Source organism: Bombus fervidus, chromosome 9 (genome assembly GCF_041682495.2).
Source record: "Bombus fervidus isolate BK054 chromosome 9, iyBomFerv1, whole genome shotgun sequence".
NCBI classification, from domain to species: Eukaryota; Metazoa; Arthropoda; class Insecta; order Hymenoptera; family Apidae; genus Bombus; species Bombus fervidus.
The window spans coordinates 5,220,594-5,364,772 of NC_091525.1; the positions used below are offsets into that span (position 1 = coordinate 5,220,594).

A 144,179-nucleotide genomic window follows, 5' to 3' on the forward strand; every position below is an offset into this window, starting at 1 on the left:
AATCTACCCTATGGAGTTCACCGCCCATTTCTATTATCGATTCGTCGCTGTCATTCATCGTTCTCATTGTTCCAGTGAATTATTCGTATATCGTCATCCGAGGCTCGTGATAGCGTGAATATCACAGTCGAACGTCTAATTATGGAAAGGAACGGCTACGATTTCTTTTCTTCTTCTTCCACCATGGAATAAATAGATTTGCCCCGATATCCTCGTATACAAGTTATCTTATAATCGGCTCGTGTTTAATCGCTGCGAATTCGATTAAGTTTTCCAATATCAAGTGACTATAGGGATACCGAGTTGAACTAACCTTACGAAGGCTAACGCGCTCGTGAATTATTCGATCGCTATTATTCACCGAAGATTGCATGTATGATATAGGTATATTCACACACGAGAGCTTCGTTAACTGGCTTCGATTAATTCTTCTGCTCCTTTCTATTCACTGGATATCAAAGTAGGCGCATAAACAGCTTCTCGTGGATCCTCTGTATACAGGTTCCCCAGTGTCGCTTTATTCGACGCGTCCACCACTCAATTGACATTGAGATTATTGAAAGCGTAAATACGATATAATTCCGTTGTCTGATTAATTTATTTCGACTTCCGTTCGTTATAGTCGCACATACCGAAATTGATATCTGCTTTACAAACTGCTTCGTGAGCAATCAAAGCACGAACGAAACATCATAACCGTACACGTTCAGTCTATTCCGCGTGAATACGTAATTAACTTCTTCCCTCCTTTGTCAGTCGTGACTGCGATCGCAGTTTCATCTTTTTGATAATCTTTCGAATTTGTGATCTCAGGTGGAAATAACTGAAATTTAGGATAGACAATCTCTATGGTTACCCACGATATACAGTGACTCGTGAAGGTATTTGAATACTTGTAGAAAATTTGTTTGAACGTATCGTACGAAAATTTTTGTCGCATGGAAATTGTCTCGTGTATAAAACATTTTATTATTTATTATTTATTAATTAGTATATATATTTATTAATTAGTATTACAACGAGGTAGCACTGTCATAAATATACAGAGTGTCCCAGTGATCATGTACAATTAGCGAGACAGTGATTCTATAAAATACAGTTTCTTCGTACGATGCTTTGTTACTGAGAAAATCGGGTATATAAATATCTTCGAGAAAATTAGCTATAGAAATTTGTGAAAGACGCGTAAACTTGACAAATTTCTAACTGAATACGAGTAGACCCTCAGCAAGATGTTATTTTGCGTTACAGGGCAAAATAAGATTTTTAAAAAATGAGTTCTTTCAAATAAATTCTTTCGATCGACTCTGTTTCCAAGTAAGTGGGGTTTTTACACGTTTGCTCGATACTTCTACCGATACATTTTCGATGAATTCTCAAAGTCGAATTTCTCGAAAAGGGCTTTGACGCTTTATTCTAGATTTTCGACATTTTCTCGAAAAACACTCAGCCGTACTCTGACTATCCTTGATGATCAATAATGAGATTTTTGTACCTTCATTATCAATCACATACACGTTCAATACACGTCATTCATAGTAAACGTCTTCTTCTTTAATGAGGTTGATACTCAACAATACGATAAAATTTAACGAGTGATACTGGTGCAACAAATTTAAACTCGCATAAAAGTTCTAATATAATATTTAAAATTATTATATAATATGAATATATAAAATAAAGTAATATCTCACATCCATCGACCTAATATATAACGCTCATAATATAACACGTTCGACTTTTCTGTCGTAAACATTCATCAAATGCTTTTGTGAATTGTACGACCAAGTAGAAGCAAAAAAATGCTCAATCATAATAAACACCAGTTTGCTTATGCTGTTTAGAACGTTATGTTGGATCAACAATACACCACGAACGTTTATTAGTCGTACCCTTGACGATTTTGACTTATCGCACGTGTCGGAATGGCAGTCTTGCTTCGACGTTCGAATCGATAAGACGAAAGTGACATGTTGCTTTAATGAATCACTTATATAAGGGAATAAGTACCGCGTGGATAATCTTCGTAACAAGTACGACGTAACCTTATTACAGTGAAGTGCATAGTGCAATGTACAGAGTGATCCTCTTCCGTTGGATTGTTTTTATCGACGTATCGTCTCGACACTACTAGCTCGACATTCACAAAACATCATGCTGTAGAGGGTGAGTGCACTTGCGCAATCATCATTGTAATGTTGCTATCGCTCAAAAGTATCCCGACTTTTGCTTAATTTTTAACAGTATGTATCGTAGTTAGAAAATGAACTGGAAGTAAAATAATTTCATTCTTTGTGAAGATAAAAACGTATAGTAAAATATTGCGACGCGATTAAATTAGTTTTAAGAAAGATAGATGTGTAATGATAAGAAAAATTTGTAGAGTTATTTTGTTAAATCTTTGGATCATGAGATAGCTTCAAAGGATTCGGATTAACAGGAGAACTTTAGCCGTTGATACGAGCTGTTGATATTTAAATGATAAATTTGTTGCTTCCAGTTGCCAATTCGCCATTAATTTATACAAAATTTACATATATTGTAATTGCAAATCGATCAACTAGAATGAAATGACGCAGCGATTCATGAACGCTTTCAGAAAATTTATACCGTCTTTGTCCTCTGTTTTTTTTTTTTTTTTCTCTCCAAAGGTCATAGTTGCCCTTATAAATTCTAGCGCTGAAACGGATTGCGTGCCGTGCGTTCGAACTATTTAAGATTCGAGGGGCGAGACGGTAAAGAAAGCTCGCGATAAACATTTGTGGAAGTAAGCGTGACCGTGTAAATTTTTTTTCCATTCCCTTTTTTGCGTACCATCAGCGATAAACGTATATACGTAGGTCGGTTTGTGTGAATTTCTGAATCACCACTGGCCGCTTGTCACGCCATGAATAAATATGGCCAATGTATCGACACGTATATGCTCTTAGAAAAACGAGATGGACGGTCGATCGACAGATCCGTTCACGAAAGATCAGGAGGGAAGCGAAAATTTTGTCCTCGCGGGGGCGGCGTAACTTCGTGGATCTTTCGTTTCATCGATTTCGTCAGGTCGCGTCGTGTCGCGTCGTTTCCAACGATCGGCAGCACGGAATTTTTAGGACCGCGACCTCGCAGGGTTAAGAAGGGGCAAGCGGCGAAATTGAGCGAGAAGATCCGAGGGTGAGCGCGTTTCACTCACGTGTAATATAAAAAACGCTTTAATGAATCTTTTTTTAAGACAGCTTTTTTTTAACCTAAGATTCAAACTATACGACTCGAGCCTCTGCTAATAATAGGCTACGTTCTTCCGCGTGTAATAAGAAACGGTGGAGAAATAACGACGGTTATTTTCGAGTGGGAGCTCGTTATTTTGCGAATCTAAAACCGTGCAACCGATAAATTAAAAATAGTACGAAGAATCGGGAGAAATGCGATCGATTAGCGGATGGATAGAGCCAGTTTAACGAAGCGCGCCAGCTTTTCGTTCAATTAAACAATAAATTGCAGGAGTAAATCGAGATTAAGAGAAGTAGGAGGAAACCGTCGATATCGTTACTAACGAATGTTCCAACGATAACAGGGCTGGCTAGCGGACCTTGTCAAGTCGGATATTTCACGGAAGTTTTCCCGATCTAAAATTAACGCCACTTCAGTCTTTAAAGTATATCCGAACTGGCACGACAGTTTGAAAGAGATTGGGCGGTTCGCCCAAATGAAACGTCGTCATCGTCGTCGTCTATCTTTAGTTGCCATCTCGTTTTTATTCACTTTTAGTATTCGTGACAAAAGCAGGATTCTTTTGGATTTCAATAAAATTCCCTTTCTCGCGTGAAACATTTATTGCGAAATGGGCGTAGGTTAAGTACGGTCGGATTAGGGGAAGCGTTTCCATTGAAATACTCGGATTCCGTAAGTGCGATATGGCTGAAGGAAAAAGTCAAGCGAGCACGAGATTGTATAGCATACGGCGGTGAAAAGAATTAAAAAGGATTCTCCCAACCTAATTCACGTTGAAACACGTTTTTCACCCATCGAATTTTTGTTTATCCATTTTTCCCCATCTCTACGATTCGAATGACATCGAACTATCCGATCGAAGAGAAATGTGTCGTTTTTAAATAAAATCCAGTATCGACAAAACGTAGAAAAAGCTGAGTGCGAAGAGAGAAATGCATTGAACCTGTTGCACGTCTATAAGAATAGCGAGAACTACTGACGTAAAGTCGATGTACATTTTCTCAGACTCGCCCTTTATATCCGCTGAGATAGTACGAAATCCTCTGAAGAATTCGGCTTTGCGTATTGTCACCTGATACATTTACTATTCCAATCGATCTTCCTGCAATTCTGTCGAAATGCAACGCGGAAACATTGCGACGTGACAAATAGTACGCTATCCATCAAAGGCATAGAGGCTAAAAGCTGCATTATCTCTGTTTTCTTCTTTATTTCTTATTTGCTCGTAAGAGCAACTCGAGTCGTGAGAAAGAAGTGCCACTGTTACGGTTTATCTCGATGAAATGTTACGTGGAGTTTCTATTTAGTGGCAGCCGATCGATCTAAAAGCACATCAAGATCAAGAAGCTTGATAAAATTTCAATCGTACATTTCATCCGCAAGCTGCGACCTACGATTTTTGACTTAGAATCTTTTCAGCTTTGTAGAGAGAAATTCTTTTCGCAATAGTATAATTCCATCGTTAACCCCTTGACTGCTGTTAACGTATACGTATACGTGAACGCACTGAAAAAAGAGTGCTTTAACGATATAATAATAGCTGTTATTTGTTAATTGTTTTGACAGCTACCTCGTTCATCATTTCACTAGCTTATTTCGTTTCAGAACTTTGCGTTGCGAGTATAAACGTGTAAGTCGTGTGTTCATCGACTCTATAAATTAAACTAATCATAAAAAAGCATAAATATTTTTTTAAATTGATACTCAATTATTTCTGGCGTTTCCTTCTGAGAAATGAATTTATGAAAATAAGATTTCTTTTTCGAAACGTTGAATACTAATTACGTATTTGAAATCGAATACGAGATCAACGATCTTGTAGAAAGTGTAGTCGATCGAATTGACCTCTTAGATGCGGAAGTATCATGCAACCTACTTCTATGAAAATGAAATGACGGATAAAATGTGGGTAATTCAGAAATAAAAAGATTATTACCAATTCGAATGACAAGTCGATGCTTCTGATTAACTGTACAAACTTTAATTTCGCTTTATAGAAATATTATAATAATTTCCGTAATTAATAGAAATTCTTCTGTCAGAGGGCGATATCTGATCGAAGAAGTAACGAAAGTTAATGGAACTTGATCGAGTAACCAGAAATTCTACTTTCCAGGCTTTTTTCAGGGAACGTAAGCTTCCCAAGCCACGTTTCTCGATAAGCCATCGGAGGAGCGTGCGTTTTTCGAGCATGCGGACAAAAGATGGCGACCATGTGTGCAGATAATCAGTTTATCCAGGCATACTTGCCCTATTTCGCGTATTATGACCGGTTGTATGCCCGACGGGGAATCCCTTATCTGAGAAACTGTCACCCGTTGAATTTCTCCGCCACTAATTTAACCCCACAGCCTGTGCCGTTTTCCTAGCTTAAGTTATCTGACTTTAATTCTGGCCATGTCCTAAAATTTATTGAAAAGAGAATGGATTTTCTTTTTCCTCTTCTTCTTATTCTTTTTATTTCTTTGACGAATTTGAAGAACAGACGTGATCGAAGGGAAGACGGTATAAAGTCGTAATACGTCGACGATTTATCGAGCTGAATTAATAAACTTTGCTCCGGCTATATATAATATTTCTCGAACAGGTCTTTCCATCGATATGTAAATTTTCATCGTTTCTTGTCGTTTTCAGTTGTTAGCACACCTGTTGGTTTCTAAAGGAATAATTGGCTTTTAAAGGAATAATTAATCGACGAAAATTATTTGTTCGTGCAAAGTAACGATTTAGCTTACACAATGGAAATATTGAAAAGTCATTTGCTCCACTTACAGATGAAGAATGAATTAAGAATGATATAAGGATTGTATCATTACAGTTTGCTATCATTTAATTAAGTTGATCTAAGATTTTCGATACTTTTCAACCGGAAGGCGTGAGCGATCGTTACACGTAATAACGAGGTTGATTAATTACCAAGCTTCCATACAGGTTTGTTATTTTAATAATCGTTAACAAGCTCTAGACGTTTCCAATGATATTCAAATCGGTTGAATCAGCCAGCCATGAGAGTACAGCGAACGTTATTCGATGAAACTAACTTTACCGCAACTCTGCGATGGTTTTGGCTTTGAGACACTATCTATACGTAGAATATATGCACAAGCGACTACGCACTGAATAATAATTGGTTTCTGAATAATAATTTATGATGTTACGTTGTAGTTGAAAAGGTGGAATCGACAGTCTTTCTTATTCAAAATTCGTCAGGCAAATTTTGCACCAATTAGCTGGAAAACTCAATGAAGTCTGTGAAAATTTGAATGCCACTTGCATAATCATTTATAGAATGCTTGGAATCAACGTGTCGAAAGCAAATCGTTAATTTTTATACTTGTACGATTAGATCTTCCATCGTACGTTTAAATGAGAAAATATTTAATTTTATTATCTATTAAATTCTTACTGTAACATAGATTCGCCACAGTTATGTTGGTTTGCTTCTGGACGGGAGTGGACATTGTGTGACGTAGTTTCCATTATTTGAATTTGGTGGAAAATCCAGACTCGATATTAAATTTAATCAGTTGCACAGGCTAGGCTGTAAAGAAGATAAACGTGATTTCATCCATCGGTCGTAACAGCTGTGAACATTTGGTCGGATAGATTTCAAAATGCCACTGTTGGAACGAGTAAAGCGAGAGAGATTGGAAGATTGAAATCGGTCAAAAAAATACTTTAAAGCAAGACATATGGAATATGAAGCAACGGCGTGTAAACATTACTATAACTTCTCTATCCTGTTCCCAATGAAATCACTTTTCGCGTGTCACTGACAAAATTGAATTTTCTTTATTTTATACCACCTCTCAAGAAACCTGATGAGAAAGTACAATTAAAAGATTTAAATTTTGACGCGTTGATCGATTAAGGGCAAACGAGTAATTTATCGTAATGTTATAAATACTTCGATTCGATTAAATCTCGTAGAGAACGTGCAGAAGCTAGAAAAGAGATCTTAGAAGAAGAGAGCTTAGAAGAAAGAATGCCAAAAATATATTAACACTTTAACTGCCACGCAGAAATCATATGTTTCGCTCAGGATGCCGTGGAAGTATTTTTATTATTCAAAGCATATAATGGCAAAATAATAATAAATTGATGATGTGTAGTATCGTGTACGAGAAGCCTAAGAAATATCGGGCGAACTATAAACAATGTCGCGAGAAAGCTAAAGTGCCAACAGGCCCAACAACGTATCGTCGATCCTTCGATCGAATAGTTACGCAGAAAAGGCCTGCGTGACCCTGGTCACGAGCGGTTGCGGAACACGTGCGTGGCGGGGCTAAGGGAGAAGGACGAATTAACAGTCAGTGTTAGTTGAGAAGTCAGAGAGTGTGAATCGAGAAGTCAGGGAGTGCGAATTGCGTTGTCGAGAGAGCATTGGAACCGTGATGACGAGAGTTGCAAATTAACTATTTAGTTGTCTTAATTATAGTACGTTATTGTATTTAGTTCACGTTAAACAACCATCGTTTCCTGTTTAACCAACACTTGTTTAATCCATTTTAAATAAACTAATTGTAGTAAGATCCTACAGATGTAAAACAACATTCATCCCCAATGGACCGTTTATCTTATTGGTGGTCACCGGTGACCACCGTGGCACCTTGGTAACAGTCGATAGCGACATATTATAACAAGGCTTTGTTTATTTCAACAAAGCATTCGTATTCGTTATTTCCTCGTAAGCAAAACGTGCAGAGTATTTTGTTGAAACGTGTAGAAGATGTTAGTAAACAGTATTTGCTCATTCTATATATAATAGTAAGGTATGTTCACACTTCTAACTTCAATTATATGATTATAAAGCAGCATTTACAATCATTTTTTAAGGTGTGTTTATAATAATATTCGTAGATTACCCCTTAAAGATATGGATACAAACACAGTGCACCGTTAGATGCAAGATTTATTCTCATTTTTTTTATTGATGTTCTGATAAAAATGTTTAATTCAACGGGGCACTTTTTATTTCAAAGTATCTTCTGTTTATCGGTTATATTCAAAATGCCCTAACTGTCAATTTTCATTCAATTTTTACAATTGTACGAAGTTCAAGCGTTCCGGTCACCAATGAGCACCATGGTGTCATAGGAGAAACCGTGGTCGGTTATATTAGACCAATGTGGCAGTCAAAGTGTTAAACGAAGTCCTTGTACCTTTCTTTTGTAACCTTTAAGCAACAGATCTTCATCATGTAGATCGTTGGAGAAAAATTGCAAAGGAAATGTTGTGTCGACGCAACGTTGTCCCTCAAGGTATTCGTAACGCGACGATATTCCTCAGAAGTAAAACACATCGAGACTCGAAAGACATATCCTTGTCTGAGATTCTCTATCCAGGAAAAGATTTCTGTCTGTACTTTCTACGCGCGAGCATAACAGCAACTTCACATTATAACATACGGTATGTTGGGTCAAATAAAATTTCGAATTTCCTTTTATTGAATAGAAGGTCATTCATTATGTTCCTATTTTTATCGTGTATAGCGACATATTTATAATTCCATCAGCTCTTGCGGAAGGTCAAGATTGTTACTTATGTTGCTGTAAATCTCATCTTAGTCTTGCAACTTTGACTCAATTTCGGTTGTTTTGCGACAGTACAAATGAAAGATTATGTTACTTTCGCAATTAGTGGCATATCTTGTATTAAGTTAGCCTTATAACGTAGTTGAAACGACTCGCGAAGATTTCTTCGTAAGTTTTGGAAAACCTCTTCTCTGAAAGTTACACTTTTGAGCTGCTTCGCTGTTAATGCCAAGAAGCGATATTTCACGTTACATTCTACTCGAAAACGACGAGACGAAAGATTCTTCTAGCCGTTCTACGCAACATATTAGTTTTTTTAACACCTTCGTAAAAACGGTTTTTGTATTTAATCAAAAAGTGGTCTTTGCGAAACAGCTTACTTTGGGGATTACGTGTTAAAACTTTCAACTTCTTAGACGAATATTTCCATTCCGCTAAGACTGGGTTATTTAAAAATTAAATCACAACCAAATAACGTACCATCAAAGTTCCAAGGAAACTGGAAGAAAGTCGATTTACGCTAAAAATACTGCGATGAATTAATTCGTACAGAATATTAGGCGAATTGAAAACGCCGATTTGAATTTCAATGCACTTTCTGAATCGTCCTGCAAGCGTGTAACGCAGAAATTGAGGAAAGGAAAGCGGAGCGGGTGGCTTGCGAACCGAGTAAACATCTGGGGTCTGATTGCATATGCAGCTCATCTACTTGCAGTAGTATCACCACGTGACGACTAATAGTCAACCGACCGTAACTCATTGACAAAGTAGAGTCGTTCGACTAAATTGCTTCGACGGTTTCAATTGATGTTCGTTGTATGAAACCCGCTGGTAGATTCCACGCAGTTGCCACGAAAAAAGTTTCGGTCGCCTTAAGTTAGAATTTAAGCGCTTGCATGTAAAGAAATTTCAAGCGAATTGTTGGAAGGCGAGCGTGCGAACGCAATAACGTTCTATTACGATATAAGTAGCTGTTACGAGAAAGAAGACGTAGCACTTTCTTTTCTCTCGTTACTTTCGACTGAGAAATCGAAAAATAAAAATTTCTGAAACACCTAATATACAGGGCGTTTCATATAGTTGGGCTCAAACTTCAGTAGTATGTTGCTTAAGCGTAAGATTTAGTAGTTTGCGTTTTGAATTCGGAAAGAAAGAGATCGTTTTTTTGGTTTATTTATCCGCTATGAACAATCATTTCACATTTGGCGTTTTTACGTGAATTGCACGTTGAAGAAGAAACACTGTTACAAAAAATTACAGACGAACATATTTTGCATACGTTAATAACTGCAAATGTGAAACAGTTGTTTATAGTCTATTGTAAACTGTAACATACCAGAACCATTGCAAAAATATTGTTAATATTTATGACTAAATATCTTCCCGTAGAAAATATTAAATTTATATTAAACATATCACTGACACATTTTGCTTAAATATCATATGCGTTTTTTGCATATTTATCATATTTGTACTCAGGTTTTTTAAGGCTTTTTGCTTGGCCTGTTGAATGCTATATGCTGTTGAAATTCCAACTTTCTGAAATATCACGTATGCAGGAATATAAACATTTTGACACGAAAATCTTAAAACGATAGCGATAAGAGAAACGTTTTCTATCAGCGAACGTAATATCTTCGTTTCGCGTTGTATCGGAAATATTCAAAGAGAATGGGAATTCAGACGTGAAAACATTCGTTTCAAAAATTTCTTCTATTCTTCTTCTTTCGTTCCTCATCGATTGGCCGTAACGCGATTTACGGTACACAACGGATCCTTTCCAACAGTGAAATGCTTTTGATTTGTGCTTTTAAAGCCTTCAGTCCTTTTTTCCATACAAAGAACGACGTCGGGATATCGGATAAAAGCAATGGTATATTTTACGACGATCCTTGCCCTTTTCAAAGCAATCGGTAAATATTTGTAGCTTTATTTTATCGACGCCGGCGTTTACAGTATTCCGTCGTCGATTTCGTTTTTCTTGTCCAGCGTGTGGTGAATTTAACATCGAGTTACGAGTAGTGAATTGATATAAACGATTGCCATGTATTTTCAACGATCAATTTACGTCCATGTTTATGTCTTTTACTTTTGATGGCTTTTCCCTGCTTCAGTAATAAACCATAAAAATAAGTAGGGTAAAGTGGAATATCAAGACTAGACTACCGTTTATGCAACGTAATGTTATATTTTTATGAATAGGTATACGCGTAGAAAGAAACTAACTGGAGAACCTAAATGCAGGATTTTTTCATGTACCAAATATAATCATCGGACTGCGGACTTTTTGCATTTATAATGAATTTGAAGGCGCAGAGTCCGCAGATTGCATATGAAAAGTCCACGGGGAATGTCAGTTTTAACGAAGTTTGAGTTTAACATTTTTTTCGTCTGCTCTTGTGCGCGCTCTTTATCACTCGCTACGTCGCGTTAAGTAGAATGAAAATTTTTCCAGTTTTACAGTAGTTGTAAGATATTGAAGTGTATTATGGGGAAAAATGGGAATGTTAAAAAAGAAGAGTGCGAGAAAAAGGAATGTTTCGGGTCTCGCGAAAGTTGGACATGAAGCAGAATAAAATAAATAGAAAAATGGGGAATAAAATGTTTTATTTTGATATGTGAGACAGTATGTGGTTGTGGCATTATATGTCGAAAGATAAATTTTCGTTTTGTGAGAAATGTCAAATTTTGACCAAAGTTCCCCTCATTTTTCCATAGACTCTTCGTGCAGTATGCAAAAATATATAAAATATTATACGTTAAACGTTAGAGTTGGATACTTTTTGCAATTCTTAATAGACGAAACAAATTTCTATATATGTTTCCTTTTCTCACTGGCATTTTTAATAAAAATATGACACTGCATGAAAATCGGCAGTGCGATTATCGCAAGCACTTTGAATATTTCATATAGTTTTGCATACTATGTGTATTCTGTATATTTTTGCGTGAAAAATGCATAAAGTATATGAAATTTGATCTGATCTCGTAAAACATGCATTGACGATGCGACTCGATTAGTTTTCTCTTGGTATTTATCAACATACTTGTGACCTATATTTATCGATGTTAACCAGTATAGTGGTGTAAAATTGCCAGAGATTACATTTTACAAACAGTATGTTGTTTCCAAACAAGATAAAAGGCGAACGCACTGTTGAAAATGAAAAATATTGTGAATGGAATTAATTTAATAATTAATTTCGCGAATCCTCTATGCGAATTGCAATAACATAAAGTTTCTTTTATATTTCCATTCTCTGGATACATAAACACGCGTGTGTATTACTTCCGTATACATTTCTCTTTCTTTTTATTCGAATTTTATTTACAGTTATCCATAAAAAAGCTATTTCGCGAAATAATGAAATCGGACAAAGCCGAATTTAGGGCGAACGCTGTGGTAAAAAGTTCAAATTGCAGATTTTCTCGCATTTTATATCGGTTTTACGAAGAACCCGCAGGCAGTAATCAAGAGTTTGTAAACGTAGCGATATTATTCATCTTTTATATTAAAATCGAGAAATTGACTGAGTTCGGTAATTAAAAGATCCAATCGATTTTTACAATATTACTAAAACGATAAAAAAAAGTCGTTAACGAAGCTGTAAAAAAAATGTAATATTCGTCGAACTCCCGACGAGTGCTGCGTTGTAGAACGCATCGATGATTATGAAAAATTCTGTGTTTTGACTGTTTTCATATCATCTACATCTTAGTCGCCCCATTACTCGTCAAAGAGGTATGCTTTGTCATCGATTTATCTTGCACAGAGGTAAACTCTGTTATATTCACCGCGCCGATGAAGAGCTATCGAACCACGCGATACCGTTTCTATTACAACAATATGCTGAAATAGATATCGAATTGAATAGGATCGATCTTTCTTGTCCATCGTCCATATCGAACAGCCATAAGAGTCGAATTCTAAATTTTGAATCAGTTGATAACATATAATGGTAGAAGGGTGATCGATTGTGATACGAAGATATCTAAGATTCGTGCGCAGTATGCAGATTCCTCGATCTAAACTCGTTTCTCTCGTTATTTATTTAGTTTTTTTCTTTTTAGGTTTTAAACTTACAGGATGATTAGACGACGTATTCGTGGTTCTGCGGGTTTTACTTTTTTCAATTTGCTGCGTCAATCAGCAGTCGGAACTAACACTAGAAAAATCAGTCTCTGATTGTACTTTTAATTACAATTATATAATATTTACATGTATAGATAATTATTATTGAAATAGTACGATGAAAATAAAATAGCGTGGTATTTGTTAAAATATTTAGCCGCCTTCATAAAAGAGAAATAACTTGCATAAACGTTTGCTGACTATGATTCCGGTATCACTGTGTTATTTAATGAAAAATAGTGGACACATTGGCTTCTAATTGTTTGATCTCGTTCGAAACTTAATCATAATCGGACTGCAGATTTTGATGCGTTTATGGGGAATTTGAAAGAGCAATGTTGCACACGATGCATCGGATACGAAAAATGGTACGATGAAAATAAAATAGATACAGTGGCTAGAGAATAGCGTGGTATTTGTTATAATATTTAGCCGTCTTCATAAAAGAGAAATAATTTGCATAAACATTCGCTGACTATGATTCCGGTATCACTGTGTTATTTAATGAAAAATAGTGGACGCATTGGTTTCTAATTGTTTGATCTCGTTCGAAACTTAATCATAATCGGACTGCAGATTTTGATGCGTTTATGGGGAATTTGAAAGAGCAATGTTGCACACGATGCATCGTATACGAAAAAGATATATATAAAATGTCTAAAAATAATGCTTTCTACAATACTTAACACTTTGAGGACGATATGACGACACTGACAAGCTGAAGATTATTTTGAACGAATGTACAGCCTGAGTTCTTGCGTATTTTTGAAACGACTGAAAAAATGGGAAAGATCGCTCGGAAAGTTCATTCCGATTTACATTTCGATTCGATCATTTATTGAATTATGTAGATGCCATTTTGTTCCACAGCCTTTCTCCGTCTTTCACGCAGTTTGCACATTCCATCCTTTCAGAATCTCTCAAACTTTTCAATATGAATTTTTATATCGACCAAATTCCTTAAAGATCCGAATGAACTTTCCGAACAGTATGTAACAAGTATAACATTTTATTAAAAATCAATCAGCATATTTATAGATACTTCCAGTAACGTTTTTCAGCGCGATTTGCTTGCAATTTTATTATTTTGTTAAATTCCTTAAAAATCGGAACGAACCTTCCGAACGGCCAATATTACGTCTAATATATCGATGACGATTTCGTATTATTCAAGCGTGCAGTGTAAAAACACGTTCGTAATATCTTGTTTATAGCATATATAGCATTATAGTGGTGAACATTTTTATAGGATACCACATGAAATATGTGACACGAAGCAAAGTTAAGATTAACAGACGAAACAATTAATTTCCTACCGAGATTCTACTTGTTCAATTTCTATTGCCGATAGCACGAATTGGCGTAGAAATGCTCGGTCTAGACGCAACTAATCATCGACGTGGCTCGACGTTTCGCGACTGAAACTTTCATTTAATTGGTTTCGCTTGAGGAAGTAGATCGCGATAACGTTTAGTCGCGGCGATGGCCGCGCTCATGCTCACGCTGGCGCACGCGTTGGTCCGTTTTATCGGTGGCATGTATCGCTAGTAATCCTGGTGCATCGTGTTGCAACCGGCCGATGAACGCAATTAGCAAGGACGCAGGGCAAAGCAAGTACGCAGCTAGCTTTACCACGAGTGGATACGTACAATACGTCAGAGCTCGTTGCTGCGCGATGTAACTGTTTAGTCTGTGTAGCCGGACCATAATCCCTAGCAGCGATCCACTAATCAACGTTAAATTAAAACGCTACTTGTCAAACATGCCAGCCTCTATTTGATAATCCCTGGACGGTGCACGGAACGTGATTCCGAGCCTCGTTAATTCGCCGATCGGAATCCAACAACTTGTCATTGCTTCCATTCTCGTTCGAGAAAATCCCCTAGCTGCTTGTCGAACCATAAGCAACGATGGATAGCGAACGATACGCGAACGATGTAACAAAATGTTGGACGAGGTACAGAGACGAAATATAGCGACAGAAGTTTTTGAACGCTTGTCATTTTTACGAATGTGTTTTGTGTGTTGTATGAAGTTTTTGTAGAAACTACGAGATATGACAATTTATAGTACGTACTATAATATATTTGTAAAGAAATACCTGCGTGGTATATGAGAACAAAGTGATATACTATGATATATCCGTAAATAGAAAGAAATAAATGTATTAATAAGAAATTACATTGGAGGAATAAATATTCAACTGATATAAAATAGCGTGAAACGTAAGGATAATTATTAGAAAAATTAGAATGGTACTAAACTGAAGAGTTTGAAATTTAGTATGCCAATATTATCGAGTATTTCAGTCTTTTATGAGAGACTTGTAGCTAATGAAAAGAAAATAGCCGAGACGAAGGAGAACGAAACGTAGTATTACGCGAGCTTAAGGCAAACAACGCGAAATATATTAACATTGACGGGCGGTTATTGGTAGAATTTGCAAGCAATTGGAAGATATACGGGGTGTTTACGTTATCAGGTGCCAGCGTTTTTTCCTCGTAAACAATAAATATGAGGAAAACATGAAAGAGAAAAAGGACGAATTGCTCAAAGTGAGCCACGTATTTACGATAATATTTTTTCGCAAGTGCAAAAATACGTGCGCACTTTGCAGTTCTGCTTTTGTGCATACATCGAATCCTCTCTTTGTTCTGCGCAAAAAAGTATTAGAGCAACGTATTCGAAATCTGATTAGTTCAGAGGATATTTTAACTTTATCTTATCGTAACAACTTATCGTTGCTTCCGTGTTTCCACCCGGGGAAGTCCTCTAGGTGTCTATCGAACCATAAGCAACGATAGATAGCGAACGATAGACTATAGAAAATGTTCGATAAAATACGACGATGAAGTATTTGAACACCGAACGCTGTTGTACGACATTTTTCTAAAGTTCATTTCTACGAAATTTTATGATTACGTTGGTGGAATTCCGAAGCACTTCGAAAATGCACACGACGTTCACGCTGTTAGTTCTCAACGTTTCTCTCGTGAACGATAGGTTCGAGGGAAAAGTGAAAGAGGAAAAAATACGAATGCTTCGAACTGAGCTGTATATTCGCGATAATACTCTTTTCCTATGTGCAGAAATGCATGTGCATTTTGCAGTAGAACATATCGTATTGCAGAGTTTGTAGAATTTATCATATACAAAACAGAGCAAAAATATAAATACAGGGGTAGTGCGTTATGTCTCTCCTTGTTTTTCATATGATATTCTACAAAGTTAGAATTCGAATATCCTGTAAACTAATTAGTTTTCGACCATGTTATTCTGATACTTTTTTCCGTAAACCGACGAAAAGATTTGATATATACAAAAAAGAAAAAATGGAAGGTTTCCATTAAAAAGAAGATTGCGCAACTGCAAAATGCACCTGCATCTTTGTACTCGCGAAGAAGATATTACGGTGAACATGTAGTCTACTTTTGAAGCATTCGCCAATTTTCCTCTTTCATTTTTCCCTCGTAATTTATCGCTTACGAGAACAACGCTGCAAACTAATAGCGTGAACACTGTGTATGTAGAAGCGGTAAATTACATAGTGGAAACATAGATTTATCGTTAGATGAAAGTTACATATATTTGTAGCATGAATGCGAAACGTTGAGTTTATTCTATAAATATTGTCGCTGGTTGATATAACGAATAATCGACTGTCCAGATACTTTGATGATCTGTACCAGATACTCGCTTCTTATAAATATCATTGTGAAATGAAAATTGAACGTAATGAAATGAAAATAATTGACTCGAAATGCGTCTGATGTGAAACGTGTGACAAGAAAAAAGCCTCTTGGAATAATCTGCGTGAAATCTCTGCTCCTAAGTGTTAAGGTTATTGGATGTATTTGGATACAAAGAAACGCGTGGATAAATTGTAAGATAGAAAATATATATGTAGTACAAAGTGTGGAATACAATATGAGCTGGTCCAGATCCGCACGCTAGCAGTGTTACCCTAAGACTGAAAAACCCTGAAGCCAACATTTCATGTGTACCGAATATGGTTTACCTTCGACGCAGTCTTTTGTCTATGCGCTGTCGATGGCTTCAGTGCTTGAGAAAACTAAAAGACCAGATGTAGAGTTTTCTTAGAAATGGCGACCACTTCAACACTAAGGAATATCTTGGAAATTAAAATTAAGTTGGGTCGTTTTGGGATTATTTCAGAACTTTCACGTCGTGTGTCGCTGGTTTTATTGCTTTCTTGCCATAGCGAATGTGCACACACACACACTGACAGGATAAGGAAGCTTTGAGATACTTAAACGTCTCAGGATAAATCAGTTTCTAGCAGTTCCTAATGTTGATCTGACGCTTTTGATATTAAAGTAAAATGGGTTTGCTTGAATTTGCATTCCGATCGCGGATCTTCAGTGTTATTACTGCAGCAAACAATGTATTAAACGTGCATTCGTTTGATAAACACGCTTTGCAACTCTAGAATCAAGCGGTCGAGGATTGTCGAATCGGTGTGCATAATTTGCATTTTCGAACAGAGTTAACTCAAATCGTAATTACGTAAAGCCCGGGTACGTGATCTCGTTCTCTACATACTTTGAGGTGCAATTTCACCAAGTTTCATTTTCCCGTAGCTGTTTGGAGGTACAGTACCATGCAAAATAGGCACGATAGCGGTCTCGTAATGACATCTACGTGATCACTTATTTTATATTAAAAACGAATATTTACGTATTCCCTGCAATAGCGCTACTCGTTCGTAGTCTTTCTTGCGCCACAGACTTTTAGGAAATACTTCGGTAGAGTGGTCGATGAAATGTTATGAAACACCTATAGGATAATTTGAAATGAGGTATGGAAAGAAGGGAAGACAAAAGTATAAATAAATTGTTTGAAATACCGGAGACTGGATAGTAGAGACAAAATGAATTTATTACAGATTATCCGCTAACTATAATTTTTCGTTCGTATAGTAAGAGTTCACATGCGCGCAAGTGGATTCAATTTGGCAAAACTTTATTTAATCAGCTACCGATATATCGTTCAAATAAATGGAGTTATAAATAAAGTTGAAGTAAATAAATAGAATTTTAAACGAAGTTTTACCGTCACTCTAAATATTCTTGTACAGATGATGTTAATCAGATCGTAAAATTATTCGAACTGTTTCTCGTTTCTCTTATCGTGCTCGTAAATATTGAACAAGATTATTGCTGTTCGTACTAAATTCAGCGTATCGATTACTAATCGTCATAATTTAATAATGTCGGAAAAGACGAGAGATTGATTGACTGCGAACGATTATCGGATAACGAAACTAAGTTGAGTGGAAGTGACGACCAAGTAAATGATTTATGATAATAAAGGAGTAACGTTGAATCGCAAGCAGCTTATGGCCGTATCGAAACCAGAAGCGTTTAATCGCGAAAAAGATACATCGAAGCCGGCGTCGTTCGATCGTTTAATTTCCCACCGTTGAGCGCGAAGTCGAATCGAATTAAGCTTTCATAACTGATAGATGATCATGGTGCGGCTCATACGGGAAAATGAAGGTGGAGAGCGAGGGGAACGTTGAAGAAAAAGAGACAGAAGCAGCGATAAAATTGCGAGTGCACGTTCGAAAGTGATTCAACAAGAAAGCAGATATCAAAGCGAGGGGCTATAAGGGGCCATTCAACAATGGTTCTTGAGGGAAACATTGAGAGGGTGTAAAGAGAGGTAGTAGAAAGGGTTGTACCTCTGCAAGAAATGGGAAGCAGCAGAGAATAGGGGTTGTACGATACACAGTGACTTACATTAATATTCGATCACTTGTCAGAGAAAATTTCTATTATGTGCGTTAGAGGAGGCATTTTGAACGTTCGTTCGCACCGTTGTGGGACAGGATTGACCCGATCATACGGCCAGAATATGAAATCGATCTTAGAGTGTGTATAGAAGTTACAACAGACGTTCATCGCACCCAGGAGCTTTTTGAAATATTGATGTACAGTATACGTATAATAATGTACAGTTGTGTTAGTAACACGTACACGAGTAACACGTACAAACGATCACGAGGCGATTCCTCGAGAAGCTTAGTTTTCGAGAAAATCGAGTCTGAAAATTGATCAAGTAAACTTGAACGTGACTAATTACAGGCTAAATAGGAGAACGTTATCGATAGGATATTATTTCAGGTGTAAAAATAAGTCGAAGATGTGGAATAACATTTTTTCAGAAGACGTTTTGTTTTCGAGGAAAGTAAGATTGAAGATTTATCATACTTGTGTACTAGACCGACTATTAAATAAACATGGACCAACTTTACCTTCTTGAAAATGAATTCTTAAACGGGAAAGTTCTGTTCCACATTTCTCGCTTATACTCGCACGTAGAATAATCTCCATCTGATTGTTCACTCGTACCTAGTCATATTCACATATATATATATCAAACAAATTTTCAAAGTCGATTTTCTCCGATACTAGACCTCGGACGAACAAATTTTATTTCGTATTTTTCTTTTTTACTCTTTGGTAGGGAATCGTCCCATGATCACTTGTACATTATTTTTGTTATATCTGCATGTTTAAAACAATTGTTCATGCCAATACTTTACAATAAATGAGAAAGATGAATTTTGTTCAAATAATTCCTTCAAGAAAAGCTCTACACCTTTTCTTTTAAACCAGCTAGCTGCTGAAGCGAGCAAAACTCTCATAGAAAGAAAATTAAAAAGAAAAAACCCCACTGACCTCACTAAAGAAATAAAATAGTCAAACTCAAAGGTGGTATCCCGCTGGGGATAGCCATCCACATGTTATTTAGCAATTAAGTTAGAAAAATTTGCCAAATGTCCAGCTGGACAAATTGTAAAGTACAAATTAAATAATAAAAAAAACCTTTTCTTTTGTATACCCGTGACCTGCAGACATCTGTTATGAAGAGAATAGAATTTAGTGAAAAAATTTCAGAATACGGAAAGGTCCATATTATTGTGCCCTTGAATATAAATTTTGTTTTGGATTATAAAGTCTAGAAAGAGCTATAAGTAGATTTCTATTGCTGTTTCTTGTAGCTTTCAGCTAGAGCTACACACCAACGTTAACTTTTTAGTAATGTTCTTTGCTAGAAATATATGAACGTGCTCCTTATCATATCTTCTTCCTATTGTATTGTAACACTGTAAGGATGAGGATGTGGATCAGCATACACTATACTTATACCTATACTTATTTCAGTATATTTTTCTATTACAAATTTATCCACTCGTTCCTCTATCAGTCAACCTCAACAAGATTTACTAATTACAATGGATAATCAGTTGTTTGAATACTTTTGTGATACTATATTCTTCCTGTTGTATTGTAACACTGTAAGAATAAGGATGATCAGCATACACTATATCTATACCTATACTTATTTCAGTATATTTTTCTATTACAAATTCATCCACTCGTTGCTCTATTAGTCAATCTCAACAAGGCTTACTAATTACAATGGATAATCAGTTGTTTGAATACTTTTGTGATATTATATTTGCACTAAATATCGTCCGATTTCTCTGTACAATCTCAGATTCTGCTCAAACTTTCTCAATATAATTGTGATTTTCGCGATTCGTTACAATGATGAAATTTCAATATATCTTGTATTACACGTATAAAATATACGCAAAGAAAGTTTCTATAGGTGTCTAAATATTTTTCTGGGCCATCTCTAAGCCTGGTGAATATTCAGCAATGGGAATTGGCTATCGACGAGCGGCAGTCGTATTTGTCGATACGATCAACATGACACGAGGTTGAAACGACATTACTGGCGTGCTCGAATCTAGATGTTAAACGAGGATCGAGGGAGCTGCACAGGATCTATGCGCTCGTCCGTTGACACATCTTCGTTAACAATGAAATGATTTCCCACGAGGAAATGTTCAAACTGTCGCTGTTCCGTTTCTGCTGCTAGAAATCCACGTTCGTTTCAATGATTTCAAAGGAGAATATTAAAAAACTGGCATTCTTCAACGTCCACGCGGACGAAAAATTCTTGTCGGACATTCAAGAGCATCTGTCGAGCAACGAAAAATGCACGTTATCATTTATCCGAAATGCGACGGGCAAGTTGAAAACAAACGAACGCGGAGACGAGAAAGTGACAGTGAACAGATACGAATTCATCTAGGAAACAATTCTTTAGAAATTCTGGTGATAAATCAATCGAAGTTTGAAACCGAACGAATCCGAAACACCACGAGATCGTTGTTGGCTATTGTTCTCACGTAGCAACAATCTGCTGGTACTTCGGATTTTGCTCGATTTCAAACTTCCACCGATTTATCAGCGGAATTCCCGAAGAATTATTACGTCGACATGGACGAATAATTATTCCGTAGCTGAATCGAAATGCGAAGAACATGAAGGTTACGTGTAACGCGTAGATAAGTTTGACTTCTGCCACTTTTTCATCTTTGCGCTCCTCTTTCCCAATTTTCTCATCACGTTTCAGATTGATCCGTTTTTTTGACATTTTTTAACATCCTTCTTTTGACTTATGAAAGACATTGAGAAAGATCTCAGAGATGTTCCGAAGAATTGACTAATCAAAAAATATTAATTTTCATGTGTTCTGGTTAGAAACAACAGTTCTTATTAACAGCAACCGTTTTAGATTTGATGAATAGTTAAAACAGAATCTCGATACGTGTATCGTCTACGATTTTAAACATAAAATTTAATATCGTGAAACGCAAGCGACACTGTTATTAAACTTGGCAATTCCAGGACTTCGAACAACGTGTAATAAGAAATAGCCGTTAATTTCACCGAGCAATCTCATTGTTTTACTTTAGCAGGCCTATTATGCCAACGATTTGTGCCGACAGTGGAACGTTCAATTATGAGGAGTTTAAAAGCCTGTGAGAGAAATAACGGATGTGGCGAAAGACGCGGATGTCCAGTGAAAAGTAAAAGTGGCTATTTAAAAAGTAAAAAGACTTTCTACGAGGTGTACTCAATTCCGTTAGTAGCTTCTGAGATTCAACGTTCAAGAGAAACTGACGAATCGATCAAAGTTTACAGCAATCAGGAAACGACCTCGATATTTAAACGATGTTTATCGAGAGCGAAAGATAGATACAGAAATATGGTGGTATTAGAAAGTGCAAATTTTCGCTATGACCAATTGATTAGGATTTTGTGGTATGTTTGAAAAGGTGATTTGGTTTTTAAATCGATTCTTAGAATCGTTGTACTACGAAACACTTGAAACGCGATTTGTCATATTTCTCACTTGTTGCTTTCGTATGACGTAAGTAACGTTTTTGTCTCGATAAACACAGAAAATCTAAATCTATCAATCATTTCAACTAGTTTGGTAGTTTCTGCGACTAATGCGCGGTTTCGTTTTCTTGAACGAATTTCGTATATTGAATTTTGTACGTCAGGTTCGTGACAGTTGTACGACGCGAGTGATTCCGTTGAAAGCAAATGTAACGTGATCGAATAAAACACGATACGTGCGTGAAAGTGTTTGCGATTTTGCACGTTACGCGCGGTATTGTGATTCGTTCGAGTTAAACTTTATCCAGTCGACTAGTGTTCCTTTTAAAAGCTTGGATTTTGTAACCGAAGAGGGAAAAGAGACAAGAAGGTAAGCTTTCCTCTCGTTTGACTAGGTAGTCGCGCAGTTTGGAAACTTTCAAAAGAGGATCGCGATTCGTCGCGTTACCTTTAACGCGACAAGTAGCAACGACAGGTCGTTAACAAAGAAACTTTTAAATTGCGGATTTTCGCGTTTGACGTGCTTTATTTAACGTTCAGCCGGCGTTGAAATGAAAGAGGAAAAATGAGAGAGGAAAATAAAATGAAACGAACTCGTGACCGAATGCAATAACAACGACGAATAACAGACAGAGCGAGAATTCTGTTCCCTCTCTTTTTCATTTTGCTGCCATCAATTTCGGACCATCAATCGACGACACTTGTGTGTACGCTGCCATTCATAAGTATAATCTTTTTATTTATTTGTTATTCATGCCTTCCCGCATTGGGTGACTTCCAATTACATCTGCATTTACTGTCTCTTGTCTTATCTTATCTTATACACTGTTCTAATTACAGAATTTTCCTTCCTATTCTTGTAATCTCACTACAAGTTAAAATTAAAAGCAAAAGTAAACTTAAGATTGAATTTAACTGCAACTTTAAAACGTATTAGCTCAATAAAGGTTAATATCGCGTCACTACAAAAATTTCATTTGAAATTTTGTTAATGATCGATTTATGTTATCGAATTCCGTCTTTTAACGTCATGGCTCAAAAAGAAAATTCCAAGGATTCCCTTGATATTTTTTTCGCCACTATTTCTCTCGTCTAGATTTTCTAGTTTTATGAAAGTTATCATTACGTTTCGCAAAAACTATAATAAATAATAACGAGGGTATATTATATTCGTTATATTATGTTATATTACCATATATATATATGTCGAATCATCTTTGGAAAACGGGACGTGTAATGAGTCTTGCTGCTAGTTGTCCATAGTTGTCTTATACCAGGTGATATTTGTTTATGGGAATGTATTACAAAAGTTAACAAGTGATATCGATGATTGAGTGATAGAGATGTCTATGACGATAAATTTAGGTTCGATAACGAATACATGGTCAACGGGATGACGATCGCGATTAGGAACTTGATGTACGTGTTCACTGGGCTAGTCGAACTGATCGGATTGCACCTCAGTCCAAGTGGAACTGCCCTTATATACTCCTCTCCGTATTATTCAGATCAATCTCCGTTTTTAAGGAGAGTTATTTAATTACTTTATACCTCTGTTAGGTACACGTCCCCCCCCCCCCCGTGAACGTGGCTACGTTCAGTTACCCATTATGTCACTTCGAGCCCAAGCCCACTGTCACAAATCTCGGACAATCATAATTGACTTGACTCATAAACAGCTATTTCTCAGTTTTATTGTTTAACTACGACTATAATAAAAAGTCTGGACTAAAGTATTGGGGACCTTCCCAAATATTCCGAAAGAAAGGCTCCGGCGTCCCTTCATCTCCGACATATATATTATATTAATACATTTCAATTACGATTCAATATTTCTTGGATTTATGAAATTTAAGATTGTCTCACTGAGAGAAGAAACCTGTTTTACTAAAGAATTTTCTATGTTCTTCCCGAATTCTCTTTCGTATCTAAGAGCGGAATTTTTTGGAATATTTCAATATTCGATAGAAATTCAGGATAAAAACGCTGCAAACTTTTCGAACAATCGAATATTCCCCCTTCGATATGAATTCTACAATTTTATGGAAAGAGAAATTCATATATTTTATATCACTATGATAAAATCCTATTTGTTTCAAATACGATTTGTGTAATGGCTTTCTGTAATTTATTATATCTGTTATTTCAATACATTTTTCTCTAATTCCCTTGATAGCACAATAATTTACTTTATATGCATTTATATATTGTTAGTGATAATTTTGTGTTTACTCATCTTTTACACATTATTTAATTTCACGATCTTTGATGAGTTAAACATTAATATAAACATATATATTATTGACCTATTCTTTTTGCTAAATTATATTCTTATTTACATTGCATTCTATTCTATCCTATTTTATTTTATTCTAGTGTAATATTTTAATGTATACCTATTGCACGTATCTTTGACATTGTTCAAAACGGGTAGCACAATTCCCAATTAATTCATACGTGCGGAGAGCTACTACAATTGAACAGTTAAATAATTAAATCATTGACAAGTACGGTTGTTTGTACCAGTATTCGAGTATTTCGAATACTTTTGCGACGATATTTGCACATTGGTTAACTGTTATTGTTTGTTATTTTTAAAAACTGTAATAAGTTTTACGGTATGACGAAAACAGTGTGTAATCTGGCGCGTGTTGTGACAAATGGACGGCAGATGTTTTTGTGCAAATTTACATTTTGATGGATACAATCAAAGAAATAGAGCTTCAGCAAATATTTGTTCCATTCATTAACTACTATAAGAAGAACTACATTTACCACATTTTTACATTTACGTTTTTATTATTTTTTTTTTCACTTTGCTGTTTCCACTGTCGTCATTAAATGATACAATTATAAGCTATACTGTCTATTCTTGTATTCTCCAAAATATAACATCGTGCACGATTTTGTTATTACAGAACGTAATATTCTACGTAGGTGTAATGATGGTAGAAAATGAAATTGTTGCAATTTATCAGCAATTGTGTAATAAAAATACATCTTGCCAAAAAACAAGTGTCCGGATACTTTTGAATGGCAGTATGCACGCAGTGCCAGGTCGCAATCAAATGTAATCGAATGAGTAATCGAATCAGTAATCAGCGTTGCGCTAGAGAATTTTATTATACACGTGGCGTGATTTCTGCCGAAACTTTTTTAGCTGCCGGTGTATTTTGTTTGCACTTTCCTTTCCTGGATTCTCTACGTTTTCGTTTCGAACGGCGTTGTAACATTTCTAAATCAGGCGTCTCGAATTTATCGCTTGAGAGTGCAAGCTTGTCAAGTAAGGGACGAGAAATCTCTTCGGAAATATTTCAAGCGGAGAAAAGGTTTCTGTCTGCGTTAAATTGTCACACGGTGAATGAACCCATTAAACAGCAAGCAACGAAGCAACGCGTAAAAATCGTATAAACGTAACATAATTCGAAAACCATAAGTAACTTACATGATGTTGTTTCGTCTATTAACAAGATATAAACTGTTGAGGTTATTAGATATGCGAACAAAGCAACGCGTGAATAAGTTGTAAGGTAGAAAATATATTTTAATACAGAAGTGTAAATATAAATCGGAATATAATTGAGCTGGTCCAGATCCGCACGCTAGCAGTGTTACCCCATGACTGAAAGTCCTGAAGCCATCGTCGCCTATCTACAGTTTATGGTCTGCCTTCGTCCCAGTCTTTTTGTCTATACGCTGTCGATGGCTTCAGTGCTTGAGAAAACTAAAAGATCAGATGTAGAGTTTTCTTAGAAGTGATGGCTACATTAACATAAAAAGACGTACGAAGTTTGCAAATACTTCACAGAATCTAATTACACTGATTAGAAACACGAAGAAATTTCTGTTATGTGAAAAACGTACAGTTAATCTCGCCACAAATTCTTTGATTTGTTCGTAAGATTATGAAATTTTCATAATCGCTCACAGACTAAGTCGCTACAAATGAGCCAGAAAAATAGGAAAAACCTTGTAATAGTAATTCATAACGTAACGAATCTTAAAACTGCTTCCTTAAAAATGTTCCATAAAAGACAAGAAACTCCACTTATAGTTTTGCTCATTTGTAGTCTTCGTTGGAAATTCAACGAACAATACGCAGAGAAAAGTCGAACTTGAGTATCCTTTCTGTTGAAGTGGTCATCGCTTCTAAAAAAACTCTACATCTGGTCTTTTAGCTTTCTCAAGCACTGAAACCATCGACAGCGTATAGACAAAGAAAAAAAAAAAAAAAGAAAAGACTGGATCGAAGGCAAACCATAAACAGTAAACAGGTGACGTTGGCTTCAGGGTTTTCAGTCATAGGGTAACACTGCTAGCGTGCGGATCTGGACCAGCTCAATTATATTCCGATTTGTATTTACGCCTCAGTATTAAAATATATTTTCTACCTTACAATTTATCCACGCGTTCCTTTGTTCACATATATCTAATAACCTCAACACTCTCGGAAGGGTGTTTATGGTTTCCTGTGAATCATCGAAACAAGAGCTTCGTTCCAGGGCTTAGCAAGATACTTTCGCGCCTCTAAATAGCATATTTGTCCACTAATGATGATTTATAACTATCTAACATGGTTTTTACTTCGACTAACGAGCTTCCTTTCGGAGATATACGATTCGAAGATGCGTTGCTCATGATTTCGCTGTATCTTTCTACGTGTCTTGAAAAAATGGGGACGATCCCAGAGAGTAATAGGCCCTTGCTTTATCGTTTCAAGTATTGCGCTGAACTTGATACAGCATCGTAACTCTTTGTAGCGAAACGCGAAATCGTTGCACCGCTGTTTATCCCTGTTAAATGTAACGGTTTAATTCCACTTGTAAATTTACGCGTGCCACGTTTGTCAATTAATTTCCTCTTTGTTGGGCTGCGCAACGAACGATAAAATCATTCTAAAAAGCCAGCTCACTTTAATCGTTACACGTTAACGTATTTTACTTTCAGCGCGCTCTAACTCTTTGACTTTTCCATGTACGTTTATAAGAAAACCACGAGCTGCAGCAGTGGCAACGTATTTCACGGATGCGACAGCTAGACTTTCGCAGCGCGATATTTCGTGGTGGACACGTTGCATTATAGAACGCGGAATTTCGCTACAAAAGATGGAAACTGATGAAAAAGCAACCAAGTGTTTCCTTATTCGAACAAGACATTGTACATCGCGGCACTTACACTTGGCGAGTCGTTGACGATGATTTTATTGGAAAGTACAACAATAATTGTTCGTAGTTGATACACTCGATCTTGTTTTAGAAGTAAATTACAGACAAGAAACGCTCAAATTTCGTCCGCTGAAAGCCTTTTTGCCACTTACTCGATATTTTATAAAAGCTCGTGCAAATAGAATGAAAGATATATATGTGAAAGCGTGCGTTTTACAATTGTTCATATTAATCGTCTTTTACGTGATTGAAATATGTTTTATCGTAAAACTGTGTATAGAAGACAGATTATGGATTTATAAAAAATTCATATGTAAATTTGTTAATTTGTTATTTAGACGTACATAGGGTCTCTTACTCTAATAACAAACGTATTTCATAGAATAATTGCATCGTAATAGTTTACCTTGATTTACCATTTATTCTTATTGATTAACAGTCTGAGCGATACATAGTTTTTACATACTATATGAATATCGATTTTTCTTCACAAAATAGCGCTGGAATTTTTCCATTTCACGCATTCATTTCGAAGCCTACGATCGTTTGAAACGAGAAAGTTCCAATTTGCCCTTCGAGCCACCTTCATTTACGTTTTTTTACAACTTTCCCATCACATTTCTCATAAATGATTCTACTTTTTATGACTTTTTATGCTTTATTAGAATTTTAGGTGCCCGAAGGGGTACAAATTTAACATTTTTTTTCACCATCCCGCTTTAACGAAGATGTTGGACGTAATTTCTCCCCCTTTCTTTCCCTCCCTGTTTTTTTTCTTTTTCTTTTTTAATATTTTAAGCGACTCGTTCCACATTCGGTGATATCGATTTTGAAGCCTAATCGTAGCTACAATACGAAGTTTACTCTCTTTGAACGTGCAATCGAATCGCCGATAACGAAATCGACCTCTTCAAAGCGGACGGAAGCAATTTATTTAAAATCTTCTGCCTCGTTCGCTACAATGGCTTGTCACAAGCGGAAAAAAAGAACGAATAGCCATTCTTAAACACGATTGTGCCAATGACGAAGGTATTTCCCACTGCTTCTTGATATTTCCATGTTTCACGTTTTTAGTTGCATTTCAATACTTTACGAGCTAATCAACTATGTTAGGTGCGACTGAACCGAGAATTGAGAACCAACCACCACGTATCGACAGTTTTCTTTTATCCTTGACGATCAATTCTTATTAGTTTTTAATTTTACGCTGTGAAAATTTGAAAATTTCCAATTGGTTGGCTGAATGTTCGAGCAGAGTTGGAAAAGTTTGTTACCTCGCGTCGCACGAACGATATTAAAATCTACTCGCTCGAAGCAAATCGTTCGGATAATTGGGAAAGTTGAGTGCATAACGGATGTACCTAATGGCCTAAAAGAGTAGAAGGATAAGACGAAGGAGAATTCCGTGGAATTGTTGTCGTTGATACCGTGATATTGGTGTTTTGCTCGGAAACATGACAGACAGAATTATGAGACGATTGTTGGAATAAGAAATTGTTGTGAAATTTTTGCTTCTTCAGTTTGAAACTCACTCAGATTGCAAATTATGCTCGATTATGTATTTTTTGATGCATATATTTTTATGTTTAATTGTTTAATTCTTTGTATAATTTTATTATATAATTATATAGAATCTGCGTACGTACAAATCTATCATGCAATGATAATCAGTATAGACTGCGACAACTGAAATTGACACGAACGTGGGTAGACTCGGTGGTGCATCGCTATGATATTATTTAACTTATGTCGCTAAATCTAAAATGGTAAACGTAGAAAGTCATGTCTCTTTGATCTTTCGCATTCTTCTGGTGTCCAATAATTTTTTGACTAGGTTGTTGGGTTAATTTTTTAGCTCAATTTGTTGATATAACCTGCTGTGTCTTCATTTACAGTGGATGTACCGGTTTCTTTATTGATTTGTTTGTTCGGGACGTAGCAATCTGCATTGAAAATGACTTTCAGTGTTTTATTTTCTCATCTATTGGTTTGATATTGGAGTTCCAGGTTGTGCCCATAATTATAATTGACAGGCATACGTTCATACTGGCTTGAAAATAGTTTTACACGTCAGTAATTTGTTGTAGATTGCTAACTATGACCTTTTGCCAATCAGCATCAACGTTTTCCATAACTTTCGTTGAATAGTTCTAGTTTTTCGCAGATGTGCGTTTTCCATAAGAGTTTCGCATTTATTTTACCTTCCTAAACAAATATATTGGTATAGACGAAGTTTCCCTGTAAATTTGTAAAAAATATTCTTCACTGTTGTCCTCCATTCGATTCCTTTTATCTATTTTTTTTAATAAAATATAACTTTTAAGAATTAAAAATGTTGATGAATTATTCGGACACGTATTGCACGGTTCGAGGTTCCGCAAACTATTCGTTTTTCTTTCTATTCGATCAATATCTCAGATATCGGTAAAAACCGACCGTTTCTTTAATTTTCTGCCGCTGTTCACATTGGCTTTAACATTCCATATTTTTGCTATCAAATACTCGCAACAATCTTTTAGATTTGACAAGTAAAAACCGTTGGCTACACAAGAACTATCCACTGAACTGACATTAAGATTGATATTAAATCTATCTTACAATGCTATATAACTTAAAAACTATGGTTTACAAAGGTTAGCGGTTCAGGCTGATGAGATAAAACTTGAAAAGGTAAGGGTAACTCGGTGACTCGCTAAAAGTTTCGATAGATATGAAGCCCACAGGGGAAAGACATGATACGTCACATCTCTTATTTATCGTCTAAAAAATTCAATATCTTGTCGACCGATCGCGTATTACTGAAACTCTTTAAAATCTCGTTACTAAATTTGTTCACGGTGTTCTCTCGGCAAATATTTATAAGGGTATTGATTTCAACTCTGCCTCGAAAAATATTAACCTTATTCTTACAAATTGTAGTATCACAAAGGGTGAGAAAAGTATCGATCGCGATATTTTAAGTGCTAGACGCGCAGCTGGTTTTTTTCACAAAACTTGTGCAAATCGTGACACATAGGACGAAGCTAAAAACCATGTATTCTTTCCCAATGAAATCCAACCAAAGAACAAAGAAGATTCAATCTTCAAAGAAGAAATAGCAAATAAATTATTTCTGGCGTCTTTTGAACAATTTTTATCCAACTTAGAAATTTCATTCTTATTCAGAAATGGATGATACTTTTCAAATTTCCTACCTTTCATTTAATATACACAGAAAATTTTGGCTAACAGTGCGCCGTAGTTCGTATAGTAGGTTGTCTTTCGTTTTATAAGGGAATAATAGACGCACAATGTTTTTTGTTTTATATTAGTTTATTGAATTATGCACGAACGTAATAATAGAAATATAACGAAGTGGATCATACCTAATTCAAGAAAATGATATAAAAGAGATATTATTGTTCATCCATTATCACCTTATGAAACGAAAGAAACTTTTCGGACAACTTAATACAATCATCGTCATATACATCGTATCATAGACACGTCTCGAGTGACTAAAAGAAACGGTACAAAGCAAGAAAAACGCAAAAGTGCAACAGGCAACTCTAACAAGCATTGTGAACGTTAAAGCAGCGAACCAAAGAACATATCTGGCGGGCATTTCAGTGAATTTCGCGTGCAGGCGACCGCCGGCGTCGTACGAAATCAAAGCTCAAGATACAAAGCTCTAAGTGTATGAAGAACAAGGATACCTTACCAAGGAGGTGGATCAGGAGAGAAAAGGAAAAGCTGACTGCAGTAACGATAAGAGATCGTCGGTGGCTCAAGCTCAAGAATTCAGGCTAGAGCACAAAGGTTCTTTGCTTCGGAGCTTTCGCCATCAGCGATCGGTAAACTCAAAAGCTCTCAGAACTCCGAGATCATTAAGGAGCTCGCGTTATATGCGAAGTTGTTATATGTGCACTGCTGAGCTTGACAGGAACCGAAGTAAGGTAATCGAGCCAAATCACTGCAAGAATGGCTCCCATTCCTGTCAAACTTGCCACATGATTCTCAAAAGTTGTCTAATAATTATTTCTGTGGACGCGTATCATTGTGTGATCTACGCAGTTTACGATCAGAGTATATATTAGGTTGGCAACTAAGTGATTGCGGATTTTATCATTAGGTGATAATAGCAGAATCCGCAATCACTTAGTTGCCAATCCAGTAACTCTAAACTGTAATCAGGAAAAATGCTGTTGAGGATGTCGCGAGATATGTGGCAAATGTCTATAGGGTTGATGCTTGACGTGAGATTATTTTAATACTAAGATTTGAATTTTAAAATAATTCTAATAATAGAGACGTACGTTATGTGTACGTCAGATAATATGAATTTTCATTCTAAAAAATAACGCAATTTTCGAATGCACACTTTGCCACATGTGCGTCTCGTGAAAGGTTTGATTGGAAGATTAAATTGACTATAAAAAGTATTTGTACACTATCGTAGCTATAGTAGCGCGTGTATAGTAATTAACGAAACCCAAGTATATCAAACTTGGCGTCATTTCGTAGTATGTATTTTTCATACGAGTACAACAAATTTTAACGGAACGTAGAACCTGTAAGGGGCCCTCGGTGGGGCATATGCAAATATCTTTTACAGCCATTATGGGTTAGAACTAGGGTTTCAATAGTCGATGGACGTTGCTCGAATAATGGAAACTCGAGACACCTACAATTTCGAACCAATGATATCAATCAGAACGGTGTTGATTACTTCAATTTGGATCATATTTGTCGATGATAGTGAAGAACTTTCATTTCGTTTTTGTAGTAGGAGTGAAGTAAGATAAAATAAGAAGTACTAGGTTTCCGGAAAGTTTCTTTCATTTTATAAGGAAATAATAGACGCACAATGTTTTTTGTTTTATATTAATTTATTGAATTATGCACGAACATAATAACAGAAATAGAACGAAATGGATCATACCTAATTCAATAAAATAATATAAAAGAGAAATTGTTGTTCATCTATTATCACCTTACGAAACGGAAGAACCTTTTCGGACAACCTAATAGATGAAAGTGAATAGAAAATTGCAAGAAATTGACTTAATAAACGTCGAAACGTTTTATTTTCTCATCAATCGTCCAACATACAAAAGTTCTAAATGGCAAAGCTTTGAACTCTCACTTATGCACTTGTCGAATAACAATTTTGCCTACACAAGGGTTGAAAGCAGCGATCCTTCGAGACTCTGGAATTAACCCGTCCTTTGAACGAATCTTTCGAAATCTTGAAAAGTCGAAAGGACTTTCAGAATCTTATAAAGAAGAAATCAAAAAATAATGATAAAACCTCGATCCGTTTACGATGGATTTGTGAAATTCCTTTGGTTTTACAAATATTTTCGCTCGCGTAGAATATTAGAGGAGTAAGAGGTTGAAACGATTAAAATTACTGGAAAGCTGAGGGGCGGAAGAAATTGGATCAGAACTGTGGGCTCGTCTCTCGAATCCGTTTGCATCTGCTGCTCGGATATTTGTTTGTGAGCGTTTGAAACGTTCGAGAAAAGCAGAGTCGTAGAAAAACGCCACCCTTTCACATCCTTGGCTCGCCAGCATTCATCCAGTCTTTATCCTTCCTCTGCCGACTTATCCTCAACTTCGTCTACCCGTTCTAAGAACCCTTAACCTTTCCAACGTCATTAGTGGCTTGTGTTTGTATTACGCGAGCGCTCTCTTTCGTCAACGTGGACGTACTTATCTTCCCTCAAAACTTTCCAACGACTACCCTTTCACCTTTAATCTATTTACCTTGGTATTATCAGCCTTTTATCCGAACCCTTAACTTCCCACCCTTGAAAAAGGCTTGCGTGTTTGCGAAAGATCAGAAATACGCCATTAATAAACAACAGCGTTTGAATGAACCTTTACTATGGAAATCCACCGCTCGTTTCTCCGGCCGGCGTTTTTTCGCCAAATGCTAAAGCTGCGCCTGATTATATTCGTTTATGGTAGACGTGTATCCAATGTGTATTGATATTTAAAAAGGAGTATCTTTTTTTTTTTTTGGTGGTGCATAAATAAGCAGTCATTAACATACTGTTCTATATACAATACAACTATTTGTTTGACTTAGATTTTTAAATTATACTTGACAAGAACTGTGGCGGTACACGATACGTAAATGTCACGAAACTAAACCTAGGAACAACATATACGTAAAGGGATGGTCCTCTGGCTCTTGGTGACACGCTACTGTGATAGCACGCTACGCTTAAATATTTGTGTTCCGGACACGTGACAACGAGGAACTTGAAACGCTCGGAACGGCAGTTTGATTTATCAAACTAGTAAGAGAAAGTAGAAACACTCGAGCTTTTGTCAGTATCCGGTCATTGATTGTCATTCTTCGTAGAATTATCGAAGAGAACGAACGTAGAAAGTACGCCAATTGTATGAAAATTGTGTTCTACACTCGCAAACGTGTTTCGTCAAACGAATATTGTAAGAAATTGTAATTGATGCTGAAGCATATAAATTTGGAAAGTTGCCGGAAGGTTTACAGTTTCACAATTTAATTAGATATGATCCTCCTACGATATTATAACAGATATATTTACAAGAATTATGCAATGGGCGTTTTGTTAAAAAACAATCGAAACGTAGTGGACGAAGAAAAATAGGAGAAGATGGATTATGCTTTCGCTGTTCGGAGCAAAACGAACGTGAGCAAAAGTTAGTTTCGTTGTGATCCTCTTAATTGCTCCGTAATTACCTCCGAGAGGAATGAAAATTTCGACGCAAACGAATAGTAAAATATTATTACTGGATTACTTATTGTAATGAAAACACTGTTCACGTTATTCCAGTTACGATTCGGTGCTGAATTGAATCAGCGAACTGAAGTGCTACTGGACCGATGTAAAGCCAGATTTACAGTACGCTTCCATGCAGCAGTCATTTTAAAGTAATGTGCACCTGTCCACGAAACTGCAGCGAACCGTTTTCGTCGCTACGCGTTTCCGCCATGACGACTGACGTTAACATCGTCAGTAGCGAGGCGTACGCGTACGTTGCAGCTATAAACGAATGTATACGAGCTTTGCTAGCCTGCAAGCAGTAGCTGGAGCCGTAGTAACCGCGTTTTGTTCCTGTCTACTCTGTCGGCTCAGACTATTGCGTATAGCGATAGCAGACTACAGCGAGAGCGTCTCCCTCGTCGCTCCACATTTTAATAAAAAGACAAAGTGTGTCTTACTCTACGTTTCGTAGATCAAACACCTACAGCTAAGTCTACGCTGATAAACAATTGTCCGCAAACAGTCCGCAACCAGTAAGCGTCTGTGTTTCCGCGTATTTTCTACGAAAGACGAAGACGAAAGATTTTGCTGGAAAATCGGCAGAAAGACGAATGTCGATTTGCTGCGACACGTGTCTGCTGTCAATTGCCTGCCTGCCAGTGTAGAGTTAGCTTAAAACATACTACGCTTATGCTTCAGGAAACGACGCTTCGTGGACAGTGGTCCTTGTCAGACGAAAAGTAGTTTCGTTCAAAAACATGGCTCTTACGTTCGATCAGCGGGAAAAGAAGCAAAGTGCGATGAAACGAAAGACAAGTATGGGCTCGACGAGATATAAAGAGTTGCTCTTAGAGACGAGTAGCTACGAGCGCAAGAGACGAGAAAGAACTGTGGAGAAACTCGAGAGGGAAGCCGAGTTTTCATTGAAAAAAGAAGCTCCGTTTCTGTAAACTAGGTACTCTTTGCAAGGAAGAGAGTGTAACGGTCGGATTAATGGCATCCTCCGAGAGGTAGATCGTTCATTCTGCAAACGAGATCTGTCTTAATTCGTACTTAACGTGGCGAACGGTTTAAGGGATGAAAGGGAGCAGCTCTACGTTGCAGTCTTGGACGTTTCATGGAGAAAAGGTCGGCGAGTGAAACTCCGCGTCAAAAGGACAAGAGAATGAAGGACAGCACCGGATTAAAGTTTTTGAGGCTTGGGATTATTGACTCAACTGACGCTGCCTTTATTGAAAACGGAGAAGAGGGTTGAAATGAAATAAATTTACGTATGTATGAAGTAAAATTAATTCTCTGATAAATTATAATGAACGTTTTTTACTGTGCATTTTCAATATATATGTGGTTGATCTTTTTTTTTTTTTTTTGCAATTTCTCTGAAGATAATTCACTCGTTACGTTCCTAAAGTAAAATGCATTTTTCTTAGATATCAAGGACCTCGAGAGGATAAGATCAGGTACAATGGAGGGGTGAAAACTGCTACTAAAATAGTGCCATTTCATTAGAATAATTTCGCAATTTGATTATTCCGGTGATGAATGCATATGCTAGAGTTGCGTATTTAACGTAAATAAAGCGAAATTATTTCTCGGAAAATGTCGAGTGCGTCAGGTGGCCGCTCGCAACGCGAGGATGCAGAATAATGCGCAGCCCTGTAAGGGACACGAAAGCTTGTAAGATGAAGTCTAACCGCGGACTCCTGCTTTCTATGTATTATGCGCGGTAAACCAAAATAATTGGACTTAATTGTAACCTTGATGAATAACTATAAATGCCGTTATAACTGCCCTAAATACAGTAACTGTACGTTGTTGTAAAGATTAGATCAGAGTAACGCTGAAAATGTTTTTGTATCAATTGTTTTTTAACATAATAAGAGGAAGTTATCGTAACTAACGAAATTTAATCTATCAAATGCATATAGTTTTCGCGTAATAAACAATGATAGACTAAATAACGATGGAATTTAAAGCCGAAAAAATATTCGGATACAATGAGCAAATTGTATTACCATCGTTTGTTGTCTCGTTGTTTTCTCGCGTGTCTTGTTGAAGACCGATCTCTATTCTTTACTGCCATGTAAAATTATTATACACGTAACCTTCTGTAAAAGATGTTCATCGAATGAAAAAAGCTTCTCCACTCTTAATATTTCCATACTCATACATTTTTGACTTGTTCAACTTGCGCTCGTAACGTATAAAATCTTCATCAATTTCAAATAGCTGATTAGACAAGTGGATACTGTAAAGCGATATTTTGTATTCTGGCTTATATTTTAACGTTAAAATCCAACGATATTCAGCTATGCATAAATTTCAAAAAACGATCACATCCGCCCGCGGACCGACTGTGAAAGCCATCAATATTCGGCTTTCGCTCGCGCAACGTACATTTTTTACGAATTATTTGTCGCTCGTTTATCGGGACGTTAGCCAAAGTGTCTAGTTATGTAGCATCATGGCGGTAGTCGTCGGTTGGAATACCATGTAAAAGCGTCTAGTGGTCGGTTAGACCGTTAGAGGGTGGCAAAAAGGGGCGAAAGGAGAAGAGCGCGGCGTAGTTTCTGCCCTCTCACCTCACAGCCGACTAGTTTTTCGTTAGCTCGTTGTCCCGTGAAATCTGTCACACTCTAACTGCCTCCAGTCAACGAGGGCTCTCTCATCTACGGATCCTTCTCACCTGTACACCCTCGCTCTCTCTGTCTCTGCACGTGATCCCAGCCTCGTGTACGTTTCTATAGGGTGCTTTGCGAACCGCCTATCCACAGATCTTCTCTCTTCCGTCTGAAACTTTACGCGTTTCGACGTGTATCGGCTGTTCAAGCTCATAAACCATCGTCGCTTCGTAACATGACGATGACTCGGTGATGATTAGAAGCTCGGTCACATAACTGGACGTCGGAGATCTAATGAGATAGAATGTGGATTTTCATACATCCACGGGGAAACTTGGAAATTATTGGAAAGGTGCAGGCTCTTGAGAGTTTCGTCCTTTTAGTCTCATAATTAATTAAGACGTTAACTTCATTCGTTCTTTGCCTCTATGAATTTTTATGACTTGGGGGAATGCGATTAATTTTTTTATGATATTAATAACGCAGGACGTTGTTTTATGAAAAGTAGCGGTAAACTGACTTACGCTGTTATCATTCTCAGCTTCTTTACCGCATTAAACTAAACGCAGTAATTTAAGTAACTGGAACAGGTCGTATTTCTCACTCTCTCTTAATTGCAGTTAAGACAAGCTATCAGAACGAAAAGATGTATGTTTGAAGAAGGACTACGTTTTGACTAACCATACTTGTAACCCGAATAAACATACGAATTTGAAGGAATATTTCGAGCGAAGTAAACTACACCCACTTTACAGTTGGTAAAGTAGCTTCGAGCTATTTAATTCAGCCGATTCGACTAACGCAAACAAGCAGAAAAACTCGAAAGGATGTTTCAGGCCGAGTAAAGCGACAAGTTAGCTTGGACGAAGATGTTTCGCCCCAATCCAAGTCGCTTGATTCGAACTTGGCTAATCTAAACGTTGTTTGCAGTATCTGTGCAATTGATGCTCGCATAACCATACTCCGACTAAAACTTCATCCTCCTAGGTAGACACTGGCGGAGCGACTATTTCCCTTAAACGCCAGTTGAGAAGTTGGCGAGATGCTGGTCTCTGTTCGGTTTCTTATCTGGAAACGCGATAACGGTAAATTAATGGGTTGATAGCGGGACACAGAACGAGGGAGTAGAAGAGGAGAGTCGGTGGAGTGACGAGGATTTTTGCGGGGTGTAAGAGCTGCCGGCCTATATAGGAGCTGATCCCTCAGACAGGCGGCCATGTGTAGCCTCGTATATCGGGTGTATGCTTTGACAAGCACACCGTTCGAACCAGTCATTCACCGACCGCAAACGTTCTCGATTGGCTGTGCTCGGCGACCGAACAACTTGATTCAGAACGAGGTTAGCCACGCCGCTTGAACGACAACACCAGCTGCGCCGGCTAAATCTTGAATGCATTGGCTGGCCCTGTAATCACGCATGCTCTACAGCCGCCTCTGCAGCACAACCTCCCTGCTTCCCTTACCGATCACCATACACCGGTGAACACAGCCAACGTGAATGGAACGAATCGCTCGCTTCTGTTTTTCGTCGACACTTGCGTGCTCCTCTTTTAACAATCGCCAAAGAACTGCCAATTAAACATCAACTATGCTACCAATTCCAAAACTCTCTACAATTGGACGCATTTTATTGGGCGGTATATTGGCAGCGAAGCTTTCATTTGTGTGGAATGTACGCACGATTCAACACCTTTATACGTCGAGGCGTAATCGTGATCGAGATACAAATTGTTGTTAGGCGATAAACTATCGAAATATAACACGATGTTCACAGGGTTGTACTGGGTAGTGACGTGTTTCGAATTCGCCGAAAATAAGTCCATCACCGAGTGTTTCAACGTGTCCCAGAGCCTCGTTCTGATTAGGCAAATTACGTGAATCTAAGTTCGCTCGGGTCTTTGAAGTTTTATGCGCCGATCTTATCTGCGTTTGTTTCGACAAACAAAAATGATTTTTACGTTTCAGAAAGCTTGAAACGAGACCCGTGAGAATCGATAAGGTGTCTCTGACATTTCCTCTGAATTCGGCCAATTTTTTAACTCTAGGATTATTATTAACTATTATTATTAGTTATGATTATTATAAATTATCTTATCATTAACATTGAGTTGAAAGCAACAGAAAGAACGCGGCATTGAGCGTCGTTCGGCATTGCTTGCGACTCGAGCTGTTTAATTTCCTAAAATAGATACAGCAGTGATATTTGAAAGAACTTAATTACTAATAATTCTTCTTCTTCGTTAACCATATTCGTGGCTCGTTTCTCCAGGGTGGCTCTAGAAAGCACATAGAACCAGAAATATGTCATTTGATTATCGTAAAAGCTTCAAGTTTAACGCTCTTCGTTATCATCCATTAAGTATCGTACTAAGATGAGTTTGTTGGAAGCTGAGTTCAAGTAAGTCAAACGAGAAGATTCTGAAGGCGGAAAGCGCAGCGGATCGGCCGATCCCAAGATCTTGCACGCTGCTTCTACATAACTACCTGTTAGAAAATCACCGCAAGTATCCCTCTGAAAATGGGGCGATTCGGTGAATTCCACGGACGATCCTTTGTCCCCGTAACGTAGTGATAGACCGAGCCACGATAGCGTGAAGCGACGTAGCATAAAAAAAGGAGCCGAGCTATTGTTATCGCGTTAAAATAAACACGATTGACTTGGATGCTACTACATCGAGCTGTGTACGCGCAAATGACTTTGTTACGTCATTAATATGTATAATATACATCGATGAGAAAAAGGCTCTCGACCACACGCATATACGCCGGCATTACAACGAGCTACTGTCGCGGATAAAGAATTTATTTAATAAACGGGAAGGGCGATTTCACGGATCGCGTCGATTCCTGCAACTCTTTCGCCTTCTCCGAGCTGCCACGAAGCCAGGTTATGCACGGATACGCGAGAGATACGTGGATACTTGTGTAGCTGTTATACAGGCTCGTTCAGAATACGTGGTAGATATGGCAGGGGTTAATCCAACACACCGAATTAAGAAGAAAAGTTCGTATAAACATATGATCGTTATGGCCCCGTTTTCTAGTTACAGCATATTCCGCGATGATGGACATTGTTCAGACGGACGATTTCCTGGCAAATGGATAGATCGTGCTGGCCTTATTTCCTCAGCCTCCGGATCTGGATCCATCCGATGATTAGATACGGCGGCGTTTCTCAAAATCTCTTGCTTATACAACGTCGGTTGACAGTGTCGAGACTGGTCGTCAACGTGACGATCAAAGTTGTCGACAAATCCGCCTAAGATGCTCGAACAATTTGGACGATCTACGAGATGATACGTTCACGGTTCTATCGATCCTGGACCTGGTCATTTCGAGCAATATCGTTGAAGATATGGCTAAGCAAGTATTACGATACAGAATAAGCTATAACTCGAAAAGAAGCTCATATCGAGCGTATCTTCGTACGAACTGTTCTTCTTGTTTTAGTGTGCTACATTAGCCCCTGCCTTGCTTCCTACATATTCTGAATCAGCCTGTATAGATCGAATAAACGATATCGTTTATGTGTATATATACAGGGTGTCCCGTCGCATCGGGGAACCGCTTTGGTAGGCGAATCTACGCACGAAAACAATAAAAAAAAAGTTGATACTCTTCCAGTTATAAGGAATTTCCCCTTTAACGCGTTGTATCTGTTATCTTCGCAAGAGGTGGTTAAAATAACCCTACGTTTGAACGAAAGCCTGACGACGTACAAGACAACAACCCGAACCTATATAACTGGCGAAAAAGCCAGGAAGGCAAAAAATCCAGTTGCAGGAAGGAATCGAATGACCTCGAAAGTTATTCAGATACTACAGAGAAACGGCAATATGTAACAGAGAATGAAGAAAAGGACACCCTATGTATATACATATATCGAATATAAACGGGAGAATTGTAAAGGCGTTTTGACGACGTGACACTTGCATAACCATTCTTGCTGAGATTGCTGTCACAGTTATCTGGAAGAGCCACCTCTGTCGTTCCTAACTATCGCGTGTCTTCTGTTACGATCGTGTAGGTCGCTATTGAAACACAGGTCGAAGGAATATTACATTCTTCGAAAGCATAAAATACCCAGAAATCTGTTCAAAAGTATACTGAAAACGACAAAGGCTCGTGTACGTTTTTGTAGTTAAGAAATTAAAACGAGAGAATAAAATACGTGTAATTCTAAACGAATGATAATTTGATAAGGAAACATAGAGCTTTAAGCGTTTGGAATGGCCTGTGATTTTCAAATTTTGGAAGAGAAATGGGCAGACAGGTGAGGTTCCCATAATTTAAGACATTTCTGGTATATTTTAGACACACGATATATTTCAGTCGCGTAATATCTTAGTGGTTCCTATGTAGTTGCGCTATGCAATAGTTGCTTTTTATTAAAACCATATACACCACTGATCACAAGTGTCAGGACAACTGCTAATATTTAATACAGATCACATACTTTTCATTACTTTTGTTTTGTATTTATTGTATCTATTGGAATACAACGATATTACACGCATAGACACAAATATTCTTACACAGACATCTACATAGGCATTTGAACAGGACGCTTACACAAGTCATACTCATTACTGTATAGAGAGTGGGGTTCAAAATATTTAAGGGATCATGGGTCACTACTTAAGTCTAGTCTGAGAGTAACTGGCCAACTGTTAACAATCCATAAATTCTTTCTTAATTATACCATATCACTCGCTTATATACATTTGGTTCTGTAGTTCTATTTAATAAATATCACTGAATATTATTTTAACATAAACATTGTGTCTTCCACAGATTATTAATATTAACTTTAAGATTAAATTCTAACAGTATCTTTTTGTATTAGGTTGAAATATTTCTTTCGTTTTATAAGGAAATAATAGACACACAATGTTTTTTGTTTTATATTAGTTTATTGAATTATGCAGGACGATTTATAGAACGAAGTGGATCATACCTAATTCAATAAACTAATATAAAACAGAAATTGTTGTTCATCTATTATCGCCTTATGAAACGAAAGAAACTTTTCGGACAACTTAATAAAATGCTGGATATAGTAAAATTTGATAGAGTTTTTCAATAAATGTAACGAGTGGATGCTAAGATATATCGTGGTAGAAGATATGTAGAAACACTTAAAGCCGATAGTGTATCCGTAAAACTAACAAACTTTGCAAATAATGTTTAAGTAACATAAAAATCAAAAAGCCAACGAAGATAGACTCTTCATATTCTTCTCAAGTACTCTTTATATTTTATTAATCTTTGACATGAAGATTATTCTCTAAATTCTAGAATAACCAATTACGAAAGCATCAACAAACTTGAGTACAATAGAACTTCATCTATTTGAACATTCCGAGGACTCTTTATACGTATAATCGGAGTTCGTATAATAGGAACTCGCTAATTGCTTCTCTATGTGCCTATTATTTTCTGTTCACGTAATAGGAGCTCACATCTCTGAAGAGAAGTTTCTGCCGTTTCAAATTTCTTTCCTGATACAAAAACAGAGAATTAAAGCTTACTCTGTTTCTGTCCTTCTCGTTGACTTTGCTATTCTCTGCAAAAAGTTAATTTCTTAAATATGCAAAATGTTCACATCACCATGTGCAAACGCAGTTACAGTCATTTCTGGACAGAATTTGAAACGATCTTTGTTTATATAGAATATACGATTGTTTGCAAGCTCACCATCGGATTCCACTTATTTTTACAAAAATAACAAATTCTTGCTTTGCTATGATATAATCTCACGAAAAGCTGCCTCGTTTTCGATCTGCTTCAACGTATTTCTAACGCGTTACTCGAATTGGTACCTAATCTCAAATGCAAAGTACAGAGAGGCAGGCGTCTCGGTCGAAGGTACACGCAGACAGAAGTTGCGTTTAACGAGTCGGTGTCGGCAAACACAAAGAAAGCCTGTTCGCACCTACGACGAGGATGTTCGGTTGTCCCCTGTATTTACCTGTGCCGCATTACAAGCTGAGAAAAGTGTTGGTAAACAGCGAAACGTACGTGTGGCTGTACGCTGGCGGAGAATGAAGAAACGCGTCCGTAGTAGTGGGTTAGACCCTATCGATCAACGAGGCCTCGTCCACGGCACACGAGCCCCTGCCTACGAACCCTCCTGACTGGCACAACCTATTTCTGCAGCTTTAAAACCCAGCAAGGGGAAGAGTCGCGTTCGAGGACTATACCCTCGCCATTAGTCCGCTTGTTTTCGCCAATTTCGTTGACTCGATTCGTCACTGCTGCCCATGGTCCGCTCGAAACGGCAATTGTCAGCCGGGATTTCAAACGTGAAATTTCGCCGTTGGAGGAAATCGAATCAGGGAAGAGAGAGAGAGAAAGAGAGAGAAAGAGTATGTCTCGATACGAACGAAACTCGCGAGGTAATTGTATTTTCGCGAGTACACATTCTACGAGTTCCTACGAAGAGGAAAAATAAATCGAGGGGATGGAAATGGCGTAGCGTTCTCGAGAATCGTGAAAGGAAAACGCCTCGAAGAATGACACCGGCTAAAGTGTTTAAAGGCAAAACGGAATCTTTCCAGACGAACGAGACCGTCGCGTTACGTGAGAAGAAGGTGAGAACACCGAGAGCTTTAGAATTTTATTTTTACGACAGCCGCTTTAACGCTTCTTACAAGGCGGCTAAACTTTACTTCTACGCGTGAGATTATTTTTTAACCCGTTAACCATTTCCTTTGGTTATCGTTAGATTTAGCTTTGATAATTACAGAATCGAAGGATGGAACAATGGAAACAAATCAGTCCCAGTTAGATCGGTTTTAGCTGTTGCAAATGTAAATACGAATGACGATTAACAGTTTCTGTTCGAAGGGAAACTGTATTTAACAAAAATGTGCGACTGCTCGACAATCATATCAAATGGTATTATTTCAACGAAATTGGCGATTCGAGTAACGAGTTAACTCGTTTCCCTCGGTTAACAGGTTACAGGCAGAACTTTTTACGTGCAGCGTTTATTTAATGGAGAAATAATTTTCTGAATTGCAAAGTTCCGTAAAGCAAATCGAGTAAAGAGAGAAAGAAGTTGACTAAGAGAAACAGCTTGGGAATCTGTAGAAACCACGATGAAAGGGCGGCATCGATCGTCGAAGGATGACGCAGGCAACTGTGCAACGCTATAGTCAAATTTTCTTAGTATACAACTTCTTTCGAGAATAACTATAAATCGAATAAAGCGAGAAGAATACGACGAGAAATGAGTGGGCCGAGAGAAACACTTGGAGAATCGTAAATCCAGAAGAACCACGACAAAAAGAAACAATTGATCGGCGAAAAAACGCTAAGGTCAACTTTTTTCTCCGCGAAAGTCGAAAGTAGAAATACTCGTTTCTGTCGTGGTATCCTGGGAAAACACGGACTTTCCGACTTGCAAACTCCATTCTGCGTGGAAACTTCCGTCGTCCAACTAAATCTCCAACAACTAAGTTTTCTTTGATGGAAAACGAATGAAGAAGACACGTGGTTGTCACTGTGTCGAATAATTTGCGAGCTCGACGAAAGGTCAACGCGGTTATGGTTTGCGAAACGAAACCATTTCGATGGAATGCGAACGTTTCGAGATTAAAGCGGCCAGCAAACGCGAACGACAATCAGTACACGGAAGATGTACAACTCTGTTCATAGTATTAGTACACTTGCACTAGGACACAGCAACTTAAAACTTTCGACAATTGCTATCTGGTTTGTGACTTTAGCAACAAAAATCTTGTCAATTATATATAATAAAATAAGATATCAGATATTCGTGTTATATTCATCACGTCCTCGATTATATTCATTTTAGATACTCCATTATTTTTATTTTATGTCATAATGTGCTTTTACATTTTGTATCTCGTTGTTCAATTGTACAGCGTCGATTCAGCCAAAATTTTTAATAGGATTTAGATCGCGGTTTGCTCGTTCATTATTTTTGCCCGGCTCTCGTGACTAATTTTCATAATCCTTTCTGCATGCACTTTATATCGTCGAACACACACTTCTATTTGATTAATAGTTTTCTCGACAATCTGGATTAATTATCGTGTTCCGTGCGAAGTTCCTAATACTTAAGAATATGAATAGTAGTATACATATACTATTCAGGGTAGTACGCGATAGTCGTAGACATTGTTGAAACGCACGTCGAATAAGATAGCTAATATCGTTCTGATAACGTTATCGTGCGACCCATTTTGAAGCGATGGGTGCGAAGAATCTTAAAGGCAAGAAGCACGACAAGTTACAGACCATCGATCAGCAGAGAACGAGCCGTTTGCTCGCTGTGTTTGCTTGACTTATCGCTGTAACGCCAGCAGAACAAGTGTAGTTTAAACTAAATAGCTTCTTAAGTAGAAACTTGATTTTTCATAATATAAATATTCGTTCTTGCATGGCACGTTTCCGATATTTAAACCTATTTACTCGCTGTTATTAACGTGCAGGTTGTCTCTAATCTAGGGGCAAAAGACGATAAAGTTTGTCAATAAACGCTTTGTTGCAAAATTATAAAGAAATATTATACGCAGGAAATAGGTAACGACGTAATTATCGAAACTCTGTTTGCAGAACTTTGTAGAGCGATTAATTCCATTGTTCTTTGGTGTAAAACTCGTATTGGAGCACGATGGCAATAATTTAAAACGAGCAAGTTTTTTAAAAGTGAAATTTATTAAAAGTATTAAGTAATTATTTTTATTGTATCGTTACATTTTCTGACTGTCAACAATACGAGAAAAAAGAAAAACAAACATAACTACGCTGATACAATAATACACTCAACTTCTGCGTGCTGTGATGGAAAATACGTCTCGTTATTTATTTCACGCGTGCAATGTTTATTTGTAACTTTGTAACAAGGTCTCTGTTGACGAACTCTATATAGCACTTTTTCTTCTTTCTGTCCGTAGATTAATTGCTCGCAGTTTGGCCGTTTAAATTTGGGGCACTCTGTATACGTCGATTCGATTCTCTCACTTGCAATTAAACTCTAAGTAATACCGCAGAGCCCATTAAATCCTTCTGTTATTTCTAATTAAATTACATCCAAATTAAAACAAATTAAACAACAAATATCTCCTTTACATAACAAATATCCAAAACGGCATACACGACTTATAATATGTACTAAAATAAATTTCTGCTCGGGTTTCATTCCTCTAATCTCGTCTACGAAAACGTAGATTCGCATAAATGTTCGCCAACTATATTTATCTACACCCATTGCATATCCCATACGTCTTTAACAAAACCGTTTTATTTCCTCCTCCATCTATGAAACCGTCTAAAGAACTCGCGATTTTGAGTACATTTGACCCCCGACCAAGGAGTACGTAAGACGACGTTTCCTTACGATGTTCCACGCTTTGCGATTTTACAGCTCGCTCCAGTGAACCGAGAAGAGTTCTATCTCGACGTAACGCAAATATTTATGCAACCTCTCGAAGTTCGACGACTCGAACGGGCAAGTTAATTCCTAACTGCGCAAAGCTTGTGACCAGAGAGTAAATATCATAAACAGCGGATATAAGTGTAACGAACTCGAGCCAATTTCTCAGCTCACTGCCATTAGAAAATGTATTATAAATCCTGAGAAGGTCCGGTAAATTGCGATAAAGAAGTCGACGATCGTTAACGAGAGGGTTGAAACGTTGCAAAGGCCGATTTTATAAATTGTTCCTTGTTTGTTTCGTTGACTATCTAATGTGGATCGATAAACAACATTCTGTTCCACGTATCCGCCTATAACACGAGTATCCAACTCGTGGATCTTCCGAAGAAATTGCGAAATGCTTACCAGGTGTGTTGTGGTTATTTTTTATTAAAGTGTTGTAGCGTTTGTTGATTTTACTCCGCTGCGTTCTTCGATTTTTTGTTATCTTTCAATGTCGTCTTAGTTTCGAATTAAAAGAGTATTTTTAATGTTTCGAGAAAATCGCTAGTGTGTTGCTCGGAACTCGACGTTGTTCTTATACGAGGCTTAAGTTGCTGGTTTATTATTAGACTGCACACGTTTGTCACACTTGTAGAAATGTAGAAAATGCGCGTTACGTACAAAGAACACTGGAAACGAAGTACTCGTAACGTTTAATAGGAGAAATAAAATTTTATGTATTGCAAATGTTCCCGTTTCTTCCGCTATGTGAATAGAAATTCGCAGAAAAATCCGTAGTCCAGTTGTTGGAAATGAAAATTGTTGGTCGAAAAAGGTCGGAAACTCTGGCTCATCGTTTTGTAACGTCGCATACGCATACTAATACCACGTAGAATTTGCGAGCCGCGATATAAATCAGAGGAAACGGTGCACGCCACGTTAACTGATTTCGGAATAATTGCGTCGAGTGTGAAGAGCAACGTTTCAGAGGCTGATATTAACGGAGGAATGCACACAGCTGGGAAAATCTCGCCGCGTGAAACGCGGCTGAAGAACGAGGCCAGCTCCGCCGAATCCAAATGCTGCTCGTCCATAATTAGATGTTGCTTTCGCCACCGTTCCAATCGATTCCAATTCCCGTCAATCAGGATTACTTTAGCACGATGCGTATAGCTAGCCACGAAACGTATGTACGTTCAAGTAAACCACGTAGGAGCGATTAAATACGATTGTCATACGGATCGTAGGCTTGATCAATCAACCATCGAAGAACTGGATTAAGCCAATATGCATCTGGCATCGCAGGAATCCGGTTCAAAGCTATTTGAGTAGGTACAGACCTCCATTCACAAGCATTACAACATCTCTTCAACCACCAGTTATAACGACAAACCTAGCAAATACGTGTAAAATCTGATTTCAAATATTTGTAAGTCCATCCTCTATATTTAAATCGGTAATTATGTAGTTTATCTATACTGTAAATATATCTATATATTATACTTTGTACTTATTTTCGCACAATTATACACTTTTCATATATTTGTACGGTCTGCAAAATAAGCACCGCAACATAGATTGTTTGTTACCGTATCTGTCAGATACTGTACGACCTTTGGAGTAATAATTAACAAATTATTAAAGTCTGTGACAATTATTATTTCGTTTGAAACACAGACTACAAACGACTTATGTATGTACAGTGTGACGCACGAACTCTATCCGCCTGAAATATCTTCGTTATCTCAAACAATATGTGAAAATGTTACTAATTAAAGTTGTAGGATTTAAAGAAATATATAACACGGCGGTAATGGTCTGCTGGCAGATGGATACATAGTGGAGATACACATTCAATTTAATTTCTTTAAATGGAATGGCCGATTTTCATGTTTGATTTTGATAGAACAGCGAATTTTGAGTTTAGAAGTACCAAGGTATCGTCCTAAAATTTACCGTTTCTGAGATATTCCACTCTGTTCGTTGTTACTTTCGTTGTGAAACATGTTGCAAGTGTCTACCATGTGCATCGACGAAATCGATGGATAGGTCATGGAGGCACTGCTTCCTAGCCAACTATTTAGATCTCCAGACTTGATACCATTAGATTGTTTCTTGCGGGCAACATTGAAAAATATTTGATATCGACATTTATCAACAAGTGCGCTGGATGTGACGCAACGAATTATGGCTGCATTGGCTACAACATTCACTGCGACGATAAGAGAAGTAAGAAATTCGCTTCGAAGATTATAACGGTTCAAATATTACAACTTTGTATCGGTGCATATTGTCGAGCGTGTTTCATAAAATCGTATTATCCAAGCTTAATTTTGCTCAACGTTAATTACAATCGTTAACGCTATCCTGTAAAATCACGGATTGTAATTCTCTATCGCGTAACAAATGGTATTGACCCGTTGATATTATAAACATTACAAGCGCGTCGTTACTATTTTTATTATTATTATCATAACGAAATTAATAGGATGAACAAAATCAAATATTTCTCTATATATTCAACGTTATAATTTGCCGTAAAATAAATTTAATTCTCCTTTTGTCTATACGTATTTGTTTTCTTTTAATCATTTTGATAGTCATTTTTATCAATTTCGTCGTTCGTATTATTACAGTTTTTCTTGCTACTTGTCCCCAAGTCTCGACATATGCTACGGATGATTTTATGATCCAAACTCAAATTTCGAGTAGACCCAAAGATATTTCAAGTTGTCAGAGTTCGTGGAACACGCTCTATATATTCAACGTTATAATTTGCCGTAAAATAAATTTAATTCTCCTCTTGTCTATACGTATCCGTTTTCTTTTGATCATTTTGATCGTCGTTCGTATTATTACAGTTTTTCTTGCTACTTGTCCCCAACTCTCGACACATGCTACGGATGATTTTATGATACAAATTCAAATTTCGAGTAGACCCGAAGATATTTCAGGTTGTCGGAGTTCGTGAAACACGCTCTATATATTCAACGTTATAATTTTCCGTAAATTAAATTTAATCCTCCTTTTGTATCTGTTTTCTTTTGATCATTTTGATCGTCGTTCGTATTATTACAGTTTTTCTTGCTACTTGTCCTCAAGTCTCGACATATGCTATAGATGATTTTACGATACAAATTCAAATTTCGAGTAGACCTTTCGGAATGTCCTACTCAATTTATCTTACGCTCTTACCGATAGTCAAGATATACTAACACATAATTATTATCATTAACTACGCTACCGTAATACTTTCAAATAATTTCAACAATGTTCAGCTTCCTACATATAGTAAATCGCACTAGGTACTTTAAATTACGTTTGACCTTAATCATATTACTTGTACGTTAAATCATATCGATTATTACATTTCCTATGAAACCACAAGGTGTCCTAATACTTCTAGCCGCCAGTGTACACAGTACAGTACACTATAGCGTACACGTAAATGAATACACGTGGGAAGTTGAGTGCGTGAGGAAAAACGATTGGAGTTCTCTAGCAAGTTTGCAACTTGTAACAGATTCTTGCCATTCTCTCGCAGACGATTATTCGAGGAAGGTGGCAGTGTATTTGAGCTATCGCGGAAGGTAACGTAGAAATTCGATAACGACCAAGCTGCGCCGATCGATCGCTCGAAGATGCAAAGGTTCGAGGAAACTGTTACCGAGTTTCGGCTAACGCAATTTCCATTAGGCTTCCAATGGAGGAGAAGAAAATATCAAGGGGCAACAAAGACGGCGCGCTGGTGATAAAAAAGCGACGTCAAGCAAGGGAAGTCAATGGAAAGAGAACTTAAGAGAACGAACAATGGAGGACAGGGAGGACGGAGGTTGCCATTTTTGTAAATGGCCGGTGCATTCCAGGAATATCGAGGCGACATCAAGATGATATCAGGTTTTCGTGCCTCGTTCCTATAGACGACGAGCACACGTACGCGGGTTTTCGCACACGGTTAAATACCTTCGTACCAAGATAGCGCCGGATTGAAACGCTACACGCGGACCAACTTTAAGAATAGCCGACGGCACTTCTGCCATTCTACGCTACTTTCCCTCTGCGCGATTGTTTTGTCCTTAATTATCTTAACCCTTCTGATCAGTCCTTTTTCTATTTCGTATTTGTTCTTCTTTCTTCGAGAAATTAAGGGTCTGCGTAAAACAAGTTTGAAAATTGCGCTCGAAAGTGAGATAAAAAAAGGTTTATTTTGAAAATATCGTGTCCATTTTTTTTTTTTTTTTTTTTGTTTTGAAGTATCGAAGTGTTGACGCTTACATCGATTGAAAAAATGCTGATTAGGTCCACCTGGTTTGGTCGCGTCTCGGTTCGTACGTTTGTTATACGCATAGCTTTCTTGAGAATTAACTACAGCAATATTTTGTTTTCAGGCTAATGGATAGGCTTACGCCACGTTTGAAAGTAAATGATTATGCAATTCCACTTATTAATCAAGTTTCAGTTGATTAAAACAGACGAATATCGTAAGATTTAAATGGTAAATTGTTCATAAATGTGTTCCAGTTAAAGTTCATGTAAATTTTTCGTTTTCTCAATTTTGTCAAAAAATGGACTTGTATCATTTTCGAAATAAACGGCCCATTTATGTGAAATTAACTATTTAAGCGAGATATGTATCTGGACGAAGGTAAATGCTGTTGAATACTCTCAGTATATTACATTGTGTGCATTTGATTGTTCTAACAAGTCTGTATGACTGTAATACCTTCGTTATTTCAAGTGATAGACGAAAATATTATTTGCGAATGATCTGCAAATTTCTATGTAGCTGTGAGAAACTTGAAGATGCAAAATTTAATGTAAAAGTGTAAATAAAATATTTTACAAATAGATAAAATAATTTTCTATCTAAATTCTATCCTTTTTTCTTTTTTAGTTATATTCGCCACAATCCACAGTCAACTTATGAGAGTCTGAAAATTTGATTAAAATTTGATTAAATCGGAGAATTTTCCTATGACAATTGAAGATGAAAAATCTTTTCCAACGATGCATCGCTATAAAATGATAGAATATTTTTACGGCTCTCTCGTTATTTATATTCTTCGTTTGCATGTTTATTGGCGTTTCTCGCAAATCTATTCGCGTTTCGGTCATGAAAATAAAAGAGGCTCGGTTTTGCGCTTGGTGAAATAAATTTGCAGTTAACTCTCGTTACAAAATAAGCGTGCGTTGACACGAGGCAAGCTTCGGAATGGAATAGCGGTATAATGTACCAGAATAACATTCGCTTACCAGAAATGAAACGCGTGCGAAACGCTATTGTAACTGTATAAATAGGAATTCGGGAGATCAATGCGCTTCGAGTATACGAGAGAGAAAATATTCATTTAATGATTGTTTATTTATTTAAAGTCACACGTTACGTATACATAAAGTTACATATATAGATACATATTTTTTAATTGCTAAATGTGTGGATGGCTATCCCCAGCGGGATACCATTTCCGAGTTTGACTACTTTATTTCTTTAGTGAGGTCAGTGGGGTGTTTTCTTTTTTAGTCTTCTTTCTATGAGAATTTTGCTCGCTTCAGCAGCCAGCTGGTTTGGATGTATTGCCGTTCTTTCCTTATATTTTCCTGCGGACCTGGCGATTTCATATAGATACATATTACCATTTTACAGTATAATAAATACATTATTTTAATTGAATTACATTATATACGATAATAATACAAAGATAAAAAAGAATGTACTATGTATACGGTGATTCAGGAATACTCTAGTAGCGAGATATCTTATAAGGATAGGACTTAATTAATTATATTATGACCCGTTATATACGTTGTTCCAGACTTCTTCCGGGATACAGAGTCAGCGTATTCTGCGAATAAAACTTAATCATTTCCAAACACACATCGATGAGTCTATCTCTTTTTAATCGACATCTTTTTTTACTTGTACTTATAAGCGGAAAAAGTCTGAGTCACCTGGTATATGTTTTATTCTCTGACATAAAGTAGAAGATTTTGACAATCTGTCCGATTATTTCAAGACTGTACGAGATCCCATTGATAGACGAAATTTTCCTCTTTCCTCAGAGAATTTGCATTCAAATAGAAAGAATGCAACTTCACGTTTTCAGAATTCTGTCCTGCTCCCCTCGATTGGCAAGGGAATGCGCGCTTCAAAGAAAATATTTATTTTGTACGCGGTCGTCGTAAAAATCTTTCCGGTAACTTCCCTGAAACAGAGTGAAATATTATATTGAATCGATTAGGACAACTCTCTCTTATTCCCTGAAAGTGGCTGGAAAAAATGTATATCCACAGAGAAATCCGATTTTCAAGTTTCGAACGATACTTCTTTGGCGATCGCTCTCAGATCGACTTTGCCAGAGAGAGAGAGAGAGAGAGAGAGAGAGACGTCCCAAGGGCTCTATAAAATATCGATGACAAGAAAAGTCTTGGAAGAGATGAAATAGGTCTGTGATTTCGTGTCGACTTTAAGGGGTTCCGATTCGACGAGGGTCGCACCGTCTGACGAAGTTTAAAGAACCGCACTCACGATGGAAGCCGAAACATGTCTGTTTCTGTAATTCGTTTAGGCGTTTTTTCAATAATGTAGGGTAATCGAGAAGATATCTGAGAAAAAGGCCCGTAAGACAAAACGATCGATCGAGTAAATTGCTTTTATGGAGATTTATGTTCTTATGGAGATTTTAGTTCTACTCTTTTTGTATATTTTATCGTATTTGTTTTAACTGTATTTCAACACACTTCGTTTGAATAAAAATAAACGGGAAATTCATCAATTAATAAACGAAAATACTACTTTGTTGTTTCACTTGTTGTTCAATAATCTTTTATATAAAAAGAATTAGAAACAATCTCAGCAAGTTTAAACTAAAAATCGATACTGTTTCACTGAAATAAATTTTAGTAAATTACAAATTGGATCTTAGCAGTTTCAAAATGTGGTGCGAATTAAAAGTTTACGCTTTGCTTTATTCTTATGGAAATAGTGGCACAAGATGACGTTGAAGAAACTTTCTGTTTTAAACTCTAGAGACTGTTTTTGAATATGCATGGCACCTCAATTACCCTGTTTTTCTAATATTGTCAATGGTAAAGGAAAAATAAACTTCCTACCTCTAACTGTAATAGTAATAGACCGGTTTTGGTTGGTCATGGCTATTAACCGATTTGCCGCAAGTAGCTAAATGAAAATTATGGGATAATCCAATAGTGATAATAGGATGCCTGGGACCACTCCGGGCCATTTCGCCCACATCCAACCATCAACCTTAATCTCTCGTACATGAAAATCGCCTATACTCTTCGCAAACTTTATTCCCGTGATTTACGCGTCCTATTCTTCTACCAAATATTAAAAGTCTAATTTGATAAATGTTACGAGTAAATATTTTATTTCCTCGTGAATTTTATTTTATCCCTTGCCAAATATTTGTCAACGTTTAGATTTTTGTCTAATTCGATAAACATTAGGAATGAACAATCGACCTTCCTTTGGTTATAACGGGTTTCTCTTTCCGCCAAATATCAAAAGTCTAATTCGACGAACGTTACGAGTAAACGTCTTATTTTCTTACGAATATCGTGGATTTCTTCTTTTGCCAAATATTGTAAAACCAATTGATGACGATAAACGTTAGGAGTAAACATTTCATTTATCTTGAGAATATGGCAGAATGTATGCGCCTTCGATAGTTAGAACGAATATTGCACAACACGAAACGCAAAGGTTTTTGCTTGCGCGAAAATACGAAAATTAATTGTGAACGTTAAACCGCGTCTCGTTTATTGGCTACGTATACCGAGAATAATAATATCTTTCTCGTATGAAAATTAAACAAACAACGTTCAAGCATTGTTTCATATCTAATTGTATTATTAATTTGAAGAACCTGAGCGTTTATCGATTTCCAGCGAGTCGAGCTGCTTCCTCAGTTTCCAGCGCTGCCTCTGCCCTCAAACAGTCGTCCCTAATAAGGATATTAATTTCTAATAATTGGTTCTCAGAGGCGAACACGTATTAAATCTGGAAAATTATCGCCTTAGGGTTGACCAAGACTTTGCTTTAATCCTCAAACCGATCAAGCAATCAATGGTCAAACGTTAGAGTATTGGCAAATAATTTGGCCTCGGACCTGGTAGTCGACAATTGAAAACAGCTTTTGACCAACGACCTATATAGCACGCAGTCCGTCATTAACGAGTTAATAGTCCACTGATTGAATTAGCTGATTAACAAATTATCGGTTCCATATTTACGCAGTTTCCCCTTTACACCCTGTTAATTGCTTCTGCTTGTCGTACGCGATCGAACGATGAAAGATCGTTTACGTTAGACAAATCTTTGTCAACGAACCTTCAGCTGCTTAGGTCGTTCTCTCAACCAAGTCGAAAGAACTTGCAATCGTTCAACGAGGAACACGCAAGGAATAAACTCTGACATAAGGAAATCCTACGAATATTCTGATTATTACAACGACCGAGTTTATAAGGTTCCGATATTTTTATTATAAATCTTGTTAATATTGATTACACGTAATTCATAATGACTTTTTAATACGATCGATAATTGCCGATGAAAGCAATTTGGTGGAATGAGCCGGTCCCTTTTGCAAAATAATTTACTAATTAACAGTTGGATTACGGATTTGTTAGACATATGGGAAGTAATCATGGTACAGATTATCAGTGATGTTAATAAAAATTGTGTAATCAAAAATAATTCCATCATCGACAACGGTTCTTGGTAACAAAAAATAAGTTCCATTATGGGTGATGGTAATAAAAAGAATGTCGATCATTTAACTAATGGTTATTCGCAACCAGAATCATTTAAACTAAAATACTTAAGCTACTAATTTTTTAAAATGTTGCAATTTTTAAAATTTTTGTTATAACTTTTGCGTTCGCTGGTTGAAAAGGGAATCCTCTGGGTTTGCGACCACGTGTAGCGTGTCTTTTCGTGGCAGGTAGTCCCTCATGGTATGCAGGACAGTAGGTCGGCAATCCCGTCTCCGGTTCTTACTCGCGTTCTTTTTTCTTTTCCTTTTTTCCTTTTTTTTTCTTTCGGCCTCTTGAAGTCTCGTTCTTCCGTCTGGCTTTTTTTCTTTTTCTCCTTCGTACGATGTATGTAATATTTTAATGATGCAGCAACCGCACGTAAACGGTTATTAGCGCCGGCCAAAGGACTCTTTGATCGAAAAGATATCCACCAAATGTACATACTAAGGACCTCGTATAAATTCAGTACCGTTTTGCGAGTCTGTTGGCCCGTTTGCATATTAACTGTAACTGGTAGGATGCAAGAGAAATGACCGTGTTTCGTCACAAGTCCCACGTGAATTGCTCTATTTTAATGTAACTTTATGGCGCGTTCTTACTGTTGTTTGGCGAAGAAGTTGTTGGCGGGAAAAAAGATGCTTGCACGGTTTTCATTTTTCCAAATTTAAACTCTGACATAAGGAAATCCTACGAATATTCTGATTATTACGACGACCAAATTTATAAGGTTCCGATGTTTTTATTATAAATCTTGTTAACATTGATTACACGTAACTCATAGTAATTTTTTCAATGCGATCGATAATTGCCGATAAAAGCAAAACTCAATGGTTGTTTTATTCAAGCGTATACATAAAAATTGATTACTACAAAGGGAATACTTTGATGCACGGTAAAAATAAAGAAATTCGCACGAAGAATTAGCACGAACGTGTTTGCTTTGCAAGTACGCGCCTTTACTTTGCCTTTCAGCTCCTGACATTACCTGATCATTTCTGATCTCCAGTGATTTCTCTTGTTCGTTGATCTAGTTATACTCAAACCCACGCTGTATATCTCGACAGAGTTACTCTTTAGAGAAAAAGCTTATTTCGTAATTGCGTTCCTCGGAGACTTTTCTTCTCTACGTTTCCTTCGTTTTTCTGCGTTGCTCTTCCGCTATTGCCTACCTTCTCCTCCCTTCGTTTATTTTCTCGGTCCTTCGTAAGATTTTCCCATCCTGATCCAGCGCTTGTTTCTTATTACTTTAGCCTCGTTCTCCTAGGCGTTCATTATTTTCATTTGCCCAGCTCGTTCGTTTGTCGTTGCTCGCTCGTCTCACTTTCCCATTCTTCCAGCCTTTTTTCTCCCCGCTTCCCCCTTTTTCCTTTATTCCCGACATATTATTCCATTTTCTCTTGTTCAGGCCAGCGTTGGACTCGAATCAGGATTTCTATGAAGCTCGAGTATCTTTGTTTTTTCGTTCGTTGCGTATCTAGTAACGAAAGAAGCATCGAAGAGATATTTTAAGCGTATTATTGTCGCACTGCCAACTGCCACGTTACCAGATTACAGTTTCATGTGTTCGTAGGAACTTTGAAGATTCGGAAACGCACAAAAATGCGTGTAATATGTAAAAAGTAGAGCATTTATTCTAACTTTCAAGAGACTAACCATGCTGCGACCACCGAGTTCTTTATTCTTCGATCCTACCTTTGCTCGAATCGGATAGAGAACTTGCAACGATCTAAGAACATTTTTACCATGAAACTTGCAAATTCAACACCCGTTCTTTCCTGTTTTCCTCAAACTTGAGAAATCTTCCGACGATAGAGGGACTACGATTGAGTGAGAAATGACCGAAGGAAGATCAAATTTCTACTTAGCTTGCATTTCTAGGATATAACAATGCGTAAAAATTTGCAGTCTAGACGTTACTTTCCCACCAGTTCGCTAACAACCTGAAAGTGTGAGGATTTTTACACTTTGCCAGCGCATCGCGATATTTCTCGCACGAAGTGGTACACGCAGGAAAGAGTAAGAGGCCGTTTACTCCATCAGCACGAGTTACCGATCTCTCTCGTGAGAGCCATCCATCCACGCGATTCTCCCTGTGAGTTCCACCTCCATTAAGCCAAGCTGAGACGGGGCCCGTGTGTATCCTCCGAGAGACGACGAAGGATTTCGTTGCCAGCGCTTCTTGCAGACATGTCGTATCAGTTGAGTTTCACGGCCGCCGAAAATTCATTCGTTCTTCGGTGTCCTTATCTCGTGTCGATCAACCACGCCGAATTTTCGCACAGTTCCTTGGGAATTTCAGTGCTTTCGACGCTCGAGGATTGCCTTCACGAGAAAACAGTTGCCTTGGAATAAAAAGAAGAACTGTGATACTTATGTCAGTGTCTGTGTGCATCGGTCGAGGAAAGACACACGTATACGTTTCTTTTTTCTTTTCGTTTATTTTATCTAAAATCGCGTCGGTCATTCTTTATGGCCAGTAGCTATCGCGATTAACAAAATACAGAAGAAGAAGGTACAGGAGCAAAAGGAAGTGTAAATTAAAATACAGTAAGGCAAGTGACAAACTGAAATAATTACTTTTTCAAATAATATTAGTATCTATATATTTCGAACATGTAGAATGTGTAGGTGCAGTTACGACACGATACAGCACGATTAGCCTAAACTTAAGTTAACACGACACAGTGCGCGTTAGGGCCAAGCTTACGATATCACGGTACACGATACAAATTGATATCTTTGAGAAACTGAAGAAGATATTCCCAGTGTTTTTTACGATTTAGACGAGTCTGAATCTCATTTGCAAGAAATTTAAATTTCTGTTGGGGGACGTTACTACGATCAGTAGAACGATCTATCGACGAGATATAGTTATAGCAATCACTAATTTTCATTTATTTGGCACATTTCTAGTTATAAGACGAAAGCGTGTCAGTTTAGCGCGTCTAATCCTAACTCGCTCTTTCTTATCAAAGAAAGAAAAAAAAGAAAAACGTGCAGGATCGTAGTATATTTCGTTCAACGACGAATCTGTCAGTTTAAAATTCGTGTTTGCTTCTGAATAGCGTTACGCAAATTGATCAGGGGATATTCATAGAAGGTATATTTTGCACAAGCCGGCGGACGCGGTCTTGCTAGTAAATTGTATTTGTCAATACACTTTGCAGCCGATAAATCGAATTTAATGCCACGTTACGACAGCTGCCGTGAAAACGCGTCGAATCCTATCGGAGCTCTTGACGCATCTGTTCCGTGATTAACGAGTACCAGTACTCGCTTTAATCTGTTCTTAATGATTCTCTTAGGAAAGATCCTAATTTATGTCTGTTCGTGATGCTCCCTCTCAAATCATTTCTCGTCTTTCTTCCTCTTTTTCCAGACGATCGGCTGCTATGATTTTGGTTTCGATGAAAAGCAAAGTTGTTCGAGTATTCGTATATTGTCGGTCAATTTTTGAAAACATCGTTACGATTAATTATTTGTTCATTCTATAAGACGATAGCGAACACTGCTGTCGAGGTAGTTTATCGTTCATTCATACACGTATCTTCGCTATGAATTAATGAAAATGTCCAGACAGTTATAAATATACTCGACAAAATTTCAAAATCGAAAATTTCAAAATTGCTAAAAACTATACGTTGGTGCGATTTTCTTATGTTACATTTGGATTTTCATCTTATTTTGAGGTAATTTTCCTTCGCTCATACAGCGAATGTAGGTGTACATATGTTAAAAACAAGTGTGAGAAGAGTGTTGAAGCTTCGCTGTAGCGAATTATGTGCACAAGAAAAGCTGCGATGTATTGGGTTGGCAACTAAATGATTGCGGCTTTTATCAATACCACCTAATGACAAAATGCGCAATCACTTAGTTGCCAACCCAATATATAGCGAGGAAAAGACATTTACATTTATTCAATTTCTCGTTAAAATCATCAGAAAAAGACACTGATTCATTCTATTCGAAACGATATTTGAAGCGTACAATAATAATTAAATTTCGGATATTTATGCGATTTTTGATATTTTTATAAGCACCAGAACCTAAAGAGAAATTTGTTTTATCTACTAAATATCAGGCTTATTTTGGATATTTTGTATATTTTTACGTCTCGCGCGCATTCTCTCTGGGTTTCTGCATTTGCATAAAAATCCGCGCTCTACGCAATGCTAACTAAAGAATGGACTTGATGAAAGCCATCCCATATCCCGTCAAAAATAACAGAGAATTCCCCGCAGAGCAATAAAGTACAAAAGCGCGAAGCCGGGAGACAAAATAAATTCGCGATTCGCTGAAAAAAGAGCGAACATTCTATCACGAGTTTGCTATTTATTCTCCGCTCGTCATGACTATGCATCGCACACACCTGCGAATTCCCATGTTTCGAAATTATCCAGCAAATGAGATCGCAACCGATGTGAAATTTCTTCCACGCGACGGGAATTCGAAAGAAAATGACGCACGAGAATGATGTACATCGCGACCGGGAAGAAGTCGGCCGATTTTTCTCGAGTGAAATATTTTACGAAATATTTGAGTCGAAGAAATTCCTTCCGAGCAAAAGAATAGAACGTGTTCGTGAAAATCGTTCGTCGAAGCGAACGTAAAATATTTTGACGTAGTGGATTGGGTCGGCGAAGGTCGGAAAAGGCTCACCGAAATTATTCCATTCGCAGGTCCATGTCCGTTGAGGGAGAAGAAGTGGGTCGGTCAACCTCGAGGCTATAGGCCAGCCCGAGTTTCGTGCAGGAAGAAGTCGTTAGAGAAAACCGTGTTGACGAGCGAGAAAGATCGACGAAGATCGGCGAGTGGCGAAGAAAGCAACGAGCATGGACCAGCGAGAGGTGACTCATCCGCTCGTTTCTCAATGGACAGAGTCACTCTGACCGAACAGACCTAGGAGAAAGTGGCGGCACGAGCGGAAAGTCGAGGCAAGGAAACGCGTGAAACGGAAAGGTTCGATTGGAACTCGAGATTGTGGAGAGGAGTCAGGAAAATCCTCTCGATTCGAACGTACAGGTCAGAGGTTACAGTCGAGTCGAGCGTATAAGACGTATCACGATAGAACGATATATTCACGATAGAAGAATATCGTGAAAGTGTTGGAAAGCGAAATTTAGAAAAGAAGAATCTCGAAGTACGAACGAGGTTGAAGAAGATCGATCGCAGAAGGCGGATGATCTGTGTGGTTGGATTTGAAATCGTGCGAAGAATAATTTGCATGTAATGGTAACATCTTGTAGCGGTAATTTATGAATGATAATTTCTACTCGTAGGAGACAATAATTGGGAGAGACACGAAGAAGAAGAATAAAAGAAAGCGAAGATGAGTAGAAGAACTATGCCACTGGTTGGACTGAATTCTTGCGAGAGGATAAGACCGGAAAGACTTAGGAATCCTATTCAAAGACTCGTATGGGGTCCTGGTACTCAGTTTCTAGTTGGTCAAGTTGGTTTGCCCGAGGACGAGGGATCGAATCCACGAATGGCTCTGAGAAGGTATACGAATATTATATCGTTGTTAATTCATGTTCGTAGAGATTAGTTGAGATATTTGTGAAACTTTTGCTGAAGTTTTTCTATGTAATTATTACTATCGTTTATTTTATATACGAGCATACGGATTCTCATTAGTGTGCGAAAGGATCGTAAAGTACATAAAAAGATAGGAGCATAATATAAGCTGAAAATACGAAAAAACGAATATGAAAAACACAAAAGAGATACGAGATTACCATTTGTATCTTACCACAAAAGGATATTAAAATACAGGCAGTTCTTAACTAATGAATTTTAGTGTTCGAGCTTAACTACTTTTTGCGTAACCGATACATAGTTTTCAAAAATACAGTACACCAGCATTAAAAAAGAAAACATCCGAGAAAGTACAAACGCAAAAGGGAGCGAGCAGAACAACAGGGTTCGAGATAATCTGGTTTGTACAGGAAACAAAAGATCGCTTCGCGTGTAATCGATTCGGCCGTGTAATTCGCATATCTAGAGAATTCGTTTTGCGGTCTAAAATGGATTATCGCGCGTGCCAGAGTCCGCTACGATTACGGTTATATTGATCGGTTGGACAAACGGAACGGCTTTATTGCATCCCTGCGGTACGTCGCGATAGAATATGTAGATACACAGAGAGACACGGTCATCGATTACAGCAAGACGTAGTAGAGATATTCGCGGAAATTTCAATGAAATACCAACGTGTCAGGTGATCTATTATCTGGGAAACATGCTGAAGCTAGCCACTTTGTATTGTCCTTTAAATTCGTAGACACGCGGCATTTTCCCAATAATACCGAGCAAACTGTTACATATCTGAAAGCAAGCTCCGTGCTTGAACACGATCTCTGAGTACCACGTCTTTGTGTAACACAGGCTCCTTAGATTGTACGAGGGAAGACAATACAGAGAAGCAGCCGCTTTTCTCATGAAACTGCCACACTATACCTTAAAGACGACTCTACCGGACATTCCCGTGGACCTGTTGATCGAAACGCTTCCTCATAGCCTGTCTCTGCTGGAGGCTCTCTACTCGAGGCTCGTCGAGTTGAACGTGGACGACGCGAAAATCTTGAAAGTGGAGCAAGTCCTTTGGAGGATCGTCCATCTGATCTCGATCAGCCAGGACCATTTCCGTCTGAGGATCTGGTGCAAGCTGCTGATCTCCCTGAACAAATTGGCTCCTAACGCGAGGAGCATCCTGGCCGCTAGGAAAAGGACTTTGGACAGGGCGGTGGAAGGTTTGGGCAAGCACGGATTGGTGGCATCCTGTCATCCAAGCAATTTGGAAAACGCCAGGGCGTCGAATCTGGTGCCTTTACCCGTGGCGCTGAAGGAGCAGCTGGAGAGCAGAATCGAGGCGTACAAGTTGGCCATGCACAAGATCGAGAGCTTCGGCAAGCACGCGAGAACTCACAGAGGTAATCCATGGCGATTTTTAACTGATAACATTCGTTATGGGTAATGACGAAATATCGTTTCGCGAGTGAGAACTTGCGTGGGAACGGGCAATTCTTTTTACGGCCGCGTCAGGAGCTTAGACCCGGTGCAGACAAGCCTAGACGACGCTGTTACGATCTCGTGGTAGTGCCACTGTAGAATTCGGTTCTCATATATTGCACAAGGTGTCCTAGGTTTGTAGGTGTAACATTGTAGGTGTAATTTCATGGGTATGTGTATACGCGTGTACGTATACGTGAAACATATACGTGAAACAGTGTATGGAAAAGTTCGTTCACCTGTTACTACTATATATATTTTAAAGAAAGTTAGAAAAAATAAGTTACAGAAATTGTTTAAAGAAATTGTAATGTATATATATATATATATATATACAGGGTATACATAAGACAGATCATAATACTTCGAAGAGTGAAGCTACATATTAAGATAAATAGAAAACACCGTATGAACAAGAAGGTAGGAGGTCAGCCCACGTGCGAAGATAAGTCGAAAATGTAGCGTGAATTCTTTTCGTAAGACGCTTTATTTGGGAGAAAGATAAATGCGAAAATTTATCATGCGCGTGTACTAGACCGATTATTAACTGAACACGTTGAAACTCTATTTTCTCGAAAATGAAGCCTGAAACAGGAAAACGTTATTCAACATTTTCTACTCGTTTTCGCGCGTAGAATAATCTGTTAACGATTACGTAGTCCTGCCCAGGCCGAAATTAGCCACGTTCACTCCAAGTATACTTGTACTTGGGGAAATTTTCGAGCTCGACTTTCTCGAAAACTAAGCCGAGAATGAACAAATTTTATTCCATATATTTTCCTTATTTTTCCACAAGGAATCGCGCCGTGCACGCTTTCACGTGTTATTCGGTCGGAATATATTACGTGGTCGGACGATGTGGATTATAGATACGCGGATCACTTCACGAGAGAAAGTCTGAAAGTTTGTACGATTGAATGGGTCGCGATACGCTGTTCCAGATCCGATTACAGTCAGCCGGTATCTGAAACGACACGCTGCGAGTTTGCTTTCAACGATTGCTGGAATCGATCGTGAAGAACGGGCGCGAAAAATGGTTTCGATTCAATTTCCAGAACCGTTCGAGGGGACGGCGTCGGTGAGAAGAAAACGATTGCATTCTCGAGTCGAGATGTGGAAGGCAGCGACGACGAAGATGCGGTAGTGCGCGAAAGTGTTGCATCGGTGCACGAAAGTCGTTAACTTTTGCTCGATGAAAAAGGGCAACGGATGTCCGCATCGATATCCGGCCGTGTTAGAGGCCCGCTGAACCGTGAAGTATTGGATTTTAACGCAGCTGCACCGGACACGTTACATTTCCCAATGCAAATACGCCGATGCATAGGACATTAATGCGCTTACACGAAAGCACGTTTACTCGTCCACGTCATTGTCATCGTTGCGGGCCTCAACATGGTAAAACACGATGCGTACTCGTTTCCAACCCTGTACCTATCTCTTTGCTCTTCTTCGTCCTTAACGCGTTGACTGTTTAGTCGTGTTCTCGTTGCCATTCCATTTGACTGCAATTTTTCTCTCCTTAACACGTTGAAACGACGAGTGGTGTTATCCGTTACCAACAACAACTCAGCTAATGACACCAACGTGGAGTCATCCGCGCTTAACCTGGTTAGACACCGGTTTTCTGATCTCTGAATGGAGCAAAATTTGGTTTGAAAAATTGAATTGTCGAAATTTTTCAAAGTTCACTTCGTTTTGTGCGATCTGTGGCCACCTTTTCTTGCAGTTTTCCGTTGAAGAGAACGACTAGGTGACGCGTACTTTGTAAAATTTACTCGCAAACTTTTTACTCGCAACTTCGCTTTTATAGTGTTACGTTAAATAAAATAATTAGATATTTTGTAGTCTGTATCGCTTATTTGTGAAAGTTTCGTTTGTTCAACTACTAATTTTGTTATTATTACGCGACAAATTCCGGTATACATCGCTTGGAACCTTACTAGCAAGTTATAATCGAAACATGCAATACGAAATGAAATACAAAGAGCTTTTGACGAAACTTTTTCAATCACCCGTGTTCGTATAATATTTCTTGCTCGATTATGCTCATAGAAAATATGCCGCGATTGAGATCACTGACTGAGAACTTTACTTCATCAGAAGAAACCTGGGAAGCCTTGTGCATATCGTTTACGAGAAATAGCAACCGATGAGACATATGCAAGTAACGCATCGAACGATGGATACGAAGTCGACGCTCTTCTGCTCGATTCGCGTTAATTGTCGAATAAGTAGCGACGCTGAAATTCATTGAAATCGGTAATTAATTTGCTCGTCGAATCACAAGCCAATTTAACATGGCGAAGTATACAGGTTAATTGTAAACTATACTTCTATTCGATGGTGGTGTGGCGGTTCGATTAAGCGGCATCATAGATTTCTCGTATAAATTACAGATTGGAAGGAAAGTAATCGTTTGACATTTTCAGCGGACCAAGGAGTACAGGCGGCGTCGCATCAGAGGCAACTTTCGCTCAAGTACAGCGAGATTCAGCAGAGGCTGATCGATAATCAGAGTTTGTTGAACACGTTGGAGAAAGCTGGCGACCCAAGTAGCTTAGAAAGTCTGTTATCCGAGTTGAAGCGAAGGGTCGAACAGGACAAGGAAGCTCTCAGACAATGGACAGCCTTGAGGAAATCCACTTTCGGCGGGAATACGAAGAATCCACCGCTAGCCGCCAGATTGCTGCAATTCTCCAGAGGCTGCGAGCTAGCACTACAATTGATGAACCAGGATAATCTACAAGTAAGTTTCCCTCGAACGTTTGCTTTCAGCAACACAGAAATTTATCATATTGAATTCGTATACATGCAGCGGCTACGAAAATTATCTACGCATATGCCCAACTGCAGCGTTTATTTCGAAAACGGTGTAAATCCATTTTTGGATGAAATTGCGAAAACGACAAATTTTGGCGCTATCTCTTAACTTTTATGGACAATTTATAATTTAGATCTTAAAACATTTTTGTCCGTTTCGATCGATTGAAATTTCGTTGATAAATGAAATCGCTTGATCATTCATTTTAAAGGTCTATTTGCAAATCTGTAGCTTGTTGAAACAGTCGAGGCATCGATAATAATGGAAAACAAATGACAGCAAATAATATTGAATAACGCGCGGATATGAACGAGTTGTTTAAATGCGATTCGATAATGTGTTCATGAGTGGACATTACATTTAAAGTGTTGTTAAATTCATAATAGTTTTACATGTATATCGGGTTGTTATCAAAGTGCAAATCAAAGATCGAAGAAATTGCTGTGACCTTGCTTTCTTTCCTCAATGGATAACCTCGTGTTAACGTTAGAATCTGATAGTGGTGCAGGTATGTGTTGACTACAGTCGTCTAGCATAATGATATAGTGATTGTAATTTATCTACTTGTGCTCCATTTACATTTTTCAAATGTCCTATAAATGTCTGTAAACAAGACTGAACTGAGGCATGAAACGTCGATTCTAAATAAGTAAAATCGCACGATTCGCAAATTTTGAAACTGGTGAAAGTCCATCGATTACCCTGAAGAAAGATATCGGTGCAGTTAGCTCTGAAGAAATCTCATATACAAAAAAAATGGTATCTGCATAATGAATTTACATCTGTTTAAACACATAGACCCCTAATTATTAATTAAATTACCTTGAAGAAAGATATCGGTGCAGTTAGCTCTGAAGAAATCTCATATACAAGAAAAATTGTATCTGTATAACGAATTTACACCTGTTTAAACACGTAGACACCTAATTATTCATTAAATTACCCTGAAGAAATATATCGGTGTAGTTAGCTCTGAAGAAATCTCATATACAAGAAAAATTGTATCTGTATAAGGAATTTACACCTGTTTAAACACGTAGACACCTAATTATTAAATTACCCTGAAGAAATATATCGGTGTAGTTAGCTCTGAAGAAATCTCATATACAAGAAAAATTGTATCTGTATAACGAATTTACACCTGTTTAAACACGTAGACACCTAATTATTCATTAAATTACCCTGAAGAAATATATCGGTGTAGTTAGCTCTGAAGAAATCTCATATACAAGAAAAATTGTATCTGTATAACGAATTTACACCTGTTTAAACACGTAGACACCTAATTATTCATTAAATTACCCTGAAGAAATATATCGGTGTAGTTAGCTCTGAAGAAATCTCATATACAAGAAAAATTGTATCTGTATAACGAATTTACATCTGTTTATACACGTAGACACCTAATTATTATATTCTATATATATACATCTAATTATTGTAATTAATATGTAAAATACAACGATGAGCAGACACCGTGTATGTACTATACAGACGCAAATTTGTTCGAGAAATTCGAGTGTATTCTCAAAGTAAATTTTGTCCATCCAACTTATTTACCTTAACATATTTATACTAAACTAATGGACTACGCGAAAGAATATGTTTCACATATTAACATAATATAAAATCGCGGAAATAAAATAAAATCGAATGAAATAAAAGGTCGCGTTCAGCTCGATGCACACGTAGGTCCAGTTAAAAAAGTCACAGACGTAGAATCTTCAACATAGGATTTTATACGGGTCTTTCTAATGTTTAATCCGAAAGCCAGAGAAATATTCGCTAAGGAGATAATATAATGTAGTTTCACGGGAACTGTTGTAACCGCAAGCAGTCCCACGAGAAGCGAGTTCAGCATTGACGTAGTTGATGGACAAAGCTGAATCCACAAAGCACAAAGTCTCCGGTCACGCGTCGTCCCTTAAGGACACTCGCGATCTTGAATTACGCGAGTCCACTTGCAGTAACCGTGCCGCTTGCGATATCTTCCTGTGTACTAAAATGCAGACTCGTCTTATCGATCGAAACTACACATTTAATAACGACAAGCGTTAACAGATTGCTCGTGAAACAGTACGGCCTCCAGAACTACACGTTTCTTTCGTACTTCGCAACTATCTCTATTTTTGAAATAACCTTTGTGTTTCCACATTGTCGTTCACACACTGTCTAATATCCTTTTTTTCTGCTTCTATCAATAAATCGTTTCGTAAAATTATACGAAGAAGGACACGCCAGTTGCGTGCAACTTGCAAAAAGAACTTGCTTCTAGGTATAGTTTTATTATTGGGAAATTTCTGACTCTTCTGAATAGAACCGCAACGAACGAAGAAACACAGGTATCTGTATCGTTTAATCGTCGTGAAAGTTAAAATCTAAAAGGTTTTGTCGTTCTTATTAATTTTGATTCAATTTCCCACGGAATTACTGACTAATTACAAACAATTACGTACTTAATAGTCATCGGAAGCGTTTGCTGGAAGACGTTGTGCACAGATTTCGCATAAATCATCCCGTGAAGGACACGACCTCGTTATGTACACCATGAATAATACAGGATTCCGTGAAACGGTTCCATCAATTTCCGTGGACCGCCGGTAATCATCGAACGTACGTAGGTACTTGAGACACCGAATGAAATTTGAATGTTAATATACCTTTGGCGATGTGGTTAGCTATCGAATCAAAGCATCAAGTGTCGCTACAGATTCGTTCGGTGACTCGTAGGTTTACACGTAAGGAAACAATTGATCGTTCAGTGCCAGTATTTGACACTTGTATTTCAATTATTTGATACTTGGTAAACTACTTTTAGAAGCTTGATAATTTCGATGAATTTTTATATTCTCCTAGATAATTGTGAAACATAATAAGAAAAATTATACTACGTAGATAATTATAGAGAAGTGTAACAATGTAAATTGAAGAAAACGAAACTTTGGGGATACGCAGAGGATATATAGATGTGCGTTACGTAATTTTTGTTGCTGCGTGAATTCACTTTTTAAAGGGATGAAATTGGCTACTGAAAATTCGAATATTTCCCGATTTTCCGAATTGCAAGAGATAGGAAAAAAGCGTTCGGCCAAAGCTTACCTCTGTCGATCATCGCCATCGTTTGATAAAAAATTTATCAATATTATAGCGAGTTTTAACGCGAAATCGGAAATTTTTTGTTAGTTGATCCAACGATGCTTTGAAGTATTGAAAAACACGATTCACTGAAACTCACCGAAGTTTCGCTTAGATCGCTATGATTCATAGCGCGCTTTACCCACGTCGACGTATCTACGTCTACTAAACTCTCGTTTATCGTACGAAAGGATATGTCTGAAATAGAAAATGTTGGAGATTCTCAAGATCTTGTCAATGGTACACTCGAATTTCAGAAGTCACGAGAACGAATACAATCAGTTTTCCCCTGTCGAGTTTCGTTCGTAGAAAGTCGATACACGTCTTCGAGAAAGGATACAACGTTACGATCTTCAGAATTCGTAGCATCACTGGTTAGCCACTTTTTCTACCACTCGTGGCTGGTTGATTAATATCACAATGATCGATATCACTTTTCTCAATTTTCTCTGTATTTTGATAAATTTTCTGTTGTTCATTCCTTGTAGTATAGGGCGTTTCATATCTTCGCAGTTTCCTTAGTATATTCTGTGGGTATAAACAAGAGAAGAGTGTTGCGTCATCACATCACTTGCAGTTTTACCGAACAGTTGTAAGAAAAATGGAAAATACAAGGAGAATAATACCTAGACCTGCAATATCGTTTGTTTGTTATGAGGAAAATAGAAAATACAAAGAGGACGGTATCTAAACCTATGATATTGTTTGACTTCATATCACTAGACTTTCATTTATATTATGTATAAACTATTATTTATTTCATGTCACTGTGGCTAATTCTGAAAAGAGACATATTCTGAAATTCGACCAATAAAATATTTGACAAATAGGCAGGAAGGGTAGGAACGAAGTCGAAACGTGCTTCGTAGGATTTCTAATAAATTCAGTTTTTTATTTTCGTCAAAATCTTTCATCGATAGTAACCGTGAACATTATAAAATAGATTATGAACACCTGGTGGTTACAATTATCGTAATTGCAAATCTGTTCGTATTGTGTACTTCGTATTTCTTATTATCGCTATAACTTTTTGATGGAACATCAAACGAACTATTTAACATTCTCCGTCTGGATACTGAAAAGTAATCGAAAATATTTCAGTTTGTATACACGAGAGACGCAAAAAGAGAAAAATAGCAGAGAAGCGGGGCGTATTTCCTTTTCATAGAATAGAACCAGTGTGTTGTGGAATATTTTACTCTACAAAAATTGTACTCGGTACATGATAAAAAATGATACTGCAATATTAACTTCTAGAAATTCGATCGTTCGTTTTCGCATACTTCTGATTAAATTTTCTCCTGTTACACCCTGTACTTGCTGTCTGTGCAAGGTGTTCCGTATCTCAATCGGCAAACTTCGCCAAAATTCTGAGCGAACGATATTATATAGTTAGCTGCTTCACAAACGCGTGCCCTTTCAGCAACGCTACCCCTCGCGAATTTAATTTTTTTTCTTCTTTTTTTGACTTGACCATGCACTAGGAGGACGACCACTTTGTGGTCTGTCAACCACAGTAAAGAGAGTTCAGAAATTTTTAATAATGCGAAGAATTTCGCTTGGGACGTGTCTACGACACGTAAATTTCTCGCATATTTGCGCAACAGACGACTGACTTTGATAATAAATTTTCGCCATAGTGACAAGTTACTGAGGCGTTTAACGATTCATATTAAAATTGTATGATAATTGATACAACCTGAGCAAGAAACATACATAGCCATATAATATATCACATTGCACACATATCTCTCCCTTATCTATACACACAGAACTGGAAAGTTCAAAACGTTCGGTATTCCTACACTGCAAAACTGTCATTTGTCGTTTTTACTTGGCCGTAATCCGCGCCAACTTTCCGCGCAACGAAACCAATCGAAAAGTCGAATTGAAAAACGACCGATGAGTTGCGAACGATGAAAGGACAGCGCGGAGAAAGAGCGCCGAAATTCGTTAAAAATTTGCACGATCGGAGAGAGAATCAGCACGAGTGATAGCGAGTTTGTACGGAAAGTCCGAACGCATAAAATATTTTCGCGCAGGTATTCGAGCTGAGCGAAAATTTGCCGGACGACTACGACGAGGAATCCAGCAGCAGCGCTGGTTACCACACGGACGAGAGCTGCAGCCCGACTCCGGAACCATCGGTCAGAAACGGATGTATGATTCTCAGGGTGGAGGAGACTTTTCCAAATTTAACATTCAGCGACGCGACCGCCGAACGACTAGCTGAAAGATACGCGGCCCTCTACGACCAGGCACATTTGCATACGTTGGACGCTCTGGACGCTCTGCAACCTTTGAAGGACGCAACCGACTTAAAAGCCAAGATACTCTATTCGGTGGTCGTGGTAAGTGGCACTTTATGCAAAGTAGGTATAATCATACCGCGCCACCCTTAATGCGCTTGCATCTGTGCCCGTCAAAGAGACTGATTCACTCGTTGAGTACTAGTCGTTAGCGTTAGTGTCCCTAGTTAGGGACAAATTAATAACGGGATGACTAGCCAGCGAGGCGAACAGCGAAAGAGGGAAGATGTATCCGTTAAGCGGTTAAAAGGATGGGTTTGTTGTTATAGGAAAATGGTTTATCCTGCTGTGTCCTTTTGGTTATTTTCGATTAAAATATAATTGTCTTTTTTTTTTTTATCGCTGAAGAGATTTTTAAGAGATGCATGACGCTATAAAGAGACGTTTTCAAGTATTAGGTTGTCCGGAAAGTGTCTTTCTTTTACAGACACGTCTTTTACGACGATGTATCTTCATATAAACGTGAAACGTAATCTGTCGAACGTTGTGATCTTTACTTTGATAGAACAAAATGGATCATAATTCTACTATAATATAAAACGGTAAGTGTTGTGCATTCATTATTTTCTTATAAAACGAAAGAAACTTTCCGGACGACTTAATAGATGACGTTATGATGTTTAGCGTATGGAACAAACTTTGTCCAGATTTTATTTATTTAATCGCGTTAACGAAAATGTAGATTGATGTTAACGACTGGCAGCAAATGTTCCTAACAACGTGTAGACTTAGATCGTGTGCTCGCGGACTGTAAACGTGGACTGTTTTGTATTATTTACCGAAAATACTTAGCAATGATATAATTTCTATTTTTACGTCGATTATGTCGTTACGTCGATGTATTTCAAACATCTGTTTTGAAATGACATCAACAGTTTTTTTATCAATTCAGAAGAATGTGAGCGATAGTTTCGAAGATTGAGCAATTCGAAGATAAAGAACACTTTAAATAGCAAAATACGATAGTTTCACAACCTTTGGAAACTACGTACGTTAGTCTTCTTATCGCGTTTTAAAGATCAATTTTATCGTCGCGATGCTTTATCATTCGTTGTTCTGACGTCCACGAAGAATAAATTGTCCGCAATTTCTTCATCAAGTCGCGGACCGTGTAGGAAGTAAACAAGCGACTGAGATGAAAGTTTTGACCTGAAAAATTTGAAAATACTTCTACACTTCTTCTATATCGGTCGAATGACTCTTCTTTCTTCCACGTTCTTATCTTTTTCTCCGCGTGCTACTAAAATGGATTATTCCGTGTAAATGATACTTTATCGTCTGAAATTCAGACCGGCCACCAAACTCGATAGCTACAATAGCTGTAGCCGAAAGAAAAATGGTCCGTATCTTGCAATGCTTGTCACGCTGCCCAAACCAATTTCGTTTCTCTTTCTATTTCTCTCGAATGTTCGCTATTCGACCGGTCTCTCCGAGTAATTTCGTGGACAAACGCTTATAGTAGTAGCCAAGGAACAGGGAAATTGTGAGAAGGAAATGCGATCACGAAGCCAAAGATGCCGCTCTACGAACATCTGACGAAGAAAATTGAATTTTAAAGGTAGCGCGTTTGATAAAAATTGCCAACGAATCCAGGCGAGCAATATGAATTTACGAATGTAGTCTCGCGTGTCTCGTTATTTTCGCTTGCTAGACCGTGTCATTTAAATAGAAAAAAGTCACGCGAGAAAATTCTCGCAAAATGGTGGTATTCTTCGCACATTCGGTTAGCGCCCATCTATGTAGAATGGAATCGGTCTGTTAAAATTGTGCAGCGGACGTATATTCCCGTTCAGGAACACATACATACGTTGACACTTTGATCGAACTATAACACAATATAATTATAAATATACAATATAAAATTAGTGATAATGCATGAACGTTAGTAAAATTATTAATATAACGCGTGGATGCTACTAAAAAATATCTGAGTTAATGGAAAATTAATTAACGAGAACTAAATCAAGGATAATTATCGTTTGGAAGCGAAGGTATACGCCTGTTTATAAATTTTACGTTAATAATTTGATCGATTTATAATATATAAATGTTACTGCTTGTAAAATATACAGTGTCGTACATGTACATTTTGATTTTTCCATAGAATTATCTACCGAGGTATTCGTTGTGATAAAAACTGCCTGAAGTAAAACTTACTGTGTTTCGAGAAAGACATCTCGTGATGATCACACATTTCAAGATGACTTTGCTCTTTTTTAAATGGAATTTATATCTTTTTACGCACAGCATTCCATGCATATTTTAGTTCCCTACAGAAACGTATTAGGGTACTTGGGTCGATGAATGAATAGTTTAAAAGATATTTTAACTCCGATTTTGTAAAACTTATGGTAAGAAGCAAGATAACACAGAGCTTTTGTGTTTCCTTTGCTTTCCATACACTCAATTTGATGTAATTAAGATCGAAATATCTTTTGAATTAAACATTTGCAGATGCTTCTAAGCAAATTTGTCGGTCATCGTAAGACGTCCTACTTGAAAGAGAACAAGTTCTACTTGAAATATCTTTTACGATAACGAATACTTCGGAAGATAAACTAATTCGTTAAAAACACCTTCTTGTGAAATTAATAGACCTATGCTATATGAAATTTAAATTGTTCTTTTTAATACTGTATTAAAATCATTCGAATGACGCATGATATATTTTAAAATAGAATTTGAAGCTCACTAACGAAGAATAAAATCATACTGAATCTTCCTATTTGGAGTTTCGTAACTAAATTACATTTTATAAAAAGATGATGGGACTTCGTCCTTTCGAGTAGTAACGTAGAACGAAAAAAATTCTGGTTTTCCAGAATTGCTGTTTTGTGTTCGTAATTTCTCGCGCTTCTCCTCTTCCTCTGTCAATTTCACTCGCAACAGAGCTGCGTCTATGAAAATAGCGAAAAATCGTTTCCATGTTGTATCCTTTTTTGTTTGCGTTGAAACGAAGCGATGAAAATTGGTAACAGAATTTCGTCGAAATTTTCCTTTGTTCGCCTGGAGCCCTTAACGTCGAAAACGAAGCTCGTTACGCGGAAGAGAAACGGTTTCGCTCGTTTTGGAATCACGTAAACATGGAACAAACGTGTTGCGCAAAATTCCTCGTGGTTGACAAAATGGTCGTAATTGGAAACATACGCGGAACGCTTTAACCCGGAAGATCGTCAGAGATCGACGCTGAAACACGTTGAAATTTGCCAGGACGAATCCGTCGGCAGGAAATTTCTAATTAGACCATCGAAATAACGTGTCGCGACGCGAGATCAACCGGTTTCGCAATTAAGTTATTCACCTCGAAAGTAGTTCGATCACGAGCCAGCCAGACCGAACGTGTTTCGTCCTGCTGCCTGGTATTGTACGCTCTTGTCGTAGAGCGAAAACGGCTGTCGTCAAAGGTGTCGGAAAACCGCAGTCTCCGGAATATTGGCCCGAGCCAGCAAAACCTCGTCTGCGTGGCTAACGCTTTGAAAAGTTAGCTCCGCGAAGGAACCGTGTAAATTTGTTATCAACTGGCAAATTGATAACTTTGATAGTAAATCGACGAAAAATCCGCCGTTAATTTGGTAGAATGCGGCATAGCTTTTGGATTTAAATCATTCCGAGGTACATTGTCAACAGTAGTAGTAGTAGTTTTATTTACTATTGTTTATTTACTTGCTTGTCTTTTGCTATTGCATAGTGTACAATGTATTTTACATACACCTTGCATGTTTTACTTTCTCTATCATATTTTTCTAATTACTATTAACCTATTTGTATGCATATTGTATGCATTAGACAGAGCAGCTAAATAGGATCATCTAAATATCTGCATTATTTGTTGTATAGAAAGTGGTATAAAAAAGCTTCCGAGGAGGAAGTTGCACTGTTTCAAGGAATTTTTAGAAAATTCGAAATATCTCAAAACTAAATGATAGGGATGATAGGTCGTTGAATTTGTTCTTTTTTCTTTCCTTTTTTACACGCTCCGCGAAAATATCCAGAAATAGATGTGTACAGGGTTATTAACAAAAATATATCACAGTCATCGAGGTCTGGTAAAAGAATGATCATTAGAAAACGCTATTTCCTGTGTTACATGCGCTCCTCGAAACAGTACAACTTTCTCCCGAGAAGTTATCTTTATACGGCAACAAGTAATACAGATATTTTATCCGGTGATTCCATCTAGCTCGGCCGCTCTGTATTTATCGTGCTTGCCCTATATTTGTTTCCTGTCATGTCTCCTTCCTCGCGTGATTATTTCCCTCACTTTACTCCCATCTAATATCTTCCTTTTTTTTTCGGTATCTCCTTCATTCATGTGTAACGTATATCCTTCTTCAATCTCGTGTAAAGTATTCTCTTTAGATCTTTTCCAGGTTTCTCTGCTTTCTTGCATCCCCTGCGCTACATTTTTCATTGTTTCGCATTCTATTTCGCAAAATCTGCATCTTCTCTTTCGTTCTTCTTCCTAATAACACCCCAAGTAATTAATAATTTCTGACGGCGTGATTCGTGCTAATTGTAGCGGAAAATTTTGCACTCGTTTTCCATAGACGGCGCAATCTTTTCTTTGAACTTTCCTTGGTCAGGAAACGAATGAAATTTTTCGAATGCATTTATGCACGAATAGATAGGAAATCGTTGATGAATTTGAAACGCGATCGAAAAGGATGCACGTAACTCGTCGTCCATTCTGCTTCAAGGTTTCTTATTCATTTTGCATGGAACTCGGTTCTTCTTCGAGCCTTCCTTCGTTAAAAAACGAATGAATTTTTCCAATAGTATTCGTGATCAGCACAGATATTAGATGGTAGTAAACTAGTTTGAAACATGACTTGAAGAGAATCGCGTGTAACGTAATTCATCGCCGATTTTATTCAAGAATTCCATATTTCCCTTGCATCCAATTGAATCGTTTTTAGTGTTTCTCTTTGAATCTTTCTCGAAAAGCAAATGAAAATTTTCAAGAGATAAATAGCAGATCCTAAACTAGCGAATGAGTGACACACACTACGCGAATTCTTCTTCATTTACACGCCAAATTCGCTCAAAGAATTCGTTATTCTTCTCGCATAGATCTCCATCGTTCTTAGAATATCTGAAATTTTTCAAACCCGCTTATCCATAGACGACGAAGAGATAGAAGATAGTAGACGACTTTGAAACACAGCCAGGAATGATCCATACAACGTAATTCGCTAAAAATTCGCTTAGAGAATTTCTTATTCGCCTTTGTATTTAACTCGATCGTTCTTAGACTGTTTCTTGAAATCTTTCTCAGAGGCGAATAAAATTTTGCAAAACCGCTTATCCATAGAAGACAAGGAGATAGAAGATAGTAGACGAATTTGAAACATAGTCGAAAATGTTATGTGCATAACATATACACGTACGGGCGAAGATTATTTTTGCCGGCACCACTACCACGCACCTGTCTCCCAGCCGATCGATCGACCATTAACGTCAAAGCCGTCGCTAGAGGGGCGCCGAGGGAAACGAGGGTGACTAGGGTGCACTTTTGCGATCAAGTGTACCCGGCAAGTGGCAGAGGCGCTAGTCCGTCAGCCTGGGGCTATTACTTTGCATACATACAGGTAGCCTTCCATACACCGCTAGGCTTGGAAATCGATGAACTAAAATAAATATCTGCGACGAAAGCCACTCTCTCTTTGTCTACCAGTTTGCTGCCTAGCGTTTCTTCTACGTTTCCTCTGCCTCTCTTCGTTTAATCTCTATTTCTTTTATCAAACGTACATTTATATTCCGCATACGTATACAGTGGCTCGCGAAAGAAATCGAATACTCTTCGAATGTTTTTAACACTGTATTTTAGCGAAACATTTTCACATCTCGTTAACGATTGTAACGAGACACGGCTGTCATAATTATATGGATAATGTTGGAAATGAACCTGGAAACGTGTATACAAGTTACAGGATATTTATTGGAAACATAAACATTGCGAAGAGCACCGAGGTGTTTCGACATTTCGATTGCACGCTGTATCAGGTCGTCCAAAAAGTTTCTTTCGTTTTATAAGGAAATAATGGATGCACAACATTATTACAACATTATTTTATCGAATTACGTAGGATCCATTTTGTTCTATCAAAATAAAGATCACAACTTTCGACAGATTAGGTTTCATGTTTGTATAAAGATGCGTCGTTGTAAAACACGTGTCTGTAAAGGAAAGATACTTTTCGAACAACCTAATATTTAACAAGCGGCGATATCTATCTATCAGAATATATCTAGCGAGATCATCTTTTAACGATAATCGTATAATGTTGGAGATTTGTGTTCGCCATGTATACTAATTTTTTATTGAGTGCATTGTTGCAACGAGCGTCTTGTAACTTTTATATAGTACAATTTCAAAGTGGTTTCAGATCGTAGCGATATAATTACGAGACACGCGTCTCACTACGGTGCTAATGAAATTTCAGAAAATTTCGTATAACGTATGTAATAAGATCATAAAAATTTTCTGTAGCAAATATTCCTGGAACTGACGTGTTCGTGATTTTCTTTCATCGTCTGTCTTGCAATTTCCTCGACTCTTCACGCAGCTACCAGATCAGCAGAATTGAACTAATCACGTCATGAGTTGCGAGTTGCTATTGTTAATTCGAAAAGTTCATTTTAAAAACTACACTTATCAGCTCTTTTATTTTTCCAGAAAAGCAAAACGACTCTCTACAATGGCTAGAAAAATTATTTCCACGTACCCTTCTTTGGAGTTTTAAAGTGTTCTTTTTTTGTTTAGTAAATTGTTTTGTTAGCTACAGTTTATTCTTACAGTACCAATAGTTTGTAGTCGCGTGAAAATATTAGGAAATTTGATATTCTGTTTGAACTTACACTATTAAGCCAATTAATTAGTAATAAATGCTGCAGTAAATATTAGGTTGTCCGAAAAGTGCCTTTCTTTTACAGACACGTCTTTTATAATGATACATCTTTATAGAAACATTTTTTTTTTTTTTTTTGAAGAATTTTACAATCAATTCTCATTGAGAATTATAAGTAAATTATTCTGACGTGGTACTATAACGTAAATAACAAGTGATTATCGTATGATTGATTCTAGCTGAATCTAATTTATACAAACATGAAACCTAATTTGTCAAATGTTGTGATTTTTATTTTGATAAAACAAGATGGATCATACGTAATTCGATAAAATAATATAAAACGGAAAATGTGCATCCATTATTTTCTTATAAAACGAAAGAAACTTCTCGGACGACCTAATACAACGATATCGAAAAATACTTTTGCATCCTATCGTGCCTATTTTATCTTCCAAATATTACAAGAGTATTATGATTCGAATGTTTTATATAATAAATAAATTCGAATAATTTATATAATATATTTTGCCATATTACGTGCATTCTATAAGGTAGACATTGATCGCTTCCAATTTACTAAAAATGCACAGAAAACCGTGATCTATTCGCAAGACCCAATATGCAACTCGCAACTTGCATGTGTTTGTCAATTCGTCGATGCTACTAATTCGATAAATTATCGTGAAATTTCTGGCCTCCAGCGCGGTTGCTCGACCGGAACGAGGAATAACGGCGGCCGATTTACGGTCCGAGGCGGCAAACTGAAGGCATACGAGTTTCCGCCACGAGGAAAAACAACGATAAACCGAATAGAGCGTGAAACACGGTCCATGCGTGCGTGAACCTTTCGACTGGTAACAGAATCGCCGCAACAGCCACGTAGACGCGCGCAACGACTCACAAAAAAAATGATTCAAGGAATAGAAGACGTGTCTACGGACTAGCCATTTCACGATTCCATTGTAGTCGGTTACAATTAGGTGGCGAGGCGGCGCACGGTATAATTACGCGATAACCGGGCCAGCAGGAACACTAGTCTCGATTCAACGCCTCGTCTTTATCGACGACGGGATAATTTTTAGTCCGATGAAGTCGCGTCTGGCGGCTGGTGTGCGCTTAACGCTAGTTACGAAGTTAGCTCCATGGTAATTTCCAGTTTGCAGAATTCCTGTCCTTTGGCCGATGCTGAATTTCGTTTCCTCCAGCGTATTTCTCCATTATGAAATAATTATGCGCGTTCTCTCCATTTTCTACCCGTACAGCCGTTCACAGTGCAGGGAGCAACGTTGGATAAATTTAACAGCGTAAACACGAGGACACCGCTTCGCGTTTTGCCTTGTCTCTTGTATATTAATACTTTACCGACCGATAGCCTATTAATCGGCTTTTTGTCGCCGACAATCTTTCTCATTATTTGAGCAGTAATTTGTTATTTAGTACTAAGGTATCTTGCTCAGTTGCGTCAGTTGCGTTGCTTTGTAAGCTCCCACAGTTTTATACCAATTTGAGAAACTTATCGTTTGCGATGAACGAAAAGAATGGTATTGGAGAGTCTAAACCGAAACAAAGCCGATGCCAGTTGCCGGTCGGACGTGCGTATGCTGTTGAACCGCTAGCGGTCAGTAAAGTGTTAATTTCGACAAATTGAAGTTAAAGTTTCAAATTAATTTTTAGGGATTTAGGATTTTAGGAATGGTTTTTAGGGATTTTAGGAATAGGTTAGTATTTTTTCGTGGAGAATGCCCAGCTGCATCTACCAACGTCGTAAAAAATATACGGTGCCACTAAAAACACTAGAGTTTTAGTATCGAGACGTGTTGACATCTCAGAACATACAAGATAGTAGGAAATAAAATTGCATCAGCCCGATTAGTGCCTTGAAACGCAACATAATTCGTTTAACACATTTTTTTGATCAAAGCAATAAATAACATATTATCTGAGGTAGTATTTCTTATGGACTGACACTGTATATAATAGAAGACATGAGATATTTATTACAAATATACGTTCGCGCAGGTGATGAAAACGTAGAATTGTTGATTATACTGACAATACTGATAAGAGGAAAGTTTACAAGCTACGGTTTCTACCTTTTCAACTTGCCAATATTTATCATTAGTTAGGAAATTGTACAAGGAAGACTTTCAATTGTTTTTATCGGGTCGATTCCAATTTTTCCATTGGTTTTTCAGAACAGCTTACGTATAATTGGTATCGTGCAATTTGCAGTGAGAATAAACATTTTTGCAATAGAAAACTAACATTTTTACAATAGAAAATTAATTGAACAAGAAATGCGGAGAAATGGTAACATTTTTAGCGTGACCTAATCTTCCGAGAGAATCTCTTCGAATTTCACTTAAAATACTCACGATATGCGAAACGTTAATTCCATCGATAACAAATTTGACAGAATGATACAACATTTAATGTAACACTGAATTAACGATCCCTGACGATAGTTCCGAAATATTTTAAACTCGAGCAAATAAAAACTTATATTCGCACATAGAAACTAAATGCAGAACGAATAAACGGTGATTTAAATTGCGTAAAATGGCAGAATCGAAAAATTCAATTTGAAAAATCGATTTAAAGTTGATGGAAGATTTTTCAAAATGACGTGAATGGAACGAGATTGCTAGCACGCGGAGTGTTTAAAAAAAAAAAGGTAAAAAGAGCAAGGAATATTTTCAACGCTTGTCCAATGTCCTCGGTTATAATCCCGGACGTAATATATACGCAAGCGTGGTGATAATTCACCGCGTTGCTCGACAAAATATATCTGCCATAGCGTAGGTAACCGCAATCGTGCTAGATATGGCGTAAAAAATGCAATTTCCAATTCCTATCTCGCAACCTTGAACGGTGCGGTCTATCGCGATAATTGAGCGATAAGCTGGCTGAAAGGTTCCAAAGTTGCTCTCTGGAAACGATCTGGTCACCGGTGAGATAATCGACAGATAAAAACGACAGCATCTTTCTTTTTCCCATTTCCGAGAAGATCCAGCTGAAAAATTCACTCGTCTCGCGACACCGTTAAGTTTGCCACAGGAGGTGGTGACGCGGTAAATTCACAAACTTGGAGCGCTTCGAGGTGCAAAATCCGAGCGTGACGATATCGTAAACAACGCGCGTCAAAACGAAATCCATTCTCCGGCGTGAATAAATCATAGGATTATCAGCACGGATCCCACATAAGTTACTGCCACTTCAGGCTGACTTTCGTGGTCTTACAAGAAGAAAAGAGGGAAGATTCCGCTAAGAAAATGGAGATGCTGTTCCTAGCTCGTAAAACTCGACGGTTGCACCGGCTCTCGTTTATCGACCGTGTTTCGAGGACTGTGGAAGGAACTCGTTAATCGGAAATCGAAAGCAAGTTTGTTCAATTTTTACGGGGAACTAAGGGAGGAGAAGCAGAGAACGAAGATATTCTACTAGTTTCGTTTAACGGTCTGCAGTTGAATATGTTGCAACAAACGAATCTACGAATAATGAACGGTATTAACGAACAGTTCTTTACGATTATAATCTTACGATTACAATGAGAATACTTCAACGAACGCGAAGAAAATGGATACTTTTTAAAACGATTGCGTAGTTTGTAAATATCTCGCTGATTATTAATTTTAGATACTATATCGTATAATGTGTTTCTGAGTAAAATTTGGTGCTTTAGTCGAATTCGCGGAGAAACGTCAGGCATTCAATTTAAAAGATTGATGGTGATCATCGTCTGGCGTTAAAAAAAAGCGAAGTAACAACAAATCGATTGCGGCACTGTACGTCCCCCAGGAAACAATGCAACTTTTATTTGAAACATTTTTTTCTTGTTTCCACCAAACCTGTACCATTAGCTTAACTTTTGATGAAAACGGTTCCGTATACAGCCGAAGACAAAAATAAATGGACAGGTATTTTTATCGCGTATTCTATTCGATTAATGTCGAAATTAATTATTTGTTGAAAACAAACACAAACGTCTTTCATGCGATAAGTTTCACAAAGTAAAAGTTAAAACATCTATCAAACTAGTAACTTTTTGACATAAGTAGCTCGATTATTTTTTATAGAAAATCTTTTATAGAGCTGATCAATGTATTAAGAAATATATAATTCCATTTAAAGAAAAAAAATTGGCCATAGCCTTCGCCTGTACGCGTCCATTTAATTAATAATAACGAAAATATCTCGCCTTAAACTATTAGGTAACTCACCCTTCATCTTTCTTTTTTAAATTTCATCTCAATCAATCGATTAAACTTCATCGACGTTGCTATCACTGCTTGTGATACTGATGTGCACTTATTGATGTGCACTTCAATATCCCCTTATATTTCTCTCCTCCATTGTACACGAATCGAAGCAAATATTTGTAAATTGAACACTTTGATCCGTAGCTCTCCTGGCGGTTGGCGGGCATAATTCAGACGTCGAGGTATCTGCAAGCGATGAAAATTCTGAACGGTACCACGGCCACGGAACAGACGACACCGGAGTTGGAAGAATGCGTGAAGCGACAGCTGGCGACTTCCGGTGCACAAACCGGTTCCCGTGAGGTCGCGGAACAGGTGGTCAACCAGCTGGAAAGAACTCTGTACGACTTTCCGTGTCTACGAGGATGCGTAGAGGTCAAGAACTACGCCGATGCTTGTTCCAGTTTGGCCTGGGCCTGTCTGGCGCGTGTCACGCCTTTGGTCCTCGACGTGGCTCAAGCTTTGGAGTTTAGACGAGAGATTCATCTGAGGCATCATGCCTCTCCGGATCCAAATGGTACGAGAATTAAGACAGTTTTGTGGCCCGGTTTGAGGGAAGGCTGTCAAGGACCCTGCCTTCACAAGGCGGTTGTTCTTACCTCTTAACATTAACACGTTTTTACCAGTATGTCGATTTCGGCTGACTTTTCCAGTCACGCGAATCGCCTTACTTTAAATCGAGATATACGTAAAATACATAAGTATACTGGCCATAAGTATTACGTACTTATTACAATTATTATGCAAAACTTTAACGAATTTTATTTTATTCGATATTTTATATTATAAAGCATAAGGTATGATGATAAAGAATGAATTATTTATAATGAAATAATTAAAAAGTAAAAACAGTGGAAGGCATTTCGTCTAAGGTACCTTATATCGCCAAGTGTCAAAATACTTACGTCCATTAAGAAGTCTAACTTCTGCTGTGAGACACATGCGGTTGCAACTAGATGGTTATGCAAATGCAATATTGTTTCTTATGTATGATAAATATCAACTGGATCGCATGACTGGATCGCGTATTAATCCATTGAAAACCAGGTACAGTGAAATAGTACACGGTATATAGAAGTTGAAGAACAAAATAAATATAAAGTAACTACGTTCAAGATGGAAAAAATGTAATGTTAAAATTAACGTTAAAAAAAGACAGAAGAAAGGTGTAAATGTGATACTATGGTCAATTATCATTGTCACCTTTATATAAAGTGGTTTCAAAAAGTAACCGCACACCATTCTATATATTGTAACATTTATCTATGTAGTGGAATTCATTAAGTTCAAGTGTATTATATTGTATTAACGTTGGTTCTTAATGGATTAAAGTATGTTAGGCATATAGCTTCATATAAGCAACGTCCTTTGAGATACGTGCGGTTAAGGAATTCTTGCTGGGAAATTCAATTGAAAACGCGTAAACTTTTACGACCCTGCTTCGAATCGAAAGAAAAAGAAGTTGATTTTTAAGTGGATAAAGTAAAATATGATAAATAGATAAACGGATAGAATCAGAAAGTAAGTTAGAGTCGTGGAAATCATGAAGAGGAAATGCAGACTATGTGGAGTGGGATGTATGCCACTGGCTGCTCCAATTTCCACGCGTGCCTCGTCGCAGTCTTGAATTTCCCAAGGGAAACTGGAATTACATTTATACTCCGTCTTATGTAACAGAAACGCGTCGCACTCTTTACCCTCTAGCGAGATAGGGTTTTAGCGTTAGCGGCGTGATGAGATTCTTTAATGCCACACGATCTCGCGCACGGTGCTCTCGTTGCTAAACAAGTCGCAGTTGTTTACACAATCGAAGATTCTTCGCGGGGATCTTGCAAATAGAAACGAATACCAATTACCTACGGGCGTTTTGATCTTTTTAACGCTATTCAATCTATTAAAGACGAATGATTTCTTAAAGATATTGTAAATCCGATATTTCACTTGTGATTTCCTTTTGGTCAGTTCACATTAATAAAGTCTATTAATCTTTCACATTGTAATTATAAAAAGAAATTTCAAGAATTTGCTTAATATCTTTTTTGTTACTATTTCTTCTTTTATTTAGATTCTGCGATTATACACGTTTTAAAGGAATTGTACTACTATATAGCATTATGACAAATTAGTTTTTCTTTTCGTGCCTTCGATTTACGTAATAGCGTCTATAATGTATATATTATTCTAATACGTTGTTTGTACCTTGATAAAACAATAACTTACTTTATATTACGTTACTAACGGTTTCTAATAAATTGTTAATTAACGTTGTATTTACACAACTTTTGGACATTTCTTTATTGCTTGCCCTTAATGGATTAACTGCTACCAATCTTTTTCAATAGCGACTTCAATTGATTAAAATGGAGAAGCTACTACCGAATAATGCATTGAGAACAAAAACGGATTAACTTCAATGTTCAACAAACTGAATAATGTTCTGTGTAAATTACAGTCCGAATATTTTTGAGTGCTAATGTAAACAACTTATTTATTTAAAAATTTCTTTACAAATTGTTTAAAATGTCGCCCTACTAAATCACTAACAGATTCTTGACCGGCGAATCTTGACTCATCCTGCCCGTCCTGCTTCTCATATCCCACATTCTATATCATGCATCCCACAACCATTCTCCATAGCTAATAATGTAAGTACACTCATAAGTTGAAACTTCCCATGCTATTATACACACTTATCCTGTATTATATATTCTCTATCCCATATGCATTATCCCAAACCCATTCCATAATTCACACCTCTACCCCATATTCCATACTTCATATATCATTTATCTCACATCCTATATCATGTATCTCACAACCAATACTTCATTCTCCATATCTAATAAGGTAAGTACACTCATAAGTTGAAACTTTCCATGCTACTATACACACTTATCCTGTATCATATATTCTCTATCCCATATGCATTATCCCAAACCTATTCCATAGTTCACATTTCTATCTCATATTCCATACTTCATACATCTTATCTCACATCTTATATCACATACATCCTGTAACCAATACTTCATTCTCCATATCTAATAAGGTAAGTACACTCATAAGTTGAAACTTTCCATGCTACTATACACACTTATCCTGTATCATATATTCACTATCCCATATGCATTATCCCAAACCCATTCCATAATTCACACCTCTACCCCATATTCCATACTTCATATATTTTATCTCACATTCTATATCATGTATCTTACAAGCAATATTTCATTCTCCATACCCAATAAGGTAAGTACACTCATAAGTTGAAACTTTCCATGCTACTATACACACTTATCCTGTATCATATATTCACTATCCCATATGCATTATCCCAAACCCATTCCATAATTCACATTCCTATCTCATATTCCATACTTCATACATCTTATTTCACATCTTATATCACATACATCCTGTAACCAATACTTCATTCTCCATATCTAATAAGGTAAGTACACTCATATGTAGCAACTTATGATATTTTGCATACATATTCTATACCCTACATCCAACATCGTATCATTTTCCACAAAGAAAAATTCTCCCCACAGAATGAAATTGTGTTCCCGAAAATTATCCACAAAAAGAAATTCATTTCTCACAAAACCCACAAGAAATTGACACTTCCCACGAGCGAAATTCACCAACTCATAAAATGAAGTTCGTTGCCCACAATTGCCCACGCGAAATTCGTCATGCCACAGTTAAGTGTCACAGTGTTAATGAAATTTCAAAATGTTTCCTATAAAACGTTCGATATATATATTCATAAAAATTTGTTATGATAAGTGTTCGAATATCTTTATAAACTACTCTACGAGTATGTTTCAATTCAAAACTCAAACTCACATCCAGAAGAAACGTGGCTTTGTCAATGTTGTCGATGCGTTCATGAATAATTACACTTCGCGCGAAAATATCTGTCGTGCACTTCAACATCGAGTCGTGTTGCACGGTTACTTCCACCGAGAATCAGAAGTTACCAGAAAACTGTCCGTAAAACTTTTCTCGCGACAGATGCTCCACCTTCGAAAGAAATTGTAACTGCCCAGGGGCATCGCTGAGATTTTGTATTAGACGAGGAATAGTAGCCACAGATGCTTTGGAAATATCGATGTATCAAGTCGGTAGCAGGCACATGGTGAAACTTGTCGGTTCTTGGACTTTCGAATTCTTTACACGAACGCGCTGTGATATCTTCCCCTCGCCGTTGATATAATGCGGAGGAAACTCGAAGAAAAATGTCTCTCTTGCGATCCTCTTCGCGTAGGGCAGTCCATTTTTTTCGAGAGTAATCAGATCATATAAGCGCTTTAAATCTCGCGATAAATCATTTCGTGAGTAGTTGTACGTCGAGCATAGTAATTCTGGGCGTAGTTAATCCATTAGAGACCTCATAGTGAAGTAAGTGTAAAAATTACGTATACGCAATATTATTGAAGAATGTACAAAGGTACAGAACAATGCGAATCTATACAACGATCAATTGTTGGAATATCATTAATGGAACATTTGAATATACGTATGATAATGTGAATCCTTTGTAAAGATGATTGAAAAATGAAAATTGTAAATGCAAGAAATTGTTGCATTTTTATACTCCCAAACTTTTAGTATTATTTTTTATACAATAAATTCATCGGAAATAAACAATCTTTTCTCATAGAAAAAATGAGAAAAATGTTACCCGGATAGCGTGAATTGCGATACTTCGGGCAGTCATACTTGTACTGATCTTCGATTTATTCAAAAAGATTCTACGATGTAGCTAGAAGATGAAATAGGAATAGAAATACAGAATTCAATAACGTAAATTGACAGAAGAAGCGTTTTAAATGAAAACTTGCGTTAACGCAAACGTTTGTGCCCTTAGTGGGTTAATGTACTTAAATGAATACGCCGTCTCGTATAAGAAAGTTAATGCTTTTGTCCTTTAATGAATATCGCCATTGCTTAAACTTAAGCTGTATTGGATTAGCGTTTAACGATCACCTAATTCGGTGTCCATAAGTATTTGGAACTTTCACATTATTGCGAATAAAACTCTTTAATCTAATCTTGGCCTACCACCTTATCTCGGTCAAATATATATAGTTAGTAAATAGTGATGAAAACGATAGTCGATATTAATTAGTATAAATAAAATAAAAAAGCCGTAATTGAATGAAAAGTAATTCTGTGCAGATGCCTAAGTTCAGTGATTTTAAAACAGTTTCGAAACACCATGAGCATATATTTTTATACGTTTATGTGGACTTCGGGAAACCATTCATTATAAATAAATACAGATATTGTATACTTTAGTTTTCATTCCACGAGAATTTTGTTTTAATATCGTTATTCTGTAATAATACCATTAAAACGTTATTTGTAATCATTGCAAATAATAATTTCATACAGTCAATAATTTTAATTACATTTGTTTAACGTTATTGAGTTCTGAAATAAGAAATATTGTACTCTCTCTCTCTCTCTCTCTCTCTCTCTCTCTCTCTCTCTCTCTCTCACTTTCTCTGTCATGAAATTGCAATAATAACAGTAACGTAATTTCCATCGATTTATAATCTTAATTATGACAAGGATTAGTGAATTAACAGTAGAGAGTCGTCTTTTCTGTTATAACTAGACTGTGGATTTTTATGCAAATGCATACTTTTATAAACCTAATTAAACAAATGGGATCTTTACCTCGTCCACTAAATATTATAACAAATATTATACTTTGAATATTGTTGCATGTTATGTGTATTCTTGAAATTTGAAAATTCTTATGAATTCATAAAATCGTTATAAAAATCTGCGATCTAATTACGACTTCGGAAACATAATAAAAATATAAATCTTTCGATTGTATTGCAGCAAATGTCCAAATACTTATGGACGGTGGTATACTTTGTCCTCCAGTCTAATACTAAAAATCGGAAACGATCCTAGCGATTAAGAGTTAGGTAAGAAAGTTTCGTTTGAAACACGATTAGCACGAAACAGAAACCAGTCCGGAGAAATATACGGTGGCCCTAAAAGTCGGCGATTAATGCGACGATTAACGCCGAGCTGCGATAAATTCTTAACGAGCCTGCAAGCACGTACAATAAGTTCTCGAACAAATACGAGGCCCCGTGCGTTTCAAACATTTCGAAATTATCCTGAGCAAACTTGCAAGGAATGCGAGCTAATTCGTTTAAGGCGCAGCGTAGTTATCCTTTAACAGATTGGCTGTCACGGTGGTTATCAATGACTCGCTACTTTTCTGGACTTTTAAAACCATTTAAAATAAGATAAATCTTACAGAACGAAAAATATTCAACAACGCGAATGTCTTATAACACTGTTAGAGAGAAGGCGTGCAAATACAATAATTAATAATAATTTTGGAAAAAATGCAATGTCATAGTGCAGTACAGGAGTCGTTCAGAAGCCACACTGATCAATTCTATAAATTGAAATGTACAAAAAACTGACGATACCTAAGTGATAATAAATGACTGTCTTTTTAAATTTATATTGGAATTTACCATTAGTTGTCATTATCGGCTTCTCCGATAAATGAGCTTATGGAAGCTAATCGTTTGTTTCCTAAAAATTGTATATTAATCGTTCACTTAAGTAATGAAATAAAAAATTTAATAAGAAGTGGAGTTGTCATATTTTAATCTATCAAGGCTCCCAGAATAAAATATATCAAATTCGCGTGGCAGTCAACGCGTTAAGCGTATAGTATCAAAGTAACTGACTCGTTTGCAGCTGTCAGGTTGCATTCCCGCGAGTTAACGCGTGTACTTGAAAACATGGTATACGAAGAGAGCCGAGGTTAAAGTACCGTAACGACTAGTCTCTCAGATTTCCAAGGTTTATTATAAATCTCATTTTCTATATACATTATTCATACATGGTTTCAATCTTTCCTGTTTGTGTTCTCGCTTAATGTAACATGTAGAAAAGTGCATGGGGTGATTACGTGTTTGGCCCTGATGAATTTTAACAGTTGCACTTAAAGTATGAGCATATGAATTTCTACATAGGAGATGAATGTGCCTCTGTTATCAAAAAAATGTCATGGAGAGCAGTTTGAAAAATACGCCATACATATCTATCTATGTATTTCTGTGTATTTACCGTACGTGTAATGGTAAAAAGTGAGCTTTATGGCTTTGGTCGAAACACTCGACAGTTTCGTACTCGCAATACGTAATACGCGAGCTCTGTCGAATCTCGAGTATTTACATCGAATTTAATAAACTTTCGATCTCAAATGTTTCACATTGTTCCATCTACATAACAATCGGCAAACAATTGTTCAACAAAGAACAGTGTACCGAGCACGCTTCACGGACAGCGACGAGCTGTGGAATCGCATGCGATTTTCTTCGAAATCGTTTCGAATCCTTTGTAGTATAAGTCAATGTATTGTTACTTTTCAAATAAAATAATGTGTGCTGCATTTATCTTTTGCAAGAAGTTCACACTGTATCAAGTCGTCGCTCTAGAAAATAAAATTAATATTTAATTAATTATGAAGCTAGAGAAATGACACTTTTAAAGATTGAAACAGGTCGAAATTCCCAAAATCTTGACTTATACTACTATGACTTTCAATCCACCAAATGAAGACCACATAGGAAAAATGTAGTAAATCTATGTTCCTTGATTTTTTGATTTTCAGCCCACTTAGTGACATAAAAAAAATATTTTGATATGGAATACTTAAAAATGAAAATAATCTGATAGAAGATATAAGCACTTTGAAACTAGATGATAAATCCATGATGTTTTGTAATACATGAATAATATTTACTTAGCTGTTACATATTCAAGAGAAGAACACATTTAATTCTAAAATCAAAAGTAAATGTTTATATAGAATTGATTGAAAATAGATTGAGTCCTAAAATTGTTCCATAAAAGGAAGGAATTATGTGACTTATGATGTTTTCGATTGTGGCCTTCATAGAGAAATTTATTCGACGTTGATTGACAAATCTAATATTTTTAAATATTTTTAGCTTCATCGCTGAACATGGCAAACGCTGTCCATAAAATACGAGCTATCTCGTAACAATGATTTATCCTATATAAATATGTAAAATTCCCACTACGATCTCGTTAATTCGAGATTTTCGTGAATTCCGCGATAAAAAGTATGTAAGCTCTAGAATTGCTTCGACAAACGGACGCACAGGGTAAACGTATTTTATACAATACCCTCAAGTTTTCAATTGACTTAGTTACTCGTTTATCGAAACGTAAACCTATTCCTCCTAAAAAATGTATTCTCTGATACTAACCGATTTACGTCTACACTGTGAGAAAATATACTTTATAACGTCAAAAAGTAAAATAATTTGTTGCATCGTATCTATTATAATATGTAAATTGAAGCGAACGAAACGGGCAAAAAAAAGTGTGATTTATCTTTCCATTGACTCACGAACAATGTTATCTTGTACATAAACGAGAATCGATCGATGCGATCAAACTAACGCACGCGAACGATATATAGCATATTCGAAAAATATATCTTATCCATTGTATGATTATATACCATAATACCGTGAATTTCCTATTCGATGAAATAGCTTTGTTCAAGTGACGAGAAGGGGGATTCTACCATTACATATTTCCTATAATTACATTCTGTTGTTTATATAAAATATACTCGACCGCTAGTTACAAATATAAGACTTAATAATATACACATAATATATATAGTCAAAGTTTAAAAGGTTATTCATTAAGAACGCGATGTCTTTTCATGAGCCTCTGAAGTGTAGAATTGCACGGTCTATTATACGTAACTCGTATGAAGAGTAAAAATGCTTTAGAAAAAGTACGGTGCTATAAATATATTTCCGTAAAAAGGAAGAAGAACAAACATAGAAACAGATACGAATAAATGAAAAAAATTTTTTCTCTTTACGCTATTAAAGAAAAATAATTCAGCGTTATAACTCGATAATATGTTAACGCATGTATGTACCTAGTACGTTTGTGAAGACGCACAGGATGACATGAATCGCTGCCTTCGTGTGAAAAGATATATAAAACTCTTTTTCATCAATGATGCGATTCGATGGTAATTTACATGATAGCACACCATTTTTTGCTACCTTCGTTTGCTGGTTTACTATTCTCGTCCAGTTCCAATCTACCAGTCTTAAATTTCAAGTCAGAAACCGGGGTAGAGACTTGTATAGGCTTGCGTAACCCTTTCAATAAACTGATAGGACTATGTAACAAGCTGTTCTCGGTTTCAGTTTTCTGCTTTTTCATAGAATTCCAGTCTTCGGTGTCAAGTTTTCGTTTTCTTTCGGTCGAACTACCATTTGTGGTAGAAAGTGTGTCAGATAAATCGGTACTATAACGAAGAATCTTAAAATCCATTGCTTCGTCCTGCGGCAACGATGCGCTCGATGTATTGACGAACATCGAATCGCTCGGCGAGTACCTGTACTCGCGCAAAGTCACATGACGCATTCTGCTGAGAGAACGCCGGCCAGAAATGCTTCTCAGCGTCTTCCCGAAGGACATATCCTTCGGCGGCTGGCTCGACATACTGTGACTAGCGTTACTCGTGTCGAATAACTTCGAATTCTCTTTCAAGCAATCGTTCAACTTAATCTGCACGTCCTTCAACATTATCGAAGGATCGTACGAAACGAACGATATATTCTTGCTGATGCTTTCCTCAGCTATTTCCATTTCTTTTTCCTTTTCCTTCTCGACATCATTCTGTGATAAAATTTCAGATGCTTCAGATATTTCCGACGTTGTGAACTCTATAACATCTGCCGAATTACTTTCCGTGTCGGTTTGAGATTCGCTTTGCAAGTCTTCCTTCTCATGTATATCGTCTTTTGTCATCTCCTGTTCAGAAGGGCATTTTTCGTCGGTTTCCTTTTTTAAATCTACATCGTTTGTCTTTTCTTTAATTGTGTTTTCAATATTATTTTCTATTTCAAAATGTAAATTTAGATCGTTCTCCTGGCAATCTTCTTGATTTTTATCAGAATTACTTGCTTCCTTCTGGCATTCCAATTGCTCTTTCTCGACCACTACTTCTGCATTTTCCAAATCATCCTGTGTTTTCAACACTGAAATGGATTCGGAAGGAATATGACTAACATACTCCTTATCAGATTCCTGTGTATCTTTAGAACTATCATTTTTAGTATATTCCACCTGTACAGTTGGATTTAGCTTTGGGTCTGCCTCTTCTGATTCTGGCTGCATCTTTGCAGAATTTGATTCTTCACTTTGTTGTGGAACAACTGATTTTTTTTCCTTAGAGCTTCCAGCTGTTTTATCTGGATTTCCTGTTCCCTGTTTTGCAGAACGTTCTAATTCAACTTTCATTGGCTCCTGAATTTTGCTCTATAACAAACATAATATTCCACATATTTAGCGAGTGAATTAACATTTGAAGATTTTTAAATGATTAAAAATTAGAAGATTAATGATAAAGCTTAAAGTGATATTAGATATAAAGAAATAATGTTAGATATAAGATAATAGAATATAAAGAAGATAAGAAATGATTGAACTCACTTTAAAGTTTTTCCTTTGATTATGTGGTACTCTCTTTATTAAGGTATTCAATTTAGATCTGAAATAAAAGTATTGCAATGTTCAAAATCATTAAAAAAAGAATGATACGGATATTTATAATCAATCTTCACAGAGCAAGAAATTCTGGAGGTGATGAGAGGTACTGATCCAAAAAAAAAACTTGACAAAGCAGCTAAACCAAAGTTTCTCCCCAGCATCTATTTAACAAATCTTAGACCTATACGTTTTTGCCTATTTGCCCATTTATTCCCAATTATTTCTAGCTTATAGTCATACAACACGTATTTCATAAATTTTCTCAATAAATTTGTTCGCAATTTGTGTATTTTAATTTACATACGTAAATCAACTGATTGTGAGAATTGAGAAATTCGAAAAAATATATGAGAAAATATAAAAAGTCTCGATCTATGAAACGTTTGCAAGATATCAATGTTTATCTTCTGACAAAATTAAGTAATACTTGCCTCGGATATTTCAAAGAAAAAAAAACACGTAGCATCAAAGAAAGATTATCCACAGGCGGCAGTGTATCCGGCGACGTTTGTAGAAAGGCGATCAAAAAAAGATTTGTTGTACTCGAGACGCGTTTAACTCGAATAACTCGAATGAGACAGAATGAGAAAAAGGAGGTACTAACAAGCGAGAAGACTAAACAGAGAAACTATGGATAAACTTGCTGTTCGCTGGGCTGATTGGTTTTACAAACCTGTTCGAAATCTTGGATTTGCGCTGTCTCTTGCGCAAGCTAGTTTCAGAAGGATTTGGCGGCGCGGTCGTTGCCTTCAGTCTCCGATTGTACAAATTCCTCTCATCGCCCCCAGGTGTCGCCTTCTTTGGCGTCTTACCCATAATGTTAGCGTACGTTTACGTCTTGGCTATTTAACTCGTTTAATCTTTCCACGCCCTTTTTCGTAGGTCTACCCTCACCCACGTAGATGCAACAAGCCCCCGTCGTTTAGTTACGGAAGACCGAGTTTATCTAACTGTGCTTTTACTTTGCCTTTTACCTACAGATATATATCTCGATCGTTTCTTTTTTCTCTATTTCTGTGTCTTTAATTTTGTTCCCCGTTCACTTATAACATTACGTACTTGAGTATAGAATATTATTCGGAAAGCACATCGCAAAACGCAATAATATATCGTAACTTAAGAATTAGCGTACATAATTCACACAGACGCCATGTAATACGCCGCTTGATTTCGAGATCGTGTAAATGTACGCGCCAAGATCACGTCGAAACAGCCACCTCGGCAACTCATACAAATTTATCGCTAGTTTTCGAGTCACTATCGCTCTGGAACTTCTTAATGGGATTAAGATATTTTACGTAACTGATCCAGCGGAGATACGTATTCAGAGGAAAGTGTCAACGCCGTACGCTAACCATACACGTGCACACACTCACGACCGGCTACTTTATTCCTTCGATACTAGCGGCAAATTCCGTTGACAAATAACACAATCCGACACGAGTATGGCGCAGCGCTGCTGTCGTTTGCCGCGTTGGTCCCGTTTTATATAAAACATACACTCGAATGGAAGGATTAGACATATTTCTGGCACACGACATGGCAAAGTCATATTTCATGAAGTTCTACGTAGTATATGTCGTAATCTATGAGTTAAAATTAATCGATTGATATATAATATGTAGTATATTTTTCTATATTTATATATTATATTATATATAATTCAGAATATTGAATATTATTTCATAATATGTCAAAAAAACACTAATTTAAGATCTACTAACTATACTTGCTATAAAAACATATCATATAAATAGTAGATGGTAAAAACTAATACACGTAAATAAAAAAATGTTATAATATTAAGAGAAAGTTTGTATAACTATATAATATATATGATGTTTATAATTACTGTTCTCTAGCTTTAAATACATAAATATGTAAATAAGGAAAAACAGACTATACAAATCATAAAGTACAACTTGATAATAAGATAAAATTGACTGTGTTTGCTTATTTCAAATGTTCATTGATATTTGATTATTAGGCATGTTTGTGCATCTGTTGATGTTTATGTATTTATTTTTTTATCAAATGATTTAAAAAGTGAAACTTAAATAAGGATTTGTTTCATCTAGTAAATAAAATATTTGCACCTTTTAATTTTCCATAAATGCAGAAATATTCAGTCTATCCGAAGGTAAACAAATTTTATTATTTTCAAATACATTCTATTCGTAATTACTTATAATTATGAATAGTAAATTTTAATGTTTTTTAAAAGATATATATGAAGATATTCAAATTTCAAAAAATGCAAAAAAAACATGATACTAATCGTTATGTGCTTTTCTGGTATAGTCTTCATGTACCTTTTGTTACTAGAATTATATGGCAACACTGATTTTTACCGATAAAAGTATCTAGATATAGTGAAGGAATATTTGAATTTTGACTGTTAACTAAATAGGTTCAGTGACTAATTTCAGGATATCGAAAATCATGGAATTGATGATTCCGATAGTTGGTTTTACAGATCACGCGTCATAATTATCGCAGCGTATAACTGCAAGTTTAGCATTCAAAGTACTATTGTGCTCGTATGAAATGTATAAAATGAACGTATTATCGTGTTGGATATTAATTAGTGTATTGGAATTAGTAACAGCAGAATGGAACACAAAAGACTATATGAAACGAGAACATTGTTTGATCAGACCATATCAAGGTTTGTGAATTTTGAATAGTTTTGTTGAGATTACGGTTTGTGGTACGACGTGTCATGACGTGCATATTTTTGTATTTATAATGAGATGAATATGATTCAAATGTACATGTATGCTATAATAATAGTAAGCTTGAGGTTACATTAGTAAAATAAACAATAACAAAGACAAAATGTAATTTTATTACATTGATAAATCCTGATGTTAATATATGTAAATATTTTACGTATTTAGGGTCTGGAATGACAATACCTTATTGGGATTTTATGGGTAGTACAATGGTTACGAATAACTATATAAGATTAACTCCAGACTCGCAAAGTAAACAGGGTGCCATATGGAATTCTGTTGTAAGTTTCAAGCTTTTTGGTAATTTAACAAAGCAAAATCATAGAAGATTGTTCTTTAATTTTTTTCCACACATTTTTAAATTCATACAAGATTTTATTTAGTTAAAATTATCAGGATGGTGCAATTGAAGCCTAATAGAAATGCTTCCCTGACATTTGTTTATTTAGCCATGTCATGTAAGAAATTGGGAACTCCAAGTTCATTTTAAAGTTCATGGAAAAGGAAAAGATTTATTTGGTGATGGTTTTGTGATTTGGTACGCAAGAGAAAGGATGAAAACGGGTCCTGTTTTTGGTAATCAAGACTATTTCCAAGGGTTAGCTATAATTTTGGATACATATAGCAATCACAATGGTCCACACAATGTATGTACATGATATAACATTAGTTATATTATAAATTAAAAATGTCAAAATCATGATAACTATTTTGGTTTTTATAGCATCAACATCCTTATATTTCTGCTATGGTCAATAATGGTTCTTTGCATTATGATCATGATCGTGATGGAACACATACACAAATTGCAGGTTGTGAAGCAAACTTTCGAAATTTAGAACATGATACACATATTAGTATGAGATATGAAAGGGATACATTAACTGGTAAGTACATATTAGTATAAAATATTTTTAGGCATGACAAAAATGTTGTCATGTAACTGCGTATAGCGTCCCATTATACATATATTAAGTAAAAAAGTATTTCAATACTGTATTTTACTAATAAATGAACCTTTTCATTCATTTGTACTCAACTAATATCCTCAACGTTAATAATATTCATCTTACTTTTCTTGAAGTAGATGTTTATAGCTATGCTTTCTATGTATTCGATCATTTTATGTGGTATTCTATAAATTGACATTACAGTAAGGTCTTACCCTGAAGCCTTGTGGCTTACATCATGGAGTGCCTCCACTTCAGCAAGTGATATTTTCATCTTTTCATATATTATTTGTCATCTTTTCATTTTACTTCATTTCACATATCATTGAAAATATTGCAAGTAAATAATTAGATGTAATAAATATATTATACCTGCAATACCTATATTTAAACAAGCAACGAATTTGCATGAAGTTTTATAAACTAAATATATAAAAAGATATCTGCTTATGTATTATATGTATTTAGTTAAATTTATATAATTTTTATTCCTTATTTGTAATAAGCATGGAATAAACCAGCTTAACATGCATAGAATAAATATAAAATATAATATATAGTCATATTTTGATAAATGTTTCCCAACATGTTGTTTTATTATAGTTTCTACAGATTTCTCAAACAAAGCTGCCTGGAAAGAGTGCTTTTCTGTAAAAGATATAAAGCTGCCTACAGGATATTATTTTGGAATTTCTGCAACTACCGGAGACTTATCCGATAATCATGATATTTTATCTATTCGTTTATTTGAATTAGATTTACCAGATGATGTAAGTGGTATTCTTCAAGTACTTTAAACAATTCTTAAATGTGTATGGTTATTTATGACAATACATCACATTTCAATTCCAGCCAAGAGATCAAGAAGATAGATCCAATATTCTACCATCAGCTGCATATTTTGATGCACCTCGTGGTACGTAATAAATGTTGTATAAAATGTATTTGATGAAATATTCTTGTATTCATTTTAATCATACAATTCTCTCTTTACAGAACACGTGGATGATCCAAAACAATCTGCATTAAGTAAAATAATGTTTTTCCTTTTAATGCTCGTAGTAGCGCTCACATTAATTGCCTGTGTGGTAATAGGTATAATGTGGTATCAGAAGCATCAAGAAAACAGTAGGAAACGTTTTTATTAAATCACAATGCGTTATATATAAACTATTTTACTTTTGGATTTCTCGTTTCTATCGGATATTCTTTCTATAAAAAAAAAAAAAAAAAAAAAAACAAGATGTAGTCATAACGTGTTCATAAGACTGTTTCTCTTAATATTAGAATAACAAACACAATATCCATACATATTATCTCTGATTTTGAGAATATCGTTCCAGAGGTATTTTGATGAAAAAACGACAGCAAAGGATCGTAATAATATATAAATGATTACTGCAATCATAAGACGTGTTGAATTATGCTATCCGCTATTCTAGTTTCAATAATGTTTATCATGAACAATACAAAGTTCCTTTACCAAAGTTTTCATGTCATTGTCTCAGTTGCTGCAATGCATTTTTTATAGAAATAAGTTTAATTATTTGCGTAAGAATTAAACATACCGATTTTATCTTTCAAATGAATTTTAGTTTGGAAATACAGTAATTACAATAATTTAATCACAGGAGACAAAAGTAAAAGAATAAATTCTTTGAACCAATATCACAATTCACGTCGTTACTGCGAAACATCGTACATAAATACAATATTATGAATAGCAAAACAAATTCTGGAAAGAATTATTACTTTCTACAAAAGCGTTCTTCCTCGCTTTAACCTATCTATATATCTGTGGATTCGGTATGATTGAAATGACTTTATTGATGTAGATTTTATATTTGTACATAAAAAAGCAACATTATCAATATCTGAGATTAGAGTGATTTCGCGTTGTACAACTCGGTTTTATACAAAAGATAAAGGGAACCAAAATCTCCAAATAAACAATTGTTAAGAAACGTAATGTTATTATTCGTGAAAATAATGTACTTCATTTGTTGCCAAATACGCAAAATAAATATATACTAAATCGTGTAAAAATACAATTATCTTAGAAAAAACATAAAAGATTATAAATAAAAACAAATATGTATTTCGTATCAAAATATATTCCCTATAAGTTTATAAGCGACTCAAGCAAAACATTTAATATGACAATATTTTTGCTTCTTAAAATATATTTTATTATAAATAATCATATTTATTTGAACAGAAAACATCAAGGCACATCTATATTTGTCTTTTGTTTCTGCTACAATCTTTTACTATTGTCCTGATATGATATATAATGTAACTGTCATTCCTTTCAGACAGTTATAAAACTCTTTAACCATTTATGTTTTTAAAGTCTAGACACTTAACATCAATTTAACAACAATCTTTAACTCCTACACATCATACAAGTATATATCTTTACTACTTCTTCAAATACATATTAATATTCACATAGCATTTACACAAGTAAAGATATTTCAACAACTAAATTAATTTCGAAACATCGTCGAGTTTCATAAATCTATGTGAAGGTATTGAGTTCTAAGAAATGAAACAATAATATAGGTACACGTATCACATTTGTTATACTACATATATCGTTTTTAGACGTTGATAGAATTCATTATGTAGATGCGGGTGATATTTTCCATTAAAAATTTAGCATTACAAAAAGAGTTGCAATATTTTACTATTAAGTTAAAATAAAATCGAAAAGGTTCCACCTCTCGATTTCTCGAAAACGGAATAGAAAAATATTAAGCGCATTTATCTCTATTACTGGCAGTAATACTTATGAAAATATGTCGATCTTAAAATATACGTGTATATACATATAAGTGTACTCTTTGACGTAAATACTTGATGAGTTTTTAATGAAATTCTAATGCCTGAGGTGTTGGTAACATCAAAATATGTTTTTTCTTTTATAGATAATAGATAAAAGTAGTTAAAAAATATATTCTTAAAAATCTAATGTACTATTTAAACAATAATTTCAAATTTAATCATAGAAAAGTAAATAACTATAGAGAGAGAGAGAGAGAGAGAATATTCTTTTTATATAATTAACCAAACTTTCATATCATCTTGGAGAAAAATGCTGAGACTTAATATTTACAACACTGTAAATTCTTTTCTTCTACACTCTTAGCTTTGTCTTTTTCCTGTATTTGTTTCCTTTCTTTATAAAGTCTTTCAATTAATATGTCTTAGCTGCTCTTAATAATACTTTGAAAGGAAGTTCAAGATACTATCGAAATTTATCTCGTTGTAAACAACTTTATCTTAACACTTCACAGAACATTTGATACTGTATATTTTATAGATCGCATAAAATGCAACTATTTAAACATTACGATAGGATTCAACAAAAAGTTCAGGACTGTTTTTATACCTAAACAAAGATCACTTAAAAGTGAACTAACCGTTATATGATATTTATAACGTTTGTAAGATTTTAAATCAATAGAGTGACATGCGAGACAACCAATCTCTTCTAATTCAATATGAGGCTCAGATCCGCCGAGTAACGATTCATCTTCTAAACCATTATTCAGGAATGTACCGGAAAACCAAATTTTATCGCCTGGATATATATTTAGACTAAAATTGGTGAAGGAGTGATCCGCATTCAATAAAATCTCCGCATTGCTTCCCCACATACCACTCTTCATTTTAACCGAGATCTCAAATTCATACTTATTCCAAGCAGGGAAGTGACATTTGTTTCGTCGTCTTTGAATACTTGCAAAATGTTTGCATTTTTCATGCCTTAATTCGCCGCTTGAATCGCAACTGTTTATGTATGGTTCACCATACATACAACTAACTGTGTCTCTAATACCGTCAGGTAGTTTGTTAAATATTGCAGCAATGTTATTTTTTATTGATTTTAACTTAATATCTGTTACATAACCTTCCCATGAAACTAATATTCCTTCCAAATTAGCACATTGAACTTGCACCTGTGCCTTGGATGACAGCTCTTCCCATGCAGGCTGATGACAATGATTTTGATATTGTTCCCATGAAAGTGATGAAACACCTTCATACGTATCTGGTTCTTGTTTGTACTCCATTATCATTGGCCATGATAAGAACATGCCAGCACTAATACCCATGACCAACTATAAAATGTATATAGCAAATAAAACTTCTGTATGTTGTTTTTTTCTTTGATTTTTTGATGTTGATATGCTTACCTGAACAACAGTAATTACCCAATTAAGTTTAGGTGTTCGAGTTTTCCTTAAATACCAAGAGGCAAGAAATGGCATTCCTCCCAGTAAAGTAGTTACAATTATTCTCATTGCCAAATCGCTTTCTGACAAATACTTAGCAGTAGCTACGATTGGTAATATGACAGATGCCAATCCAGCAAGTGGTAAGAAAAGGACCATACCAACTAATGCTAAGGCACCCCTAATTAAGCCGTACCATGTTGCAACTTGAGAACTAAAGATTGCTATCTGCCACCAACTTAAAGTAACACAATGGGGTATTAACGTTTGATATGTTCCTCGCCAATTATCCCGAGCAGCCATCTTTGCGAAAACTGCTGGAATTAGGAGGTAAAAAACTGCACGAAAATTCAAACAGAATTCAATACCGTTACCAACAACGTATGAAGCAAATGTTGGGACTCTTATATCTAGAAATCTCCAGCCCTGAGCAACTACGATATCTGTTTCGTATGGATACTTTGCCAAGACGTGAACACCGAAACTGAAGAGAGCTAAAAAATCTGGAAATTTGGATGAATCTTTCCATATAAAATTTAACAATGTTATCAATGTTAACGTAACCGCTATGATAGTGAATTCTGACTGAGGTGTCCATTGATGAGCTATGACGGGATAGATCATTAAATTTAAGAGTAAAGCAAGGAAAAAATGACCATAAGGCTTGAGATTTTTACAGCAGAATTGGTACTCTGCTTCATCGGGGTTTAAACTCCCGCCCGAATAACTGAGAAACAACCCGGACCAAATACGAAAATTATTGAATTCGCGTTTTCGTTGTAACATTTGAAAAGTAGCGACAACCATAACAACGAAAGATAAATAGTATAGAGCCATTGGTATAAAGAGTATGAGACTTTCTGTACCAAATAATGAGTACAGTAAGAGAAGTAATAGTATGTGTATATTCGATGTGAAAAGAATTTTCTTAATTGACATTCCCCTTTGTCCTAACGTTTCAATTAACCAAACATATAAACGTTTCAAAGATGCAAGGGGATGGATAAGAGGCCTTTGTAGTAATGGTATAGTATCTAATGCCATTTGAGATGGATCTACCATACACAGTGCATGTGACACTATTGGGAGCATACCACGAGCATAGCTAGCAGCAGCAGAGACTAGAGCTGCTTCTGTAATTTTCTCTCCTTGATGATCCATCCAGTCTAGAAAATATAATCCCATAAATAAATAAATTATTAATAGAAATCAAATATTATAGATACTAGATGTTTCCTCACCATGAACATCATTTTCTTTATCTTCATCTTTTTTAGGTGTACATTCATCAGGAAGTCCATTTTTAGGGAAATTATCAGTTGAAATGTCATTTATATCTTTTTGTAAATTATTATGTATTATATTGTTCGAGCAAGAATAATTATCACTAGATGAATTTGATGCTACATCTTTCATACGCTTTTGTAACTGTTCTGTTGTAATAAAATCCTCACCATTTGACAAACTGTATAATATCAAATTTATTATACATATACACATAAATACATTACTTTACTAAATTCAATAATTCAATTCTTTATACCTAGTAAACATTTCTCTTGCTGCTCTTCTGGCTAATTTTTCATCTTGAGTCATATCAAGACAACTTTTGACATCATAATAGTTATGTTGTGTGATACCACGGCCAGTGGCTAAACATTTTTTAAGAATATCTGTTGCTTCCAAATTTCCTTGCTCTGAAGCCTTCGTAAGCCAATATACACCCAACTTCGCATTTTCTTCTTTGTCAACATCTAAATCTAAATGCATAATTAATATTGCAATACATTATGAAATAATGTACACATTAATGTATTCAATGAAATACAAATGAGAATGTGCATTGCTACCACATCTTTCTTCCAATAGTTGCTTTGCTAAAACTACTTGAGATTCCGGACAACCATCTTCAGCCAGCTGAGACCGTAATCTTCTAAGAGATCCTCTTGGTCCATCTAAAATTATGCAATTGAACTATGATTCTGCTCCTCAATTAACAAAACAAAAATGCTTTTGTTATTTATAGCGAAAAGAAATCAATTGGGTTTTACTCATTTGTTCTTACATACTTTAATCATTTGACATTATTGCACATTGAAATCATATTATTAATCATTGTTTATTCTGATTTGACAACTGTCAAATTTTGTTTTTGTAAAAGAGTAAAAACATTTAATTGACATTTTTGCAAAAAATTTGAAAAATTATTCGTCATTCATCATTGTTACGAAAATACCATAGCTTCATTCAAATCACTCCATAGCGCCATTGAATTGCAAAAAAAATAGAAACCATAAATCTCAGCGACAGATAGAAAGTGAAATTGCTGTGTTACCATGCAATGTCCATTGTTTTCTACCAGATCTTCCAGATAATGGTACAATGCCAGCCATAGCTCCAAAAATTGAGAGGACCACTATTAAAATATTTTTGCTTTGCGTACTAGTTATGCCACGCGAATCAATTATCTAATATCAAAAACTATTTTCCCAATATACATTCAAGATTTCTTGACAAAGCGACTGTTAAAAAATTAGCATTGAGGCATGAATCCATATTGCGCACGCGCAATTATTAAGGTTAGGTTGCTGAACAAACGTCAAGAGCAAACGAAAATTTTGAATTCGTCAAGAGTAAAGGATAATTCAAATATATGTATAACAGAAATAAGAATAACTTTGATTTAATGAAGTATTCAATACTCTGTTTACTAGCTATGGTTAAAGAGTCAGAACAATTAGTTGCCTCTATATATTACCAAGCTCCCATAGCTGGTTATTATATTGCATTTTAATATATTTTATGTATCTATATTTTATTATCGAAATATCATTAAGTATTTATATTATCTAATAACGTAATAGGTTTTTAAAAAGATTTTTATAATTTATTTTTAAATAATTAAAAATCTGCATATTGCTTTTCTAATCTAATAAAATACCGTATTTTTTCTTTCCATTTTATAAATTTTGGATTTTGACGCTATTTTCCTGGAATTTTTAGATCTTATTGTTACGAAGCTTGCTTGAAATTTTCAGCTACATAGAAACTTTATATAGGAGCATAATGTATGTAAATGAAATACATGAATTTTCGCAAATTCTTTTTATTTTATGGAAAATTTTGAATTAAAGTACATATCGTAGTTCCGTGACTGGGTTATTAAATAAAATATAAATGTTAATAAAAATGTTTTATCAATTAACATTGTTTGTAGTACCGTTATACTTAAGATAACTATCATGAAAACTAGCTAAAACTTTGAATATAAATATTAAATATATATATATATATATATATATACATTACTTTTTCATAAATAAATATTAAGTTTACATATGTACTAATTAGTGCCATACTAATAGTGAGATTTCTTTGTATAATAGAAGATATGTCGTTACTATCGTAATTTTGTGCAATTTATCAAATATACGCAATTTTAAACCAATATATGTAATATATGTTACCCATATCAAATTACGAAGCAACAGATAATACGGAGCCAGTTTCAATGATTTTGCGATTCTCCTCGTAGTCACGATTGTAAATTGTTATTAATTCAGCAAAACCACGTTTTTGCTGGCTCCTCGTGTAGTCAGAAATCTGCCCGAATTCCCGCTCTGAAAAATTAATATAATTATATATATACATATATCAATATCAATAAGAATCAAAGTAAGCATTCGATATTTACAAATTACTTGGTCCAGTATAAGGTGGTGGATTTGGTCGAATGTATGGATTGCAACGTTCGTTGGAAATCCTGGAAATATATATCCATTTTAAGATAGGATTTGGGGCTAACATATAAGAGCATCCTTAAAATGTGAGTTACCAGCCAAATAGACTTTTCCTTTTTATTCCAAAAGCAATATTTCAAAGAATTTTAACTAATATTACATAACCATATAATAATGCTTATTTAATGTATCATTTTCTTTTACTCGTCGTGCGTTTATAGGCAATATTAGTTAAAAAATTCTTTTAGATATTGCTTTTGAAACATACAATGAAAAATCTATCTCGCATGACACTATATTTCTTATTTTAAATTATGAACGAGTACCTAGGGCTTGGTATCAAGGAATCATTAGGGCTGGATGGTTGAGCAGAAAGCGATTTTAAGGTACCCCTTTCGATGGCAGCGTACTGGACCATTTGTATGTTGTTGCTAACTCCTTCCCCCGTCGAAGTTTCCCTTTTTTCGCTGCAAAGAAAACAAGAGGAATGTTTCACTTATCCATTAAATGAGTTTTTAATATACTCTTATACTGCGTTATGAGATCAAGAAAACGCGCGTTTAATATAGATATTTGAGATTGTTAGCATGAGTCATAAAAGTATACTTTGTGCAAACTACTACAACTTTAATTAATAGTTACGTCGAGTATTTGAAATTGTTAGAGCAGATCAAAAAGTATCTTTTATTGAAGATAATACGATTTTAATGAACAGTTGTTAAGAATAAGCTGTTAGTATGGATTATTAAAGTATGCCATGTTAAGGATAATACTATTTTAGAAAATAGTTTACAAGCGCTACTAAGAAATTTTATAAGACTGATAAGTTCATTAGTATGAATTCATTAGTATGAATCGACCTTCTGAAATTGAGGTAGAGATACCTGGTTCTTTGTTTTTTGCCAAGAAAGATGTTAAACAATTCGTAAAAATATTGTTCTGACTCAGGATCGTGCCTATAAAAAAATTTAACGTTCTGTTTACTGGAAAATTCTAACAAATTTTACTTTATTTGCTATCGTACATTTCGTCACGTTTTCTCCGCTCATATAATAAATATAAGAACAAAATAAATTTAAGCTACAACTCAATACCTAATATCGATATGAAGGGGTGCAGGATATTGAGAGAAGAGAAGGAACGCTTTTCAGCGATCTATGAAAATCGTGTAGACATCGAACCAATTGATTTAACGTTCGTTTTCAGTAAACTCCACAGATTATCGGAGCATTTTTTTGTGAGTCATATCTACGATGACGTGCATGTCCTATTACTGCTTTCACATAACCCGCATTATCTGTAGTTTGATGGCAATTACCTTGATCACGCGCGTGGATCACTAGCTGCAATCTGCGACACCCTTGAATACTAATATGCAGCTTAGATGTTTTACAATTCCAGGCACGATATTTTTTACGACAATATCTCGACACAACAAAAGATATATCAGAAGTGGAACGAAGAATGGTAATCCTCAACAAAGCCACGTTTGTTATCAATTAAAGAGACTGTTGCATGTAATAAGGAGGCAGTTTCACTTTTTACTAATTTAAGTAAACCAACGAGAACCAACTGAGAGCTTTTCTCTTTCAATAAATGCAATTTAATGATTAGATTTACCTTTTTATTGCTGCGATCTCTTCAACTAAAGATGATTTCCATAAATAAAGGGGTTTCAAATTACTTCAGATCACTTTGTATGAGACTTGCATCAGTTGCGTTCATTAAAGTATCAACTTGTGTAAATTTCTGCAGTATAATAATTGCGAACGGTTAGCAATTTTAACAATAATCGATTGCTAAGAATACATCGTTTCATCATTTTCCGAGTCTGATTGACCATTTGCCTTATCATCGCGTGGCCATTAGGAATTTCGAAACTACGATATACAATTGGACATGAAGTGCGTGAAATGTATTTTACCAAACCTAAATTCAGCCGAGTAAAGGTCATAGGTAAAGAGCAATTGCAGCAAGAAGCGCGAATAATCGGTGACGCGATCGTCAGGGTCATCCGCTTATAAATAGATCCCGTTAGTTTGTGTCTTTATGGCGTTAGATTTTCGCCTATTAGCACGTTCAGTTTCGAACGGAAGTGTCGTCAACGCACCGCTAAACGAGGCGATGCGCAACTAATTAACAACAATCTAGTCGACGATTTCCTGGTCGATGAAAGCTGATTTAACGAGTAATTCCGTTGCGTCACGGGTAGATGGTAGATGTCGCGTAAGAAACGATCTCCTTCTCTCTTTCTTTTTTTGTGCTATCACTTACCCGCGCAACACATCCCTTTATCTAAGAACACACGATACTCGTAATTGGAGCAAAATAGGTCCGTTGTGACTTCCTCATGAAAATAGAATCAGTGCGATATATTCAAAGTTCTTCGTTATGTCGAAAGAATTCTTCGTAAGGGACAGTTTTTACATGTCGAAGAAAAACGAACCGGAAAGTGGAACGCCATTGCAGAAAGGTAAGTTTCTATCGCTGGAAAATTATTTGAAAATGATTTGTTCGATCTTAACGCTACATGGTCGGGTACTGACAAGGCCAAATCGGAGAAAACGTGTCCCGACAACAATGCGTCAACAGAAAACTTACTTTCCCTGAAGTCTCTAAAGTACATAGTTGAAACGATTAAACGTTATTTTTCATCTTCATTTCAAATAGAATTTGTCCAAGCCTGCTATGTATATAGCTTGCTCGCTTTTATTGTATTAGCGACGCACATCACGTACCAAGTACGTGTGTTCTTTTTGCCCCGAATGATTCCGTGGCTTGACATACAATGATTAACCGTGGCTGAGAGCTCGTTGGAGCAACGATACGCGCCATTGGTATACTTCAACGATAAGTGAACTGTGTACATAATAATCGATGTACGCCACGAAGCACGGGTCGCGATATACTGAACCTTTTTCTATTTATACTCGTTGCTGCTACAACGTGCACGCTCCAGCGAAAAATCGCTTGTTTCTTTCTGTTTAAAAACATCTCGTTAACGCTGGCTCGCGCGAATTCTCCTTATTTATCGAACCAGTTGCGCAAATATTCGCGTACACTTCCATTGAAAATTCCCCTGTCTCTTTCACTTTTTATCCTTTGACTTTTGGATCTAAAGTAAAATGTAACTAATGATTGGTGGAATAATTGACATAGCTATACAAATATATTTGATCGGTTGATCTCCGTGTATAAGAAACGATACTTACGGAATATACGAATGTACACGCGTGGTTCGTGCTTATCGGGCACACGATTCGTCGTGGCCGTATTTTCGATCGTACCGTCCAGCACGTTACTACTTGACCAGATATCGTAGCTGTTTATGAATGAAACCAGTCGTAGTAGCAGCCCCCTCTAACTGCTCTTGGCGCCCCTACCACTTATGCTCTTTGCTCGCACAACTATACGTCGGAACTTATTCCTCGAGCACGTGCTTCGTATAGAATTACAAATATTTCAGCAGACATTCCTCCGATTTACAGCCCGCGTTTCCATCGATCTCGCCAAAAACTAAAGAGCATGAATATCGAGCACTTGACTATCCAGATTTCGAATGTAGAGTTCACGGGAAAAACCGGTAATCCTAACCACCTCTTTCCCGTATCTCCTTATCTGAATGATTTATTCATTCCTAAATAAGAAATTTATTTTCGTACTCGTCTAAAGAATATTTTTTAGTTCTTATACTTGTTGCGGTCCAAATTTTCTTATCATTTTCAACAATGAGAAGATCTTACATTTTTTCTCTGTCGAGGCACAGCACCGTGCTCAATAAAGCGGCCAATACAAGGAGCAGGATCGCCGGGACGAAGATCGTGGTTGCAATTTCTTCGAAGTAACTTCTCGTGGGAATATTAGCTTTGGTTGACCTGGCCCAACGCCACTCCGTGTGCTCGGAAATACCAGACGCTGGTAAATCCAATACGTTCATGCTCGGTCCTCGTCTAGCGCTTTCGTGCTGCAAATTATGCTGCTCCTGTTCGACCTGAGACACACGTTCGTCATCTCATGAATTTCTGACGCGTCACGTGAGTTGTTCAATTACAATAAACGAAGCTTACCAGTCTGAACGAGCACCAATCCAACGCAAATTCCGCCTCTCTGAAAAGCCGCTCGACGCTGGTCCTCTTGAAATCTCGAGGACAAAACGGTAATTTCCATAGAGGTTTCACTTCTTCTTGGAGTTCGTTCAGCTCTTGCGAGAATGGCATTGAGCTTCCTAGCCTTATGACGACTCTAACAAGAGAAGAAAAGAGTACACGTTTTATTGTAGGTTGAAATGGGATTTCCTATGAGCGTCAGACGTCTGTGTCTGGATGCTTTTAGCTCGACATAGCGTCCACAAGCAAAGATTTGTTACTTTCGTTGTGTCTATCGGTCTTAAACTTACAATGAATTGTACTTTCTGTTAATTTCTTAATTTTACTACCGTAATGATTTTACATCAGGTACGTGATTAATGTTTAATTCTCAAGGAATAAGATAACTTGCTATTTACACAAATTCATTTATTTCAGGGAAAATAATTAGAAGATAGTAAATTCCAAGGGAAGTTTAGTATTTTAATTAACATCGTCAGTTTTCTGTACTTTTCAATTTATAGACTTGATCAATGTGGTTTTTGGACAGCTCATAACATATGTACATTGTCAGATTGGCTCCAAATCTTATTGATATAATCGTGTCTTGTTACAGTGCTAATGAAATATTAAAATGTTTTATATAACACATACGACACATACACAGAACTCATGTACAATAAATGTCCAAATACTTTCGTAAATTAGATTATTTGATTACTCTGACACATTCGTCAGAACGACAGGTCATCAGAACACATATCCACTGTAATCGTAATGCACTGCGACTACATGACGTCAAAGATGATTTTAAGTCTTTTTACATTTCCCCGGTTAACCACCTGTGAGGTTTGTGTACGTGTTCCACGACACGTCGTACACTTAGCGTTTCAAATTGCGTCACGACTTTCCTGGCTATGCATAGCTTCCCGTTATCCGTTATCTCGGTCAAAAGTCGGGGATAGTCCCGCCTGCTGACAGCAGTAATTTCCATACATCGCAATCGGCCGATGATCCCCAAGACACTGCAATACGCTTTTAATCAAGATCAAATTTCTTGTTTACTATTTAAGTTAAGACTATTTTCCATGAATTGTTGTTCGGCTGTCTCGCGATCGATGAAAGCTAACGGATTCAAAGAAACAAAGATTTTTCTTTGCCAACTATTTTATCGAATCATCGTTTACAACTACTTTACGTCACATATTATAGGAAGGATTTTCTCGAAAATGTTCTCTTTTCCCTTGTACGGCACGTAACCGTGCACGAACTTACATCGTGCTATCTAATATAAACGAGCGTTCGAAAAGAATCCGGTCGACTGAAACGAGTTCAGATAGACTGTTGTACGATCTTTCTCGAAGAAGTTACAGCATCTCAAAAATCAACAATGTTTCGAAATATTTAATATAGGTATTACTATAAACGTGCTTCGATAGTTGGTAGTACCAGCGGAAAAATATGCCGACCGCAAAGAGTTAATTTTGTGAAGTAGCGTGAACTTGTGTGTTTCTCTCCTGTGGTCTTCACATGGAACAATCTAATAAAAACTACTCGCACTAGATTCTTCAGCCTCGACGCACGACGCGTGACAAGATGCGCTCGTATTTTACAAAACACGATAGAATGATACAGAATGATTCTTTGACTGCATCCGTTTACATAATTCTCTTACAGGAAGGATGTCAATGACGAACTTTCACCGCGGTGCATTGCTGCATTATGCAGCGAGAGGCATGGCGCGGTTGACGTCTAAGCTAAGGTTGAGAGTACGATGGAGGAGAGCAGTAAGCAGGCCGGAAGCCATTCAGTTAGCTCGAGCGAGCGCGCTAACGATGTCGCGGCGCACTTACGTTACCAACCTACTTAAACGGGTATACAGCTGATACAACATTAAACTCGCGCGATTAATCTACGCCGTTTCGTAGCCTCCACCAACCACGTTCGTTTATCCGTATGTTCTTTCATAAATGTGTATACGTGTGTATGTACTGTTATTGAATAAGCGAGTGATCGAGTGATTGGCAGCGCGGGAAGGACACGTTTTGTAAGTGACTGGCTGCTTCAGGGAATCGACGAAATGCAACGTTGAATCTATGATGCAATCCCAATTAACCAACTCGATTCATTTTCCACTTCCACGAGCTTCGAATGCGATTTGAAGATTTGTAAGTGTTTCCTGATATATTATGAGAATCTTGATGCGTCACGTGTACGAGCTGTTGAAAGAAAATTATTTATAAGGTGTGATTCTGAACATTAAGACAATGAAGAGAGTTTATGTAGAAAAATTTCGTTCCAGGCTTATCTTTCAATTTAAAATACGCTGGAAATACGCTGATAGCTATATAGAAATACAGATCAGCCGACCAGCTGACAAACATTTCTTTCCATTTCACTCAGATGTTTCTCAGTATGAGGTAAATGAACGAAATCCAACGAAGAGCACGCGGAGAAGGTATGACACATCGCACTTTTTGTTCCTCATATAAGAGTTACTTTAAAATTATTAAATATCTTATTTACCAGCAGAATAGTTTTTATTATTTACCGTCAGAACTGTCTTTCTCTTAGAAATATTCACGTCAAAAATATTAATTTCAAAAGTTACTAGCGTATTTTTAGCGTAAAATTAAGTTGATGTTTACATTACATCTTACAAATATCATCCACTTCCTTTAACACGTTGTAGGAAGTTGTCCCTTGGATAATTGCACGTAGCCTCGCGATTATGACCAAAAATCTCTTTGTTTGCGTGAGATAAAAATACGGAAATGATACCGCAATGAACGAGAAGCGATAGAGGCTTAGCGGTTACTCGAGTAATTGATTAGAAATAAATAAATGATTATTTTACAACGAAGCAAGTAGCAGTTGTTATTTATTTGCGACAACGTGCAAGATAATTAGGATTTAACGAGAAGATGAAAAGAATAAAGAAACGATGACAGTGACATGTAAATTTCTTGGAAATCATCACCGATTGTCATAGCGATAAGGCGCTTCTTCGCAATTCGCGTTTTAATTCAAACGAACGAGCTCGTTTAGTTTTCCACGTATAGTAACTCGCATCAATATTCGAACACCATGCGTGTGAGACATTATTGTTGTGTATATAGATTCAGATTTTGAAACTTGTTACAGAAATCAGAAATGGACAAATATTTCAAAAAAGATACAGTTTATCACAAGGCTATAAACGCTTACTAAACGTCATAAACAATTTTTTCCAGTGTAAAGTTGTGTAAAAGAACCAGTATACAAAGGGCAGCGATAAAAAAAGAAAATATTCATCAAATCCTTGAAATGTCTTTTTATGATATCAAAAAACAGAAATATATTATGTAAATTGACTGAAAGGACATTGCAAATGAAACGTTGTGCTAACACGACGTCGGATTTTAATGACGTAATAAAATTTAGAATTAATGGATTATGGCCATTAATGCATTATTTTCCTATAATTCTCTTACAAATAACTTGGACAGATTTTTTCTATACTGAATCTTGCACGAACACATGTCTCTCTAATAATTTGAATGAATTATCATGTTTTTTTATGAGATCTACAAGTGTTCTAATACTTATGTATGGAAGTGTATGTATTTACGACAAAAGATCATGAAACGAATTGCACTGGCCAAACAAAATCAGTTGCAATTTGAAGTCGTTATGCAATAGCCTACTGAAAATGCGAATATCTGATGGGACGGTCTTTCAAATGCTACCATAGATGAGTATCTCTAATGACGCGTGCATTTTTCATAGCGGCAGACTATAGAAGATTTTCCTTGGATCGAGCATAATGTTTGCCGTCACGATAACAACATTGAACGATATGCAGTGGCAAAGGAAGTGGCAATTACCCATTTGAAAAAAAATCGGAGGATGTGTGGGACGCGCGTCACAATGTTGTTTTCCGTTGATCGGGCGATTATACGTCAGCGATATCGAAGCGAGCACGCTGAATCCCATTGACTTGTTCGATAATCATCATGATGGCGACGGTAACGTAATCGCGTAAACGTTTCGTGACGAAACCTTACAATTCGGCTTGATGCAGACGAGCGAGTTCCAACAGTCCACTGGATTATATAGAGAAATACATGCATTTCGTATTAGTATTAGTGAAAATAAAAGTCGCGGTTCAGTATTCAAAGGCCACAGAGAAAACATTACAAGTCTATTTTTTATTAATTCCCTGACTTTGATGTCACTTGGTGGCTAACATACACGAGGACAATTTTTATTACCTTGAAAGATACGTGTCTTTAAAATAAATGACGAATCTATGACAGTTTGTAAATAATCGTTTTTTTAAATTTCTGATATCGTAGAAAAATATATACAGTAGTTAGGAAAAATATTGGCACATTGTTAAGTAATTAGATCAAAGTATATTGAATTTCCTATCATTTAAGGGCACTTTGATATCACTGCAATGAGATAAATATAAAAAATAAATTAAGAGCTTTTACTGTAAAATATATAAAATATTCAAAGTATAATGCTTCTTATAATATAATACTTAACAGGTAAAATAAATTTTCCACCAAGGATCATTTTAGTTATATTCTCAAAGATATGAATTTCCATAGAAATCCGCGATTTACTACATATATAATAACTAATGCTGCATGCTCGCTGCAGAAATGCGCGAGGAAAAACCGTTCGTCTGCATCTGGCTTTAGCTTCTCCTTCATCGAAAATTGTTCGATTTTCAAAGAAAACTCACCCTTCACCTTCGCTCGGTTTCAGAGGCAAACGAGCGCCGAGTTCGACGGCGGACGCTAGAAAAGTCACATACAAGTCCATCGCGTTTTTCCATAATCTCTTTCTGTAAATAAAAAGAAAGGAAAGGGAAAGCTTGATCAGGCGCTTCATAGAACATATTGGAAATAGTATAGTACCGAGGTTCGTCTTTCCTTGAGTTTTATCGACAAACCTAAATATATCGAGAAGCTCTTCGGTTCTATTGCGGTCGAACATGTCCTCCACGTTTAAATTATCGATCTTTAAATGGACCTCGTACTTGGTCAGGTTTTCCTTTTCAAGGACGTTCATATCCAGAACCTTATATCTGGTTTCGTACGTGTGTTTGTTCAGACCTACGATCTCCAGCTGAAAATCATCGGTAATACTTTCTATTATACTTTTACTGCCACAGGTATATAGAATTTCTTCGACTAAATATTTATCTAGGATAAGCTAACAGGGATAAGATAAAAGGACAGGTTCATGCGACAACGATTGAACAATGAAGCTTAAAAACATATTTCACACTCAATAGTCTTACTTCGTGTGATGCACCTGATATAACATAAATCAATTTTTATCTGAATAAATTCTTACTCAAATTGAAATCAACTCATTCAGACAACGATTAGTAATAAAATTAGGCGCAAATTCCGATAAAAGAAAAGTATATTAAATTTGAAGGTAACAAGGTTGAATAACAGCGAAAGTTTGAAACACGTGTCTGACATTTCTCCGTGATGAATCACCTGGAAGCATTTGCTATCCTTGGGTGCGACACCGTACAAGAAGCCGTGATGATCCCTTTTGCTGTACGTGTAATGAATCCAGGAAGGAAGATCAGGCGCATTTAGCAACGAGGGCTGATACGAAAACTGGTCGGTTCGTGCTGAAACGAGGAACGAATTGTTAGTCATTCGGAAATATCTGTGGGTTAAAGTGCCTACTCTGCTTTCATAGCCTCTGAATAATTCGATTCCGAGTAATCACGCGCACGATGTGCTCATCCTCGATCGGACAAATAGCACTTTCTGGGAAGGGACGCGGAAAGCACTTCGATTCTTATGAATAATATGACTAAATGGTGAATCATAAAAATGGACCACAAAAGAAATTTACTAAATTCGGCAATTTAGTAAAATAATGACTCATTAGGATGTCCTCAGGCTACCAATATTTGTCAATATTTCAAAGTTCTTTAAAAGGATCAATATGTTTAAGAATATTGTCAATACAATATTCTTAATATTATAATGACATTGACAACTTTGAAATATTCACAATATTATTCACTGTCTGGAGGCATCTTTAATTTATAGATTCCGATTTCCCAATAAATTTAATCATCAAACTTATTAATGTGGTTCTGAGAATGTAGTTTTAAGATTCTTTTAGTTCCAAAGTTTAATTATTTTCGCAACGTTTTAGAGCTAAATATTTTAATGGATTATTATCAAAAACTTTCTGAATTCATTGTGAATCTCATTATGTATCTTATGCAATATATACATATTGTATATCCATTTGCATTAGATATACAATAGCCCGATTTTTTAAACAAATTATGACCTACTATCTTTCACTCTTTGTACTACTTTTATATTGTTCTTTGAAAAGCTCTATTATTTCTGATGGCCTGGGATGGCTTTCATCAGATACATTCTTTATTTATCATGATACATTACAACTATCTTCTTGAGCTGATGGAATAAAGTTTCTTTTGTGATTTTAATAAAGAATTAAATAAATGTCGACATGTTTTTCTCTTATTATATATTAAAATCGTCTTTTTATGCTCATAATTTGCTAACAGTTCACTATGGTTAAGCTTCAACATTTTGAAGTCCTTCTTTCTTACTTGTATCTTAGAAAGATTTAATAATTTTCACTGATAAATCAAGGGATGTCTTGAGCCACTAAATTTCGTCTCCGTCTTGGTGTGCTTCGTACAGGTCGCAATTCTCCGATGACGTCGCGCTAAAAAGTACCGATACACACGTGACAACGTCAGCTGTGAGGTCATAACACGATATTCGGTGTTTCTGAGGCCGTGATTCGATTGCTATTCGAAACAAGACACGAATGACGCGCGTTAACTTCCAGCTGATGAACCAAGTTAACGGGTGTACGACCGAAAACTGCTTTCTGTTCGCTTGGCCCTCTTCGAGCCGGTTATTTCTGTATGCTCGTCGTTTCACGGTTCCTGCGCGTAACCGTAACAGCGCAATATAAACGCTATGCAAACTCTCATTGGTGTCATTGTTCGCGATCGAGTAACCTTCTTACCGTCGCCGCTCCAGTCGAAAGTCTCCGGTCCGATCGGAATGACGAACACCTCTGTCATTAAGATGCTCTCGGCGTTCGCGAAGGTCGTCATCAACGACAACGCTACTACGAACGATAACATGACCATGGCCGTATCTGAAAAGTGACAATAAACGACACCCGCTTATTAACCCATTAAGGACCACGCAATGCGTGAAAGTTACGTGTAAATGAAGTTGTTGTTTTGTGAAATAATAATAATAATAGACGTGTTACAGAAGACCATTGTAAATCAGAGGTATAAGAAGAAGTTCTTTGATAAGAAAAAATATATATATAGTTCATCATAGCGTCATAAAATACTTGAATTTCTTCAAACTTCATAGAATTCTAGGACCTAATGGAAGAATGTAATGAAATAAATATCGAGGCAATTCTTGGAATTATTTTTCATAGTCACGACATGAATTCGATAGAATTCGCTAATGTTAAACGACTAAGAGGAAATTACACATGAAATATTGCATTAATGTAAAGCTGACTCTCAGTGGATTAACACTAACGCAAAACCGATTTCGATTGACTTTCCATTCACTCAGATCATATTGTTTTAGATTAAAGTTTTACAAGCTCGTAACAATAAATAGAGCAAATATATATCTGCGTGTTCTATTATTTTTTTCGCAACTCATCTCATATTGTTGAAAGATTTCTATAAGCGTTCAAATACTTTTGTGGGTCGCTGTATGTGACTACGTACATTCAAATTTTCAAAACCTTGACTTACGCTAGTATGATTCTCAGCCCTCTTATACTCTACACGACGATCATCGGTGTGTGACACCACGTGAACGGAAAATCTTTTATCGATCACCAGTGTCAGATACCGCGTTAACCGTGTTAACAACCAATGGACAGTCAAATCAAATATCGATACTCGATTCTCTGAATTCCACAACCCCTTCCACCCCTCAATCTTTCTCATAATCACGCGCAATTGTGGTCGTCGATGGTGTCATCGATCCTCTCTGTGTTCCTCTCTCTTCCCAACATCCAATGAATTTTCAAAGGCAGAACGTGGAAAGCAGAGATTTCGGTTTCTCGAGAATATCGTGCCCGTTATCGACAATTGGTCGATTCGGGAGACGCGGACGTTCGCGATGAAAATAGACGTGATAATTTCGTGGTCTGGCCGTGGACAACAAACGAATCGCAAGAATCTTACAAGAGGGGAGCACGCTGACGGCGCGGCGGATCGGCTTACGGGACGTAAACTGGCTGCCGCCTCGCGGTGTTGATACTCTAGCGGAGCGGGCGTCACGCACTGTCGACGAGCAGGTTAACGCGATGCAAGTGCAGCGTCAGGTCGAAAACCGAATCGTACGCTGCGACACACTGCGTTTGTTCTAACTCTGTGTTCGTATGATAATTGCTGGGAACACCACACACCGAGCGGTAATTAACTGAATGTCTCCTCTTTCTCCGTTCTCCTGACTTTGTTCCTTCTTTGTAGTTAAACGCACACGCTTCGTTGATCCGACGAACGCGCCTCGATTCGTCTTCCGACGTCGATTCTCTGTTCTATCCATGCATTCGAACAGCATTCGAGTTCCCTAAAAAGAAAAGAAAATTGAGAAGAAAAAAATAAAAAATAAAAGGTGTAAGCGTAAACGGAGCATAAGAGCGCGTGCGTTTCGCCCTTCTCATGCGCAGCTGGAACATCGTTTTCGACAATCGTTCTCAGGAGCGTACGAGTCGTATGCGCATCGCTTTGCGTTTCACTCTCACAAACTCTCGGATTTTTCCCCCGGTTTTTTTGTTTATTTTCTTACTGCGAGTTTCTTGAAATATACCACGCTTTCCAAAGTTTTATATTTGTTGCATGATAATGTTAAGAAGCTTGAGTAAATGAAATGGGACTTTCCAGCTGCGCGATATCATAGAATTACAGGTTTCCAGCGACGTTCACAGCTTACAGTATCGAGTCGCGCGCACGCGTACCCTTATCTGAACTTCCGTCCCGTTGATTATCGCGACGCTTTTAGCAATTCTCGATAACTCAACACGCGTACCACATAGAAAAGGACTGTCAGAAAACGAAGCGAAACAATTACAAATTTATCGATCGCACGGAACTCGCGCCGATTGGTTTCGACTAATTATACATCATTTATTTCTTCAAAGCTTTCGATCACGGATTAATTCGGTAATCGCTTGATTGTAATCAATCGTTTATTCTACCGTGCGAAACGAAGATCACGGTTCTCTCCATTAAAGAATCAATAGACCACTTGAGGGAAAAATACTATCATACGTGAGAATGACGGAATTTCTTCCGGTTAAATCGTGAGGAAATATTCGAATAAACCGGTTGCTCGATCTGCGTGTAATCTAGATCAGGCGGATTCACGAGATCGGAGATCCGGAATCACGTCGAGGTTCGACCAGTTTCTCGAAAGCTTCTAAAGGGAAGAGTGATTTCTTATAAGCGTAGGCGTTATATGGTGTAGAATTAATCCAGACTGACAGATTGCTAGTATTAGGACACCTACTGGTTACATTCGTTGGGAAAACCTAATAAATTTTACTTAACTTAATATTTTAATTTATTATAAGGCATTTATAATAAATTATTATACCGAATAGCATTTGATCTATACCAAGTATCAATGTCTCAATACTCATGGTTAAGCTTAATATGTATGTACATTGCCTGCTGACGATCGGACGATATCGCCAGGCACAATGTACATGCACTTTTTTGTGGATTTTTCAACGCATGTGGGTTGATACTACACATGTTTATGGATAACTGTTTCTCAATCTGCATTAGACTTAACATAGCGTAGAGCAGCGTGTTGACGAACGGGAAGACCAAGAGTGAATCGCGGAAGTGCAGACGAAGAAATAGTAACGTGGTTGCGTCGCTTAGACGTCGGGGCCCGGCGTCTCCACTGGCGCAGCGTTTACGTTTGTGACTTACGTTACGGCACTGCCTATTGACGTCTACAGTAGGCGTGGTTTCGCTCTGGCCGATAGAGGGATATATTTACCGCACACACAACTTTTCCCTCTGGTGCGCGAACGAGCCTCGCGTTATTCGATTAATAATGTGTATTTGCAGTGCGAGGTTTGATGCGACCGGTGCACGGCGCGAAACCGTGGCCACTCCTCGGCACAGGGGTTGATTCCTCCGGACACGCGGACCTTTCCTGGCCGGGGGTGACTTCTTTTCGAACCTAACTACTCGATCAGAGTGCTCGTGTCAACGGGAAACCCAAAGTCGACGTGCTCGACGGTCTCGCGACACTCTCTCGAAGCAGTGCAGTGTGTTCGACTCGTGTGTCGATCCCTTTTTGACAGTCATTTGCATCGATCTTACATCTATTTTACGACGTTTACGTTCTCCTCGTGATCGTCCTACGCCACCCGATATCCGTCTTCTTTCTCTTCAAGAACAACAGCGAAGCTTTATTCAAAACTTTCCCTTCTTGACACATTGAAGAATGGCGGGTAACGGCGTTCCTGTCTTATTGGTCACTGCAAACGTCGGCAGTATCTTCGAGGAGGTGAGTTTCCCGGACTTTTTCGCATTCTCCTTTCTCGCGTTCCTCTCCGCCGTTCCACCGACCCTGAACGATCGATCAATCGTGCCCCGCGATTTACCTTCAAACGCGCCACGGCCTGCTTCTCTCCTTCCTCCATCGTCTTTTCTTTCTTTTTCCAGTCTTTTTTTTTGCCTGTTCAAAGTTAGCTGCTTCGCGCGTTTTTCGTACGACGCTACGATAATAGATGATAATACACTGCTAATTCCTATTCGCTATTTACAATTACTCTTCCTTCATTCATCAGTTTTCCCTCTTGTTTTTCTCGCTTCGTAAAACTTCACGATCTTGTCCGCAATCCCGCACGTATTAATTGTAATGCTAACGCGCGCAGAATCGCGTTGATATTATCAACGACTTTCCATAATAGTAGATTCTTGTTAGTCGCGTGAATTTAGATCGAACCGAATTACGCTTTTCCATTAAGCGATAATAAGAACGATGACATTAGCCCTACATGGATTTTTGCTTAAGATTTGAAGTTGATCTTCTGCGCATATATACAAGCGATATATGAATGAAGATATGTTTTTAAATTTCTTTCGATCTTTTTTATTGATAAATGATAAGCATCTCTTTGTTTGATTGAAATTTTGATCGAGATTACGAAAGTGTGTCCTTTTTACAGCCTAGCATGATGTTGAAAATTTGGACGGAAGAATTTTTATCTGTAAGTATTACAGATAACATGCGTTGTCATTGCGTAAATATAACGGGTATTTACATTCACGGAGAATGCTTTTCAGACTATACTGAGGCTGGATCCAAAATTTATTGCACTGCACTGCCAAGAAGTAGGTGGAAAAAATTATGAGCACAGCACCAGGCAGGTGGAAGACTTTGTTAGGTAATTTGTTATCTCTTTTTGTATTTTTAGAGCTTTGTCTACTGCACAGTCAGCAATGATTACATATATTGTATTAAGGATGTTAAAGATATTCCAGAAAATCTTGTTAAAGTAAAGCTTCTTGGAAGGCTTCCATTGACTGATCTCTTTAATCAGATTAATGAGATAACAGTTGATAGTCTATGCGATAATATTTGTTTAAATATTATTGCTTGGTTTATATATGAAATATTTATGGAGTATGATGTATGGAGTAAAATGTAGTAGGAGGTATGCCTTTTAAAAATTATACCAAGACTGATAGGTTTTCCTGATCACGATATTGAATGATTTAACGCATAAGTGGCAGAAAGGGATAAAAATAGATGATCACGCGTTACTCTATGGTTGAGTGAGCTACTTCAAAAGATGAATTTATCGAATGATATTCATAGGGGAGCAATGTAAAAAAAGTGTTTGAAAATATAACAGATCTTTAAGCTACTATGAAAAGTTCAGGATGGAGAGATCTCTGCGTTTCTTGTAAAGCTTAATTTAGTTTAATATAGCTATTTGTTGCAGGTTACTAATGTCATCGGAGGAATTAAGGCTGTTTGACAAAATTAGGGTATTCTTGGATGAAGATTATTCGTCTGCTGAACATTTTACGGTAGGTAAAATACAAAAAATATGTATTTATAAAATATATATTATTGTATATAGTTCTTAGTAGTAATTATACATAATTATGTTAATATTAAAATTTTTCAGGCCCTTGGAAATTTGTACTTTGTGCATGAATCTTTGAAAGAAGTTTTATTATGGGACTTCCAAGGTACAATGATTGATAGATTAATATTACTGATACTTATATTGCCTGAGCAAATTAAAGTAACTCAAGTTATTATTATAATTTTAGAATGTACTTTTATACCAGTGGATGGAAAGGAGATTCATTCTGGTAATATAGAAGCAGTCACGACCAAAGAAAAAGCAAAGTTCCCTCAGGAATTCTTTCCAGAATGTAAATGGTCCAGAAAAGGATTTCTGAGAACACGATGGAGTATTAGTGGAACAGTTTTTGATCTCATAAACATACATTTATTTCATGATGCCAGTAATTTCATTGCTATGGAAACAGTAAGTGATTTTACCTTGTATTATGAGATAACTTTATGATTTACCTATTCTGATAATATATTTTCAGTTTCCATCTGTATACAGCAAGACGCGTAGAAGAGCGCTCGAGCATACATTAGATAGGTTTCATAATGATAAATATTCAAATGTACCATACTTTTTATTTGGAGACTTTAATTTTAGAACGGACACAGCCGGTGTAATCAAAGTAAGTACGAGAAAATTCGACAATGATGTTGTTCTTGTAGAAGTACAAAGGAATAAAAATAATCTGTACTCTTACTTTTACACAGAAACTTACAGAAGATACTCAAGAAAGAAGGTTATCAAACAAAGGAAGTATTTCGAAGCTGCAGTTTCATAATAAAGACGATGATCTCATATTAACATTAGGGAAAAAAGAATTTTCTTATTACGAGCATCAGAATGTTTTTGTGCAAAATAGTGGACAATGGGTAAGTAATTCGTTGTTTGAACTTTACGTTGTATAACGTTACTTATAATATTGCATTGACGATTAGGAAGACCATAATGAAATTACCAATATTTATGTAGCTACGTGAATATGACAGAGAGCTGGAAGACTTTGATGGAAGATTATTTGAATTTCCGATTAAATTTGTACCCAGTTACCCATTTGAGGAAGATATCAATGAAGGATCAAATTATATGCAAACAAGAGTACCGGCTTGGTGTGATCGTGTTCTGCTGAGTCCTACCGCTAAAATGCTAGTCCAAGATGTACGAAATACTATTTATATTTTTTCTAAACGCGTATCTTTCAGAAAAATAGTCTTTTATGCAACGCGATTACTATTATTTTTCAGATATCATCGCCGGATGCCATGGAATATGGAATAATAGGGCCAACAACTTGTATGGGCGATCATAAGGTGAGAGAGTCTTTTTTTTCTAATGTAAGAAGAAAGGTACTAGTTCTTTTAATTACTATGCTGGGTGAATATATTTACACACTTCCTAGTTATTATTCTGATGATTCATTCTTTTAATTATGGTGCAGCCTGTTTTTCTGGAGTTTCGAATGAATCTCTAAGCACTAAGGTACCTATCTATCAACTGTCTGCCTGTTTTTATCTTGGTTTTTCCATATATCCTCTACTTCTACTGATATTTCATTCCTCTATTTATGACTACATAGAGGCTTGTCAGTGTAGTTCGTTTCAGTATAGTAACACTTTTGAAAATCACTTATTTAACGATTTCCAATTTCATAATTGTATATAGCATTTTAAACACGTTACCATCAGAAAGAGTTAAGTATATTTTGTGTGGTCATCACAGGTATGCATTCTATCGCTATAATACCCTGATACTATGAAATTTCGTTCGAAAGATCATGCATAAGATTGAAAAGAGTTTGATACCCATTTTTGTAGCCAACGTGAAATACTTTTCAGTGAACTTTACCAAACGTTTAGCACCATGTTTCTATAGTATCGTATCAAAAGTACTTTGTTACCATATCGTTTCCCTGAATTACATTAATGTTAGTTAGACTTTTTATAGAGTCCTACCATACGAAGAATATCCCTCTCCATTTCTTCATAGAGATGCACGATATTACATAAGGATCGTCCATTTTTTCCCGTTTGCAGCCAGTCTACTTGAGGGCTAATCTCATCGTGGACGAAGGTATGATAAACTGCTGCAGCTTGTCGAGTGCACCTGAGTTTTGCTTTCGAGTGCCAAGCAATTATGTGGAATTGTTATCCATGTTGCCTGATTACAGTAGTTGCGCTAGTGGACAGGTTAATTACACGGACCGTTCGACTAATCTGTTGCACGCAGCACCCATTAAGCATGATCCTTACACCCCAGATAGCATGGACAGTCCGAGTCCAAATGCTATAATATCAGCTACGGGTGAACTCCCAGATGTAGACATAGATAACATGAACAACGTGTCCATGGCACAGTTTGTACAGACGTCGAACTTTGCCAGACGTTTAGACACAGCTGTGTCGCCTGCTCTCTTAAAATCCAAGTTAGAACTGATCGTTCGGAACAAAAAACAAGAGGCGATGGACGCGGATCAAGATACAACTGATATCAAAAGAAGCCCTAGCGACTGCTGCTTACATTCGTGGCCCAATGCTGAGGAGTGTAAAAACGTATGGTCTGTAAGGACAAACAGATGTAACAGCGACCTGTCCTGGCAGAGATCGCATGTTTTAACCGAAGCATGGGTTCAGAGCAAAGGACAACAAGGATATCATTCATTTGGAGATTTCATCAAACGATCGTCCTTGGATTCAACTCCGCCAAACGGTGTTGAGGGTTTGCCTTCCGATCTGATTATACCAAGGATATCAATAATAAATGCTAGTAACTTCGAATCAAACGAGAGTTCCGTGTACTTACACGACGACAAGTATAGCGATTATTCGGATAAGAAACTAAGCACTTACTCGGACGACCGAACAAAGAGCTTGAGCGGCGAGGCGTTCAGTTCAGGAAAGTCGGATGAATTTTGCGATAAAACAGACGATGAGAGCAACAGACTGAGCTTAAGTACGAAGAAAATAGGAATGAACGAGAGCGTTTATTTGCAAAACATAAGTGAGCTAATAACGAAACCAGACAAGAATTCTTGTGCAATGGTGGTTAGTACAAATCTCTTTAATACTGACGGTAAGATGAATAAAATGAGCGAGGAACGAATGCTTGAAAATAGAGAGAAATGCTTAAATCAAATTATAAATACATTAGAGAGCACGGAGGATAATAATAGTAAAAATCAACGTGCACTCACGGATGATGCACTAGTTGATAAGACAAGTATTAAAAGTAGAAGTATAATTTCAGAGACGACTTTAGCAGATGAACGAACTTCTGAAGTATTACAAGTTATTGCAAAAACAGAACAAAGGACAGTTCACCATAGGAGTGAAACAGAAGACAAATTGCAGAATATAGAGGCAGAGAACATAAAATCAAAACAGAACAAGTGTAACGAGACAAATGTATGTACAAATGTAGAAGATTTTGATGCAAGTAGCAAGCAAACAGAAATATCAAGATGTTGTAGCAAGTGTGAAATGATAATTTCACAACAAATTACAAGAAGTGATTTTATACAAAATCAAAGTAGCAATGATAATACAGAGGACATTAAACTCAAACTCAAAGCATGTAACTCTGATATAGAAAATTATAAGGACAACATCATTGGGAAGGAAAGTAAGTGTCAAAAGTGTTGCTGCGTTATATTGTGAAAACGCCAAATCTTCACACATGTTCCTTATTTAGCCTTCGTATATTGTAGTCATGATTCTCGGTTTCCTCGGAATAAGAAACTATCGCAAGAACGAAGTCGAAGAAATCAATTATTAAGATTTACTTCATAAGAGATAAGAAATAAGAAGCAAGGAAAAAGCTATATTTTTGAACACTTAAAATATGTTGCTGACGCTCTATCAGATAACATCGATTTTCTATTGTACATGCATGTTGCAAGACGTTTTCATGTTCAAAGTGTCTTCTGCATGAGCATGATACTCTAATATCGTATCACGTCAACAACTATCTTTTTAGCGTATATTCAAACGATATAGTTACGTACTATAAATTTTCATATTCTAGATGCGCAGTTGAATAAGCAGTATATCATTGTTACGTAGTGATATGTTACGTTATATGATGTAGAGTTTTAATGAGTCGGAATATCCAGATGACTGTGTCAACGTACGATCTGTTAAGCAGTGTTACCAGTATATGTAATAGATACGTAAAAATCCCTAACGATTACGTTGTCCCATTTCGTTATTAATTTATTAAATAAGTTTTCCAGTCAAGTATGTATCGGGCATCATTCGAGAAAATTATTATCTTGTAATTTTTCGTAATCTTTTGTTACAATATTTTTTTGTTACAATGACTTAATTTTCGACCGTCTCGATTTTATCTCTTTGTTCACGTTTACGTTCTATTGCTATCGCAAGAATTCCATTCACAGCATTTTCAGCGTACAAGAACACGTGTGCTTCTATGTGCATTGTAACCCTTGCCAAATTTACTGTGTCCTATATTATAGAATATTAGAAACGTACGTGTAGACGCGACACGCACGTAGTCCATTATTTGGACTCGACTGCCAAAGTTAGTTTCGTTTTAGTTAATAGAAAGGAAGATATTAACTTATACGGTAAAATTGTTAGTCATATGTTTTTACGTTGTACGTGATCATTTAATGCTATCTTTCCTAATTTCTTATATACAAGTTTCGTTACAAGTTACAAGTAGTTTTCTTTGTGGCAATATCTACAAGTACAATTTTGTAAAAAAATGACAATGAGGTTCTTAACGTTTCCATGGAAGGTTCAAGCCAATTCAAGTCGATACTGTTTAACCGTAAAATAATTTTCATACAAATAAAGGTATCTGTTCCGTGTCTTGCCGAAAAAGAAACTGTACATAATACGAGAAACAGTGTTGCAATACTAATGGCCGTTTATTCTTTCCTTCTACAAGAATTCAAAACGTTACGCTCATAGGTACTTAGTAAAAGATAATTTATAACGTTTATTTTGCAAAATAAATTCCAGACCACATTTTGAATCTGATCGTAATAAATATCGCAGATTCGAACAATCGATTTATCACGCATTTGTTTTCGGTCCCATTGTGCTTACGACTTATAAAACGTTTTATTAGTAATTATTATTTTCTCCTCGCTTGTAAATATAAATTTATTTTTAATACAAACAACAGTTGCTTTTTTATTTATATCCTTTGATTTACGTGATTACGTGTTACTGTTATTTGCACGTTGCACCGTAATGCACCCTTAATACCTTATTTTATATGGTAGAGCAGATCGAAGTAAAATCAAGAAGAAACTTTTAAAATTTCTAATCTGAAACAGTAATTACTTAACAATAGGAAGAACCGTGACAGAAATTAACCTGTTTGAATTATTATGACCTCCCGCCATTTGCTTTTTCCGGAGCTAACTTCACGAGGCTCTGTAAGTTTGAAGTTTTCTTTTTAAATAAACCGTTAAACTCAAACAAAAAGTTTTGAACTAATACTTGAACTTTTTTCCACGAAAGAGATATATCATATGCAACTAATATTTTATAGCAATTAGAAAAATGTATAAGAGATATACGTACACATGTACTACCTTCATCTGCTCTACTAAGATTCCGAAACAGTTGGTCAATGATTGATTCTTGGCTGCAGACGTGATGAACGAGACGTCCGAATCGGGTACGATGTCCAGCTTGAGCAGTCGTGAGATATTCAACAATAATAACGACAACCACAGCAACAACAATAACAACGGCGCGACTACCATCACGAGATATATTCACATTAAACACGCAGACTCGGTTAAGATTTTTCGAGAAACGACCGTCTGATATTGAATTTATTATTCGTATACGGTTACCACTTACAGCTAACTATTTCACAAGCTTATAGTTGCGAGATATTTTAACGGTTTTACCGGCAAACTAATCTTTGCGCAGATTTCGCCGCGACGCTTTCGAAATGTCCCGATAATCGAATATGTTCGATTTTATTTATTCGATTATCGACTTTCAGAGTGTTCGTCGCGTTCAATGATCATTCAATCGATAATCGTAGATCGCCCATGCACTCGCGTATGGATGAAGTTGCGCGATTCGTTAAATTGAATCAAAGCAAAATACTGCAATTACGAACCGTTTTGACGAACGTGTGAAGATTGCCGCTAACACTGGTGCGTGCTCTCGGTGTGAACTGTTGTTTGCCCGCATGTACGAAACGCTTTGGGTATGTTTACACGAAACTCGATACGTTATTAGTAATTTCGAAGTTATTAATGTATTCACTGCAGATTTGATTCTCATTATATTACATATGTGTTTAATAGATACCAATTATTACGAAAAATTTTTTCATAATTTCGGGATTTTTAGTTCATCTGCCACATTCAAGTCGATACGATACATAATCTAAAAGTATGTGCCGACTCGAATGTGCATCGTGTGCAGTGAACGTGTTAAATTCGAAATGCTTCCTGTTGAAACTATACAATAGAGATGTTAGAAGAGAAAAAAAAGACGAGATCTTTTTGAGAATTGTTAATGTGACGAAATCGTTGGTACAATCGCGTGTATAACGATTATTGTATTTTATTCGTTAAGTGTCTTGGTGTTCCTACGCTACGTTCTTTCAAACAGTTCTTCCCAAGACTGCGAGTCTTGCAAATGATTTGTATAATTAGACGAGCAGAGATTCACGATAAAGAAAACGGTTCCATGAGAGATCGTTTGATGTGATATTACCGTGGTACCTCACTTTTGTTGGTTTCCATTGTTAGAGATCGCGAAAGCTGAAAGAAGAGTATTGCGCTACGATTGCTGCCAATATCAATTCGACTTCACTTTTTACAATGTGATTCAATTATAATTGATACGCGTTGTCTCGTTGAATTACGTTGCAAAGAGTTAGTGAGAATCATTTGCGAAAGAATAATTACGTACAAAAATGAAAAATAGCTGTTCCCATTTGAAATTGTGTACGTAATAATTCCATTGCAATTCTATAATGTGCACGGCATTTTCTACTCATACATTGGCATCGAGTTCCACTCAGAAAAATTCCTTGTGTCGAAATATGTATCGCCGTTTTTCTCTTCTCTTTTTTTTTTTATATTATTTTATCGCTACAGTGTTGAATAGCAATAAGTGCATTATTTTCGACGCTCAAACAAACTATTACTAATCTCTGATGGAATTTACTTGAAGCACTCGATTCACGATAGTATCTTAATCCGATCCAATTGGACTAAATTTGCGGGTACATTCCATTAGCGTAACCACTAGCTAGGGAACTCAAAGCTTCTGGAAAACTGTTGGCAGGTACTCGAACGTCGTTAATATAGGAAATACAAAGTTTAGACATGGTAGATCGTATGTATTTGCACGCAAAACATATCTATATTCCTCTATCGACATGCGTACGATAAATGTACACTCGTTATAATCCCATTGCGGACGTTTGTCACTACTTAAAAATTCTTCAAATCCTTCCACTGCCTCCTGATTACGTCATTGAATTCACATTTGTTGATGTTATATGGAAATATGTATAAGGATGTACCAACATCATAGTGTCCATAAAGTATAATGGATTATGTTTATTCGTTTCGTTTGTGATTTCCATTGTACTCTAAATACGATAACGCGAAAGCGATGATTCGAATGACTTAAACGCGATGCTATATTGTTATACCATACCCCTTTGCGATGAAACCTCGCCAAAACCGCATTTCTCGTTTCACACTATCAAAAACGATCATTGTCCATGTTTGTCTTCTCTGCAGAAAAGTGAAGAATATTTTAACATTTTACTTTAACTTTGACTGAATATGTAGCAATTTTTTCAAGCAAAATATTCCTTATATTACACAATCTAAATTATGAAATTATAGAAGAACAATTTTCAATCGACAATAAATCGAGATATAAATCATTTTTTATAATGTCGATTCCTCCATGTTGCGAGTGTTGTTTCTGACTACTAAAATGCATTATTATACGCGTAGTATTATTGCAAAAGATTGATAAATTGAACAAGGATCGTTTTTGTCATGAGGCCCTTGATTATTGCCTTCGTCTTTGGTGCAAGCGAAGGTTAGTTATTTTATATGAAGGTTTTTATATCTCGAAGAAGTCGAGACGTTTACCTACGACTGCTTTTAAATCCGTTCCATCTTACATACAATTTCGCATGTATAGCGATAGTGATAAAAGTAAGCACGAACAGCCATTGCAAGAATCATAGAAGCTAATTGGTACCTTGAATAAGTCCTCGCGTTCATTTAACGAAAAGCTATGACATGCACTCAATTACTGTTGTAACCCTCCAATTCCCATCGCTCAGATTACGATGCAAAACATGCTAGATTTTACTAATTTTTATATCTATTGGTGGATGAAATAACAGTTTTCAAGAAGTTGCTATTTTTTACTAAAGTTACTAATTTCTTACCATATTTCATTATTAGGCTATTGATGTTCATCCAAATTCATATTTTTCCGAAAATAATCAAAAGGATGGAACGTAGATAGAAAATTGTTATGAATCAACACACTGAAATAGATGCTAAACTGCTCACTAGAATTTTTACAAGCCATCTGAATATGCAAATTACTAATTTGCTTATATTATAGAATAAATAGAAGATGATACTTGTTGATGCTTATGGGAATTAGATGGTTATGCTACATTTTCTTGATTGTTGTGGCGATTGGTATTTGAAATGTCTGTTTTCGAAGTGTATGTCAATGATAATCGTAAGCCATTCCTTGAGAATTAGACGTAAGATAATTAAAGGTAAAACGTACAATTCGTCGATTGGAAACTTAATGAGGTACCTGATCTGTTTTGACCAACGTATAAAGTACACTACAATTCTTGTATCTATTATGGAGGATTTCTGGGTATTTCCTAAGTTAATGAAATACTCGATACGATCTTAATTAAACAATATTGTATTCTACTCTGTGCAATACCTGGAAATGCATAAAACGTCGAATTGTACACTTTATCTGTAACGCAGTAATTTAACTGGATGTACGTATTAACATGTATGTAAGATTAAGGATTTGACGCTTTTACCAGACTGGTTTTAGGATCTTCCGCGCGGGCAAGTTTTTCGAGAAGATTTTTAAAAGAATTGTCACATACGTTTAATTACCTTGTCATCGATAAAAATCGATGATTTGTGCTTTTCTATATCTTCATAGTTTACAAGCTAGTTGTTTACAAGCTAGTAAAAAAAAAAAAAGAAAGAATTTGAGTAATCGAAATAGCAAAATTAATAAATAGGTAAAAAGTTAAAATCAACAAATGATAATTAAGATTAGATTGAAATGTAAAGTACGCTATCGAAATTCTTGCTTGCTCTGATGTTTTATGAGATGTTTTAAGAGAAACATTATTTCTTCCGTCTTTCGACGGCAAGTGAACGTTGTACTTTTATAAATATGAATGTACTTATATTTTGTACTGACAGTACCTTGCAAAAATATAATATGTTAAATAATGAGATTACATGTGCATGTGTGATGTACGTTACGAATAAACGTTATATAATAGGAATACTTCTGACTTGAATAGTGACCAAAATCTACTGACGAAATTAAATGATGGTTATGTTGTTTTGTTGAGTCAAATGTATATTATATTGTCACATTTACTTCATGTATTAGTATAGAAAAAGAAAAATAAAATTATCGTTCTACAATATGTGCGTACACACGTATTTTCCTTTTTAAAATAATACGTATGACTTGCAAAATACATTAAAGTAATCAATTCAGCTGATTCAGAATAGGATAAGACCTATCAAAGCAAAAAATATATTCTATATTTTTTTATATTTCAGAATTCATTCACATAAATTTATTTGTACCTCATGTCAACTCCGTAATGTATAATAATTATATATTTATTTAAATTAACGTAACAAAGCATTTAATTGTTCTTTTAAGGTTGGTACCTCAATTCATGTAACCTAAAAACGATGTTAATGTGCATGTATTGGCTATAGTTAGCACGCCTTTGATTTTAATATCATAGTGTGAAGGAAGACAAAAGCCGGGAAAAAGTACATATCCATAATTATGGAAGTAATTTATCATTAGTATTCTTTAAAAAAGAAAAACCAATTTAAAAATGAGTAAGGCGCATCCTCCAGAGCTTAAAAAGTAGGTGTAATATATAAATCTCTAAGTAGTATATGTATAAAGGTTATAAACATTTTAATTTTCTTTCTTAATTTTTAAGATTAATTAAATTTTAATTCTTGTACATTGTAAATGTAACAAAGCGTAACAAAATTTTATTTTTATTTTTTAGATATATGGATAAAAGATTATCACGTGAGTATATAAGTATATCTTATATATTATTGGTTATGCGGTTATGTTTATACACAATATTTTGTTATTGGAGTCATAATATCGTATATTATATTTATTGATGTTATTTCTTCAAAATGTATTCTTTTCATTAGTAAAACTCAATGGAAGAAGGCGGCATGTTATTGGAGGAAGGAATTTTACGTGGCTTTGATCCGTTTATGAACATGGTTATAGATGAAAATGTCGAAGAATGCAAAGATGGTACAAAGAACAATATTGGAATGGTGGTATGTTAGTGAATTCTTTTTGTGGTAACAATGGAATTACTGTTGAATTAATGAATTCATCTTATCATTTTAGGTAATACGTGGAAATAGTATAATAATGTTAGAGGCTTTAGACAGGATATGAATTAAAATATTAAAAATATAAAAATGTAATATGTATTCTTAAGGAAATAACTAAATAACTTCTTATATCATACACAATATTCATATCATATTTATTCAGCCTTTGAAATATAATTCTTGACCATTCAGTTTGAAAAGACAATTATTTTGAATAAATAGTTTTCATATTAAATAATGATTTATTCTTTTAAAACTTTTTATATAAATACAATACAACAGACAATTTTTTATGACATATTTTGCTCAGAATATATTTTATTTGATATACGTTGTAACGTATAACGTTATATACTATGACGTTATAACGTATAACGTTATGTATTATTACGTTATAACGTATAACGTTATATACTATTACGTTATAACGTATAACGATATATGGTATAACGTTCTATACTGTTACGCTATAACATATAACGGTATATTGAACAACCTTATAACGTATAACATTATATACTACTACCTTATAACGTTACGCACCATACACTATTAGGTTCTATCGTATAACGTTATACACTATTACGTTATATCGTATAACGTTATATACTATTACGTTATAACGTATAACGTTAATTACTATTACTTTACAACGTATAACGTTATGTACTATTACGCTATAACGTATAACGTTATATGCTATTACCTTATGACGTATAACGTTATATTGTATGACCTTATAACGTATATCGTCATGTAGCATTACGGTATAACGTACAACGTTATATACTATCACGTTATAACGTATAATGTTATATACTATTAGGCTATAACGTATAACGTTACAAACCATTACCTTATAACGTATAACAATTTATACAATTACGTTATAACGTATAACGTTATATGCTATTACGGCATATCGTATAACGTTATATACTATTACCCTATGACGTATAACGTTACATACTATTACGTTATAACATATAACGTTATATACTACTACCTTATAACGTATAAATATATATACTATACCCTTATAACGAATAACGAGATATGGTATTACCTTATGACGTATAACGTTATATTGTATAACATTATAACGTATAACGATATATGCTATTACGTTATATCGTATAACGTTATGTATTATTACGTTATAACGTATAACGTTATATACTATTACGTCACAACGTATAACGTTATATACTATTACGTTATATCGTATAACGTTATATATTATTACCCTATGACGTATAACGTTACATACTATTACGCTATAACGTATAACGTTATAAACTATTACATTATGACGTATAACGTTATATACAATCACATTATAACGCATAACGTTATATTGTATGACCTTATAGCGTATATCGTTATGTAGCATTACGGTATAACGTACAACGTTATATACCATCAGGTTATAACGTATAATGTTATATACTATTAGGCTATAACGTATAACGTTACAAACCATTACCTTATAACGTATAACGATTTATACTATTACGTTATAACGTATAACGTTATATGATATTACGTCATATCGTATAACGTTATATACTATTACCCTATGACGTATAACGTTACATACTATTACGTCACAACGTATAACGTTATATACTATTACGTTATATCGTATAACGTTATGTATTATTAAGTTATAACGTATAACGTTATATACTATTACCTTATAACGTATAACGTTATATGCTATCACGTTATAACGTATAACGTTATATTGTATAACCTTATAACGTATAACGTTATATTGTATAACCTTTTAACGTATAACGTTATATACGAATACGTTATAACGTATAACGATATATTGTATAACCTTATAACGTATAACGTTATATACTATGAAGTTATAACGTATAACGTTATGTATTATTATGTTATAACGTATATCGTTATATTGAAAAACATTATAACGTATAACGTTATATACTAATACGTTATAACGTATAACGTTATATACTAATACGTTATACCGTACAACGTTATATACTGTCACGATATAACGTTTGAAGTTATATACTAATACGTTATAACATATAACGCTATATTGTATTACATTATAACGTATAACGTTATATACTAATACGTTATAACGTATAACGATATATACTAATACGTTATAACGTATAACGTTAAATTGTATAACCTTATAACGTATGACGTTACATTGTATAACCTTATAAAGTATAACGTTATATACTATTACGTTATATCGTATAACGTTATAAACTATTACCTTATGACGTATAACGTTACATACTATTACGCTATAACATATAACGATATACACTATTACCTTATGACGTATATCGTTATATACTATCACGATATAACTTATAACGTTATATTGCATGTTCTTATAACGTATATCGTTATGTACCATTACGGTATAACGTACAACGTTATATACTATCACGCCATAACGAATAATGTTATATACTATTACGCTATAACGTATAACGTTATAAACTATTACCTTATAACGTATATCGATATATACTATTACGTTATAACGTATAAAGTTATATACTATTACCTTATGACGCATAACGTTATATACTATCACGTTATAACGTATAACGTTATAATGCATGATCTTATAACGTATATCGTTATGTATGATTACGGTATAACGTACAACGTTATGGACTATCACGTCATAACGTATAATGTTATATACTATTACGCTATAACGTATAACGTTAAAAACTATTACCTTATAACGTATAACGATATATACTATTACGTTATAACGTATAACGCTATATAGTAATACGTTATAACGTATAACGTTATATACTATCGCGATATAACGTATAACGTTATATACTAATCCGTTATAACGTATCACGTCATATACTATTACTTTATGACGTATAACGTTACATACTATTACGATGTAACATATAACGTTATGTACTACTACGTTATAACGTATAACGTTATATACGATTACGTTTCAACGTATAACTTTATATACTATTACCTTATATCGTATAACCTTTATATACTATTACGCTATAACGTAATCCGTTATATGGTATAACCTTATACCGTACTAGCATGTATCGTTATACGTTTTAATGTAAAAGCATGTAACGTTATACGTTATAATGAAATACTACACAACGTTTTACGTCATAACATAATAGTATATAACGTTATACATTATAACGTAATAGCATATATCGTTATAAGTTATAACGTAACATTATATTATATAACGTAATAGCATATAACGTTATACGTTATAACTTAATAGCATATAACATTATACGTTGTATCGTAATATCACACAACGTTATGCGATATAACGCATTGTTACAGAATGATATACGTTATTGCGTAATAGTATATAACGTTATACGTCCGAAGGTAATAGTATGTATCGTTATACGTTATATCGTAATGCAATATATCGTTATACGTTATAATGTAATAGTATATAAGTTTATACGTTATAAGGTAATGCTACATAACGTTAAACCTTATATCGTGAGGCTATATAACGTTATACGTTATAACGTGATAGTATATAACGTTATACGTCATAAGGTAATAGTATATAACGTTATACGTTATAACGTAACAGTATATAACGTTATACGTTATAATGTGATAGTATAAAACGTTATACGTCATAAGGTAATAGTATATAACGTTATACGTCGATACTTAATAGTACATAACGTTTTACGTCATAACGTAGTAGTATATAACGTTGTACGTTATACCGTAATGATACATAACGATACACGTTATAAGGTCATACAATATAACGTTATACGTTATAAGGTAATAGTATATAACGTTATACGTTATATGGTAGTAGTATATGACGTTTTACGTTATAACGTAACAGTATATAACGATATACGTTATATGGTGATAGTATATAATGTTATACGTTATGACGTAATACTATATAACGTTATACGTTATATGGTAATAGTATATAACGTTATACGTTATGACGTAATAGTATATAACGTTATACGTTATAAGGTAGTAGTATAAAACATTAAACGTTATAAGGTTATACAATATAACGTTATACGTTACAACGTAATGCCACATAACGTTATACGTTATATGGTAGTAGTATGTAACGTTATACGTTATGACGTGATAGTATATAACGTTATACGTTATAAGGTAATAGTGTATAACGTTATACGTTATAAGGTAATACTATATAAGGTTATACGTTATAATGTGATAGTATATAACGTTATACGTTATAAGGTTATACCATATCACGTTATACGTTATGAGGTTATGCCATGTCACGTTATACGTTATAAGGTAATAGTATGTAACGTTATACGTTATGACGTAATAGTATATAACGTTATACGTTATGACGTAATACTGTATCACGTTATACGTTCTAATGTAATAGTATATAACGTTATAAGGTATGACGTAATAGTATATAACGTTATAAGGTATGACGTAATAGTATATAACGCTATACGATATGTCGTAATAGTATATAACGTTATACTTTATGATGTAATAGTATATAACGTTATACGTTTTGACGTAATAGTATATAACGTTACACGTTATGACGTAGTAGTATATAACGTTATACGTTATAACGTAATAGCATATAACGTTATACGTTATGACGTAATAGTATATAACGTTATACGTTATAAGGATATACCATATCTCGTTATACGTTATATGGTAATAGTATTAAACGTTATAAGTTATACGGTTGGACAATAAAACGTTATACGTTATAACGTAATAGTATATAACGTTATAAGGATTGACGTAATAGGATATAACGTTATACGTTATGATGTAATAGTTTATAACGTTATACGTTATGACGTAATTGTATATAACGTTATACGTTATGACGTAATAGTATATAACATTATACGTTATGACGTAATAGTATATAACGTTATACATTATAAGGATATACCGTATCTCGTTATACGTTATATGATAATACTATATAACGTTATACGTTATAACGTAATAATATATAACGTTATACGTTATAAGGTTATACCATATCACGTTATACGTTATAAGGTTATACCATATCACGTTATACGTTATAAGGTAATAGTATGTAACGTTATACGTTATGACGTTATAGTATATAACGTTAGACTTTATGACGTAATGGTATATAACGTTATACTTTATGACGTAATAGTATATAACGTTATACGTTATTGTTTAATAGTATATAACGTTATACGTTATGACGTAATAGTATATAACGTTATACGTTTTGAGGTAGTACTATATAACGTTATACGTTATAATGTGATAGTATATAACGTTATACGTTATAAGGTTATACCATATCACGTTATACGTTATAAGGTTATGCCATATCACGTTATACGTTATAAGGTAAGAGTATGTAACGTTATACGTTATGACGTGATAGTATATAACGTTATACGTTATAAGGTAATAGTGTATAACGTTATACGTTATAAGGTAATACTATATAAGGTTATACGTGATAACGTAATAGTATATGACGTTATACGTTATAACGTAATAGTATATAAAGTTATTCGTTATAACGTAATAGAATATAACGTTATACGTCATAAGGTTATACGATATAACGTTATACGTTATAAGGTTATATAATATAATGTTATACGTCCTAAGGTTATACCATATCACGTTATACGTTATAAGGTTATACCATATCACGTTATACGTTATAAGGTAATAGTATGTAACGTTATACGTTATGACGTGATAGTATATAACGTTATACGTTATGACGTAATAGTATATAACGTTATACGTTATATGGTTATACAATATAACGTCATACGTTGTAAGGTAATACTATATAACGTTATACGTTATAAGATAATACTATATAACGTTACACGTTATAACGTAATAGTATATAACGTCATACGTTATAAGGTTATACCAAATGACGTTATACGTTATAAGGTAATAGTATGTAGCGTTATACGTTATGACGTAATAGTATATAACGTTATACGTTATGACGTAATAGTATATAACGTTGTACGGTATGACGTAACAGTATATAACGTTGTACGTTATGACGTAATAGTATATAACGTTATACGTTATAAGGTTATACCAAATCACGTTATACGTTATAAGGTAATAGTATGTAACGTTATACGTTATGACGTAATAGTATATAACGTTATACGTTATGACGTGATACTATATAACGTTATACGTTGTAAGGTAATACTATATAACGTTATACGTGATAACGTAATAGTATATAACGTTAGACTTTATAACGTAATAGTATATAACGTTATACCATATGATGAAATAGTATATAACGTTATACGTTATGGTGTAATAGTATATAACGTTATACGTTATAAGGTTATACCATATCACGTTATACGTTATAAGGTTATACCAAATCACGTTATACGTTATAAGGTAATAGTATGTAACGTTATACGTTATGACGTGATACTATATAACGTTATACGTTGTAACGTAAAAGAATATAACGTTATAAGTTATAAGGTTATATAATATAATGTTATACGTCATAAGGTTATACGATATAACGTTATACGTTACAAGGTTATACAGTATAACGTTATACGTCATAAGGTTATACAATATAACGTTATACGTTTTAAGGTTATATAATATAACGTTATACGTTATTACGTAATATTATATAACGCCATACGTTATAACGTAATAGTATATAACGTTATACGTTGTAAGGTAATACTATATAACGTTATACGTTATGACGTGTTAGCATATGACGTTATACGTTATAAATTTATACCATATCACGTTATACGTTATGACGTAATAGTATATAACGTCATACGTTATAAGGATTTACCATATCACGTTATACGTTATAAGGTAATAGTATATAACGTTATACGTTATAACGTAATAGTATATAACGTTATACGTGATAAGGATATACCATATCACGTTATACGTTATAAGGTAATAGTATATAACGATATACGTTAAAAGGTTATACAATATAACGTTATACGTTATAAGGTTATACAATATAACGTTATACGTTATAATGTTATAAAATATAACGTTATACGTTATAACGTAATAGTATATAACGCTATACTTATAACGTAATAGCATATGACGTTATACGTTATAAATTTATACCATATCACGTTATACGTTATGACGTAATAGTATATAACGTTATACGTTATAAGGATTTACCATATCACGTTATACGTTATAAGGTAATAGTATATAACGTTATACGTTATAACGTAATAGTATATAACGTTATACGTGATAAGGATATACCATATCACGTTATACTTTATAAGGATATACCATATCACGTTATACGTTATAAGGTAATAGTATATAACGTTATACGTTAAAAGGTTATACAATATAACGTTATACGTTAAAAGGTTATACAATATAACGTTATACGTTATAAGGTTATACAATATAACGTTATACGTTATAAGGGTATACAATATAACGTTATACGTTATAACGTGATAGCATATAACGTTATACGTTATAAGGTAATAGAATATAACGTTATACGTTATGACGAAATAGTATACAACGTTATACGTTATAAGGTAATAGAATATAACGTTATACGTTATGACGCAATAGTATATAACGTTATACGTTACAAGGATTTACCATATCTCCTTATACGTTATAAGGTAATAGTATATAACGTTATACGTTATAACGTAATAGTATATAACGTTACACGTTATAACGAAATAGTATATAACGTTATACGTTATGACGTAATAGTATATAACGTTATACGTGATATGGATATACCATATCACGTTATACGTTATAAGGTAATAGTATATAACGTTATACGTTAAAAGGTTATACAATATAACGTTATACGTTATAAGGTTATACAATATAACGTTATACGTTATAACGTGATAGCATATAACGTTATACGTTATAAGGTAATAGAATATAACGTTATACGTTATGGCGAAATAGTATACAACGTTATACGTTATAAGGTAATAGAATATAACGTTATACGTTATGACGTAGTAGTATATAACGTTATACGTTATAACGTAATAGTATATAACGTTATACGTTATAACGTAATAGTATATAACCTTATACGTTATGACGCAATAGTATATAACGTTATACGTTATAAGGATTTACCATATCTCGTTATACGTTATAAGGTAATAGTATATAACGTTATACGTTATAACGTAATAGTATATAACGTTACACGTTATAACGAAATAGTATATAACGTTATACGTTATGACGTAATAGTATATAACGTTATACGTGATAAGGATATACCATATCACGTTATACGTTATAAGGTAATAGTATATAACGTTATACGTTATAACGTAATAGTATACAACGTTATACGTTATAAGGTAATAGTATATAACGTTATACATTATAACGTAATAGTATATAACGTTACACGTTATAACGAAATAGTATATAACGTTATACGTTATGACGTAATAGTATATAACGTTATACGTGATAAGGATATACCATATCACGTTATACGTTACAAGGTAATAGTATGTAACGTTATACGTTATAACGTAATAGTATACAACGTTATACGTTATAAGGTAATAGTATATAACGTTATACGTTATAACGTAGTAGTATGTAACGTTATACGTTATAACGCAATAGTATATAACCTTATACGTTATGACGTAATAGTATATAACGTTATACGTTATGATGTAATAGTATATAACGTTATATGTTATGACGTAATAGTATATAACGTTATACGTTATAAGGTAATACCATATCACGTTATACGCTATAACGTAATAGTATATAACGTTATACGTTATGGCGTAATTGTATATTACGTTATTTGTTATAAGTTAATAGTATATAACGTTATACGTTATAAGGTAATACTATATAACGTTATACGTTATGACGTAATAGTATATCATGTTATACGTTATAAGGATTTACCATATCACGTTATACGTTATATGGGTATACAATATAACGTTATACTTTATGACGTGATAGCATATAACGTTACACGTTATAAGGTAATAGAATATAACGTTAAACGTTGTGACGTAATAGTATTTAACGTTATATGTTATGATGTAATAGTATATAACGTTATATGTTATGACGTAATAGTATATAACGTCATACGTTATAAGGTAATACCATATCACGTTACACGCTATAACGTAATAGTATATAACGTTATACGTTATGACGTAATTGTATATTACGTCATTTGTTATAAGTTAATAGTATATAACTTTATACGTTATAACGTAGTAGTATACAACGTTATACGTTATAAGGTAATTGTATGTAACGTTATACGTTATGACGTGATAGCATATAACGTTATACGTTATATCGAAATAGTATATAACGTTATACGTTATGACGTGATAGCGTATAACGTTATACGTTATAAGGTAATACTATATAACGTTATACGTTATAACGTAATAGTATATAACGTTATACGTTATGACGTGATAGCATATAACGTTATACGTTATAAATTTATACCATATCACGTTATAAGTTATGACGTAATAGTATATAACGTTATACGTTATAAGGATTTACCATATCACGTTATACGTTATAAGGTAATAGTATATAACGTTATACGTTATAACGTAATAGCATATAACGTTATACGTTATAAATTTATACCATATCACGTTATACAATATGACGTAATAGTATATAACGTTATACGTTATAAGGATTTACCATGTCACGTTATACGTTATAAGGTAATAGTATATAACGTTAAACGTTATAAGGTAATACTATATAACGTTATACGTTATAACGTAATAGTGTATAACGTTATACGTTATGACGTACTAGTATATATCTCTATACGTTTTAAGGTTATACCAATTCATGTTATACGTTATAAGGTTATACCGTATCACGTTATGCTTTATGAGGTAATAGTATATAACGTTACACGTTATGACGCAATAGTATATAACGTTATACGTTGTAACGTAATAGTATACAACGTTATACGTTATAAGGTAATTGTATATAACGTTATACGTTATGACGTGATAGCATATAACGTCATACGTTATAAATTTATACCATATTAAGTTATACGTTATGGCGTAATAGTATATAACGTTATACGTTATAAGGATTTACCATATCACGTTATACGTTATAAGGTAATAGTATATAACGTTATACGTTATAACGTAATAGAATATAACGTTATACGTTATAACGAAATAGTATATAACGTTATACGTTATGACGTAATAGTATATAACGTTATACGTTATAAGGATATACCATTTCACGTTATACGTTATAAGGTAATAGTATATGACGTTATACGTTATGACGTAATTGTATATTACGCTATTTGTTATAAGTTAATAGTATATAACGTTATACGTTATGACGTAATTGTATATTACGTTATTTGTTATAAGTTAATAGTATATAACGTTATACGTTATGACGTGATAGCATATAACGTTATACGTTATAAATTTATACCATATCACGTTATACGTTATGACGTAATAGTATATAACGTTATACGTTAGAAGGTTATACAATATAACGTTATACGTTATAAGGTTATACAATATAACGTTATACGTTATAATGTTATAAAATATAACGTTATACGTTATAAGGTAATAGTATATAACGTTATACGTTATAACGTAATAGTATATAACCTTATACGTTATGACGTAATAGTATATCACGTTATACGATATAAGGATATACCATACAACGTTATACGTTATATGGTTATACAATATAACGTTATACGTTATGACGTGATAGCATATAACGTTATACGTTATAACGTAATAGTATATAACGTTATACGTTATAACGTAATAGTATATAACGTTATGCGTTATAAGGTAATAGTATATAACATTATACGTTATGACGTAATAGTATATAACGTTATACGTTATAACGTAATAGTATACAACGTTATACGTTATAAGGTAATTGTATATAACGTTATACGTTATGACGTGATAGCATATAACGTTATACGTTATAAATTTATACCATATTACGTTATACGTTATGACATAATAGTATATAACGTTATACATTATAAGGATTTACCATATCACGTTATACGTTATAAGGTAATAGTATATAACGTTATACGTTATAACGTAATAGTATATAACGTTATACGTTATAACGAAATAGTATATAACGTTATACGTTATGACGCGATAGCATATAACGTTATACGTTATGACGCGATAGCATATAACGTTATACGTTATAAATTTATACCATATTACGTTATACGTTATGACGTAATAGTATATAACGTTATACGTTATAAGGATATACCATTTCACGTTATACGTTATAAGGTTATACAATATAACGTTATACGTTATAATGTTATAAAATATAACGTTATACGTTATAAGGAAATAGTATATAACGTTATACGTTATGACGTAATAGTATATAACGTTATACGTTATAAGGATATACCACATCACGTTATACGTTATAAGGTAATAGTATATAACGTTATACGTTATGACGTAATAGTATATAACGTTATACGTTATAACGTAATACTATATAACGTTATACGTTATAATGTAATAGTATATAACGTTATACGTTATAAGGTTATACAATATAACGTTATACGTTATAATATTATAAAATATAACGTTATACGTTTTAAGGTAATAGTATATAACGTTATACGTTATAACGTAATAGTATATAACGTTATGCGTTATAAGGTAATAGTATATAACATTATACGTTATGACGTAATAGTATATAACGTTATACGTTATAACGTAATAGTATACAACGTTATACGTTATAAGGTAATTGTATATAACGTTATACGTTATGACGCGATAGCATATAACGTTATACGTTATAAATTTATACCATATTACGTTGTACGTTATGACGTAATAGTATATAACGTTATACGTTATAAGGATATACCATTTCACGTTATACGTTATAAGGTTATACAATATAACGTTATACGTTATAATGTTATAAAATATAACGTTATACGTTATAAGGAAATAGTATATAACGTTATACGTTATTACGTAATAGTATATAACGTTATACGTTATAACGTAATAGTATATAACGTTATGCGTTATAAGGTAATAGTATATAACATTATACGTTATGACGTAATAGTATATAACGTTATACTTTATAACGTAATAGTATACAACGTTATACGTTATAAGGTAATTGTATGTAACGTTATACGTTATGACGTGATAGCATATAACGTTATACGTTATAAATTTATACCATATTACGTTATACGTTATGGCGTAATAGTATATAGCGTTATACGTTATGACGCAATAGTATATAACGTTATACGTTGTAACGTAATAGTATACAACGTTATACGTTATAAGGTAATTGTATATAACGTTATACGTTATGACGTGATAGCATATAACGTCATACGTTATAAATTTATACCATATTAAGTTATACGTTATGGCGTAATAGTATATAACGTTATACGTTATAAGGATTTACCATATCACGTTATACGTTATAAGGTAATAGTATATAACGTTATACGTTATAACGTAATAGAATATAACGTTATACGTTATAACGAAATAGTATATAACGTTATACGTTATGACGTAATAGTATATAACGTTATACGTTATAAGGATATACCATTTCACGTTATACGTTATAAGGTAATAGTATATGACGTTATACGTTATGACGTAATTGTATATTACGCTATTTGTTATAAGTTAATAGTATATAACGTTATACGTTATGACGTAATTGTATATTACGTTATTTGTTATAAGTTAATAGTATATAACGTTATACGTTATGACGTGATAGCATATAACGTTATACGTTATAAATTTATACCATATCACGTTATACGTTATGACGTAATAGTATATAACGTTATACGTTAGAAGGTTATACAATATAACGTTATACGTTATAAGGTTATACAATATAACGTTATACGTTATAATGTTATAAAATATAACGTTATACGTTATAAGGTAATAGTATATAACGTTATACGTTATAACGTAATAGTATATAACCTTATACGTTATGACGTAATAGTATATCACGTTATACGATATAAGGATATACCATACAACGTTATACGTTATATGGTTATACAATATAACGTTATACGTTATGACGTGATAGCATATAACGTTATACGTTATAACGTAATAGTATATAACGTTATACGTTATAACGTAATAGTATATAACGTTATGCGTTATAAGGTAATAGTATATAACATTATACGTTATGACGTAATAGTATATAACGTTATACGTTATAACGTAATAGTATACAACGTTATACGTTATAAGGTAATTGTATATAACGTTATACGTTATGACGTGATAGCATATAACGTTATACGTTATAAATTTATACCATATTACGTTATACGTTATGACATAATAGTATATAACGTTATACATTATAAGGATTTACCATATCACGTTATACGTTATAAGGTAATAGTATATAACGTTATACGTTATAACGTAATAGTATATAACGTTATACGTTATAACGAAATAGTATATAACGTTATACGTTATGACGCGATAGCATATAACGTTATACGTTATGACGCGATAGCATATAACGTTATACGTTATAAATTTATACCATATTACGTTATACGTTATGACGTAATAGTATATAACGTTATACGTTATAAGGATATA

General features: G+C 35.5%; 6 protein-coding genes and 1 pseudogene across 30 annotated transcripts; 4 read left to right on the top strand and 3 right to left on the bottom strand.

The window, feature by feature from the left end:
* The first annotated feature begins 1,923 nt into the window (after window positions 1-1,923).
* On the top strand, window positions 1,924-83,183 carry LOC139990465 (uncharacterized). 6 transcript variants are annotated; one of them, XM_072009766.1, is made up of 7 exons: window positions 56,949-57,348; window positions 59,481-60,027; window positions 60,081-60,303; window positions 61,189-61,733; window positions 64,242-64,558; window positions 69,811-70,119; window positions 81,332-83,183. In XM_072009766.1, exons 3-7 carry the CDS (start codon window positions 60,131-60,133, stop codon window positions 81,791-81,793), a joined length of 1,806 nt encoding a protein of 601 aa, XP_071865867.1. In that variant the 5' UTR covers window positions 56,949-57,348; window positions 59,481-60,027; window positions 60,081-60,130; the 3' UTR covers window positions 81,794-83,183. The 6 variants fall into 6 exon arrangements, with proteins under 6 accessions (XP_071865865.1, XP_071865866.1, XP_071865867.1 ...); XM_072009767.1 differs by having other exon boundaries at window positions 59,481-60,007; XM_072009764.1 differs by lacking the exon at window positions 56,949-57,348 and adding an exon at window positions 1,924-2,166 and having other exon boundaries at window positions 59,481-60,303.
* A 4,843-nt stretch (window positions 83,184-88,026) lies between these two features.
* LOC139990432 (uncharacterized) lies at window positions 88,027-93,239 on the bottom strand. 3 transcript variants are annotated; one of them, XM_072009654.1, is made up of 3 exons: window positions 92,466-93,239; window positions 91,736-91,793; window positions 88,027-91,561 (listed from the first exon to the last, which is right to left on the bottom strand). In XM_072009654.1, exons 1-3 carry the CDS (start codon window positions 92,606-92,608, stop codon window positions 90,269-90,271), a joined length of 1,494 nt encoding a protein of 497 aa, XP_071865755.1. In that variant the 5' UTR covers window positions 92,609-93,239; the 3' UTR covers window positions 88,027-90,268. The 3 variants fall into 3 exon arrangements, with proteins under 3 accessions (XP_071865755.1, XP_071865757.1, XP_071865756.1); XM_072009656.1 differs by having other exon boundaries at window positions 92,771-93,237; XM_072009655.1 differs by having other exon boundaries at window positions 92,605-93,236.
* Window positions 93,240-94,210: 971 nt separating this feature from the next.
* LOC139991081 (vesicular integral-membrane protein VIP36) lies at window positions 94,211-97,446 on the top strand. Its single transcript, XM_072010896.1, has 7 exons — window positions 94,211-94,460; window positions 94,693-94,808; window positions 94,977-95,174; window positions 95,252-95,414; window positions 96,081-96,247; window positions 96,330-96,393; window positions 96,474-97,446. The coding sequence occupies exons 1-7, from the start codon at window positions 94,340-94,342 to the stop codon at window positions 96,623-96,625; spliced, it is 981 nt and encodes a 326-aa protein (XP_071866997.1). The 5' UTR covers window positions 94,211-94,339; the 3' UTR covers window positions 96,626-97,446.
* Wfs1 (wolframin ER transmembrane glycoprotein wfs1) lies at window positions 96,422-102,274 on the bottom strand. Its single transcript, XM_072010881.1, has 6 exons — window positions 102,054-102,274; window positions 101,569-101,673; window positions 101,262-101,478; window positions 100,960-101,183; window positions 99,680-100,884; window positions 96,422-99,604 (listed from the first exon to the last, which is right to left on the bottom strand). Exons 1-6 carry the CDS (start codon window positions 102,109-102,111, stop codon window positions 98,819-98,821), a joined length of 2,595 nt encoding a protein of 864 aa, XP_071866982.1. The 5' UTR covers window positions 102,112-102,274; the 3' UTR covers window positions 96,422-98,818.
* Window positions 102,275-102,808: 534 nt separating this feature from the next.
* Scgalpha (sarcoglycan alpha) lies at window positions 102,809-125,383 on the bottom strand. Of its 13 annotated transcripts, XM_072010892.1 has the most exons (12): window positions 117,547-117,631; window positions 115,555-116,176; window positions 114,585-114,719; window positions 113,048-113,187; window positions 112,489-112,664; window positions 112,279-112,380; window positions 107,526-107,700; window positions 107,202-107,449; window positions 104,343-104,414; window positions 103,785-103,925; window positions 103,413-103,481; window positions 102,809-103,338 (listed from the first exon to the last, which is right to left on the bottom strand). In XM_072010892.1, the coding sequence occupies exons 2-12, from the start codon at window positions 115,580-115,582 to the stop codon at window positions 103,314-103,316; spliced, it is 1,311 nt and encodes a 436-aa protein (XP_071866993.1). In that variant the 5' UTR covers window positions 115,583-116,176; window positions 117,547-117,631; the 3' UTR covers window positions 102,809-103,313. The 13 variants fall into 13 exon arrangements, with proteins under 13 accessions (XP_071866993.1, XP_071866984.1, XP_071866991.1 ...); XM_072010883.1 differs by lacking the exon at window positions 117,547-117,631 and adding an exon at window positions 125,270-125,350 and having other exon boundaries at window positions 112,279-112,664; XM_072010890.1 differs by having other exon boundaries at window positions 112,279-112,664; window positions 115,828-116,176.
* On the top strand, window positions 117,991-125,518 carry 5ptasei (inositol polyphosphate-5-phosphatase A). 6 transcript variants are annotated; one of them, XM_072010880.1, is made up of 12 exons: window positions 117,991-118,132; window positions 118,797-118,838; window positions 118,915-119,015; window positions 119,577-119,664; window positions 119,766-119,829; window positions 119,914-120,134; window positions 120,202-120,342; window positions 120,428-120,589; window positions 120,690-120,875; window positions 120,962-121,027; window positions 121,751-123,335; window positions 125,340-125,518. In XM_072010880.1, the coding sequence occupies exons 1-12, from the start codon at window positions 118,070-118,072 to the stop codon at window positions 125,516-125,518; spliced, it is 2,898 nt and encodes a 965-aa protein (XP_071866981.1). In that variant the 5' UTR covers window positions 117,991-118,069. The 6 variants fall into 6 exon arrangements, with proteins under 6 accessions (XP_071866981.1, XP_071866978.1, XP_071866979.1 ...); XM_072010877.1 differs by having other exon boundaries at window positions 121,751-121,787; XM_072010878.1 differs by lacking the exon at window positions 121,751-123,335 and adding an exon at window positions 121,156-121,196 and having other exon boundaries at window positions 125,340-125,457.
* Window positions 125,519-125,569: 51 nt separating this feature from the next.
* Window positions 125,570-130,675, top strand: LOC139991082 (probable small nuclear ribonucleoprotein G; annotated as a pseudogene).
* The last annotated feature ends 13,504 nt before the right edge of the window (window positions 130,676-144,179 follow it).

Coding starts and splice junctions, on each gene's coding strand:
- LOC139990465 (XM_072009764.1), top strand. CDS start 60,131: ATGAGTAGAAGAACTATGCCACTGGTTGGACTGAATTCTTGCGAGAGG. Junction 60,304..61,188: donor CCACGAATGGCTCTGAGAAG/GTATACGAATAT, acceptor TGTGTAACACAG/GCTCCTTAGATTGTACGAGG. Junction 70,120..81,331: donor TACTCTATTCGGTGGTCGTG/GTAAGTGGCACT, acceptor TTTGATCCGTAG/CTCTCCTGGCGGTTGGCGGG.
- LOC139990432 (XM_072009654.1), bottom strand. CDS start 92,608: ATGGGTAAGACGCCAAAGAAGGCGACACCTGGGGGCGATGAGAGGAAT. Junction 91,794..92,465: donor AAATCCAAGATTTCGAACAG/GTTTGTAAAACC, acceptor CTTTTATTTCAG/ATCTAAATTGAATACCTTAA. Junction 91,562..91,735: donor ATCAAAGGAAAAACTTTAAA/GTGAGTTCAATC, acceptor TGTTTGTTATAG/AGCAAAATTCAGGAGCCAAT.
- LOC139991081 (XM_072010896.1), top strand. CDS start 94,340: ATGTATAAAATGAACGTATTATCGTGTTGGATATTAATTAGTGTATTG. Junction 95,415..96,080: donor TGAAAGGGATACATTAACTG/GTAAGTACATAT, acceptor GTTTTATTATAG/TTTCTACAGATTTCTCAAAC. Junction 96,394..96,473: donor ATATTTTGATGCACCTCGTG/GTACGTAATAAA, acceptor CTCTCTTTACAG/AACACGTGGATGATCCAAAA.
- Wfs1 (XM_072010881.1), bottom strand. CDS start 102,111: ATGGCTGGCATTGTACCATTATCTGGAAGATCTGGTAGAAAACAATGG. Junction 101,479..101,568: donor ACTATTGGAAGAAAGATGTG/GTAGCAATGCAC, acceptor TTATGCATTTAG/ATTTAGATGTTGACAAAGAA. Junction 100,885..100,959: donor TAAAGAAAATGATGTTCATG/GTGAGGAAACAT, acceptor TATATTTTCTAG/ACTGGATGGATCATCAAGGA.
- Scgalpha (XM_072010883.1), bottom strand. CDS start 115,582: ATGACACCATCGACGACCACAATTGCGC. Junction 112,665..113,047: donor AGGATAGCAAATGCTTCCAG/GTGATTCATCAC, acceptor GATGATTTTCAG/CTGGAGATCGTAGGTCTGAA. Junction 107,450..107,525: donor ATTGGTGCTCGTTCAGACTG/GTAAGCTTCGTT, acceptor CGTGTGTCTCAG/GTCGAACAGGAGCAGCATAA.
- 5ptasei (XM_072010880.1), top strand. CDS start 118,070: ATGGCGGGTAACGGCGTTCCTGTCTTATTGGTCACTGCAAACGTCGGC. Junction 119,830..119,913: donor TTTATTATGGGACTTCCAAG/GTACAATGATTG, acceptor TTATAATTTTAG/AATGTACTTTTATACCAGTG. Junction 120,876..120,961: donor CTAAAATGCTAGTCCAAGAT/GTACGAAATACT, acceptor ATTATTTTTCAG/ATATCATCGCCGGATGCCAT.